The 128,914-nt window shown below is 38.7% G+C and overlaps 1 long non-coding RNA gene across 1 annotated transcript; it reads left to right on the top strand.

Annotated features, from left to right (window-relative positions):
- The first annotated feature begins 40,672 nt into the window (after window positions 1–40,672).
- Window positions 40,673–116,772, top strand: LOC139729451 (uncharacterized). The gene is made up of 3 exons (XR_011710869.1): window positions 40,673–40,931; window positions 98,432–98,539; window positions 116,636–116,772. It is a non-coding gene; the product is annotated as an uncharacterized lncRNA (long non-coding RNA).
- Window positions 116,773–128,914: the final 12,142 nt, after the last annotated feature.

Consider the following 128,914-nt stretch of genomic DNA (forward strand, 5'->3'; position numbering starts at 1 on the left):
AATTCCTAATGGAATTACATGCTCTTTCATATTTCATAAGAGGTTTCTCATTATCTCACCAAAAAATGTTGGAAACCTGAAGTTAGGTCTCAACCCAAACTATTGTAGTATACGATTTCTTTAACCCTAACTTACCTGGGCTATTTAGCAAGCTTTAATTCCTGGGGGGGGGGGGGCATTATGGCCCTCCCCCTTCAGATCTCGGCCATTGATCGCACGATCGCCGCAAAATTTTGCATGAACATAAAGCCGGATGTAATCTACAAGACTGTTAAGTTAAATTTTCAATTTGCATTATCTATTACCCCAGGTAAGTTAGGGATAATGAGGCATACGACAGATGAAAACTGTCTGTTTCTCAGAATCACTCAGACCCGGTACCCATAAGAAAGGGGGATCCTTTTAATACAAAATACAAGTATTGTAATTACAGGCCCAGCTCAATGTTTAATCTAGGTAATAACAATACCGGCGAAAAAAACAGTTACCATTAGAAATACATGTATAATTTAACAATTCTGATTCTGAGGATGGCGATCGCTTGCTATGTGAAGGTATTACCCGGGTACGGCTACCCACACATTCTACATCTGATGTTTGGACCATTCAATATTAATTCCGTAGTAAATAGATGAGATCAGCACGTATGCTAAAACGTGTGAGCTATAATTTTAAATATTCTTTTTGTGTAAACAGTTATTTGTTTGGGTTATCGTCTTTAAAAGAAGACTTAAATTCGATTGAAGAAAGTTACACTTAAGTTAATAAAGCTGCATTGAATATAACATTACGTAAATTTATGATTAAATACCCATAAGAAAGGGGGATCCATTTAAGACAGAATACAAGTAGATAAGGCGCAGCTCGATGTTTCATCTAGGTAGTTACAACACCGGCGAATGTTCTGATTCACGTTGAAATATAATTCATTGTTACTAATTGCGAAGACTGCGGTCGCTTGCTATGTGAAGGTATTACGATCCAGTATCATGTCTATCTTTGCTTTAATAGAGTCCCACACATTCTACATCTGATGTTGGGACCGCTCAAAATTATATATCAAGTCTTTTCGTTACGTTAAATTAGTTGTTAAGACGTGTGGAATTTAATCATAAATATTCTTTTTGTGTAAATAGTTATTTGTTTTGGTTATCTTCTTTAAAGAAGATTTTAAATTCTCTTTTGTCATTTATTTTGGCGTAATTAAATTAATAAAGCTGCATTAAATATAACATTACGTAAATTCATGATTCAAATGTCTTGGTCCAACCATCAAAAACAATCAATATTCGCAAGCATTTTGTTAGCACACAAATTCTCTATAATTATCTTAGATCGATTAAAAAAATGACTGTTTCGGTTTATATCGATCAGGTGAATTTCCGTCAAGCTGCAAATTTCCTGCGATAGTGTGTTAATATTATAGTAGTCAGTGGGTGAAATAATGCATAGGCCTATCAACACATTTCGATGAATGTTAGCCACCGTCAATAACACACACACACGCACAGAACAAAAAAAAAAAACAAAAAAAACAAGAAATAGATATGAATAAACCACACCATTGCGCTCCTATTGCCACCGAGGGCTGGAAATAAGTGAACACTTCTCTCAAAACAAAACAAAGACAAAGACATAAAAGACATAAAAGACATAAATTCTGTCTTCTCCTTGAACTTTGCCCATGCTAGAACGTAGAATTGGCGAATGCAGAAAGAGAAGACAGTTTGAACGAAATGGAACTATCGATTAAAAAAAAAAAAAAGTTTCTCCATTATCTCACCAAAAATGTCGGAAACCTGAAATTAGGTCTCAACCCAAACTATTGTTGTATACAATTTTTTTTCAATGAAGCATACGACAGATGAAAACTGTTTCTCAAAATCACTCAGGCCCGGTACTCATAAGAAGGGGGATCCTTTTAATACAATATACAAATAATTACAGGCCCAGCTCAATGTTTGATCTTGATAAAATACAGCATAATCAATGATACAAAATTTGAAATGTTCTTTTTTCACTATCTGCTCGTGTTACGACCGTCTACTTTTAAATGTTTTAAGTTTAGAACTATCATCTATCTTTGCTTGTTCTGGGTCCCACACATTCAACTGATGGCAGAACCTGTCAAAATTTACTTCGATATGAAGTTGCATTGTTTCTGGCTTCATCATGAAAACGTGTGGAAACTACTTACAAACATTCTTTTTTTGTAAACAGTTATTTTTTTGGTTATCGTCTTTAAAGAAGATTCTAATTTCTATTGAAGAAACTTACACTTGTCGTTTATTTCTGTGTAGTCAAATTATTCAAGCTGTATTTAATATTATATTACGTAAATTCATGATACAAATGTCTTGGTCCAACCATCAATAACAATCAATATTTGCAAACATTTTGTTAGCGCGCAATAATTCTCTATTATTTTAGATCGATTAAAAAATGACTGATTCGGTTTATATCGATCAGGAGAATTTCCGTCAAGCTGCAAAATTCCTGCGATAGTGTGTTAATATTATTCATTAATATTATTATCATACTACATACAAGCTACAGCAAGGGCAATGGGTGCAATTGCAGTCAAAGCTGGTGTAACATTTTGTCTCCTCCTTGAACGTTGCCCATGCTAGAACGTACTAGTATTAGAATTGGCGAATGCAGAAAGAGAAGAGATGGATGTTGTACTCTTTGCGATGAATAAATGAAGTGGGATCTTTTACGTGCATGAGTTGTGACTGTCTCACACATGTCCAGTCCGAGGGACATGTGCCTGTATATTCCTATTTGTTAAGCGCGAGTTCAAAATTGTCAATAAAAGAGGTGGACCTCTACTGCAAAACAAATAATCATCATAAATCCCAATACAGTATTTTCAAAGCCAAATGAGAAACACATGCATACACGGCCCCAAACTAAGTAAATTCAGGACTTTTAAATTGAATGCAGTTATTTCGAACATGGTTGCCTATTCACGAATTTGAATAACCGACGAGATTCTGTCGCCAGCTTGACATGAATTTGAATGCTCATTGATGAAATGCGTTCTCCTCGGCTTAAATTTGAATGCTCCGATAGTGAATTTGAATGTTTCGATAGTGAATTTATATGTTCCGATAGCGAATTTGAATGCTCCGACAGTGAATTTGAATGCTCGGATAGTGAATTCGAATGACCGGATTTTGAATTTGATTGCTGATTCAGTGCTGCGAGCGTGGAATGCGTGAAATCGAATGCTCGGAATAGGAACTTGAATGACAAAAGTATGAAATTGACCGGGAAAACCTATCAATATAGCAGCTGGAAAATAATTACTGATTATTAGTTAACATGGCATCTTATGAAAATAAAAAGCAAATTAGAATTCACATATAATCATGATAAGTGAAAAAAATCACACCACTCACATGTTTAAGCATCGAAAGCATCTCTATACATAATGCAAAATGACAATGGAAGAGACTATTTAAGAGAATTAGAGAGAGATGGGGGAGGGAGAGAATTTGTGTTGATGGGGGGGGGGGGGTAGACAGTACAAATCGGCAAGATACACTGTATTTCATTTCCAGATGGGTACTGGTATAGGTTTGTTTGTTTGTTTGTTTTTGTTTTGTTTTTAGCATTAAAGAGTGTTAACAATTCTGGTCGAGGCGAGGATTTAGCTTTTAACGTTTTGCGAAATATTCAGAAACCACTCTGTGAGATGTCAAAGAGCATACAATTCTAAGGGGTATCAAAAGTTTATTTGATAAAATCGCTTTTGAAATGGCTGAGATATCCGAAAACAAGGTGAATCAAAGAGACCCTACTAAAAAGCGTGGCCTGTCGTCTTTTATTATTATTGTATTATCACTATTGTATTATTATATTATCACTTTTTTGGATATCTCGGCCATTTGAAAATCCGTAATTTTCATTAAATAAACGTTGAACCCTTCTTTAAACGACATGCTCTTTCATATTTCACAAGAGATTTCTCATTATCTCACTTAGGAATGTTCAAAACATGAATCACCATCTCAACCAGTACTGTACAGTCCCTTTAACCCTAATCAACCCCCCCCCCCCCTCGACATTTTTCGCGACTACTCTGCCGCGCGAAATGACTGCGCCGTTCGCTGACTTTTTACTTTCAAGTCTCGCACATCTTTTGACACGCGAAAATCACGCATACCGTTACGACACTGCATAACATTTTATACATGCCTGTCAGACCGAAAATGGCTCAGAAACGTAATTTTGTGTATAAAGTCTATGCAAATGGAGTTTTCTCTTCGTATTCATAAAGATATGATTATTTTCACTTTCACAGGCTGAAACTAATTAATTTTAGCATAATTATGCTTGAAATAGGTTCTGTCATAAATTTTGCATTAAAAAAATGATAAAACAAAAGGTCGAAAAAACGAGGAAATACATAAGAAATTCATAAAACAATAAAATACATAAGAAATTGATTTTGATATCACATTTTTTTTCAGTTACATTGTTAGGAATGCTATAAAGAATGTTTTCAACAAAAATTAGGGTTCTACGAGCTTTAATTTCTGATTTAGAGCAAAATGTATGATTTTATGCATATATCAGCATAATTAATTATTGTGACAAAAATTTCCATTTCTTTTTGTATAGCTTGGTAGATTACACCACAGGTAATGCACGTGCCAAATTTCATGGCGATTGCGCGATCGACGGCCGAAATCTCAAGGGGGGGGGGGGGTTGAATCAACCCCTCCCCGGCCACAGAACACCCAAAAAAGCCCGGCCTGGTTAGGGTTAAGAGCCCTCCCCGGCCCTCGCAATCACGAATTTGCTTTGTTCATGATCGAATAATTTGTATTGCGTGTATGAAGGAGTCAATATTCAAAGTTTATTCAGAACATTAAGTATAGATTATGTTCAGTCCGGCAGGGAAGTATCTCAAAAAGGTAGTGTGAAAATATTTTTAATGAAATAAATATCCCCATAGGAAATGATGGATTTAAAGCGTAGAATTTCATATCAAATTTTGGTTATCAGAGATGCATCGTTAATTGAAAAGTCTTTATGAGGCATATGAAAAATATGAAAATGTCTGTTTCTCAAAATCCCTCTGACCCATAAGAAAGGGGGAGGGGTCCTTACACCACAGGCCAAGCTCATTTTTTGACGTAGATTAATATGATACCGGCGATAAGTATTTTGAATATAAGTTTGTTAAGATAATGATAACAGGCCTGTGATGAACGGTACAGACCAAAGAGTATAGAAGCTATAGCGCTAAGAGGCCTTATACTCTCGCAATTTCGCGTAGTACTTATGTTCATGGGCGAAATACTGTAGTATACGGACGCCATTGACCGATATAGGGCGTATATTATGTGATCATAATCAGTCCCGTATCACTGCGCCCTCGCATTTCTGTCTCCCTTTCATTTTTCCCTTTTTAGGGGGCATACAGGGGAAGAGATGTACAGAAGTATCATTCCTGTCTAATCCTGAAATGCATTTGAAGAAATGCCATTTTATTTTTCTAATATGCACTCACACAAATTTTGAGCTAAAGTAGCCCAAATTATGTTTCGGGAGGGAGAGAGAAAGAAATGACGCCGTTTGTCAGCTCGAACCAAGAGGAGGTTGTAAACCTCTTTGCCTCGAACACGAACTTTGAGGGACTACAGATTGAAAAGTAATGACATTACTTTATTTTTTTTTTACGTATGGAAAATGTACTTCTTGTGATATTGTGCGGTCTGAAACACAATTCTCCCGATGTATGTCTCCTTAAAATGAAGAAAATGTAAGGAAGGCACAGTTCGCTCCATAGGCTCACGTGTTAAAAGATTCGCGTTATTATAACTAATATGGCCGTCATTGGGCTCCATGGCGTATACGGGTATGTTTGCGCAAGGAGGTACCAGGCAAAGCTTTGCCTAGTACCTCCTTGGTTTGCGCTAACAGACTAAGCGCCAAACGTATTCAGTATTTATCTGATCTTCCTCGCCAAGTACGTTACAGCAAGGAGGGTACCTCCTTGGTTACAGCGGGTGAAATATCTATGATGTATCACCCGTCCAAAATTTAAATTTCCAATGGGTATAAAAATAATTTCCAATCGAAACACACGTGACTTTGTTCTTAAATATAAATACATTTTTTCTAATAATGGTTATTTTTTAGTTTGAATTCTTTCGTAGAAATGCCACTAGTTATTCATTTTTGTGATCCAATTTATGAAGTCGTATTTAATATGTTTTACACAAAATTATATTACAAATTTCTTGGTCCAACCTAAAAAAAAACATTATTTCCATATATTTGTTAGCACAACTGTTTATATATTTTAGATCGATTCGAAAAATGACCGCTTCGGTTTATATCGATCAGGTGAATATCCGTCAATCTACAAAATTCCTGCGATAGAGTGTTAATATCATTCAGTAAGGAAATAATGCATATAGGCCTACCAACACATTTCGATGAATGTTAGCCACCGCCAATAGTAACACACACGCACACAGAACAAAAAACAAATACAGTAGATATGAACAAACCACACCATTGCGCTCCTATAGATAGCCACCGAGAACTGAGAATAAGTGAACACTTCTCTCAAAACAAAATAAAGACAAAGACATAAAAGAAGCTGCAGCAACTGCAATGGGTGCTATTGCAGTCAATGATGTCGGGACATTAAGTTGTCTTCTCTTTGAACTTTGTCCTTGCTAGAATTGGCGAATGCAGAAAGAGAAGAGACAGTTTGAACGAAATGGGACTATCGATAAAAAAAAACACACACACAATTCTTTTAAACGTCCATACCAGAGCGGGTTGCTATCTATCATAGAGATATATACTAAGAACATGATCAACCCGCTCGCTCTGGTCCATACTATTTGCTGCCCTCTGCAGTTGAAAACCCTACAACATAATCATTCTCGCGGTCGGACCACCGAACTCCGCACACTCTGTATAGTAAGGGAGGTGATAGTGCAGGTCATATTTCTTATTTGACTTTTAAATATCATGAATGTGTTTTTGATGATATTTGCCCCATCATGCCTGCTATATGTACTAAGATCTAGTACCACAAGAGCATAATAAGAAAACAAATTATAGCAAGGCAGAGTTGGGGGGGGGGGGGGGTAGAGGAGAGAAGTGGGGGGGGGGGGGGAGGGGGGAGGGGTAGGGAGAAGAAGAGATCTGACACAATACAAGATCAACATAAACCAGCAGAGCTTGTATGGGATGCATACTTCCCATAGACTTGCATGCATTGCGTGCATTCTCTACAGTGGAGGTCATATTTCTTATTTGACTTTTTAACATCATAAATGTGTGTTTGATTGATATTTGAAGAGTTTGTTCGCAAAAACCGATAAGTCCATATTTGCCAAATGGAGATATTTGCGATTAAAGGTCAAGAAAAATAAAGAGAATAATAAGAAAATTGTTGCTTCTTTTGACCATAACTTCAAAAATGTACCTTTTTTATGTAGTGACTTATACATCATTTAAAAGGTATTATTTTGTACTTTATGACAGAGACCGTACTTCAAAATCTTCAAAAATTGACTTATCGGTTTTTGCAAACAAACTCTTTATTTGTCCCTATATCATATGAGAAATTACACATTCAAGGGTTCTAAAGCCTCTCAAAGGGACACTTTTGAAAATCATGCCCTTTGTTTTGTTTTTTTTTTTATAAATCTTGCAGTGTTGATCAGTAACTGTTCTTCGTTAGATGAATACATAGATGAGAGCAGTTATCTATGGGAGTGTCATCATCAACTTATTGCCTACAAAGTACTTGAAAAGACTTTGTTTTGTCAAACAGACTAACTTAACCTAAAGGGGAATACTGAAGATAATAAGTCAAAGAGTGGGACACATAGAACAATTTGTCGCTTACATCTTTTAAAATGTCCTCTTCGAAGTGGAGTTAGAGGATATTGAAGATTTACACCTGTCACCCCCTGAAATCTAGGTCACAGTGTAAATTTCGAGGCTTTGCCGATGACGTCATGAGGTGAAGGGAATCGCACAAGGTCTCGAGCGCCGCAGGCCCCCTCGCGCATAATGCAGGCATTGTATTATACAAGTTGTTGTAGATAGTATTTGCATATAAAGGTTTGAAAGTTTGTTTTTCGATAATGATATCGTACGTTAAGGCCAGTGATGATCAGGATGATTTCTTGGTGGAATTTGAATGTGGAAGCGATGATGAACTGAGTGATACAGTATACACTAGTGATGATAGCGATGATATGATGACCCTGGTGAAGTTAGAGAGATAGATGCTGATGACGAACCGCACGGCGGGGCGCAGGAGGGAGACGCGGCGGGCGAGCTAGTGGGGAAGGCCCAGGGCTGTCCGGTTGAAGCGGACGGACTTAGTGGAGATTGGCAGTACGAGCCCTTGCCACACGACAGGCCAGGGAACAATGTTGGTGACGCAGGACCAATGCCAGATAGACTTCAAAATAGACTTCAAAATCTAGGTCGGTAAGAGTTGTTTTTATTCTGAATTGAAAATGAACCGAGCTTAGTGCTGACTTGAACTCGTACTTCAGAGCAGCAGTAGGCCTAACTGCGAACACAGCCCATGCAGTCGCTGTAAGTAGCGCAGCGTCTGGTCGGGCTACGTGTTATCACTAATCTTATCACATCACACTCACTCCGTACTCCCGTTCACAGCTCATCAACAGTCTATCTAGCTAGACCCTCACAAATTCAGTGCACGATCCATTCATTACTTCACCGAGTCAATCAAAGTTTCATCACTATCGATGAAAATCGCAGTGCTCTGCATCGTTTATTTTATCACCAGATAGGCCTGCTTCGGCCGGCCTAACTAATGTGGCCGTCACTGGGTTTTATGTGGGGATCCATGCCATTCACACAAGGGTATCTATTGCCCTATCAAACTTCTACACTCATCAAGACTCTACTTATCACTATTTGTTGTCTTACAAACTATCTTTCTTCGAAGTTGGTCCCACACCTGCACCTGCATACGATGTGAACCTGTCAAAATTTTGTGTAACGTATTCTTAAATAGCTAATTTCACTAGTCATAAGTTGTCTACAATACTATATATGCATAAATGCTTTTTTGTGTAAACAGTTACTTTTGAAGGATTATCGTCTTATACAAAAACATTCTAAATTTTGAGAAAGTCACGTTTGTCACAATTTTTTACGTAATTAAATTAATTAAGTTTTATTAAAAATAATGTTAAACAAATTCATAATACAAATGTCTTGGTTCAACCATAAAAACAATCATTATTTGCAAGCATTTCTTAGCACAATACTGCATTATATCTTAGATCGATTATAGAAATGAACGATTCGGTTTATGTTAAAGATCAAAGTGATTACTGTATTACGATCTTTGTTTATATCGATCAGGTGAATTTTCGTCAAGCTGCAAATTCCTGCGATAGTGTGTTGATAACATTCAGGGGGAAATAATGTACTATAGTATACCAACACATTTCGATAAATGTTAGTCAATTCCAATGGTAACACACACGCACACAGAACAAAAAAAAAAGAAATAGATATGAACAAACCACACCATTGCCCTCCTGCATAGCCACCGAGGACTGAGAATAAGTGACCTCTTATCTCAAATCAACACAAAGACAGAGACACAAAAGAAGCTACAGCAAGGGCAATAGGTGCTATTGCACCACAGTCAATGCTGATTTGAAATTTTGTCTTCTGCTTGAACTTTGCCCATGGTAGAACGTGGAATCGTTTGAACAGTTTGAACGAAATGTAACTATCGATTCAAAAACCAAATTTTTTTTTTGCTGCCCTCTGCAGTTGAAAACCCTACAGCATAATCATACTCGCGACCACAGACGTAGAAAACGAACTGCTCGCCTGCTATGCCCACATAAATCGGTTGAAATGATTGCAGTGTACGAATCTCTTCTCGTGATACCCTAGAGCATAATAATGGTACAAAAATATATAATACTCTTGGGGTGATTCAAACAACGCCTCGCCATTGTTAAAAAGATCTTCGGCTCTGCAATTCTTTTCAGTAATTAATTTTATACATTAAAATTCTTGCAGCTGTTATGAATGTTAAGATGAACCATGTCTCTGAAAGCTTCGTGGAGCATAATTTGTTGTCCGAGGGTGTATGTATTTCTCTCATGAAAAATGTAGATTATTTCGTAAAAACCAATACACCGATCACAAATTTATTTTTACCCCATACAGCCGCTAAATACCAGGATGTCCGATCACATTCCTATTCCTATATGTCCTATGTTATATTCTTTATCATAAAGTGATATTTGATTTCATTTGATAAATAAACAAGGAAAATAGTAACCGACATTAATATGTTAGAGCTCAAAATAAGTCTTCAGGTTGCTCAGCAAGGTATAAACCCCCCGATTATCAGAGACAAATGCTCCTGTGGAAATTATTTCATTTCTGTTATAGGATGGATTATTATCGCAGCTGCAAAATGATTACTGATTATTAGTTAACATGGCATCTTATGAAAATAAAAAGCAAATTAGAACTCAGAGATGATCATGAAAAGTCACGAAAATCACACCTCTAAGCATCGAAAGCATCTACATAGTGCCAAATGACAATGGAAGAGACCATTTAAGAGAATCATAGAGAGATTGGAAGGGACAGAACGTGTGTGTGTGTGTGTGGAGGGGGGGGGGGGGTAGACAACAAATCGACAAGAGACACTGTATTCCATTTCCAAATGGATAGAGGGAGGTTTGTTTGTTGTTTGTTTGTTTCTTTTGTTTTGTTTTGTTTTTCAGCATGAAGAGCTCTCCACTGGCAGGCATCCAGAAGATCAAAAAAACGGTGTTTAAAGGGACTGTACAGTACTGGTTGACGAGTATTTAGGTTTATAACATTCCTAAGTGAGACAATGAGAAGCCTCTTATGATGAAAGAGCATGTAATTTTAAGAAGGATTCAATGTTTATTTGACGAAAATTAGTTTTTAAATGGCTGAGATATCAAAAAAATTGATGATAATGATAAAAGGCAACAGGCCACGCCTTTTATTAGGATCTCTTTGTTTCACCTTGTTTTGGGATATCTCAGCCATTTCAAAATTGATTTTCATCAAATAAACTTTTGATTCCCCTTGGAATTACATGCTCTTTGACATCTCATAGAGTGGTTTCTGAATATCTCGCAAAATCCTCACCTCAACCAGGACTGCACAGTCCCTTTAACATTTTTTGTTTTGTTCTGGGTTTTTTATTTTTTATTTTTTTTTTTTGGGGGGGGGGTGTTTTTGTTTTGTTTTGTTTTTAGAAATCCGTCTGCACTCTTGGGCTTCTATCAGACTATAATTCGATAATTCGCTTTAATCATGCTTGAATAAAATGTTAATGCGTGCATGCAGGTGTAATGTTATTCGTTGTTATACATGCAGCAAAGCCCAACGAATGAGCTGATTTCAACACCGCAGTCAGCCAGAGATATAGAGCGCCACCTATTGTCACCGCTGAGTCTCGTCCCCACTTCCGGATGATTGTAACAGTTTTTGCATTTGAACGTGAAAATTGCCCCTATTAGATGCAGGATTTCAGAATTTACAGTGATTGGGATGAAGAAAACGAATATCTAAAAATCATAACAGATTACTATGAAGAAGAATGATGTACATAGCATGCTAAAGGAAGCAGAGCAAAGAAAGAAAAAACACGAAAGCATGCATAAATTCTACATAGGTAAATTTCTGAAGTAAAATTGTGTTGAATATTGATTGACATTGTTGCATTGCTGGAACAATGCGAGTCTCTACCTTCCTTGGTCAGTGTAGGTCTATAAGCATTATGTTTATTTTTTTCAGCGTATTGGTTTATCTGCGCAAGGGCCACAATGACTTCCACAATGCTACAAATGACATTATCGAACAATGTATAACATAATGTGACTCATCCTATTTCAAATAACACTTAATGGAATTGATTAAGACAAAAACGATTCTCAAAAGTGCATGTGTTAATGATAAGGAAATTTCTGATTCTGAGGAACAAAATTTATAGTGATTTTTTACACAGAAAATTTTGATTACATATTTCATAATATTTATTATTTTTCAAGATTAACATGTAAGTATGGATTATGTTCAATCTTGTTGGGAAGTATCTAAAAAAAGAGAGTGGAGAGCGTGAAAATATTTTTGATCAAATGATGATAGATATCCCCAGGAAATGCTTCATTAAGCGTCGAATTTTATATCAAATTTTGGTCATCAGAGATGTGGCGTTAATTGAAAAGTCTAAATGAGGCATGCGACAGATAAAAATTCATTGTCTTCTTCTTAAAATCATTCTGATCCACAAGAAAGGGGAAATCCTTTTAAGACAGATTACAGGCCTATCGCATTTTCTAACGTGGATTATAAGATATCGGTGCAAAAATCTTATACCAATTCTGCATACAATTAGGTAAAGTTAATAATGACAGCCGTATGATCTTTGGGAGGGGTGGGGGGGGGGGGGCGTGTCCCCTGGATTTTTTTTTTTCTGAGGATCACCCCCCCCCCCCCCGTTGTTTCAAACTTAGCATTCTTAGTTTTCTTCTTTTAGCACTCTTTATAGACCTTGTCGCGATGATCTGCAATGGTAACATGTTGAAGATTACAAAAATTTGATCGAAAATATTCCACCAAAGGTGCAAGTGCATCACATGGTTTGATTTTAATTCTGAAAATGCATAGGCTCCCTCCCCAGACCCTTCGGTCCACCTCTTACACAATGAAGACGGGCATATTACTGTATGTCGATCTTAAAAGAGGTCGCGAATAATAACGAATTTAGCCACATTTTATCTACATTTTCTCTCTTTTTTTAACATTAAAATTGCAAATATTCCGCCAAAATGTGCATCAAATCATATCAATTCTGAGAATACAAAAGCTCTCTCGTGGGGGAGGGAGACATGCTCTAAGCCTACCCCCTCCGGGTCCCAATGTCAACTTCCAACACACATGACAGAGTGCATACCATGAAGACAGACAACGTATAAATCAAGAGTTGACAGATACCATGATTCAGCCAATATGTCCCAGAATCTTTCATTAAAAACATTTTAAATATCATTCCACCAAAATGGGCACCGGACAAAGATTAATGAATTCTTCTTGAGAAAAGCCGAGAGACGATCTCAATGTATTACGGCCAAGAAAGGCGATTATTGTCCGTTCAAAGCTCCTCCCCCCCCCCCCCCCCAACACACACACACGGGTGCTGTTCGTTATTCCAAAGGTTCGTTATTCCGAAGGTTCGCTATTCCCGAAGGTTCGTTGATCCGAAACACAGAAAACATTAGTGCCATTATTCCGAAGGTTCGTTAATCCGAGAATGAAATAGGGTTCGCTATTCCGAAGGCTCGTTTATCCGAAAATGATAGGGTTCATTATTCCGAAGGTTCGTTTATCCGGAAATGAAATATGGCTCGTTATTCCGAAGGTTCGTTGATCCGAAATGAAATAGGGTCCATAACGAACCTTCAGAATAACGAGCTTTGTTTGACTTCCGGATTAACGAACCTATATGGAATAACGAAATCTAATTTCATTTTCGGATTAACGAACCTTCGGAATAATGAATCTTTGGAATAACGAACCTTCGGACTAAAGAACCTTCTAAATAACGAACCTTCGGAATAACGAACTGTAACCTCCCCCCCCCCACACACACACACATCACTATACTTTAATACATGACCACTTTACCCAGGAATATTTTCCTATTAGGGCAAGAATAATCGACATTAGTTACAATAACAAGAGACGTTGTTTTTAGGCATCCGTAATGTGAAAATGTTTAAGGTGATGGGGACAAAGATCACAATCCTGATAAATAAGATAGTTTATACTAAGAAGATGAGTGTCATGGTTGATAAGAATAAATTTTTATTAATTTCATAGTGTCATTTACCCTAGGACAGCACATGATTCAGCCAAAAAGGCTGGTCCTCATGTCCGTGCATCATAACAATAAATAATAATAATAATAATAATAATAATAATAATAATAATAATAATAATAATAATAATAATACCATGCACCGCATTCGTTTGGTCCATGTTATTTCTGATCCAATTCAAATTTAGATTCAGATTTTATTTTCACTTTTCAACAAAATGTACGAAGAAATATATGAAATTTGACATGCGTGTCGCTGAAAACACAGCGACCCGGTCATATCATGCAGGGATACATTATGTTCATGTCTATAATTATTCGATCATTCAAAAAAAAAAAAAAGGAAAGAAAGAGACATATAATTCACAAATTATAAAAGTGCAACACAGCGAAAAATACCAAGATATCTACACTACCCCATCCACGGTACCCCCCTCCCCCCAACAATAAATGAATAACGAAAGATAACCCTCAAAAGAAGAAATAAAATAGTGTTCTGCAGCTTTTCTGGAAACAACTGTATAGAAAGGAAAATTGCATTGACAGCATACAATGATTTCTATTGGTTGTTCGAAGGAAAATCAAGGCATATTAAGCCTACATCGTTGACCAAGAGAAGAGTTGAGAGGGAGGAAGAGAGAGGGAGAGAGGGCTCTGAGCACCCTCATATCACGCATATCATACATCATGGTTTGGGTATACTCCCTATCATTATTTATCTCAAATTTTGAGGGACTACAAGATTGGATATTAAAGAACATTTCTTCATTCATATTTCGTTCTTAGGCAGGAATGATACTTATAAATGCCGTAATGAGATCCGAAGTTCTTCTTTTACCCTGTATGCCTCCCTAAAAGAGAGAAAATGAAAGGGAGGCAGGTACCTCTCCATTGAGGGTAACATAAAAATCCGCCCGCTATCGATCGCTTTACTTCCTAAAATGGCGCTCGCACCTGCTAACCGGAGGGCCAAACCCCAAAAAGTCGCTTACTTAACGAGTGAGTTGCACTCTCTCTACAAACTAAGTAGACCATGCTTATTTTCAAGTTTTTATTGTAACAAACAACATTCCACTGGTCTACCTCAAAAAATTTGTTGCGAAAGCCTCCAAATCCAAGATGGCGTCCAAGATGGCCGCCATATTTACTGAATTTGTTATTTGAAAGATAGAATTTGATTGAAAGATCAGATTTCAACAAATGTGATGTCATATGAAAGAGAATAAAATTTTCTACAAGTTGATACCATTTTTGTGGGTTATTGTGATAAGTGGATTGAGATTTTAAGGAAAAAACACTCATTTTTTGATATTTTTCTGAAAAAAGGAAAATCATGAAAATGCTTCATTCAGCATAAATCAGAGAAAGACTAAAGGATTATCTTGAAACGTTTCAAGAATTTTGTTTGACATATAATTAATATTTGGAGAAAATTAGGGGTCAGTACCGTTTTTGGTTCAGGAGTTATAATGTCTCAAACTTGAAAACTCACAATGTAAAAATGGCCACTTTAGTTGTGACAATACCTTGTTGGTCGTAAAAAGAGCCTGCGCGCGCCAAGACTACTACACGCACCACTGACACTGGCGCTTGTAGCAGTGCCAGTGGTGCGTGTAGTAGTCTTGGCAAACGCAGACATTTTCTTCGACAAACAAGGGTTTGTGCCTGCAAACTAACTTTTCATACCAAGTGGTAGCTCAGGTGAGCTGATTGCTATTATTTCAAAGTAGATTGTTCTGAAGCAGATGAGATGAAGCAAAAATATCTTTCAAATAGAGGTAGAAGCTTGAAACAACCTTGCTATAGAAAGTTTAAAACAAAATCTGGATCAATCACTCAAAAAATTCAAGATTGCAGGCCATCAAAGCTGACATAGTGTATTGAGCCAAAGTAAATGTATTATTTCGATTTTGATACAATTTTGTCTGTTTTGCTGTCTATTTATATGGTTTTTATATATTCTGAACATTTTAATGCTATTTCAAACCATCTTAGGTTTTTACGGAGACATTTTTTTTTAGAATGCACCATGAATATTTCTCTAAAAAGTTAAAAAAAAATTAAATTAAAAATGTTTATGAAAACCATACAGAAATTAACATCTTTCCCATATAATCAATATTTGGAGAAAATTAGAGGTCAGTATTGTATTTGTTTCAGGAGTTATAATGTCTCAAACTTGAAATCCCATTTTACATAATATGCATTTACACGCATCTGTTCCCAAAGACGTCACAGAGGGTCAAATCCAAGATCGTGCTTACTTTTCGAGTTCCACTCTCTCTATAAAGAAGACCATACATAATATATATTAAGCATACTAAGCAATGTTCCGTAAGTACACCTCAATAGATTTGTTGCAAAAACCTCCAAAGTACAAATGCGGTCCGATAAGGCAGCCATTTTTATTGAAGTTAACATTTCAAACATAAAATTTGATAGAGACATTGGATTGCAACACATTTGATGTCATATGAAGGAGAGTAAAACCTCTTAAAACTTGATACCACTTTAGCTGTGTATTGTGATAAATTGGGGGGGGGGGGGGGGAATCCATATTTTTATATTGTTTTGAAAAAGGAAGAAATGTGAAAATGCATGATTTAGTATTTATCAAAGAAGAACTGAAGAATTATTTTGAAACCTGCGATTGAGATTGAGATTTACTGAGATTGAGACATAATTCATATTTCTGGAATTACAGGCAATATCATACCACTATTGACAAGTTAACGTCTAAAACTTGAAAAAATTACATTTATGCATTATAAATTTTGCATACAATGTGTTTACATGGTCACATGTAATACTGTAACGGTCTAGTGACTTGCAAGTACCTGCAAACTAACTTTTCATGCCAAGTGGTAGGTGACGCTGATCGCTATTACTGTAGCATTTCATCATAGTAGATTGTTTTGAGGCAGATAAAATTGAACAGAAAGTATTTTCCAAAAAGAGATAGGAGCTTGGAATTTGGCACAAATTTTGCCAATGTGTAATATTTAGCGATAAAAATAGTATCCACAGAAAATTCAAGATGGCGGTAATTAATCGAGGTCGTCGTTCAAGGCATTATTTACCATTAGCGCACGTAAAACAAAAACCCAGCTTTACTTAATTCCTTAAACTAGTTCTAAACTGTGAGTTAGGGATAGAACAACTAATGTAGAAACTGAAATCAGTATAAGTAATGCTAAATATTGTTAGATATACTAAATAGATCTGATGAGAATGTTTTTTTATATACTAAATTGTCAACAGTTATGGCTATGGTTTCTTGAAAAGCAATGGTGATATCTCCGTATGTTTTAGGCTTTATTATAATTTTTTTACATGGTAGAATGTTTTGTAATACAACTAACCTGCACATATAAATCGAATGTGATATCTCTCCCAATGGTAGAATACCTTTAGTGTGTTGCGTCAAAGTTAAATCTCAACTTATAACTTATAATTTGATATATTTTTTTGATCTTCTAATATTGCTGTCTATTACATGTTCCTATACATCCGAACGATATTGTGCTAGTGTAAACCATATTGAGGGTCTTTTTTTTGGGGGGGGGGGTGGAGCTCATTCCAGTGTTAGGGTAAGGCCCAATCTTTGATAAAAAAGAAATGCTTCTGTATCAAAGATATGTTTTTTTACTTGTATGTTACTCTGCTGTTGTAGAAACGCCTGAATGATGATGGTATATGTGTAATAATGTCTGATCCGTAGATGTCCTTGAAAGCCCTTCTGATCCGAACCCCCCCCCCCCCAAAAAAAAAAAAAAAAAAAATCCGACATGGCGGCAATTTCTCAACTTTGTTGTGCGAAATGTGTTGTGCGAAATTACTTTTCAGTATATTGTTCGAATAAAATTGTCCAAATTGATTATTCGTGCTGTATAGTATTCACATTTACAAATAAGCATGCTGAAACTGTATTTTCTGTTACCAGATTTTTCTTACATTGTTTTTAGGCTGATTTCATGTGGGTTATATAGTGTCACAATTATTGATCTGAGCTTATGCCATTGGTAGATGCTTTCCCATATTAGATATCAGGATCACTTGAGAGTGAAAAATGTTCATTTTCATTCATTTTAGAGTGACCTCGGGGATCACTCGAAGAGTGACAAGTGATCCCTAAGGCAGGGCTCGACACTAACGGTGGTCCGGTGGCCCGGGGCCACCAAAAACGCACGTCGGGCCACCAAAATGTCAGAAATGAAGAACATAGGTGGCCTGATCGGGCCACCAAAAAAGATCGGATATTTGCCTTTGGGCCACCAAAAATAAAAGTTAGTGTGGAGCCCTGCCTATCAAGGTCACTCTAAAATGAGTGAAAATGAACATTTTCACTCAAAAGTCACTCCAATTTCATTCTAAATTCACCGTTTTCTTGTTATTCACTCCTCACATCAAAAGCAAAAACTTCCACTCGATTTGGGTTTTTTTTTTCTTTTTCGGAGAGTAGAATATCACTGGTTCTAAAAATGTGTCCATAAAAACCTAAGACGGTTTAAGATAGCACAACAGACAAAATTTTATCAAAAACGAAATAATACATTTACTTTGGCTCAATACACTATGTCAGCTTTGATGGCCTGCAATCTTGAATTTTTTGAGTGATTGATCCAGATTTTGTTTTAAACTTTCTATAGCGAGGTTGTTTCAAGCTTCTACCTCTATTTGAAAGATATTTTTGCTTCATCTCATCTGCTTCAGAACAATCTACTTTGAAATAATAGCAATCAGCTCACCTGAGCTACCACTTGGTATGAAAAGTTAGTTTGCAGGCACAAACCCTTGTTTGTCGAAGAAAATGTCTGCGTTTGCCAAGACTACTACACGCACCACTGGCACTGCTACAAGCGCCAGTGTCAGTGGTGCGTGTAGTAGTCTTGGCGCGCGCAGGCTCTTTTTACGACCAACAAGGTATTGTCACAACTAAAGTGGCCATTTTTACATAGTGAGTTTTCAAGTTTGAGACATTATTACTCCTGAACCAAAAACGGTACTGACCCCTAATTTTCTCCAAATATTAATTATATGTCAAACAAAATTCTTGAAACGTTTCAAGATAATCCTTTAGTCTTTCTCTGATTTATGCTGAATGAAGCATTTTCATGATTTTCCTTTTTTCAGAAAAATATCAAAAAATGAGTGTTTTTTCCTTAAAATCTCAATCCACTTATCACAATAACCCACAAAAATGGTATCAACTTGTAGAAAATTTTATTCTCTTTCATATGACATCACATTTGTTGAAATCTGATCTTTCAATCAAATTCTATCTTTCAAATAACAAATTCAGTAAATATGGCGGCCATCTTGGACGCCATCTTGGATTTGGAGGCTTTCGCAACAAATTTTTTGAGGTAGACCAGTGGAATGTTGTTTGTTACAATAAAAACTTGAAAATAAGCATGGTCTACTTAGTTTGTAGAGAGAGTGCAACTCGACCTCTGTTTTTAGCTTTTGGCCCCCCGGTTATGCCTGTGAGCGTACGCAAGATCTATAGGGCTCACACCCGTAAATACAATGGAATGTCCCAGACCCCTTCACAAATTCGTACCAAAGATACCAAAATAAATGAAGAAAAAAATTAATTAAAAATCAATGATGTAGTTTGGCAAAAAACTGAATAGCTGTAGATATTGAGTATGAATTCCTCTACAAATTGCATTTTGGTTAGAAGATAAAAGCTGTTCTGGTGGAATATGAGGGGACTATATTTCATTGGGTACGTGTACAGAAAATGGGTGATATTTTGAGTGACAAGAACTCGTAGTCTGGCGTTTCGGACCCCTGGACAGAATTTGAACTGAATTATCCACCCTGAGAATTTGATGGATGAAAGGGTACATCTAGCTTATTCAGGTTAGTGAAGCTGAAACACCTCATTTCTCCCAGCTATTTTACAGAATTTTTTGAAATTTCATTTTTAACACACATCCCTATGGGTAAATATTTATGGGTGTGAGCCCTATAGCGGATGTATGCAATGCACACAAGTCTATGGGAAGTATTCATCCCATACAAACTCTGCTGGTTTATGTTGATCTATTGTGTCAGATCTCTTCCTCCCTCCCCCTTCCCCTTCCTACCCCCCCCCCCCCCACCTCTCTCCTCTACCCCCCCCCCCAACTCTGTTTGGCTACAATTTGTTTTCTTATTATGTTGTTGTGGTATATACTACAGGAGATAGATCTTTGTACATAGCAGTCATCAGTATCACACAACTGTGAATGACTGTGTTATTTTAATGTATTTCTTTGTTTGGCTACCACTGAAACAGGTCATAATTCATAAAGTTAGTCTGTTTGACAAAACAAAGTCTTTTCAAGTATTTTGTAGGCAATAATGTGATGATGACACCCCCATAATCAAAGATTACTGCCTGCATCTAGGTATTCATCTTATGAAGAACTGATCAACACTACATTTTATTTTTTTTTTTAAAACCTCAAAGGGTGTGAGTTTCAAAAGTGTCCCTTTGAGAAGCTTTATAACCCTTGAATGTGAAATTTCCCATATGATGTAGGTGCAAATATCATCAAAAACACATTTATGATATTTAAAAGTCAAATGAGAAATATGACCTTCACTATAGGGCTCACACCCGTAAATACAATGGAATGTCCCAGACCCCTTCACAAATTCGTACCAAAGATGCCAAAATAAATGAAGAAAAAAATTAATTAAAAATCAATGATGTAGTTTGGCAAAAAACTGAATAGCTGTAGATATTGAGTATGAATTCCTCTACAAATTGCTTTTTGGTTAGAAGATGAAAGCTTTTCTGGTGGAATTTGAGGGGACTATATTTCATTGGGTACGTGTACAGAAAATGGGTGATTTTTTGAGTGACAAGAACTCGTAGTCTGGCTTTTCGAACCCCTGGACAGAATTTGAACTGAATTATCCACCCTGAGAATTTGATGGATGAAAGGGTACATCTAACTTATCCAGGTTAGTGAAGCTGAAACACCTCATTTCTCCCAGCTATTTTACTATAGGGCTCACACCCATAAATATTTCCCCATAGGGATGTGTGTTAAAAATCAAATTTTAAAAAATTCTGTAAAATAGCTGGGAGAAATGAGGTGTTTCAACTTCACTAACCTGGATAAGTGACCCTTTCATCCATCAAATTCTCAGGGTGGATAATTCAGTCCAAATTCTGTCCAGGGGTCCGCAAAGCCAGACTACGAGTTCTTGTCACTCAAAAAATCACCTATTTTCCGTACACGTACCCAATGAAATATAGTCCCTTCAAATTCCATCATAAAAGCTTTCATCTTCCAACCAAAATGCAGTTTGTAGAGGAATTCATACTCAATATCTACAGCTATTCAGTTTTTTGCCAAACTATACATCATTGATTTTTAATCAATTTTTTCCTTCATTTATTTTGGTATCTTTGGTACGAATTTGTGAAGGGGTCTGGGACATTCCATTGTATTTACGGGTGTGAGCCCTATAGTGGAGGTCATATTTCTCATTTGACTTTTTAACATCATAAATGTGTTTTTGATGATATTTGCCCCTATACACACCATATGGGAAATTACACATTCAAGGGTTATAAAGCTTCTCAAAGGGACACTTTTGAAACTCACACCCTTTGAGGTTTTTTTAAAAAAAAAAAATCTTGCAGTGTTGATCAGTTCTTCATAAGATGAATACATACATGCAGGCAGTAATCCTTGATTATGGGGGTGTCATCATCACCTTATTGCCTACAAAGTACTTTAAAAGACTTTGTTTTGTCAAACAGACTAACTTTATGAATTTTGACCTGTTTTAGTGGTAGCCAAAACAAATAAATACATTAAAATAACACAGTCATTCAAAGTTGTGTGATACTGATGACTGCTATATACAAAGATCTGGTACCACAACATCATAATAAGAAAACAAATTGTAGCCAAGCAGAGTTGGGGGGGGGGGGGGGGGGTAGAGGAGAGGGGGGGGGGGGGGTAGGAAAGAGAAGAGGGGGAGAGAGGAAGAGATCTGACACAATAGATCAACATAAACCAGCAGAGCTTGTATGGGATGAATACGTTCCATAGACTTGTGTGCATTGCATGCATCCTCTATAGGGCTCACACCCATGAATATTTCCCCATAGGGATGTGTGTTAAAAATCAAATTTCAAAAAAATTCTGTAAAATAGCTGGGAGAAATGAGGTGTTTCAGCTTCACTAACCTGGATAAGTGAGATATACCCTTTCATCCATCAAATTCTCAGGGTGGATAATTCAGTCCAAATTCTGTCCAGGGGTCCGCAAAGCCAGACTACGAGTTCTTGTCACTCAAAAAATCACCTATTTTCCGTACACGTACCCAATGAAATATAGTCCCCTCAAATTCCATCATAAAAGCTTTCATCTTCCAACCAAAATGCAGTTTGTAGAGGAATTCGTACTCAATATCTACAGCTATTCAGTTTTTCGCCAAACTACATCATTGATTTTTAATCAATTTTTTCCTTCATTTATTTTGTTATCTTTGGTACGAATTTGTGAAGGGGTCTGGGTCATTCCATTGTATTTACGGGTGTGAGCCCTATAGAGGAGACTCTATTAGGGCTCTTTGCTAACTAACCATGCCAAATATCGTAACTATGAACTAATCTTCTTTGCATATAACGACAATGGAGTCCATCATCTACGAGTGATGTGAGACCCATACAAAATTTGATGTATTGCATACGAAACGTTAAAATGACTTTAAGACGTGTGAAATATTATATATATATTATACTGTTTTTGAATACAGTTACTTTTTATTTTAGATTCTTTCTGAAAAAGTTACACTAGTCATTCATTTTTGTAATCAAAGTAATTAAACTGTATTAAACATTTTTTTACATGAAGTCATAATACAGTTTTCTTGGTCCAACCATAAAAAACAATCAATATTTGCATACATTTGTTTGCACAATTGAATTACACTTTAGATCGATTAAAAAATGAACGATTAAATCGATTAAAAAATGAACATAAGATGATGTCACAATGAGAACAGACAGGTGTTTTTTTTTTTTCTCGCTCTCTCTTTGTTTGTGTGTGAGGGTTGTTAGTTTGTCAGCCATTATGGTGCAATGTACATTATCAATTTTAGCGCGAAGGAATTGATGAAGGCCTTAGGGAGCTTCTACATTTTTTTGTTTTTTGTTTTAAAGAATATTTTATTCTTCATCAATGGAAACATAATATACAAATAAATTGATACAAAAATCTCCGGACCAATTTTATAGTCCCTTTCATCAGTGAATGCAAAACTGCTACCAATTTTATAGTCCTTTTCATCAGTGAATGCAAAACTGATACCAAAACTTTACATCGGTTTAACATGTTTTGATACACTCTGGTACATTTTTTTCACAATCCATATACACAATCCATATATAAACATCTCTTCTTTTCTAGTTTTACATTACTAATTCCTCAATCTCTTAACAATTTTTTCTTTCATTACATAATAAATTCTATTAACTGAATCACTTGCCCAAAAAATAATTTCTTTTCAGCTTTCATTCAATCCAACCTAAAATATCAATATCCATTGATTGAAGTTTTTTGTTAAAAAAACAAAACAAAACAACCCCCCTCGCAACCCCCCCCCCCCCCACTCAATACCCCCGTCCATTCTCCCTATTACTACCAGACCCCATCCCCCCTCCCCCTTCCAAAACCCCCATCACAACAAAACCTCAAAAGCAACTGAAACCTGTGTGTCCTGACTTACATTATAACACTTAATACGAGTGCGTGGAAAAGGCATTTCCTGGTGGATGTGCGGCAGACCATACATTTTTTTTTTTTAAAGAATATTTTATTCTTCATCAATGGAAACATAATATACAAATAAATTGATACAAAAATCTCCGGACCAATTTTATAGTCCCTTTCATCAGTGAATGCAAAACTGATACCAATTTTATAGTCCTTTTCATCAGTGAATGCAAAACTGATACCAAAACTTTACATCGGTTTAACATGTTTTGATACACTCTGGTACATTTTTTTCACAATCCATATACACAATCCATATATAAACATCTCTTCTTTTCTAGTTTTACATTACTAATTCCTCAATCTCTTAACAATTTTTTCTTTCATTACATAATAAATTCTATTAACTGAATCACTTACCCAAAAAATAATTTCTTTTCAGCTTTCATTCAATCCAACCTAAAATATCAATATCCATTGATTGAAGTTTTTTGTTAAAAAAACAAAACAAAACAACCCCCTCGCAACCCCCCCCCCCCCACTCAATACCCCGTCCATTCTCCCTATTACTACCAGACCCCATCCCCCCTCCCCCTTCCAAAACCCCCATCACAACAAAACCTCATAAGCAACTGAAACCTGTGTGTCCTGACTTACATTATAACACTTAATACGAGTGCGTGGAAAAGGCATTTCCTGGTGGATGTGCGGCAGACCATACATTTTTGTTTTAAAGAATATTTTATTCTTCATCAGTGGAAACATAATATACAAATAAATTGATACAGAAATCTCCGGACCAATTTTATAGTCCTTTTCATCAATGGATGCAAAAGTGATATCAAAACTTAACATTGATTTAGCATGTTTTGATACACTCTGATACATGCAAATGAAGATCGATGTTTTATTTGAATATGAACGAAATGTAACTATCGATTAAAAAAAAAAAAAAAACAAGACTTTTTTGCTGCCCTCTGCAGTTGAAAACCCTACAGCATTATCATACTCGCGACCACAGACGTAGAAAACGAACTGCTCGCCTGCTATGCCCACATAAATCGGTTGAAATGATTGCAGTGTACGAATCTCTTCTCGTGATACCCTAGAGCATAATAATGGTACAAAAATATATCATACTCTTGGGGTGATTCAAACAACGCCTCGCCTTTGTTAAAAAGATCTTCGGCTCTGCAATTCTTTTCAGTAATTAATTTATTTTGTACATTAAAATTCTTGCAGCTGTTATGAATGTTAAGATGAACCATGTCTCTGAAAGCTTCGTGGAGCATAATTTGTTGTCCGAGGGTGTATGTATTTCTCTCATGAAAAACGTAGATTATTTCGTAAAAACCAATACACCGATCACAAATTTATTTTTACCCCATACAGCCGCTAAATACCAGGATGTCCGATCACATTCCTATTCCTATATGTCCTATGTTATATTCTTTATCATAAAGTGATATTTGATTTCATTTGATAAATAAACAAGGAAAATAGTAACCGACATTAATATGTTAGAGCTCAAAATAAGTCTTCAGATTGCTCAGCAAGGTATAAAACCCCCGATTATCAGAGACAGATGCTCCTGTGGAAATTATTTCATTTCTGTTATAGGATGGATTATTATCGCAGCTGCAAAATGATCACTGATTATTAGTTAACGTGGCATCTTATGAAAATAAAAAGCAAATTAGAACTCACAGATGATCATGATAAGTCACGAAAATCACACCTCTAAGCACCGAAAGCATCTACATAGTGCAAAATGACAATGGAAGAGACCATTTAAGAGAATTATAGAGAGATTGGAAGGGAGAGAGGGGGGGGGGGTAGACAACAAATCGACAAGAGACACTGTATTTCATTTCCAAATGGATAGAGGGAGGTTTGTTTGTTGTTTGTTTGTTTGTTTGTTTTGTTTTGTTTTGTTTTGTTTTGTTTTGTTTTGTTTTTCAGCATGAAGAGCTCTCCACTGGCAGGCATCCAGAAGATCAAAAAGACGGTGTTTAAAGGGACTGTTCTAGGTTTATAACATTCCTAAGTGAGACAATGAGAAACCTCTTATGAAATATGAAAGAGCATGTAATTTTAAGAAGGATTCAATGTTTATTTGATGAAAATTTGTTTTTAAATGGCTGAGATATCCCAAAAATTGATAATAATAAAAGGCGTCAGGGCACGACTTTTATTAGGATCTCTTTGTTTCACCTTGTTTTTGGATATCTCAGCCATCTCAAAGCTGATTTTCATCAAATAAACTTTTGAGTCCCCTTAGAATTGCATGCTCTTTGACATCTCATAGAGTGGTTTCTGAATATCTCGCAAAATCCTCACCTCAACCAGGACTGCACAGTTCCTTTAACATTTTTTGTTTTGGTTTGTTTTGGTTTTCTTTGTGTGTGTTTTTTTGTTTTGTTTTTAGAAATCCGTCTGCACTCTTGGGCTTCTATCAGACTATAATTCGATAATTCGCAGGTGTATGCAGGTGTAATGTTATTCGTTGTTATACACGCAGCAAAGCCCAAGGAATGAGCTGATTTCAACACCGCAGTCAGCCAGAGATAGAGCGCCACCTATAGTCACTGCTGAGTCTCGTTCCCACTTCCGGATGATTTTAACAGTTTTTGCATTTGAACGTGAAAATTGCCCCTATTAGATGCAGGATTTCAGAATTTACAGTGATTGGGATGAGGAATCAGAATATCTAAGAAATCATGACGGATTACAATGAAGAAGAATGATGTACATAGCATGCTAAAGGAAGCAGAGCAAAGAAAAAAAACACACGAAAGCATGCATAAATTCTACATAGGTAAATTTCTGAAGTAAAATTGTGTTGAATATTGAATTACATTGTTGCATTGCTGGAACAATGCGAGTCTCTACCTTCCTTGGTCATGCAGTGTAGGTCTATAAGCATTATGTTTATTTTTTCAGCGTATTGGGTTATCTGCGCAAGGGCCACAATGACTTCCACAATGCTACAAATGACATTATCGAACAATGTATAACATAATGTGACTCATCCTATTTCAAATAACACTTAATGGAATTGATTAAGACAAAAACGATTCTCAAAAGTGCATGTGTTAATGATAAGGAAATTTCTGATTCTGAGGAACAAAATTTATAGTGATTTTTACCCAGAAAATCTTGATTACATATTTCATAATATTTGTATTTATTTTCAAGATCAACATGTAAGTATGGATTGTGTTCAATCTTGTTGGGAAGTATCTAAAAAAAAAAGAGGGTGGAGAGCGTGAAAACATTTTTGATCAAGTGAAGATAGATATCCCCAGGAAATGCTTCATTAAGCGCCGAATTTTATATCAAATTTTGGTCATCAGAGATGTGGCGTTAATTGAAAAGTCTAAATGAGGCATGCGACGGATGAAAATTCATTGTCTTCGACTTGAAATCATTCTGATCCATAAGAAAGGGGAAATCCTTTTAATACAGATTACAGGCCTATCGCATTTTCTAACGTGGATTATAAGATATCGGTGCAAAAATCTTATACCAATTCTGCATACAATTAGGCAAAGTTAATAATGACAGCCGTATGATTTAATGGAACTAATACCATCAAAGAGCGTACAACCTTAAGAGGGTCTACTCCCGCGATTCTACACGTAAACAGGTGTAGTACGCCACGAGAGCCCAACGGCGGCCATTTTAGTAAGCAAACCGCTGGATTATCGCGAGCGTCTAATACGTGACCTATAGGAGTGAATTCTGCCTCCCTTTCATTTTCTCCCTTTTAAGCGAGCAAATAGCGGTATAGCTTTCTTTAAGACCTCAAATTTCCATTTAGAAACATCATTTATGCCTAAAGATGAAAAAAAAATGAAGAAATGTCCATTATTTTCGAATCTATAGTCCCTCAAAGTTCGAGCTACTGAAACGCTTTTCTCTCCATCTCTCCCTCTCTTTTGCCCCTGCCCTTTTGGCCTTATAAAACATCTTGGGGGGGGGGGGGCGTGTCCCCTGGATTTTTTTTTTCTGAGGATCACCCCCCCCCCCCCCTGTTGTTTCAAACTTAGCATTCTTAGTTTTCTTCTTTTAGCACTCTAGACCTTGTCGCGATGATCTGCAATGGTAACATGTTGAAGATCACAAAAATTTGATCGAAAATATTCCACCAGAGGTGCAAGTGCATCACATGGTTTGATTTTAATTCTGAAAATGCATAGGCTCCCTCCCCAGACCCTTCGGTCCACCTCTTACACAATGAAGACGGGCATATTACTGTATGTCGATCTTGAAAGAGGTCGCGAATAATAACGAATTTAGCTACATTTTCTCTACATTTTCTCTCTTTTTTTAACATTAACATTGCAAATATTCCGCCAAAATGTGCATCAAATCATATCAATTCTGGGAATACGAAAGCTCTCTCGTGGGGGAGGGAGACATGCTCTAAGCCTCCCCCCCCCCCCCCCCCCTCCGGGTCCCAATGTCAACTTCCAATACACATGACAGAGTGCATACCATGAAGACAGACAACGTATAGATCAAGAGTTGACAGATACCATGATTCAGCCAATATGTCCCAGAATCTCTTTCATTCAAAACATTTTAGATATCATTCCACCAAAATGGGCACCGGCGAAAGATTGCTGAATTTTTCTTGAGAAAAGCCGAGAGACGATCTCAATGTATTACGGCCAAGAAAGGCGATTATTGTCCGTTCAAAGCCCCTCCCCCCTCCCCCCCCCCCCCAACACACACACACGGGTGCTGTTCGTTATTCCGAAGGTTCGTTATTCCCGAAGGTTCGTTGATGATCCAAAACACAGAAAACATTCGTGCCGTTATTCCGAAGGTTTGTTAATCCGAGAATGAAATAGGGTTGGCTATTCCGAAGGCTCGTTTATCCGAAAATGATAAGGTTCATTATTCCGAAGGTTTGTTTATCCGAAAATGAAATATGGCTCGTTATTCCAAAGGTTCGTTGATCCGAAATGAAATAGGGTCCATAACGAACCTTCAGAATAACGAGCTTTGTTTCATTTTCGGATTGACGAACCTTCGGACTATAAAAGAACCTTCTAAATAACGAACCTTCGGAATAACGAACTGTAACCTCCCTCCCCCCACCCCCACACACATCACTTTACTTTAATGCATGTCCACTTTACCCAGGAATATTTTCCCATTAGGGCAAGAATAATCGACATTAGTTACAATAACAAGAGACGTTGTTTTTAGGCATCCGTAATGTGAAAATGTTTAAGGTGATGGGGACAAAGATCACAATCCTGATAAATAAGATAGTTTATACTAAGAAGAAGAGTGTCATGGTTGATAAGAATAGATTTTTATTAATTTCATAATGTCATTTACCCTAGGACAGCACATGATTCAGCCAAAAGGGCTGGTCCTCCTGTCCGTGCATCATAACAATAAATAATAATAATAATAATAATAATAATAATAATAATAATAATAATAATAATAATAATAATAATAATAATAATAATGATAATAATAATAATAATAATAATAATAATAATAATACCATGCACCGCATTCGTTTGGTCCATATTATTTCTGATCCAATTCAAATTTAGATTCAGATCTTATTTTCACTTTTCAACAAAATGTACGAAATAATATGTGAAATTTGACATGCGTGTCGCTGAAAACACAGCGACCCGGTCATATCATGCAGGGACAATTATTATGCTCATGTCTATAATAAATATTATGATCATTCAAAAAAAAAAAAAGAAAAAGAAAAAAAGAGACGTATAAATCACAAATTATAAAAGTGCAACACAGCGAAAAATACCAAGATGTCTACACTACCCCATCCTCGGTACCCCCCCCCCCCTCAACAATAAATGAATAAAGAAAGATAACCCTCAAAAGAAGAAATAGAATAGTGTTTTGCAGCTTTTCTGGAAACAACTGTATAGAAAAGAAAATTGCATTGACAGCATACAATGATTTCTATTGGTTGTTCTAGGGAAAATCAAGGCATATTAAGCCTACATCGTTGACCAAGAGAAGAGTTGAGAGGGAGGAAGAGAGAGGGAGAGAGAGAGACAGGGGGGGGGGAGGGAGAGAGGGCTCTGAAGTTGAGCACCCTCACGCATATCATACATCACGGTTTGGGTATACTCCCTATCATTAGTTAGCTCAAATTTTGAGGGACCACAAGATTGGATATTAAAGAACATTTCTTCATTTATATTTCTTTCTTAGGCAGAAATGATACTTATGAATGCTGTAATGAGGTCCGAAGTTCTTCTTTTACCCTGTATGCCTCCCTAAAAGAGAGAAAATGAAAGGGAGGCAGGTACCTCTCCATTGAGGGTAATATAAAATTCCGCCCGCTATCGATCGCTTTACTTCCTATAATGGCGCTCGCACCTGCCTGTGAGCGTACGCAAGATCTAGAGAGAAGACCCTCTAATATGGTCTTTGCTAACCACCCTTGCAAAATATCGTAATTATCAACCCCCTTTCCTTGCATAGAACGATAAAAGAGTCAGACATCTACGAGAGATGTGTGACCCATACAAAATTTCACGTAACTAACTGGTAAAGTACGTGCGTAAATGTTTGGTGACGAACAGTATCGGGTGGGTGAGATCTGTTATATATATAAATACATACTGTTTTTAAATGTAGTTACTTTTTTATTTTACATTCTTTCTGAGAAAGTTACACTAGTCATTCATTTTTGTAATCAAATTAATTAAATTGGATTAAATATATTTTAAATAAAGTCATTATACAAATTTCTTGGTCCAACCATAAAAAACAATCAATATTTGCATACATTTGTTAGCACAACTGAATTACATATTAGATCGATTAGAAATGAACGCTTCGGTTTATATCGATCAGGTGAATTTCTGTCATTCTGCAAAATTCCTGCGATAGTGTGTTAATCAGTGAGGAAATGATGCATAGGCCTACCAACACATTTCGATAAATGTTAGCCACCGCCAATAGTAACATATACGCACACAGAACAAAAAAAAAAACAAATACAGTAGATAATTATGAATAAACCACACCATTGCCCTCCTATATATAGCCACCGAGAACTGAGAATAAATGAACACTTCTCTCAAAACAAAACAAAGACAAAGACATAAAAGAAGCTACAGCAAGGGTAATGGGTGCTATTGCAGTCAACGCTGGTGTAACATTTTGTCTTCTCCTTGAACGTTGCCTATGCTAGAACGTACGGGTATTAGAATTGGCGAATGCAGAAAGAGAAGAGACAGTTTGAACGAAATGGAACTATCGATTCAAAAACCAAGATTTTCTTAAACGTCGATTGCTGTCCTCTGCAGTTGAAAAACCTACAGCATCATCATTCTCGCGGTCGGACCACCGAAGTCTGCACACTCTGCTGTGTAGAGTTCTGTGGGTCGGACCTTAGCATAGACGTGGAAAAGGAACTGCTCGCCTGCGATGTTCACATGAATCGGTGGAAATGCGTGCAGTGTACGAATCTATTCTGGTGATACCCTAGAACATAATAATAGTCAAAAATATATCATACACCTAGGATGATTCAAACGACGCCTCGTCGTAGATAAAAAGATCTTCGGCTCTCCCCATTCTTTTCATTAATTGTTCATTTTTACATTTCTTGCGGTTATTAGAATTGTTAAGATGAACCATAACTCTAATACTGTATAGCTTCGTGGCGTATTTGTTGTCCCATGGTGCATGATTTTAATTGTGACAAAAACGTAGATTATTTCGTGTAAACCAATACACCGATCGAAAATTTATTTTTACTCCAGCCGCAGCTAAATACCAGGATGTCCGTTCATATTCCTATTCCTATGTGTCCTACATATTCTTTATCATAGAGTGACATTTTTTTCATTTGATAGATAAACAAGCAAAATAATAGCCGACATAAATTCTAATGTTAGAGCTCAAAATAAATCTTCAGATTGCTCAGCAAGACGGCGGTAACGAACCCCGATTATCAAAGACACAAATGCTCCTGTGGAAATGATTTCATATCTGTTATAGGATGGATTATTATAGCAGCTGGAAAATAATTACTGATTATTAGTTAACATGGCATCTTATGAAAATTAAAAGCAAATTAGAATTCACAGATGATCATGATAAGTAACGAAAATCACACCTCTAAGCATCGAAAGCATCTACATAGTGCAAAATGACAATGGAAGAGACTATTTAAGAGAATTATAGAGAGATGGGAAGGGAGAGAATGTGTGTGTGTGTGTGGGGGGGGGGGGGGGTAGACAGTACAAATCGACAAGAGACACTGTATTTCATTTCCAAATGGATAGAGGGAGGTTTGTTGTTTGTTTGTTTTGTTTTGTTTTGTTTTGTTTTTCAGCATGAAGAGCTCTCCACTGGCAGGCATCCAGAAGATCAAAAAGACGGTGTTTAAAGAGACTGTACAGTACTGGTTGACGTGAGTATTTAGGTTTATAACATTCCTAAGTGAGATAATGAGAAACCTCTTATGAAATAGGAAAGAGCATGTAATTGAAGGATTCAATGTTTATTTGATGAAAATTAGTTTTTAAATGGCTGAGATATCCAAAAAATTGATAATAATAAAAGGCGACAGGCCACGCCTTTTATGAGGATCTCTTTGTTTCACCTTGTTTTTGGATATCTTAGTCATTTCAAAACTGATTTTCATCAAATAAACTTTTGATTCCCCTGAGAATTGCATGCTCTTTGACATCTCATAGGGTGGTTTCTGAATATCTCGCAAAATCCTCACCTCAACCAGAACTGTCGGTCCCTTTAACATTTGTGTGTGTGTTTGTGTGTGTGTGTGTGCTTTGTTTTTGTTTTTAGAAGTCCGTCATGCACTCTTGGGCTTCTATCAGACTATAACTGGATAATTCGCTTTAATCATGCTTGAATAAAATGTTAATGCGTGTATACATGAGTAATGTTATTCGTTGCTATACATGCAGCAAAGCCTAAGGAATGAGCTGATTTCAACACCGCAGTAGTGAAGCCAGAGATATAGAGCGCCACCTACTGTCACCGGTGAGTCTCGTCCCCACTTCCGGATGATTTTCATAGTTAAATCATTGTTGTTGTTGTTTTGTTGTTTTTTTCAGCGTATTGGTTTATCTGCGCAAGGGCCACAATGACTTCCACAATGCTACAAATGACATTATCGAACGATGTACAACATAATGTGACTCATCCTATTTCTAATAACAGTTAATGGAATTGATTAAGACAAAAACGATTCTCAAAAGGATATTTCTGATTCTGAGGAACAAAATCTATAGTGATTTTTACACAGAAAATCTTGATTACATATTTCATAACATTTATAATCATTTTTCAATATCAACATGTAAGTATGGATTATGTTCAATTTTGTGGGGAGTATCTTAAAAAAAAAAAGAGTTTGAAAATATTTTTGATCGAATGAAGATAGATACAATGCATCCGTAGGAAATGATTCATTCTGCGTGGAATCTTATATCACATTCTGGTCATCAGAGATGTGGCGTAAAAAATGAGGCATACGACAGACGAAAATTCTTTTTCTCAAAATCACACTATAGGCAGGAAAAAATCCCCTTAATACAGATTAATGGCCTTTACCTTTGGAAAGCATGGCTTATCTAGAATCCAGATGTGGTGGTGGATGTAAATGTTTGCATAACAACCATTGTCTAACAGAGTGCACACTTGGCATGCCGTAGGAATTATAATCGTATTTATCTGTCGTTGGCAAAACACTAATGGGATCTACATTTTTCAAAATGTATGACCCTTTCAAAATATGGACTAAACCTTTTTGGTTATCGAATATCTTGTTATAACACAGAAGTGTAGACGTGTGGTATATATATATATGAATATGCTGTTTCTAAACAAGGTTATTTTTCACTGTCTTTTTTTAAGAAAGATTCTTTTTTTTTCGGAAGAAAGTCACGCCAGTCATTTGTATTTGCAGTCAAATTAATTTTATTTAATTTAATATAACTGTATATCAAATCATGAGACAAACGTCTTGGTACAACCATTAAAAACAATCAATGTCTGCAAGTATTTGTTCGCACAACTACATTCTTAGATCGATTCCAAATTAAAGTCTTCAGGTTATATCGATCAGGTAAATTTCTGTCAAGCTGTAAAATTCCTGAGATAGTTAATATCATTCAGTGTGAAGATGATAATGTATACCAACACATTCATACACACACACACACACGCACGCACCCACACACACACACACACACACACACACACACACACACACACACACAGAAGAAAAAAAGTAATAGATATAAATAAACCACATCATTGCGCTCGTATATAGCTGCGGAGAACTGAGAATAAGTGAACACTTCTCTCAAAACAAAACAAAGACGAAGACATAAAAGAAGCTACAACTAGGGCAACGGGTGCGAATGCACAAAGAGAGGTGACAGTTTTAAGCGAAATGGAACTATCGATTCCATAACGAAGTTTTTTTTTTTTTTTTTTTTTTTTTTAACGTAGACGCTATTTGCTGCTATCTGCAGTTAAAAACCCTACAGAATTATTATTCTCGCGGTCGGACCATAGACGCAGAAAACGAACTGCTCTCCTGCAAAATGTCCACATAAATTGGGGGGGGGGGGGGTGAGTGCGTGCAGTGTACGAATCTACTCTGGTGTTGATGCCCGAGAGCGTAATAATAGTACAAAAATGTATCATACTCTTGAGGCGATACAAACAACGGCGATTTATTATTACTCTTTTAATTCCCTTGTTTTCTTTTTCTCTCAGTCCCTAGAACATACGAACGCACCCAAAACGTGTCTTGATGGGGTTCAGTCCTAATATATCACGTGTTGAACAAGACGCTCTATACACAATTTAATAATCTCATCTATCTTTCCCATGGAAGTCAGCGTACTTCAAATTCCCTCACGTCGTGCAAGAAGAGAAAGAATCGATCGATGATCGGTAATAATATATCGATTCATTAGCAGCTCGGGGCGACAGATCGGGAAGAAGGTGCAGATAATGTCAATCGATACATCGATTGTCCCGTTGACATTTTCGACATCAATATTGATCTTTGCCCTACTTTTGGAGAAAAACATTAGACATCGCGAAACAATATGACAGGATTGCGGAATTCAATTTCATTTCACTTCGTTTAATTCTGTGTTTTATTTTGTTTTTAGCATTTCGAAACTTGATGAAAATACTATACATGGCAATGACCGTAATGACGCTTGTTGGTATAATACTTGTACAAAAGTAACATACATAGAGTCACATAGATACAAAAAAGTACATACAACAATTACAATACGCTGTTGATCTATACTACATAGTAGCACAAGATTGATCCATAAGATAAGGAATGAAGTCCAATGGTCCACCTATCTCTACCCATAAAAGTAAAACGGGTGAATGGTCGACCCCTCGTGGTTCACCCCCAGGTGACTAGCAATAATATAGTTAGCAAACGGTATGTATCAACTACGCACATTGTGCTATTGGAGAGAAATATAAAGCTATTTTCTTTTGAAATGACCGTTTTGTGTATTTCAAATTTATTTGCTTGGCAAGTATAAAAGACCTGCAGTGGGCCTAAGCTTAATGTATAGTACGAACTTAATCTAAATGAAGTAAGCAAATCCAAATCAAATAATATATGGAGTAGACCCAATCGGAACCAGTGACAACATGACCATCGATTGCAGAATCTAATCCAATTTTCAGGTTTGGTTTTGCTGCAATTAAGTTATGTTCTTTTCGTGAAAAAGAAGAAGAAACATACAAACATTTATTTCACACTTGTGAGCATGTGAAATTAATCTGGGAATTATGTGAAAAAAATGATAGAGGATGTTGATTTTAAAAATTGTACTTGGGGAGAAATTCTGTTTGGGAGGAAGGAGGGTACATAGGGGAAAACACCAGCTGTTAAATCATATTTTAATTTTGGTTAAATATTTGATTTTTAAAAGTAGAGAATATGGAAAGCCGCCTACATATAATGAAATTAAAAAAATAATATTTTAGAGGATAGATTTGAGGAAAAGAAATTAGCATCAATGAGGGGAACTTTAACCATTCATTTCAGTAAATGGGAAAATTTGAAAGTAAGTATGGAAGGACCCGGAGCCAGATGTCCTCGGGGAAGGGGTAGTTGGGAGGGGAGGAAGGGGGGGGGGGAGGGGGTGATAAAAGGGAATATCGATTCCATTTGGGTGTACATATTGATTTTATTTGGGTGTATAGATTTTTGTTATGAATGCACTATCATGCTGAAAGTACAGCTCCATTTGATTTTAATGAAAGTAAGTAAGTAGTGTATGTTGTTGTTTTGTTTTTGTTCTGTTTTTTTCCCGATGCAATGTACATTCTTTACGAATGTACTGTTTCTGCTGAAAGTACAGCTTGGCTTGATTTCATTATAATTGTGTTTTGATGAAGTGTGGATTTTGTAATACATGTGATTTGATCTGTTATGAAATTGTATTGAATATGGAATCAATAAAAGATTATGGAAAAAAATAGGTATGTGTATAGATTGATGACGTGTTAAGTATTCTTTTCTTTTTTATGAATGTATTGTCATGCTGAAAGTACAGCTCGATTTGATTCTAACGAAAGTTAGTAAGCAGTGTATATTGTTGTTGTTTTTTTCCGGTGCATTGTATATTCTTTACGAATGTACTGTTTCTGCTGAAAGTACAGCTTGGCTTGATTTCATTATAATTGTGTTTTGTTGAATCGTGGATTCTGTAATACATGTGATTTGATTTGTTATGAAATTGTTTTGAATATGGAATCAATAACAGATTATGGAAAAACAAAAAGATGCCAAAAAAATGACAGATTTCCTCTTATTTAAAGTCCGAGGAATCAAAGCATGCTGATGACGTAACACATGGCATTCAATGGTGGCATGATTACATCCAAGATAACGTGAAACTTTAAGAATAGCTATCATGTGTGTGGGTAATGTGCGTACGAGTGTGTTGTCCTTGTCATATTTTCTCGGTACACGTGGTTCAGTGAACAGTGTCCGGGCATTAACATTGATGTTTTATATATTTTTTCCCGACCTGTGTATCTCAATATAACTACATATATATCTCGAATAATATATTATTTACTCATTATTATCTAGCGATCCACGTCCCACAAGCTTTGCTTTTTAGTGGATCACTATTTTCCATAATCGAATCTATTTTCCGCACGTCCACGAAGTATATATGTATTGTTCCTCCTAATTATTGTATATATATATATATATATAAACATGTGTTGTTATATACATGTAATTTATCTCGGATATTACATGAATCTTTTGCAAATGTTTGAACAATATCATTTCATGACATGTATACTTTGTACTATGTTTTGATTTTTGCTGGTTGGAAATTTGTACTATGTTTTTTTGATTTTCGTTGAATGGAAATAAACTATGATTGAATTGAATTGAATTGAATACTAAAAGAAAGATCGAGATGATGCAGTCTGGGGCATCTTGGAGTCACCATTGGAATGTCAAGCTAGACAACTTATCCGAAGTGAAATACATTGCTATAATGAAAATGCACCCAGAAAAAATATCATGCCCCTCAACAATACCAAAGCCGCAAACTAATCTAACAACTAATTTTCATAAGGCCGATAATGAAGAAAAAAAGGAAAAAAGATAAACGGAAAGAAGGTTATGACTACATCTTTAACAATGTACCTTTAACCAGTGCCTTTGGGTACGGCGTAGTCGCTCATTTTAACTGTCCACATATGATTGTGTCAGATTTCTCAACATTATTTTTTTTTTCTTCTCAGTTTCTTTCTTCGTGACTGCCCACGCAAGATACTTTAATCATGCAAGTTAGACGATAAACGGTATGCATAACACATTTTCGAAGTCCCTGAAATTAACCACATTCCATGAAATTTCATCATATATGCTTTCATTTTGTAAGAATTCTGCCTTATTCCAATGGCATTTCTCCCGGTCTTTGCTTTGATCATCGTCTGTTCATAACAGCTCAATTTTCGCTGGAATCAAGGTACCAAGATAAGCAGCGATTATGTTAATCCAATCTGCATTTAAACTACTGCAAAATGCGTAACATGATGAACATGAATAACAGAACAAAATCCTGTACATCGTCTGCTTATGTGGCAGACTATCTTTAGAACGTTTAGAATTATTATGCGTGTGTTTCGCCAGGGGCAAGCGGTTCACGTCGGCCTTGGTCTAATTAGTGCGCCACCATGCGGGTGAGATGACACATTGCGTGTTCATAGAATGATGATTGCTTTGACGTATTCTGCCAGGCTTCCTTGACTCATTGGTTTCGGCAGCCAGCTGGGTATCGAGCTAGCTATAGCTTGAGGGGTGCTGCTGATATCATAATCATGTGGGGGTGATGCCGCAACACATGGACCAAGACAGACAATGGGATTGTCAGATGCAAAGTCACGTTGCCGTTCTGTGGGGAGCTGCCGCCCTTTTTTAAAGGGAAAAGTTAGCCCTCTCCATCCCCCCTCCACTGCCCTTGATATCTGGTTCTCGTTGCAGTGAGTATATCTTCTTCATCTTTTTGTTTTTCCAGCGAGAAATGATTTAACCCTATGATATGGACGACGGGTAACACAACCACCTACAATGGCAATGAAATTGTCCGACATGATCCTGAGTGGGTCAAAAACAGTAAAAAGTTGCTCACTCTTCTCACCCCCTTCAGTCTTATTTTATCCTATATAATCTCTCTGCGTATTTCTGACTTAAAAGTGACAATTTCGAGGTTTCTGTGGATCACCATGTCCTGTAATTATGACTTGCCATTAGTTTTCATTTCCTAACAACATTTTCTGACTTCACCGAAACTTCTACTGATCTGTTGCGTTGATTTCGCACCGTCACACTTTTTCTGTGGTTGTTTTGTTGTGTGCTTGTCCGTTTATTTTGTTGTTGTTGTTCTTAGGAAGTCCTTTTTTATTTGTTATGATGTTAAATGTTTAGGTTGTTGTTGTTATTGTTGCTCTTTCCTTTTACGTTTGAATGTTATGTCACGATGATGTAGGAGACCAGACCCTCGATGCCGTGTAACTCCCGTCCCGTGCTGCCCGTCCAGGTCATGACCCGCCGTTGGCAGGAATTCGATATTCATCTTCGATTCAACTCACGTGACCACGCAAGCTGAAATTCTATTTGAAATTAATCATAAACTGATAGATTTTCCCGGGCAGAATTCGTTTTCTTCCCCCCCCCCCTCCGCAACAAAACTTTCCTATGTAAGGGCAAGTCATCACTTATTTGAATAGTTCAGATTAAGAATGTATGCAAATTTATGCTCATTAGGGGGTAATTTTTCGTTAAAAACCTGTTCACGTCAAACGCAGTTTCCTGGTGTTATGTCTGGCAAGCTTTATAGTGGTGAGAAGGCAAAAAATACACACACACACAAACAAACAAAAACAAATAAACAAACAAACACTCTGTTTTGCTGGCATGCAGAAGCTGCTTTAAAGGGATGGAACATTTTCGGTTGAGATGGGGCTTCTAATTTTTTTAAATAATTGTAAGAGGAATTCAACGTTTATTTGATGAAAATTGGGTTTGAAATGGCTGAGATATCCAAAACAAAGCAATCCTAATTAAAGGTGGGACCTATCTTTTATTAGGATTGCTTTGTGTTACTTTTTTTTAATATTTCGGTCACTTCAAAACCGATTTTCATCAAATAAAGTTTGAATTCCTTTATAGAATTGTATCCCTTTCAACATTTCATGAGGTGGTTTCTAAGCATCTCGCAAAAAGTTAAAAGCTAAATTCTCACGTCAACCAATACTATACATCCCTTTAAGCTGTAAGCGAATGAACAGATTGAACTGACTTGAATTGATTGAGATGTTAGAAAACAAGAGGATAGTGTCATTTGTTTTTGTTTTTTTCAAATCTCAAATCTACAGACTAAACTTCAGTCCAACAAACCCGTGAAACAGACCAACGGATAATAGCGGCAGAATCTGGTTTCAACTTATGCATGCTATTTTATTATGTAAAAAATTTATTCGAAATTATTCCTATAAGACGGAGTAAATCGGACAGGCGTTCAGTAATGGTTATGATGGTTTCAGTTAAAAAGTCAAGTTTTATATAAGATGTATATGAATATGTATATATATATATATATATATATATACATATATACATATATAATATACCAGTATATATATATATATATATATATATATATATATATATATATACATACATATATATATATATATATATATATATATATATATATATATATATATATATATATACATATTTTAAGAAGACCGAGACCTGACAATATAATGTGTTAAGATTTTTGGAAATGGAAGCGGATCGGAATTGACAAATTCTGGATGTAAATGCAGTATTATGTGTGCTATCGACATGATTTTGTTTCATGAGGGCGCTCTCGAATTGACTTTTGTCGCGATCATTCCCTTTGAGGTACGCAGTAAAATACAGAGAGACGTTGGAATCGCTTGTCCATCAGTGAGGAGGTTTATACAGCCGCAAGCTTAAGTTTCCATCTCCCTACATAAACCTAAGAGTGATGGTTGAATTCGACAGAACCGTCAAAGCTTCATGCTTGGATTTGTGGTGATTTCTATGAAATCAAAGTCATGTGATTGGTACTTTACATTAATAATTTTATGCCTACATCCGCAGCTGTTGATACAGTAGTCTGATAAAAGTCTCTCATGAGACGTTCTACTCTACCAAATTAAGATAAAGATGAAAATGAAGGGGGACGATATCAATCTATCGCTCACGTGGGGATTAGAGCCATTTTCATTTTTGGATACTTCCAGCTTTTTAATCATCACCTTACACACACCAGTGTATTGTGAAAAGCATGAACGCTACTATTAATAGTGCACGCAGTTTCTCCCGAGACGCACCGCACCGAAGGGTCGAACGACTGGGTATTTTGTGATGCCACCGCGCGCGGCAAAGTGAAGTGCTTTTGCAGACAATCCGTGCAACCACAAACTCCTCAGAGCGTCGTCCCCTGCCTCGCAGAACGCACGCTCCAGCCACCCAATCATTGCCGAGTCTCTCGTGTTGAAATACAACATGCCTGGGAAAATAATATAAACCTCTGCCGCTGGAGTATAAGTTCTCGATGCCTGCTGTGCTGTGGATGGAATAAGATCGATAAAAGAGGAGAGGAAAGTAACGGAGGGAAATTACAGTAAAGGCGAGAAGGAAAAGTGACTGGAGTGGGAAAGACGCTCTACGTGCGGGGAAGGTAGGATGAGTTGTTCTTTTATACCCCATTTTAATTTCGTGCTTGCAGCCCCGTAACTAATGCAACACTTCGCTAATGACGCTTAATCTTCTTGTCAGACCCTGAGCCAGCAAGTGGTAGTGTCGAAAAGTGCATGCAATTCAGGTGTCGTCTGCTCTTAGAGAGCTGGACGAGAAAAGGGAAAGCTTTTGGACGATTTTAAGTGCAGTGCACGTATATCAAAGTACCTCTTGTCTGGAAATTCAGCAGTAGAGGGTATACGATAAAAAGGGAGAGAGGTAGAAAAGTGGAAAAGGAGAGAGAGCAAGACGGAAAGAAGGGAAGATAGCTCGAGAGTGGTGTGGGCTTATTATTAGATTTGTGGCGTCCGGTGGGCTTCTTAGGAGACCTCAACGTCCGATCTCGACAAGAGTGTCTGATCCGGCGCTTGGAATTGACAGGAGTCGTTGGAAGGATTAGCTTTGGGTGACGAGTGTGACCCTCCAGAGTGCACTGAAGTGTTGATGCTGGATCCTCCAAGTATATCCTACGACCGACTTTCCTTCTAACCTGCCTGACGAGAGGGGATAGGGGCAGTGGCGGTAACCTGAAGTCTCCTCCACAATCCCAAGCATGCCTGACTGCTTCAGTGAAAGGTTAGCCTTTTATCGGCATGCTTCTTGATTTTCAATTGAAAGGCATACGTCGTTTTTCTTCCCTTACGTAAATTGAGGCAACTTTCGCCCGTCGCAAGAGTTGCTTTGAATAATGATACACAACGCGACTGGAAAGGACGATAGTTTATTCAACGTAACATGAAACAAATTCGGCATGGGCTGTTAGGGGAGGTGGAGATAGCTAAAACACCGTTTTCCGAAAACTGGTATCACTCATAGTATTGTATGTCATGCTATTTTATTGATGTTAATCTAACTTAGGATAGTATTTAGGTAGCAAGCTAACTATGCGCTGAACATATCATACATCATGAAATGGGTACAGCGAAAATGTATGCTTTATTACTACATTGTGGATTTCTCACGACATAAAATAATTCAATGGTGAAAAATGTGTATCCAGATGAAATGCAACACCCATTTAAAAGCACTGTCAAAGCAGTGAGATTTCAGGAAAATTTTCATGACACTTATTTCTTTCATTGCCTTACTGAAGATAATGATTACGAGGTATAAGATTCAGCCGCAAGGGCTTGTATATTGTGGGGGTTTTTAGCAGCATAAGCTCTTTGCCTCATTTCACTGCAACGGTAAACTGTTAAATATGCCCGGATAGCTTGTGTTAAAAGTACTATCGGGAGTGAGAGGAGGGGCATATTTTAGTGTCGTGTGTGTACTCAGAAGTATGCAGACGACACTATGCAGCGGTTACATCATTAGGTATGCAAGCATTTTAATCCTCTCTGTGTTTTTATAGAGAGCCACATTCCAGGCATAGGATAGGTCCGTCTCTTTTACAACCGGAACTGCTACCCGTAAGTTGCTCTCATTCACAACTGCATAGAACCGACTATAAAAGCTCCTAGCACACGCTGAATGAAGTTTGATATGCGTGGTACACCTCAGTCAAACTAACGAACATTTTCGGCGATTATATATTCCCCCTGTCCCAAAGAGAAAAGCGCCGTCCCCGACGGTGGGGAATTAGCGCAGTGATCTGCATCGTGATCAAAGATATAGGATTTGAAGACCTGAAATGCCCTTTCTCCTTGCTTACCGAAACGCTTTTACTTTTCTTTTTTCTTTCTTTTACTGAGAAACTTTCGAAGGACACACCGCGACGTGGGGAACGGAATCTTTTCGTCGGCATTTGAGCGTGAAGAGGTTCCAGTAAACCAAGTGATGGCTGCCTTGAGCTCAAAGTTGTTCTAGAGAATTGAAGCAAATACTAATACTAAAGGGGGAGGACAAATCATTATAATATTTTGATTCATGCCAAACAGCAGTGATTTCAGATTTGGAAGACAGCGGATATCTATTATGTTTGAGTCACGTATAAATCATCGCACGTGAGAATGGGGACTGTCTTTCCTCGCATTCTCGCTATGCGGAAGATGTAGTCAAAGACCGTTATTCACTGAGATTTATGACCACTTTGTTCGACTGCATGAATATAAGGAACAAAACCACCACCACTAGAGCATTCGAAATTCAAATTCTTGAAATAAGTGTACATTCAAGTTTACAAGGAATAGTAATTTATCTGAGCTCCTAATGATCCCAACCTTCTATAAAATATTAAGTGATTTCCTTTTTCTATCTAAATTCAGTGGAGAAACCATGCCATTTTGTCAGTGGACATTAAACCTCGCGGTATTTGACTTTTAATCTTACTTTTACTTTCATGTGAAAATAATGTCGAAAACCCGAACTTTACAGCTCTTTCGAGGTCCTCAAGTTTCGATCCACCCATCCATTCCCCCTTAGGTATACCTGGTGTCGTCTTCCCTTCATTATATCGCTTTCCATCTTTCCAGGCACCCGCCGCTTACTTCCCCCTGCCTTAAGGCTTGGAGATCCTGTCAGAAAGCTGCGATTATTGGCACTGGAAAGCGCTCCCAATCAAACCAAATTTTGCTTCCATGGGATGGGCTATCGTGTTACTGGTGACATTAGTCAAAGATGAAAAACTATAAGCGGGTATTTGTCATTGGGGAAATTAGGGTACTTTTTAAAGATTTCCGGATTGATTTCTCTTTAAATGGTTTAAGGCGTCTGATAAATAAGCAGTCGCATGATGACAAATACGAGAGATTGTGTTACGTCTTCAGTTTCAAAGCGACAGTGATGTTAACGGTGATAGTCTATAAACGAGTTTTCATTTTACAGTCAGGTTGTTAGGTAATATTCTTCTCAACTCCCACTTCCTTCCAAATGAATCACGAACAAAATTTACCTAAATGAGAGAGAAAGAGAGAGTGAGAGAGAAAGAGAGAGAGAGAGAGAGAGATACAAACAGAATTAGACTGTTGTAGAAGGTGATAGATGGAGTTGTTTTGAATGAGATTGATGAAATCAAGGCGAAAATCAGCAAGAGGAATAATCAAAGGAAAGAAGACCTTTATGTCAAGTTGGGTGTTAGTTGGTAATCCAGCAGGGACACTGAATACCTCATCATTGTTGTCATGACAACCTTGCCGCCTTCATCTGTAATGCAAAGAGATGAAAGTGTGGTCGTATAAAAGTATATTGAAAATGATTTTTCTTGAAGTCCCATATCTCTTGTGAAAGTAGTGTTATAGTAACTATCATGAAAGTATTGCAATGAATTAAAGGAAAAGACAATCATTTGTCATGGAGAACAAAATCAATGTCTTTAAAAAATGCAACTATTATTGACATTTCGACACATGAATGAGGAGTTAGTGGAACGACGTCATTATCACGTCACTAAAAGTATCATTTCCATGTGCCCTTTGAAAGGCACATTATTGGACTTGCCAATGTCTAATAAAAAGAATGGTCATATCTTGATGTTTGCCGGTTTTCGCTTAAATGCTCACAATCTGCTGTTTTCGTTTCAGTACGTCAAGAAAATCAAATTTTTCCCTTTTCTTCGTGTTGTATTTTAGAGAAGTGCGAAACATCATCTATGACGTCGATGTCGTCCAAGGTGTGTTCTCAGTGGCTGATTCGGGAGATAAATTTTAAATTTGGAAGAAATTACATCAAAACCGGATATGAGATTAGAGAGTCGTGGTATTGGCGGTTTCACACGCTTTCATCGACTGGTGATACCACAACGGGTAGTGAGATAGGGTAATGATATCATCAAGTCACATGGTACAACATGGCGTGATGAAAGAAATACAAATAAAAATTGTAAGGTTTCCATTTTTGGGGGGTCGGGGACACATTTGCCCTCAAGAAAGCGTGCTTGCTGAAGGCTAATTGATGCCCAGGGCCCTGTGTCATAAAGCTGTTAGTAAAGTTACGCACGATTTTACGAACGACTGGAGTATGAAGTGCAATATGTGTGTCCATATTTTTCCTTTTATACGTTACGTGTGTTAACATGTAAAGATAATAATTATCATCATTCTGCAAGTTCAATTTTCGCTATAGAAATTAATAATAATTAGGAAACGCTTTGGCTTGCCAAATTTAAGTTGTTTGTAAAGTCGTGCGTAACTTAATGAACAGCTTTATGAAACAGGGCCCAGCCCGTATTTCCATCAGACTCGCAGAACATGGTGCTCTCCGGTGATGTGTTATCGTAATGCCAAGCCGGAATAATATACTAGTAACCTGACCTCTTTCGCTTTGTTATACAGCCTTCTGCATTTCAGTCCCACCAATACGTCGTGCCAAAATTCAGTAAGATCACCATTATTTTATTCCTCTATCCTAAAATGCCTAAGTATGTCTAAACGAACATATATTATTATCTTACCATGCTGTTATCAGTCTATTGCATGCGTCATTTCACGTTTTAACGTTTGAATATACCTTAAAGGGGATGGCTAGTAACTGATCAGTGGGAATCAGTGGGAATGCTGAGGGATGATTGTTCCAATCCTTATGGGATTCATTTAAGAATACATTATATATCTATTCTTGTGTATTTGCTTCAGAATGGTCTCATATTCAAGTAATGTGCAGTTTAATGTTTCCAGGTAAGCGTCCCTGGTCAGTGACGGGGCATTAATCTGCGCATTACTTGAATACATGTATGAGACCGTTCTAAAGCAAATAATTTTCACACAATAGTAGGTATATAATGTACTTTGTACTCTTAAATGAATCCCAAAAGGATTGGAACAATCATCCCTCAGCATTCCCACTGATTCCCACTGATCGGTTACTAGCTATCCCCTTTAATGTCTTGGTGTTTTCGAAAAATAAATGAAAATGACGGTATTTCCCTTGTTATAATCATGTTCAACGCAGAAAACTCTCAATAAATTTGAATTTGAAGCGCGTCCACAATGATTTGAAAACAAAATGAAATGAAATATATAACAGCTTGGGGAGATAGCACGGAGGAAATGGAGACAGGAAGATATGACGCAGTATATGCTCTCCCATGACACTTACTGTTGCTAATATGACGTGACGCCTAGCGATTGTGACGTATTGATTATGCATGTAACTCTTTCTGGCGACACCTATCGACACCAACTCTGAAAGTCATCCTTTGCAGAAACGGCTGATGGTGTGAATTTTACCGTATCACTGAAATTCAGGAGAGATTTATCTACGTATTAAAGAGAAATAGAAAAAAGGGGTGGTGGAGTGGATGGCGGTATCAATTTGTGGAATGACTGCAGTGTTTCAAAGGAGATATATTCTGGTTACACAGTTACGGGTAGAAGTATGAATAGACAGTGAGATAAAGAGAGGCAAAGAGGGAGAAATAGAAAAAGGATATAGATAGATAGATAGATACTAGTAGATAGATAGATAGATAGATAGATAGATAGATAGATAGATAGATAGATAGATAGATAGACAGATAGATAGATAGAGACTGAGAGAGAATAGATATGTAGAAGTATAGGCATATAGACAGAGATTCAAACCAAAACGTGGACACTATACCACAGCATGATAATCAGTTTGTCTGCGTGCCTATCTCTCTCCCTCTCTTTCTATCTCTACCCCTTTTCTCTCTCCCCCTCTCTCACTCTCCCTCCTGTGTCTCGTTCTTCTTCCCGTCCTCATTATTTCCCCTCTCACGTTTTCTCACCTGCCTTGCCTAAATTGCGTCTGAATGTGGCCGTACATTCTTAACCAAACATAATCGTGATGCGAGGGAAATTTACGACACCAGACGGAGAAATACGGGTGCAATCTTTCGAATGGCGTATTTACATGAAGAAAGTGACAAAAATAACTCGCTATTTATTTTTACTGCTGTTTACATTTCTTGCTCTCACACGGTCGTTCAATATGCGTAAATAAAATGTTTTCTCGCAGATTTATGACACACATCAATCAATAGCTTCATGCACAGCCCTTTCACCTTGACAACCTCCATAAAAAAAAAAATGTCATCATCATCATCATCCTCAGGAACAGCAGCATCTCTGATATCCTCTAACCTAACCATGCTCTAACCTCCACAAGATTGCTCCAACGCATGGATGTGCAATGATTTAGCCTGGTTTCCAGCCTGCAACATGTTTTATAAACCCCATGAGCTCCGCTAGAATCACTAGAATGTGTTAAAGGAGGCTTCCTGAAGATCTTGCAAATGGTACGAGGATATTAATATTAATGTTAGCTGAACGGGCACAGGTGGGAGAAAGTGGATCACAGACTAGAGGCGAGAATTTTGTTAATATTATGAGACATTTTCACGACAATGGCCTAGTGAAGCCAATTTGACCGAAGCCTCGTAAGATGTATGGGTTACATCATTGAACAACAATATAGCATCAACAACGGGAGCAGACACATTAATGCTAGTTACTTGTCATCATGAATATTCAGAAGATTTTCCATATGGAATCACAGTAATATAATTCACAAGAAAACAAGTTACTTCTTCCTGACCTGTATGTCATAGTCACTGTCATTGATATTAATATAATTCTCATCATTGTAATCATTATTTTCTCAGTATTACTATCATTCTTATTATCATTTCTACTATTATTATCATTACCATTATTATTTTTCTATTATCATTATCATTATTTCTGTCATGATAATTATCATCACCATCATGATCATCTTTATCATCATCATCATTATCATCATTATCAATATTACTGCCATCCCCCTGATCATCATCGTCTTTATTTTTTTTGCTCCTTATAGATTCCAGCTTGTAGTACTTTATATGAACACGCATGACCAGTATTGGTCTTCGTTCTTCTCTGCTGTCTATACGGCCAGCATGCGCTGGGAGCACATTATTTCGTTACCTCTGCCTGACCCAAAGAGTTCGCGAGCTGCCTTGCGATGATCTACAGTGTTATAAAGCGATAGTGAAAGGTTTGTTCATTAATTGATACCCATCAGGAGAACATGCGAAGAGTAAGGACGGACGCTATAGCTCCAATATTCTCAGCCTCCATCCCAGTCCCGTGTATATAGCTCATGCATTCTGATTCTTGAGCCTTGTCTCGCATCACCAAATATCGAATATCGTCTGTGAATTTTTGCACCGACGATTGAGCGGAAAGGTAGGAATCATAGCTCAAGGCATGAAAACGTGAAGGGAACCGGAGCCGCGGTGGCGCGAAAACGAGGAATGATCAATTTCGCTTCTAGGACGTTATGACGTTTTTCTCGTCTGCGGTGACGGAATCTTTGCGAAGCTTGGGACAACGTACGTACTGCAATATTGGAATATATGATTTGCCTTGTATCCTTTCTCTCTCTCTCTACCCCCTCCATCTCTCCCTCTGCCCCCCTGTCTCTCTCCCACTTACGCACTCTCTGTGTGTAAGTTTCTTCCCTCCAGTAGCCATGGAAACGACAATATCCCACGTAAGATCCCCCTCTCTGTTGAGATGAGGAGAAAACGCAGAGGTGCGACGAAAGAACAAACCAAGTCTATATTATTGACGGTTATTACACAACACGCGAGAAGTCAAAACATCACGACCTTAAATGTATTTCCACATATCTTTTAACTCAACAATTGGGCGCTTAGTTGGCGATAACTCTGAACTCTGCTTGCCGGTTTACACCGTTCTGTATTGAGTCCCCTTCTCCTTATTACCTGTCGCATTTGATTATCTACCTTTAGTTCTTCCCCTCTAATCTGGACAAGATTCTCCTTTCGGCTGGAATCATCCGCTCATTAGCAAGGGGTGATCTTCCCCACCACAACGGGTATATAGATATAGAGAAATGCTTAACGTGCCGGGATGATGACGGCGACCTTTACGAGGCGGCATGCAATATACCGTCATCACATGCACAGGCAGGCCACTGCAGAGCGAGCAAGACAAGTCTTCCCAGAATGCATTAGTTCCCCTTGAATGAAAGAGTAGCCCTCGCTTGCCGCGTGCGAGCAATAAGGACCGATTTAGACTCGGCTAGCATGGCAGAAATGTCAAACAAACACGACTCCATCATGCACTTATTTGTCCCTATCCGTGCTCTTGATGAACCGTAACTCTCCAGTTTTTTTTTCCACCATAGAAGAAGAACCGAAGTCCAAATTTTGAAATGCTTTGTAGCATATCTTTCTTTTTTTTAACAGAAGGTGTAGGATGTTACAGGGAGTAATGTCAACTGACCGAAAACAGGCTAAAGACGCGTCTTCGTCAAAATAGGCGTAATTGAATAAGAAAAATATGCATAAATGATTACATTACTGACGGCCACTGGCGTTATGGTCACTTGGCGCGTCGACTGATAAGACGGAAGTCAGGCGGACTGTGGACGAATAGATTAAATTGTGGCTGGATAATTTTGGGTAGTGTGGGTATACTCTTGCGCTATGGCGTCGAAGAGATAATTGTTCGATTTTAAATGGAAGACGTAAATGCAGACCAATGGCAAGTTTCACAACGTGAAAAGATGCTATACCTTTTCAGATACGATCTAAGCAAACGGTTTTTATGCGATAAAATACATCACGTTGTAATTAAAAACTCATCTCTCATAAGGGCTACCAATCATTACAATTTATCTTCCATTTCATTTTCAATAGTGTAAGATTAGAATTTACAATGTGCCGTATCACACTGCGAAAAAATAGAGTTTACAACTGTACTTTTGGTGCTAGTAGAACTTATTGTATAATGTATGATATAGGAGCGATAGGGCCTCAGTATATCTAGGACAGATAAACGTTACCTCGTTAAGAAATTTCGTCAGACGCCCTACAATGCCCTAATTGCATTAGTTTATACGTGGAACAGCTGCATGGTGGAAGTAGCTGTAACTTAACGTTTTTCTGATTTCTGGAACGTTATGATTTCAGAAATCAGGTCTCAATATATAAGTTGAAGCTACCAAGAACGTCAAATGAATTCGAGTATTGAGAGTCATAGTGTTGGCTATCATTATATTTCACATTCCCGCATGTAGTCAAGACGTGAAATCTGCGGTAGGGAGCCAGAAGGGAAGTTAGGGCAACTTTCACGATGACTTTCTGTTTATCTGTATGATGGTCGTTGTCGTTTTCGTTGATGGTGGTGATGATGATGATGCTGATGATGATGGGTGGGCATGGTTAGACACCACAATGCCCATGGATGGACCAAATTGATGCTGGTATCGTTTTTCTTTTCTTTTAATTTGCTTTGTTTAGTTTTTCGCCGCGATGGGTGTTCGTTACCCATGCGGAATACCGACGCGATTCGTCGCGTCGAAGAATGACATGGCGTCAACCACCTGGTAGACCACAGTTTAACGGAGGAAGAGAGAGAGAGAGAGAGAGAGAGAGAGAGAGAGAGAGAGTGTGTGTGTGTGTGTGTGTGTGTGTGTGTGTGTGTGCGTGTGTGTATGTGTGTCTGAGAGAGAAAAGGCCTAATATATCATGTCACACTGCCATGGATGTTGGGATACCACAGCAACGACCAAAAAGGGGAGACCGGGTATCGAATTCGTTCAAACGATAGCTCTATACTCCGACACATCAAATTTATTATCTCTGCTACTTTTGTTCTTGTTGTTGATTTTATGTTGTTGTCGATAATCCATCACTCGGCATTTAAACCAAGGAGAATGGCGTACGACTTACAGAGTGAGACAGGAAATATACGAAGGGAGATAGATAGATAGATAGATAGAGAGAGAGAGAGAGAGAGAGAGAGATGAGAGAATGTGTTTGTGCACACAACCTATTTGTGTTATTGTATGTGTGTGAAAAAGGGTGAAAAGAAAGAAGGGAAAACAGGAAAATGAGAAAGTGAACTGGCATTGAGAAAATTTCGATAGAATTTAAGGTCCCACTTTATAAAAGATGTGAGCATTGCAGGTCTTAACTGCAATGCAATTAACTCCTTGTAGCAACAGCCAATCAGGAAGCAGGATATATGTCGTTACCATAACACTTACCATTGCCGGAAGAGTTGAAAAAAAAACCCCGAATGAATTGGGACCCTGAACAAACTTATAGAGGGCAATTTCCGTTTATTTTCAGGTGTGATATACCTTTGGAAAATCCTCGAGGTTATCGCAAAAGTATATGCAAACTTTTTTGGGTATATCTGATGTAAACGTAACTAATGAATTGTGTAGTAGAGATTCTTCAAATGTATTTGTATGTTTATTCAACCGGATACATTCTACCTTCTGCGGTTTACGATACGGGGGGGGGTATATTGCAATCGATGAAAATGTATATGCAATGATATCGATGCCACTGTTTAATGGTAATGAAATACATAACCACTGGTGTCTATATTTTGTCAATCAGACTTGCATAGATAGGAAGGGAAATAGCGCAACATCCGTTAATTTACAGTATGTTTCTATCTTCAGTAGACGGACTACAGTACTGGAGTGAAGATACTGAACTAATACCACCCACGAGGCTAGTCTAAATACCCAACGCCTTTCTTGGACCTTCACTGCAAAAAGTCCGGTGTTAAATAGTGAACACCGAGCTGGTGTTAAATTTTCGGTGCTCATTTATACGGTGTTAAATTAACACCTCCGGTGTCATTTCCAAATATAAAACTGTTTTTTGAAGAGTTTCTTAGTAACTGCACTTCTTGTTGATTTTCAATTTAAACAAGACGATCAAGAATTTTACATTAAAATACTAGATTTTTGAAAAAATGTGAAAATAAATTTACACCACAGTAACACCAGCTGGTGTGGTCTCTTATTGAAGCCGGACGGGTGTTAAACCATTGATATTAACACCAACAAATATCAAATCAACACCATGTGGTGTCATTTTTTAATTAACACCAGTACAGTGTCAAAATAACACCAGGTACAGTGTCAAATTAACACCACAAAGTGTCAGGTGAACACTTTTTAACACCATCACAGTGCATTTTCAACACCTGTGGGTGTGGTCCTTTATTGAAGTTTGATCGGTGTTAGATTTAACACCCGTGGTGTTAAATCTAACACCGCTGTTTTTACAGTGTTGGTGTTTCTGTCATCACTGCTTACTGACAACTTGCAGTTCTGCCCTCCTATACCCGTCATCATGTCTTCATATCACACTTGCTCGTTTGTAAATGTGTTGTTTTTTTTAATCGCTTTATATTCATCGAGTATTTTTGTTAGTCTTACAGTAAACTTGCATGATGTTTCTCCCGAGCAAATGTTGCAAAGAACGTTTTTCCATGTATGTTCGGGAGTCATCGATTCTGAATGTTGTGTTTGTAATCTGCATGGTTTGATCTCTGAAACGCGACTGAGGGGACGGATCTTACCTTGACCTTGACTTCACTTCCGCCATAGTGCTTGCATGCACCCAAATTAGATCATAAAGAGTTACGTGTTTAAATAGCACTCCATGGACATTTTGACAACTCTGTTGTTGTTGTTGTATGGAATGAAATTCATGGTGAGGAAATTGTTCCAGTGTCTGAACGTACAATGAATTCAATCACGATCTGAAACTTGTTTCAGAAACGAGATTACAGACAATTTTTTTTTTGCCCATCTGAAAGGCTTCTCTCTTGTGTACGCGCCATATCTTCTAACGGAGATGCATAACTACACCTTTTTGACATCATGCTGACTGCGTAACTCAATACTTCCCATCCTGCTAATTTCCGTCTGTCCCTTTCACCATAATCGAACTAAGTCTCCCCTACCTTCCTCCTTCCACCTGTGTCAGATAATATGTCTGCATAAAGGAGTATGATATAAACAATTTCCCATGCTATCCCACTTCTTCTCCGACATGCTTTGCACTTTTCTGTAATTATGTCCCCAACTATTTGTCATCAAGTTGCATTTGGGATTTGTAGTAAATCGCATTTACAAACATTCGGTTATAGGATATTGTTGAAAACTACTGTCACGACTTCAAATCTACAACCTCCTGTTAGTATAACTTCATAACTACATCTCTTTCTACAACTATACTACTGCTTCTACGAGTACTTTCACTATAATTCATACAGTATTAAAGATAATGATATAGTTGCTGAAAGCAATTCGAGCGTCTGGTATGAAAAAAAATCATATTATATCAATACGAGTTTTAAAAAAACAAACTATGGGATACTCACCTGATCCAATTCTAACTGGGCCTCGGGGATTGTTATAGCGAGCTGTACACAATAAGAGCATTACGAAGCATGAACCTTGAACGGGAAAACCCCCACCTCTTATAATAATGAGGTATGAGTTTCGTTCAAGACACTTGTTCTGTATGCGGATTGACAAAAATAATACCCCACAAAACCTTTCAAAATCTTTATATAAGCTGTGATTATCAAGGTAGATTTTCACGCGTACCAGCTCGTGAATATTGTCTGGGACAGCTCTCCGTGATTCTTGCTGCCCGAATCATTAAATACTCTATTTTTGTGAACATTTCATAAGGTCAAATCATTCAAGACGCGCTATTGGAATCGATCGACATTTTGGTCTAACAATGAGTGGATGGAGCCCCCATTGTTTAGACGGGAGACAATTACGATGCTCTGACGTAACCAACAATCAGACCAATGACGTCAGCGATAATCATGTTCGCGTTGCTTGAAACGAACAGTATGAGATTCCATCGTCGAACATTTTGATGGATTCGTCACTCAACAGGTGGCGATAGATATTCAAGATCAAACTCTTCACAATGATGGTTGAGTTTAACTCAAATACGGTACGCTATAGAGCACAGTCTGGGAATGTTTCACGAAGAATTTAAGTCGAACTTAAAATGTAAGATTGACTAAAAATTATGGCATGTTACTGGTTTCCCTCTTCAATTTCATTATCCTAATCACCACCCACTTCTAGTTATCATTAATGTTTACAGAATAATTCCTTTGTTATTCATTTTATCTTGTAATATCAATCACTACTACATGAAAAAGTCTCCAAAATCTTTATTTTCACTAGAGAGGTGAGCAACATTGAAAAAGCACACAGCATACCATAATTTTTGGTCAATCTTAAATTGTAAGTTTGACTTAAATTCGTCGTGAAATACCCCCTGCGCTATCAATGAAAGCAATGTAGACGGCATTTGAGTGAGGCCGCTCCTCTTGCAGGTTACACAACATGACGCCTTTGCAAAGCAGGAGCATGCATTGCACATTCTATTTCAAGGAATTGCTGTAATAGCATCGGACATAATGATCTTTTAAAGATGATGATAATGATGATGATGATGATGATGATGATGATGATGATGATGATGATGATGATGATTATGATGATGATGATTTCGTACGATACGAGAGTTGGTATTCATTTCACCGATTATCAGTCTGTGAATTTACTATGATTGATTGTATGTTATAGTGATGCAATTCTGGGGCTTTCATTGGTACTGTTTGGTCGATCCAGATCCACCTCCCTGGTCGATCGTTCCCTGCGCAAAGCAGCGCAAAACTTGTTGAATAAAGTTGTTGCATACACAGTATAGTCGAACCAGGGTGTGGAATCGCTCTCGCATGACCCTAGCATTCGAACGTCTGAAATAGAATTCTTACCGGTGTTGGATACAGAGTGCATACATACTTATGTACATCCTGGACAGGTATAGTCAGGGACTGAAACGTGCGAGTGACCAATTCATATCGCGTAACACGAACAGGCGAGTCCCTAGCAATCGAATATACATCGTAATAGATGAGTGAAAGTGTATATTTTGAATTGAGCAAACTGACTCGGTGTGAAATTTGCCGATGACGCATGGAATATGATACACTGTAAACATTGTCTATATTTTGAATTTGTGTCTGATTCTAACGCAAGAAAAGAGAGAAAGAAAGACCGAGGCACGTGGGGGAATACTGAATGGAACCAAGTGAAAATTCAAACAAATCAGCGAGGGTAAATGACGGGATTGCGAGCGTTAAAAATGTTATAACCCCAGAGCAAACCGGACGGCAGGGAACGAGCAGAAAGAGCGGGGACATACTCTGGGGACCAAATTAAAGAGGAGTCACAGGGAAAGGAAAGAACGGAGAATGAGAAAGTGAGAGAGATGAGATAGAGAAGCTGGACCGTGCAAAATAAACAGCTTGGCGGAAGACCTGCAAAAGTGACTTTTTTTTTTCATTCTCTTTCAACGAGTCCTTTTTCGTCAAGATTTCATTACAGCAAGCACGATTTGTTTGTCAAACTATGTGTCACCAAGTTTCGTGTGCTCGGAACCCTTTGTCTCCGAGCGGACATTTTCCCCTGCCTCTCTCACTGCTTCTCACCCCCCCCCCCCCTCTCTCTCCCTTTGTATCTATCTGTCTAAATATCTATTTATCTATTTCTGTCTTATTCTTTTCTGGGGACAATGTGATGAGGCAAAAGAAATCTCCTGTACGGTGGAGAAAACGTTGTGTCGACAATCATGTCACATCGCAGAGGTTGAGGGAACATAATTATCCGGGGTATGACTTTATTATCATTAGTATCATTACTGCTCGAGGGCTCGCGGTTCTCTTGTTTTTCTAGTCTAGGGGGAAGGATCGTCAACATCAGGCGAGAGGGGGGGGGGGGAGCTTTGTTTTTTTCTGTTTCTTGTAGATTCCGGACACGTATCTACACGACAAATCGAACATGATGATGGTTACCATCTCGACAGCTCTACCTCGCCTGGCTGCTCGAGCCTCGCGTCTTTCGATTGAGGTGGAGCTCGCCCGTCTTTACCAAGGCAACAAATTTAGCATCAGTGACAAAAGTGATTGAAAAAAAAAACATTAAAAATACCGATTGCACTTACCTGAGTCGCGTATGCATCTTGGGAAGTTCATAGTTCTGTTTTCGGTTGAACAGACGATTTGATGAATGACAAACGAACGCAGATCAATGCAATTTATGTAATGATATGACTACGGCAGAAGTGAGATACGTTACGCATATCAAACATCCGAAGTAAGTTAACCAAGTTGTAATGATAAAGTATAATGATGATGATGATAACCGTACTTAAAATGGCATGCATCAACAAGTATGGGGTAGCACGTACATTATGGGATTTTAGTGTGCGTGGCCATGCATTGGTAAGGATATCATTATTCATCGAAATGTTCTGTTACCATGAATGCGAATTTCCAACAATTTTAGCCTTAATTTGGTTGTAGGTCCATGATTTGGTGTACTATAGTAATCAGAAAGACCTCAGTATCCATTGTCCGTTGACAGTAGACTTCTTTGTTATAACATTGCACTGATTTTGTGTTACTATGTGTATGTGAATATTTTGTGTTGTTGGAAAAGAAAAGAAACGAAATGAAATGAAATGAAATGAATTACAAGATTCCTCAACACAAGTTGGAAGCATCATATACTCGATGATACAGTATGTGTGAGTCCATTACCTAGACCTTAAATGCATACTCATTCTAAATACTAGTAATAACAAGGAGGTACTAGGCAAAGCTTGCCTAGTACCTCCTTGCCTAGTACCTCCTTGGTAATAAGGAATCGATCGCAACGTGTCACACAGCAAAACCCATATCGCCTATATAAAAATCAGAGTTTGACGTTCTGATCAACAGAGTTGAGACGGATCGCAGCATCAGGCGTATATAATCCGATTTCTGTTCATGCTTAGTTCATATGCCGTGCGGCGCATCGTATAATCTACCGAAGATTACACTTTGGTGAGGGATGTTAGTGCTTTGCTTGCATTCGTTCTTCCTTTTTTTACGGCACAATGAAGAGTTAACTGTTTTTTTTTCAACCTGCAGCTGAGAGTGTCGGCTGTTCTTAATTTCTTATGTCTGAACAAGCGTTGATAGAGTGCAACCCGTAAAGAGGAATTTACTTTATATATAGAGATTCAATGAATGCAAAATCATTAGTTGTACACATCAGTGAAGTTTGAGGAAAATCTATATAACAATCTCTAACGATGTGAATAAGATATTAAGAGAATATCACAAAATTTAGTTCTTTTGAAACGTATACACAGTTCTTCGACTTGTTGTTGATACGTGTTACGTGTTAAGGATTCACCCTGATAGTCAAGAGCTCTTTCATTATGCTTGTAAAATGAAAATATCTTGCATATTTCTCTATATCGTCACCCTATGTGACAATAATTGTTGTGCTCTTCGTATCCAGCAATAACGGCACATGGACTTAACCAAAACTTTAAACAGTGATAATCTTTTGAACGGATTGTCCGATATTTTCCTCGAACATTACTGACATGTACTTCTTATAATTTTACATTTTACATAAATTAACACATATTCTTGAGATTATCCCCCTCTGCTGACGACTTGATTTTAATTTAGGATAATCTTAGAACTGTTTGCAAGTTCGATTGACCCAGCAATATGAATGACGGTCTGGGGAATAAAAGACATTCCTGATATCAAACGATAAAAAGCCATCAAAAGGCGAGCAGCATTCTGGGCCCATTTTATCAAAACTTACAATCGATTATAAGTTATGGAAATCAATGATAACTCTCCCAAATCAATCATAAGTCCATAAATCAATGATAAATTCGCAATCAACTATATAGCTCTGTTTTATGAAGAGACCTGTAATTGATATCAATTATAATTTCCTCCCGAATCAACTAAAACTTTGCAAAATCAATTATAACTCTATCATTGATCCAAAATCAACTATAATTAGAGACTGTCTTGGTAATCTCGTTGATTGATCTGAATAATTTCGTATTTAAAGTGCATGATACAGTTATTCATCACAGCGTGGTATAACAAATGAAGAGGAAACGAAGTTGATTATCTCAATGATTTTAATTTGAAGTGTATGGTACATTCTTTCATCTATTCTTCAAACAGCATTTTTCATTTGTTCATTTCGTTTATGTCATTTTGAACAAAAAATTTTATTCCAATAAAATATTTGAATACACATGAATGGCACGAAATCAGTACAATGCAATCGAGGAAATTACTGCGAACTGAAATACAGTGAATAATGTGACTTTATGACAAATTCCGAATCAAAGTTGCTGGAAATGGAGGGGAATCGACTGCTAAAAGCAGGGATCATAGCTTTCAATCTCCTTATAAAAAGTAACAAATCGCCGAACTAGCAAAACTAGGCAAATTGGCTGAAAAAAAAAGGAGAGAAGAAATACACACACAAACAAATACGAGCCAGCTCTCTCATAAAAAAATTTAAAAAAAAGGAAAGAAAAGAGAAAAGCGTGGAAGAAATGACATGAAAGTTACATGATCAAATGCACGTGCAGTGTTCGAAAGGTCAAAATGGAGTATGATTACATTTGTAGTACAATGTGATTACAATTTGAATAAAACTCCGGATCTAAACTGAATTATCAATGTAACGTTTGATGCATTTGTGACAGAAATTGCGGAAACCTATACTCAAAACCATATTTCGCCTGACAAACAAGAGATGAAAATGGACTTTGACGATCTTCCTGCAAGACTGGCGTTATGGTGGTACAGAATGGTGCCTCCCGTAAGGATATTATTGATGGAGCCATTTGAGTATCCCCCTTAAAACCCCTGTAAATTGGCCTCATATAGATGAAGCAGCGCGATTTATGGTCGTATGTTAGCATCTTCTTGACAATCTCATCGAGGCTCGTGATCTTACGCAGGATATGATTTTTTTTTGAGCGGGGCAATGATCTAGGAGGAACTAGGCAATCGGAAGATGAAAGGGGAATGCATTTTCGTTCCACCAATCATATCAAATTATTCGTAATTGGATTCGAATGAACCATATCAATGTACAATCATCTAGGATCCAGTATTTTGCGGAGCCCATTTTACTCTCCACACGAGAAAATAAGTGCACTTAAAGCGGAATTCCCTTACTGTTCTATACAGACTCTGGTATAAGGAGATTGTTGAACTAAATTACACAACTGCAGAGCTTATGTTTGTATGGTCATCTGATCATTATTATATTTTCTTTACCCCCTTTTGTCAAGAGATGTTTTTAGTTCACAATCTGCATTGCCCTCAGACCCTCTTACAAATATCATGTTCTGTCATGAGAGATCAAGGGATAGAATTACACAACAAAGTTAACATGAATGTATCATATCAAACCAATCAAATAAGGGGTAATAAAAAAAAACTATTAAATATTCTTTGAAGAGCGCCACTTTTAAACATGAATATGATTTATAAAGCCATCAACTAGAACTCATGAGCATGCCCAGGGCGATCTTGATTTTGTCCTCTTTATAGTAAATTTCATAAATCCAGAATGATGCAATGTAGATGGGGTGGCAATGCATATTAATATGCTCTCAGATTCTAGTCAACTGCAATATGTTCGTATGATTATTTATATCACTGTTTATATCTATATGTTGGGTCCTAGTAATATTCATACAAAAATATGTCTTGACATAAAATTAATGATGTCTGAGTGTCTGGCATGATTGGGGTTTGGTAACGAACACAAGGCAAGAGACATAACAGTATTCATTAATTAGAGATATCATATAGTTATAGTTAAGTATAGATGAATAGATAGATATGATATGAAGAGAGAGAGACAGAGAGAGAGAGAGAGAAGATACTGGTTTGCTGGAATTCTAGAAAGTCAGCTGTCACGATGTCCTACGGGAACATCAATATGGCTCGTGTGTGCTTATGACACTTCCTTGAAAATAATAACAACAACAACGATCCACCCACCCACCCACACACAACGATTTCTATTTAAGGATTTACTCATGTTTATCCCTTTGCGCCATGTTCTTACGTGCACACTATGTTGAGAAGTCGAAAAATAACACCCTTATGCAAATTGCTTTTTGGTTAAGGTTGTGTAACAAAACTAATGTTGAGTTATACGCAGTTAATGATGATAGGCCCTAATGATCGTCATGCATATGAATATGGCTGTGGCCATTTTAGATTGGACACTACACAACAACTACTAGTATATTCCTATGGTTTAGATATCATGTATGTATGTATGTATGTATGTATGTATGTATGTATGTGTGTATGTATGTATGATATCTTGTATGTATGTGTGCATGTATGTGTGATTTTGCTCAGACACTCACCTGTCTGCTGTGTAAATAACGTCACTGTCGTCACCTCAATGTTTTTTTCTTACCCTCAGGGGTTGATTAAGTTATCCATGCTGCATGCGGATGTGTTGAAATAGCCGACCAGCAATAATGTCAGTCCATACAAAATTGGTGTGACTGAATGGTCTGAAATTAAAGATGGGATGTAAAAATCTGTTACGGATCTGTAAACATGAGACGTAGCCACAACATCCCCCATCACTACCCTCATCTTCTTACGTCAAGGTCTATCAGAACCTATTACGCTCTAAATGCTGGTATGACTAGGCTAAGCCGGCTAGCAGCGTTGCCATGCAAACGTGAAAAAAAAAGCGCGAAATTTATGTTTGCACTTAGTCGTCTGCTAGTTCTCGTTGTCCCTCCTGTAAACATGTCCTCTATCTCTCTGGCTCTATTTTATCCTCCCGCCTCTAGAGTTTCGTGGTCTTGGGTCTTTATTTTTAGCCCTGTAATATCACCAAAACATTCGCATTCGGCAGATTGAATTGGGGACTTTAGATGAATTCGCTACAACAAGTACAAGCCATATATTATGTTCAGCGCAATCCAGTTCAGTTCATTTTCATATTTCCACAATTTTCGAAGGAATAACAGATTCTTTGACATTATGTAACAAATAAGAGTACGTAGTGTATATAATCATGTCTTCTGATTACATATTTTCACCCCCCCCCCAAAAAAAAAAAAAATGAACTGAACACAAATATTGATGGTCATGTTATGGATGGTATAAAGGTGTCTCAAGCAAGTAACAGAAAATGATGGGGTCTATACAAAAAAAAGAAGCTAGCTTGTACAACTGCAAGTCCCAAACGAATGGACTTGTATAGACCACTTGGTATTGCTGCGACCTATAGGGCCTAAGTTGAATAAATTCATATATTCCGTGATATTTGATGATAAAAAAAAATATTATACTGTAAGATATTAAATAGTGACGTGAACTTTGCGGATGATTCGGTTTTCGGTTTCATGTCCTGAGAAACCGTCACCTGCTCTCTCAAGTTTGTACATGTATCATCTCGGGTCAGTCCACTATACACTGGCTCCATGTGCACGACACCTTTGGAATGTGTATTTTCAAATTTGTGGTTTCCGCTATACGGTTCGGAGGATACGAGTAATTACTGAGGAAAGACGGGCAACAAGGACGAAATTATAATCATAGGGCAATTGACATACATATTTTAAGTTGAACGTTTCGTTATCACCTATAGTCAAGAAGTCATGATGTCCAGTGGGCTTATTTTTCTCTCCAAAGTACGAAGTTTAATTCTAATAGCCAGCACATTCCCCCTGTGAAAGCACGCTCGTACAATCACGCACACACACGTTCTTTTGCAATATAGTTTAGTTTCTTCTACAGTATAATTCTATTTTGTTCTGAATTGAGGAGCAGAATAAATGCAAACAAACAAACACACACACAAAATTTGAATTTCGTTCGATGATATCAAAATAGTAATTAATCAGAAAGAATAGAAACACACAAAAGGGAAGCTTGTATTCCACTCAATTATGCTACTTGATAACACAAATGCGTATACATTAATTTTAAAATGGTTTCATACTAAAAAAAAAAAAGAATTATACAAAGATCTGCAACCATGCATACATAGATGTCTGACAATGAAGTATTAGTCTTGATTCACCATGATCAGCCTAAGCATTCACACACTCACACACACACACACCCCATCACCCACCCCCCAAACACACATGCATTTTCAATGGGATGAAGACATATTTTCGGTGTTCTTGGCATGTGTTACTATGGTGGTCTTTAACCAACTGAGATCTACGCATGGACAGTTCACATGTATCTTTTATAACACTGTATGGTTTCGAGGTTGCGGGCGGTAGACTCTGTCACCAGTCACTTATAAAAGAAAATCAAGAAGTTAAGAGAGCTCTGATGGAGAGAAAGAGAGGAGCCAATGATAAATACAGCATTGAGTGATGGCAAAAAGAGACTACCATGCACTGAGGATTGATGATAGGGGAAAGAGGAAAAAGATGCAAGAAGATTAATCGTAGATGGCGCTCCAGGGGTGAACAGAATTATGTTTATTATACAAGCTATATTTGTCATGATAAGACAAGATAGGGTAAAAAACATACAAGTAAAATCGTTGTTATAACTCACGGAAAGCAATTCAGCCACCACTTTATAGAAATTCGAAGGGTAGAACAGGAAGAAATCTGATGATCATTAGGTATGAAAACCAAAGCAGATATACTTTGGACATGCAAGCCTTTGGTAAAAACAAACATTATAGATATGTTATATTGTTGCATTATGTTCCGTGGAAGAAAGAATGAAAATAGATTAAAAATGAAATTGAAAAGAAAAACGATGTCATACTCATTAATACGTCCAGTTGTTCGCTCATAATAATTTGTTTTGAATTAATTTCTTCATAGAATGATGTCAAATTGGGCTAATCTATGACAATCTATAAGGAAACTTCCTGGCACATTGTTATTGAAATGTTACGGTTCTCATTGACTATCCAGAAAAATAAAATGTTTCGAAATTAGACACGTGCTACTCTAATGCCAACAGGTGGTTTACATAGAAATTTAAGAAGGTTGAAGACGGGTCACATGGCAGGCATGTATCACGTGGTCTGCCTCAGCTTTGCAAAAGAACACATCCCACGATTTTTTCTCCACCATACATATATACTCCTGTCTTCTATAATGACATTACAATGTTCGTTCGGTGTTCTCTCCGACCAAGCTTATTTCCTATAGTATCGCTCGGAGACATCTATACGTCACCTAGATGTTAACGTTACATCGAAAATATAAAGTGCACTTCGTAAAATTGGTGCCTACCACCGCATTCCTTTCATCCCGATAACGTGTGCGGTGAAAATGCCAAAGTGCGCGTAACTCAGGTACGGCGTAAAACAATACCCTTCTTCGCTCCTGCACAACGAAAGTTATCTTAAGCATGGAATCCAGCACATGCATTCATGTTATGTAGATAAGTTCGATTAAAGGTAAGAAACACTTCGATTTTCACACAACTTGCCCTGACATTATGAAAATCGCTTTAAAGAAACTCCTCTTGCGTAGCCACTTGAATGTGAGGTGACGAGTGAGAATACATTTCAAATCAAACATGATATGATTACGAACGATTCGATTCTTCTGCATGTAGGGGTCACGAATTTAACGTGACACAGCATGTTTATAATAATGGCTGTGAGAACACCAATCACCACCACAACCCACACGCACATACACAAACACACACACACACAGACACACACACACCCGTCTATCGCTGTGGTCGCGTGTAACAGAGATCTTTAATACAATTAGTGCTTTTCAAACGTTCCCTCTGTTTCCGCATTTAACAGATCCTTGTCATTGTATAAAATTTGTTAATAAAACAATCTTTTCAAATACACATGGTCCGTATACGCTGCGTTGTTTCAGTTTCGAGAAATAGAAGTGCATGTTTGGAAGCGTATGGTTTGAATAATTCAAAAAAAAAAAATCATACAGGTATTTCAATGTATTGTCATCCCCATGTGTATTAATCGCGCCTATGTCGTCGTGTATATTGATTCAGATGTAGCATGTTACTTAATAACGGGGGAAGATAATAAACGGAAAGATGTTAACTCCGCAAATGCCATGGGTCGTCAGCCGCACACCAGGGATCATCAGTGTTTCGGCCATTTAAGTGCTGTACACCTCCCCCTGGCTGGCCGGTGCTGCGCTGGGATCCCCTTGACAGCACCCCCATGGCATTTCAAAGACAAAACAAAACAAAACCAAGCAAAAAAACACAAAACAAGACAAAAAAAGGAAAACGCTTGGCCTCAATCACCTCTCCTCACTCCAGAAACACTCTCTCTACACCCCCCCCCCTATTCTCACCACCCCCAAGCCTTCCCAACTATCCATGCAGATGCTGTCTCTGCTGCCCCACAAATTCTCCTGATCCACCTTTCCCCGTCCCTACCACCTATTCCCATCCCTCTGACCCACCTCCTTACCGATCGTCCAGCAAATCCCCTGCACCCCACCTCTACAGTATGCACTTCTGCTCTCCACCCCCTTTTCTCACACTCCTCTCTCAACTCAGCATACCTATCCAATTTTCTTTCCCTTGCCTCATCTATCCTTGTCTCCCACGGCACAGTTAGCTCCACCATTGCTAGCCTGTGCACAGACCTAGCCACCAGCATCATGTCCGGCCGAAGGGCAGTTACTACCACCTCCTCTGGCACTGTACGGTTCCCCTCATCCACCCGCACCTCCCAATCATCTCCCACTGCTAAGATCCCCCACCATCATCCTTCTGACCCTTCCTTCTCACACTGCATCTCACCCCCTCCTTTACAAACCGGATTCCCCTCACCCAAGGAGGCCCACTCTTCTTCCTTGCCTCCCCTGCCACCCTCGCCACCTCCGCCATCTCCTTCAACACATGGTTGTGCCTCCATGTATAGGCCTGTAATAGGCCTCCACATGCTGACAAAATGTGCTCTAGTGAGCCCTTCGCCTTGTTGCAAACCCTGTATCCACCATCCTCCGCAATGCCCCATCTCTGAAGATTTACTGGAGATGGCAAAACATCAAAGGTGGAACTGATCATGAAGCGCACAGCTCCAGAGGACATTGACCAAAGGTCATTCCATGACACCTTCCTCTGCTCCACCCCTTCCCATCGAGTCCATGCTACCTGCACTCCCTGCTGTACAGCCTTGGCAAAGCGATATTCCTCCTCCTTCTCCTTAACCGCCTCCACCACCAACTCCCTCCTACCCTTCCTGCCTTGCTTGCTGTACCACCTAACACCCTGATGAAACCCGACCCCTTTTCGACCAACCTGAACCGCACCCTGCATCTCCTTCCACTTTGCCATTGCCACTGCCTCGTCCGCAGCCTCCTCCTCCCTCCACTTCCTCCCTGTGCGGATCGGTGGCCTAACTCCTGCTATTACCTGGTCCTTTGACTCCCTCATCATCATCACTAGCCTAACCTTGCCAGCTTTAAACTCCTCCACCACTGACGTCATAGGCAATTTCAACCTGCCTGATCTGCAAAAGAATGCCAGATCTGTAAGCATTCTTGGAACGCCTAACCACTTCCGGTAGTACGAGTTCATCTTCTGCTGCATCCTCTCAACCCTGGACACTGCCACCTCGTACACCTGCAATTGCCACATGATCCGTGGTAGCAAGCCAAACTGGCAGCACCACACCTTCGCATTCCCCGGGATGAGCGTCCTGTCCACCCTCTTCAACCACTCCACCACTTTCTCATAGATCTGAACTCCTCGATGCCTATCATTCAACTTGCCCTCATACCACCGCCCAAGGCTCTTTACCCCCTGCTTAGTGACCTGAGGGATATCGTCTCCCCCAATCTGAAACCTCCTTGCCACCACCTTCCCCTTCCGCACTGACACTGAGCGGCTCTTCTTGGCCTTGAACTTCATCCGTGTCCAGGCCACCAACTCCTCTAACCTATGGAGGCCATCCTCGACCTGGGTCTCGTTACCAGACACGATTGTGAGATCGTCCACGAAAGCCCTATTCGAAGGCACAACCACATCTGCAGCCAGCATCAACCCTTCAATTCTCGGGGCCACACATCAGGTTAACACTTCCATCCCAAGGACAAACAGCAGCGGCGAGACTGGACACCCCATGGGGATGCCAATTTTTAGCGCTTGCCATTCCGTTGTGTAAGTCTGGGTCGTGAATCTCATCCTGAACTGGCTGTAGTAGCTGTGCACCATCTCCCGGATCACCCTAGGGACATAGAAAAACTCAAGAGCAAAGCTGAGATACCTATGAGGAACTGATCCATATGCATTTGCAAGATCCAACCAGATGACATCCACATCCTCCTTCTCACGTTTGAACCTCTGGATTGACTCCCAAATCATCTGGACATGTTCTGTGCATCCAGGGAAACCCGGGATCCCTGCCTTCTGTATAGAGGTGTCCACAAACTTGTTCTTCATGACATGGTAAATCCGCTACAAGGTAGCAAACTTTTCTTTCAAGTATCTTGATGGTATTACATGTATTATGTGGGACACTTTTTTCCTAGCTTGATTCTTTACACACAATAACAACACTGTTACATCCAGCCTTTATGTTATTGTCTCATAAACTTTCTTGACTATTTTCAAAGTAATCCAGACTCTCCTCCTTTTTTATTTTAGATATATCTAGTGTAGTCTAATGCCACACACGACACTGTGTCTGCTGGTAGAATACATAACTTTTTATTTCGAACCAATAAGATTCTACGGCTTCAGTGTGTCTTGTTGATCCAGAGCGAGTGAAAAAAGGCTCGCTAAACATTTACTCCCCTGCGGGAATCAGTGCAGTATTGAGTTCAGCTTGTGAATCCTATTTCAGTCGAGTTAGGGATATCCAATCAAATCTTCTTTCAGAAAAGATTCTATTAGCCAGAAGAACAATCAAATTTGTGTTTCATATCGTCCTTTTTTTTTTTTTGTCTGTCCTGTTTTCCGTTCTTGTACTCTCTCCCTCTCTGTTTTACTATTGATCTCTCCCTCGATCTCATTTTATCTCTCCGGTGCGTATATATCTAATGTTCTTGTATCCCATCTTCTTTTAATGATGCTTTTGAGAGCAAATTAGTCCATCGATTTCTCTCCCTATCGCATATCCCGAAGAGAGTCGACCTTGAAACTAATTGCGTTGTTAAAGGGACGTTTTCCTCACCGCCGTATGCAAAGGGGATGCCGCTGGCGAAGGTATATAGCGCCGTAGTATAGACTTGAAATATTCCAAAGCATCTCTTATCAAGAAGGATCTTTAGTTCTTCTAGACTCCGGTTCACTGTGTTTTGACTTCATTTTCTTCATGGATATAGGATCCAAGACATACATTGACATAGATATATAGTCTATGAACAGATAGACACACACACACACACACACACACACACACACTATATATATATATATATATATATATATATATATATATATATTGATATATATACATATATATATATATATATATGTATATATATATATATAACTGTACGGCTATTTATTACTGAAATCTATTTACTGAACTGAAAAGCTTGTTAACTATTTCCGAATAGGAATAGATACATCAACGATGTCATGAATGACGTGCATTGTTTAAATTGTAAACATCACATCTATGATCATCAAAGAAACATGCTTTAGTATAATAGACGTCTTAAATCGGCCTAGAATGTCTTAGAAAGGTTAGCGGGACATGTGAAACGGTGATGGATGGTACTCTTATTGTCTCAGATTGAGGGCTAATGGTCATGATGTTATTTAATTTGATTAGAAGTGGCCTCAGCTGCCACTGAGATAGACAAGTTTGTTAATTATGTAAAAATGAAATCAGTTAACAATTAATTTGTGTTTCGAGAGTCACTCACTAGTGCATCTGCGCGCAACAACAAAACAGCGTGATACACACACACACATACACACACATGTGTGTGTATATATATATGTACACACACACACACACACACACACACATGTTATATAAATTGTATGTCTATGTCATAGAAGGAATCTAATGCGTTCATATGAAGTTTGCAATCACAAGATTAGTGGGAATGAGGTATTCATGTAATTCGAAATCCTAAATAACACCAGACTAATGAAAAAGATAATAAAAATCGCTTCTTTTCTCTCTTCGCTTTAGAACGATGTTTGTTTCTAATGAAATATGAAGAGTAAAAGGAGTTCAATGTTTATGTGATGAAAATTGGTTTTGAAATGGCTGAGATATCCAAAACAAGGCGATCCTAATAAAAGATGGGACTCACCTTTTATTAGGATCACTTTGTTTTATTTTATTTTTGGACATCTCAGCCATTTCAGAACCAATTTTCATCCAATGAACTTTGAATTTCTCTTATTTGTATGCTTTTTTCATAAAGTGATTTCTAAGTATCTCGATTAAAGTTAAAAGCTGAATCCTCGATTCAGCCAATACTGTACCATTCCTTTAAGAGCTAGGATTGGGAGGAAACTCTATTGCCCCATGAACGACTTCTGAGGGGAACTCGAAGGGTGAAAAGAGCCACAATTAGATAGAAAGCACACGGGTTACTAAAAAAATAGCTTTTCATTTGTTTTTGTTTTTTCTGCGGGGACTCGGAGTAGTGGAAGAAATGGAAGAAGAAGAAATAGTAGAAGGATTGACAGGAAGAAATAAGGAATATAAGGGAAATTAAGGAAAAGGAAAGAAGGAAATAAAAAGGGTCGAAAACAACGAACAGTCAAGCAGGATTTTGAACAGCGCATTAGTATACCAAGAGCAAGTAGTTACTATCAGACCTTGTAGTAACTACTTGGTATGAGAGTATAAACCGAGAGGATAAGACGAACTTTTCCCATTATGACATAACATATTATACACAATGCACGAAGGTGCAATGGAACTAGACTGATAGCAGCTATTTTTATTTGCATTAATTTGATTTCGTGTTCCTTCTCTGTTTATATTTCTGTCCAAACTTTGCAAAGAGGTCTTCCAAAGACCTCGTCCTAGTTTCCACAGAGAATGTCTCCCCCGAAATTGGAACTGACAGCTCGGTTTTGTGAGGCGGGCTATTCTTGGGGCTGCCGTCACGTCCCATGTTTTAATGACTGATCAAATTTTCCAGAAACCACACTGATTAGAAGAATTTGGAACGTAGTCATGTGATAACACAAGTTAATAGGAGAGTTAAGTTGAGGGGGGGGGGAACGAAAAGAGGTGGGGAGGGGGTTGAGTGAGGTTGCCGTTACCACTATTGCCTGCAGCAGGAGGCGCGCATATTATCTGAAACAGGAAGTCTGAAGGAATAACGACTGGTAAACATTCAACTTCGATGATGATCATTTATGTCACAATTCATTTTTTATGATACACAGTTCTTACATGCACGAAACCATGCGGACGCATTTTTTTATCCTAGTATCATATCCATTTAGGCTACACATTAATTGTATTGCAAATCAAGTCACGGCATTCAGGACGTAGGGTCTACATGTATACATATCTACTGATGACTGTAGGGAATATGTCGATGCTTGTCTGGTTTGTTTGTGTGTTTGTGTGTGTGTGTGTGTGCGTTTGTTACATTTTGAGTGCGCGCCGTCAATGACACGTATGGCTTTCTTTATCATGTATCTCTCGTTAGTTGTTTCAGAGAACTTGGAAAAGATTAAAGTCCATTAGGATTACGTTTAAACGCAGGTTGGAAAACGTATTCTTGAGGACATGTCTCACCTGTATGTCTGGTTGCGTTTGACCTAACCTTTAATGGCTATAACCTCTTCCTAATGGAATTATAGCTGTCTTACACAGGTATCCGGTGTTTCTTGTAACCCAATACCATTTCGGTATGAAATGACATCATTTTGACACGGCTTTTATGTACATCAGTTAGAGCTGAAGCAAGGCCGTACTCAAAAGGTTCTTCCCTATCCTATTCCCTATCTATCTCTCTATCTATCTATGCATCAATCTATCTATCTTTCTGTCTATCTCACCATACATTCCTTATTTCTTATTCTTCAAAAGGTAAAGAAGCATGCTCTGCAAATCACTATACATTAGCAACAACTGCCTCCAGATGTATGAACCTCCCGCGTAAGGCGTTGGGCTGAAGGCTGAAGTACATTAAAAAAATATGGAATCAACTCGAATGAAACCTGTCGTTATTCGATTCTCACCGGCAATGAGAATTTACTTTTGATCCCACCTCTGGTGCCCAACATGAAGCTGTTTTCTGTGATTGAAAGTTGCCATGGAAAAGAGTTCAGTGCTCATATCTGATTGGTTGCTGAAAGAACTGCACCATCCGATCAAGTCTAATTAAGCGTTTGCCATCTGCGCATCGAAAAAGAAAGAAGGGAAATTCTAGTTTAAGGATAAAGTTTTATGCCTTTCCATGCAAGAATATCCCTTTCTGATGTAGCAAGTTTAACAGAGACACGGACACGTTGAGTTTCTTACGTAAGCGGTAAGATTGACAATCATGTGAGACAGATTTTAGAGAAACGGCTTCCATTTGCTTTTCCATCTTGCGTTGAAATGATATGAGTAGGCTATCAAACATAAGAACAATTCTCTTCGTTCTTTTTATAATGCTAATGATGTTGAAGGAAAGTGTAGTTATTCATTTGCCTCACGATGCTGTCAAAAAATATTGTAAGAGGATTACGACGTTTCGGCTGCAAGATCTGCTAGCCTTCAACTGGCAATATGGACTGAGTGCTGCTGCGAGCATGACTGAATAGCGTTCGTGAGGGTTCATTGACTTGTATTGCCATCCTTCTTTTGATCAATTTGATGTTTCACAAATGTATGAGTAGAAATAAGATGACGGTAAAGGTGTGACAAACTCAAGTGTATGGGTTAACAGGTTATACTGCGAACAGAAGGAAATCGACACTTGTCTTCATCCCTTTGTGTGCTTTTAGTTTGAGTGCTTATTGGTTCAGAAAACTTGCATTATACACACTATCCAAAGTCTCTGACACGGTGAAGTAGTGACATTCTCAACAGTATAATCAGTGGCGGAATACTAAAATGAAAGCTGAAGCGGTCATGCACGATAGTTCATTTTCTTTTCGACTGTCAGCCCACGCTTTGTGAATGATTGCCCCCCGGCTGATCCATCGACAGGATTCGGGATCAAAATCTGTATGGCTTGATATTGATTTCGTGTCAGTTCCCGCGTTATTGACAAGCGCAATGTCATCGGACGTGGCCAGCGGACAGGATTTCCCGCCAAACGTCCTCTGGTGAAATATCGACCGTCGGTTCTTTCGTAACCTCCCGCGATGAGGCGCGGTGCTATCTGAGGCGTTGTACGATATTACTTTTTACAGGCAAAGGGGCGATTCGGCTTCTGATTTGCTAGCAGCTGGTGTGGCGATATTACTTTTGTCCAATCAAGGGAATCGACATGTTGGCCAACTCGAAGACCCCTTCGTTGACCTCCGAGTGTCTCGTCGCGATTGACTATACCTGGATCAATTTCGCACAAGATTCAATGCGTGTGAGTGTGTTGGTCTGGGTCTATTATAAGTATGCTTGGGTACTGTGTTTTGAGTGTGCTCGCTCGTGTGTATGTATTTGTGTGTTGAGCTACAAGACTATATTGAAGAAAACACTGTGGGTACTATAGCGCTTATTGAAGATTTCATCTATCCTAGTTTGGGCCTTGCACTCTAATTCCCGAGCAATATTTTTGTGTCTCAAATATTTTCCCATCCTCAACATAATTGTGCGATCTGTGACAGATATGTTTTCTCTTCCCCCACTGGTGATATAAACTGATTAGAAACAGTTCCACGAGTTTCGCCACAAGTTACCATAGTAACAAAATTATGCAATATCTTTCCAGCATATTATGCCTGTGTATGAATAGTTTGTATCGTATATTGTGTGAAGATAGTTCCAAATATATATATATTTTTTTAGATAAAGGCATTCCTTCGAATTGTAACTGACATGATATGTTATTGGTAATGATATCCCCCTGCCTTCTGAAAAATATAAAACAAGCACTATTTCATAATATTATTTTTGAAATAATGAAAATATGTTGACTTCTCTTTACATCTTTATAGATCATTGCCCATATTTGACGTCACGAATTGTTGTACAACTGTAGTCTTCTTATCCAGGTGACAGCACGGGGGTACCGCTGAGCAATTCAGGAGCTAGTCTTCGAATCCTCGTGCATATTACGTCGAGGTGAATTCCCCCATAAATACGAGCAATGTACAGTTGATTATCCCGCGACAGGTTAGATCGTGGATTCTGCTTTGAGTCAAAATGCGTGCTTTCAATCACCACAAGTTTAATATTTGAACTCTCTTGTCTAGTTCATGTGCTAGAGGCCTACTGTCAAGAGCGTGAGTTATTTGTATTTTTCTAGCTCAGGGTTTACATTCCACGAATAAGTCAATCAAATCGACATGTAAACGAAAATTAAAACATTAAAAAAAAATCACCTCTTTACTTCACATTTATTCTTTCCTTGGAAAAAAAGAAGTTTCTGAAATGACATGCTCTTTGAAACATGACATTTAATTCTAATCACAGTATGGAAACGCCTGATCGACAGACTAGCCTGAAGGCGCCATTTTAAATATCAGCTGGCACGACAGGATATGACAAGGTCGCCTTTAACCACGTCTTGATGAGAAAGAAAATCCACCAAGAGAAATCAATTTCGAATGAACAGATGGATGGGGAAAAAATAAAAAAGCAAAGATGTAAAAGGCAAGATCGCATCCACGTGATCTGATCTAGAGGGATCGTCCCTAAAAGCTATCGCTGGAGAAGAGATCGAGTATGATGCGTGATGATTAGTCCAATCATGGAGACATTTGCAGCAATAATTACCTGATGTTGCCTATCTGTCACATTTGAAGACAACAGAAGACAGTTATGACTTCATATTGCTCTGTCATTTTTCCCGTATACAAGAGAGCCTAGATATGAGAACCCTTTCCCCCCCCCCAAAAAAAAAAAAAGAGAACAGAAAACAAAAGAATTGAAAACATCCTGTCATCACTGTCATTTTCATCATCCATCTCGATGTGAACGTCTCTTCCAGACTTCTGTCATAGCAAGATTTTCTTTTCATATATATATATATATATATATATATTTTTTTTTTGGGGGGGGGGGGGGGTTTCCATCATAAGTAATCTTTGTGATACACAGCCATGTATACCTCGTTTATTGACGAAAGCATCAACAAATTTGGATTTCTCGCCAAAAGTAAAAAACTCCAAAATCATGATTTGCTGTGATCAAGGTACAATTTGACCCAAATTAATTACGAATTGTAGATAGCCTTATACCTGTCGTCTCTTGTAGAAGAAATCAACAATCAACAAATCAAGAATCAAGTCGCGAAATAAGAATAGACTCTTAGAATAGACTGGTTCAGATTTCAAAAACAAAATTATTGTTTTTGGTTGTATTTTTGCTCGTTAGCAAGATCAATAAATTCAACTGTCTAAACAATGATGTCATTAGTAACTCTGAATCTGATGAAAGATGGCCATTCCTCTCTTATTTAATCTTTAACTGCTTTTTGGTCAGTTTACAATCAAATTTACCCGGTTACATTCTGTTTTAGAAAGTTCTTAAGTCTCTGTTATTGGTTGCATCGTTTGGTTAAGAACGATAAGACAAGTCAGAGAGAACGTATAATGTTGGCACAATATATTGCTAGTATAGTGTCGTTGCGTGTTATTACTGAAATCATGAAAGCAGTGTTGTGTATGTGTGTGTTTGTGTGTGTTTGGGGCGGGAATTGGATGGGGAGGGGCTCAAATAGCTGAAATGCAGATTTCCCTGGTGATCGCTCATCACTATTTGATTTGTGGTCTTCTAGTCATTATGATTTTATGACGGACACGTAGAACTGGTTACATAAAGGTGAATTCCATATAAATGAAGTTGTAGCTAGGAACACTTCATTCTCTAATATATATATATATATATATATATATATATATATATATATATATATATATATATAAATATGTATATATATTTCGGAAGGTACAGTTTCACTCGATATGTAAGCTGGTCATATTCTGATCCCAATTTTCAAATTCCAAATTTTGCTTTCGACAACAATTAGCATATTATGGTTACATTTCGCCTTTCCGAAGATTCGTTCGTTCGTCACTCCGAAAATGAAATAAGGTTCCCTAATCCAAAAATGAAAAGAAGTTGAGTACTAAACGCATCTTCCGAATTTAGAACTATGTAGTTCGTTTTCAGATTAACGAATCTTTGGAATAAAGGACCTTATTTCATTTTCGGATTTGCGAGCTTCGGAATAACGAACTTTATTTCATTTTCGGATTGACGAACCTTCGGAGTTACGAACCTTCGGAATAACGCCACAAATAATAATACATAATAATACATACAATTTCTATAGCGCCGTTCTCCACTTTGATTAAATGCTCAAGGCGCTTTACAATTGTACATCAAAGCAAACAGATTGAAAATACAAGTACATCACAGTAATAGAAGAAGGATGAAGAAGCAGAAAAAAAAGACATGAAAGTCTGTCTTCAAAAGACACTGGTCTTCAAAATGCACTGCTAAACAGATAGGATTTTAAATTACTCCTGAAAGATGTTAAAGAGCTCGAGTCTTTCAGCTCACGAGGAAGTGAATTCCACAGTGTTGGTCCAGCGTGAGCGAAAGCTCGTTCCCCCCAAGATTTCCTAGAAAACGGAATATGTAAGAGACCTGAAGTTGAGGATCGAAGAGTTCGTGAAGGTTGGTATTGACGAAACAAACAAACATTGTAATCAGGAGCTGTTCCCTCAATAACATGATAAACCAAAAGAAGTATCTTAAACCGAATACGCTCCTGTACAGGCAACCAATGAAGACTCTTCAGGATAGGTGTGATATGACTGCGTTTACTTGACAAAGAAACAATACGTGCAGCGGCATTTTGTAGCTTTTGTAATTGGGCAATTTGCGAGTTTGGTAGATTGAAAAACAAACCATTACCGAAATCAAGGCGTGAAGAAATAAGTGCATGAACAAGTTTTTCCGTGGCAGAGCGAGTCAAATACTTGCGAATAAAACCAATATTGCGCAATTGATAACGGACTGATTTAGAAATGTTGGTGATTTGATCGGACATAGCCATGTGAGAGTCAAACATAACACCCAGATTGCGACATGACTTTGACAGAGGAATATCATTACCTACAATCGAAATACAATTAATATCCAACTTATTCAAGTGAGATTTAGAACCAAAAAGGATAAATTCACACTTGCTGTGGTTTAGAAACAATGAGTTAGACCTCATCCAAGCATCAATATCAATGATGCAATTTTCTAGACAGCGCAGTGCATGAGATGCTTGGATTTGATGTGGTGGAAAAGATACAAAAACTTGTATGTCGTCTGCATATAGATGATACCGAACAGAATGCCTTTGAAATATTTTCCGCAGACCGATCAAATAGATAGAAAAAAGGGTGGGCCCGCCAACAGAGCCTTGAGGTACACCACAGCCTAATGGCTTTGAAGACGATGTGACACCATTCAAAAGAACAGACTGTGAATGGTGTGATAGGTATGATTTAAACCATTCGAGAGCTTGTCCCTGGATACCCAAACTTCTAAGTGTATTGACAAGAATTCTGTGATCTACAGTGTCGAAGGCCGAAGACAGATCCAACAAAACCATTGCTGTGACGGATCCGGAATCCATTTCCCTTAAAATATAACTAGAAACATTTATCAAAAGGGTCTCCACACTATGGTGAGGGCGATAAGCCGACTGTAAAGGATCGAATAGACCATGTTCCAGCATATAGTCTGAGAGTCTCGAGAACACAACTCTCTCTAAAATCTTGAACAAAAATGAAAGATTGCATACAGGACGATAACTTGTCAATGATTCCTTATCCAATGAAGGTTTTTTCAGCAAAGGACGGATCAGAGCTTTCTTTAAAGATAAGGGTACGGTAGCTTGCTCGATACTGAGGTTAACAATTTGAGAAATAATCGGGGCAAACGTGGGTGCGCAGTCCTTTAAGAGAATGGTTGGAACCGGATCCAATGGACAGGATTTAGGAGGCAATTTACGAAGAAGGAGAAGTATTTCATCAGTAGTTGTATGTTGGAAGGTTTCCAGTGTGGAAGAGGTTACAGGTTCAGATTCAGATAGTACAACATTACAATTGAAATTATCTCGGATTTTTTCAACTTTCGAATGAAAAAACTGACTAAAAGTTTCAGCCATGGCACAGCCATCGACATGTTTAGGCAATGGAAATGCCCTATTTCATGTTACGAACATCTAGGTAGGCCCTATATGACATTAGTGTGTTTTGGATTAATGAACCTTATTTCATCTTTGGACTAACGAATCTTAGAAATAACGAACATCACCCATTATTTCGATCCAAGCGTATAATAGTCAGGCTCATTTCTCTGCACTGCGGACTTGCAAATCGAAAATAGAAATTTATTCGAGAACCTCACTCAACGTGTTTTTGCGAATGACGGGTCCTATGAAAGCCTTCTGGGAAAAGTCAGTCACGAGTTGGATTGTGACATTTATTTTTGAAATGACTTGGAATGCGAATGCTAAGATGACATAAGCAGCAATCACGCAGGAGATTTTATTTGCCTTGTTAAATTAATGATAGAAGTCGGATCTAGCTTTATCAACCATCGCCCCTAGCTGATCCTCCGACAGGTCTCAGGATCAAAATGCTCATGACTCGATATTGACTTCTTGTCAGTTCCCACGTATTGACTTACGCCCTATTACAATTTTCTGGAAAAGGTTTGTCACAAATTTGATTATGTAAATTCCGTTTAAAAACGGCATTTTTTGTCTAACTTGAAAATCACGCATGCATTGAAATTTTCCCCGTATAATATGATCACGAGAGAAAAACTCAAGGTTTTACAACAGTTGCTCATTCACTTCACCAAAACAACACCCCACACGGCTCTAGAAATGATGGCACACAAGTCTTTAAAACAAAAACAAAAACGAAAATTCACAAGGCATCTGTCTCTTGAGTGGGCGCTATCGAATTCGAAAAACGAGCTGCAACTGTACAAGGTCGTAATATAATTAAGTGCGCATTTCGTTCTATTTCTGTGACCATCTTGTCGGCTGAAAAGCCCACGGATATGCGCCAACTGCTTTAGTCCGCGCGCTGGAGATCGGCCACTATTACTAGTATTAGTGTGATTAGCTGCATGCCTCGCGGAAAAAACATCGTCTGCTGAAAACACGTCAAGTCCTGTCATTTTGAAAGTCGGTTTTAAGTTGAAGGTGACGGCAACAATTGCTGAGCACACATTATTGACAGTGGCACGAAGATTTAGAGGGTAAAAGAGGAAGTGAAGTCTTGAAATTGTTAATCTATCAACGATGACTTTCGTTTAAGGTAGCGACAGTGAAAGGAATGTAAGAACAGAGAAAAAACCCGACCATTTTGGCACACAGTGCAGCTGCTCGCAACATGATAAAGCGACTCTCACAAAAAGCGCTCATAATGACACACTACATTACAAATATACATTGAAAATAGACAGAAGGAATTATGTTTATCACACAATTTCAGACAATAAACGTAACCATAGTTACAAATGTATAACAACGGTACCACGTTACACACATTTTGTTGTTTTGTTGTTGTTTAATGTTGAAACTTTTTCGTGCAAATCCACGTCAGTCGCAAATTTCAGTCTTATGACTCTATTCTGATTTGTTGTTATTTTTGTCAAAGTCCCAGAGACCACATTGGTACCGTGTTCTTTTGTTGTATTGGTAATTATCAATAATCAGTATTCAATTCTTGTAAACCCTTTGATTTCCATATAATTGTTTGTTTCAGTTGTCGAATTTTCTATAGCCTCTTATTAGAGATTTATAACCAAGCGTTGTTCTTCAATTAGTACAATCTCAAGGAGGTGGAAGTTTCTGTCTTGTTCTTCTCTCAAATTGGCAACACATGTAAAATATACTTTTGACGTCGTACAGATTAATGAATGTAGTACCTTCTATAAATCTTCTGCAATGGAATGTCAGAGGAGGTGCCAATTTAGTGATGTCGAGTTGATTATTCCTGCAGCAGAATTCCCCAGAACTTGATGGATGAACATGCTGAATGCAAAGTTGGTAGGTTTATGATTTCAATCAGATGTAGGGTGCCTATACCATGACAGCAAGATTGTGTTTAACACGCTCAAGAATTGCCCCAGACATCAACATATATTTTGGCCACAAATATGTGTTTCTGCAAAAACAGGCGACATCTTTGTTTTCAAATAATGATTCGTCTTTCTTCGATTAACAAGCAAAATGAAATCAAATTTGATAGAATAACAGAATATATAGAAAAGATTAGAATACAAAATCGAAAAAGGAATGAGGATGATGGTACATTGTATACAGTTAGTGAGGGTTTTTTTTTTGTTTTTGTTTTTTGCATTTTCAGTCAGGGAACGCCCTTTGTTAAAAACAACAACAATAACTTTTGTTTCAAGAAGGGAGATTCTTCGTCAAGATTTCTATTTACTTATTCTGAATTAATTTTCTTCTATACGAAGTGTTTTACGCACACAAGTATCTATTCATTTGCAAAACTGCATGTTGCCTTTAAAGGACAAGTTCACCTTCATAAACATAAGGATTGAGAGAATGTAACAATAATAGTAGAACACATCAGTGAAAGTTTGAGGAAAATTGGACAATCGATGCAAAAGTTATGAATTTTTAAAATTTTTGTGTTGGAACTACTGGATGAGGAGACTACTACAGCTTGTGAGTCATATGCGTACAACAGTATAAAGAAAATGTAAAAGAAAATTTAACATATTTTCACTTTTTTCGCATAATAAAAGAGCACTTGACTTGCCTCTTTCTAAAGGCGGGGGGAATAATATTACCCATAACATTTGTCGGTAACGAGTCGAGGGAATGTGTACTTTTTTCAAAAGATGGAATTTTGTGAAATTCTCTTTATATTTTCCTTATATTGTTGTACGCATGTGACATCTAAGTTATACATACACTGCAGTAGTCTTCTCATCCAGCGGTTACTGCACAAAAACTTCAAAAATTCATAACTTTTGAACGGATTGTCTGATTTTCCTCAAACTTTCACTGATGTGTTCTACTAATATTGCTACATTCTCTCAATCCTTATGTTTATGAAGGTGAACTTGTCCTTTAAAAGCGTCAGTACCGCAATCACTGAGATGGTTTTTATATCGACGCACATTGCAAATCGCATTAACTGCGGCGCAGTTTGGAGCTATACGTGTGGGGAATGAATGTTTGTCGGGACCAGAAGGGTTGAGGATGGGGGGGGGGGGGGGGATGGGAACATTCAGAAATGGAACAGACTGTGGATGGTAATTACTCATGTTTGCCCAAATTCTCGATTCGAAAGAACAAGAAAGAAGGGGAAGGGGAAGGGATGGAATTATGTATCTTTTTTTTTTTGCCTTTGGGAGAGAGATAGAATGGAACTAGAAATGTCGCTATGGCGACTGGTATGCCTCCGCCATAATGCATGATTCTCCTAATAGGTCTAGATAGTTCATGTGGACAATGTGTGATTACATTTTCACAAAACTGGCAAAATATTGAAATGACAAGTTTGTCACAAATGTGTTGAATGTTCACCTTCCTTGACCTTGGTTTAATTGGATGAATAGGAGAGCATGTATTTGGGGATTTAAGGACTTTAACTTGACTTTGACCCATTCATACATTTAATGCAATGAGTAATTTTCATGGTACCGGTATGGAGAAAAGGTGCAATTTCTGTACTGAATAGTATTTGTTACCATGTTCATCTGGCCTTTGACCCTAAAATTCATAAGATAATCACTTTCAGGAAGAACATGCATAGATATGCAGTAAGTTTCACGATAAATTGAGCCACTTCCGAGATATGGAGGAAAAAGTTAGTTCAGCACTTTCACTTGATCTTTGACCTTTTGACCTTTGAGGCAATAAAAAAAGAAAAAGAAAAAAAGCTCTCCAGAGAATTTCTATTAGGTTACACATGCATACACCAAGTGTAAAAAAAAAGAATATTAATCCTGCTGGCATTGCATGAACATGAGGGAAATAGTAAAATTTTGAAGTGTTGCACTTGACCTTTGACCCCTGACCTTTGACCCCATGAACCCTACATTCTCTAGATAATCACTGCCAGTCAGTACATGTATATACTATGTTCCATGAAGATACCTTGAACAATTTTCCAATTTACAGAGAAAAAAAAAGAAGTTTTAATACTTTTACTCGACCTTTTGACCTTTGACCTTTGACCTCATGACCCAAACTTTCACCAGAGAATCTAAATTGGGTAATACATGTATACACTAAGTTTCAAGAAAATATCTTCAGGCATTGCATAGATATGGTGGAAATAGTGAAATTTTATGTATTTGACCTTGACCTTTTGACCTTTGACCTTGGGCACGTGCACCCAAAAGTTGATAGGCACAACTTCACCCCCTAATACACATACATGCCAAGTTTCATTAGGATACCTCAACAGCTTTTGATAGTTACCTTGTCCACAAAATTCATTACGGACGGACGGAAAGACGGACAGACGGACGGACGGAAGGACGGACGGACGGACGGACGGACGGACGGAAGGACGGACGGACGGACAACCCGAAAACATAATGCCTCCGGCACCACTTCGTGGCGGAGGCATAAAAACGATGGCAAAATTACTCAATGGGATTATCAAGGATTCTGATAAGTGCAGATAATGTATGTAATAGATGTATTTTGACAGAGGAGAGCTGCAATAAGAAACGAAGTGAGTTGAGGGAACTAGCGATGAGAAGAAACTTGACTTGACGGGGATATAGGAGGAGAATATTCAGTGATTATAATTTGCCTGAAAAACAGGAACCAGAAGTGGAAAAAAAGGGGAACTCGAGAGAGACAGAGAGAGGAGGGGGGGGGGGGAAGGAAAAGACAGACAGACTGACTGACGGAATATGAGAGAGATTTAGGGAGGATGAGGGGAGTAGAGAGGTAGAAGCATTAAGATAAGAAGAAATATGATTGGACGGATCTTAGGGAAGAAGAATTATTTTCGGGTATACTTCGACACCCCTTCAGAACTCTGTGGACCGAGAATCAGGAACCCTTTCGTCCCCGAACCACCGGCTTCCTGTGTACTTACTCCAAGGGGACAGGCACTGCACGCTTCCTGTGGAGCGAAACGCTGCCAACTTCACAACATCCTTAGACCTGTTGACATTAGCCTCTCGTCAAGGCGTGGGGCTGTTTTCTGGCGGTAATTTGATTTTATACACGAACGCAAGCCATAAGCAAGATGGTTAGCTGTAAAGAAAACTGTTAGGTGATTCTATTAAGTGATCGCATCTTGATAATGATGATACCAACATCTAATCAAACAATTACTGGGAGGATATGCAGTACACTCTAGTAGCAAACTAAGTGCGGTTAATGGTCAAGTAGAGTGTCACTTGAAAATGTTCTCTCTTTCGTCAAACGGTGTCGTTACTGTCACATAAAAAAAAAGATATCTTGTTGTTTGCATTTGAAGCTTTCTGTGACGATTCCCCAGTTTCAGATACTGTAGTCAGTCTTTATTCAGCAATGCACTGGTGTTCCTTATGCACATACAGACGCACACACGCACAAACGCACTCACTCACACACACACACACGCACACACACACACACACACACATGTACAATGCCTTCATTTAAGTCGGGAAATTTGTTTTTTCCCATTTTTAACCCACTTGCCTGTTAGCCTACATCTGCACGTCGAATATGTTTTCTGTAGATTTCTGTGGCTCTATATAAATATACATATATCTAATTTATCAGAATTTTTGTGTTGACTGTTCCGACACCTTTAGTGTATGCGAGGAGCATAACAAGGATGTCCATGTACGAAAAACACCGAGGCTGAAAGTGATTTACTATTTCTCCCCGACCGTACGCACGCCTATGAACCAATCCAATCGATACCGTAATGATATCGAAGGCGCTGAGCAGAATATCGATGAAGCTGAAGATCAAAGCTGCCGATGGTTATATCACAAAGCGATCAGTGCATTCTCTCTCTCCAATGCCCACAACCACTGAGCTAAAATCCAATTTCATTCTCCGTCACATGCCACCCGTGAAAATGTGTGGAATTGCATCCAGCGACTAGGTGGGCGTCTATATATATCGCCTCGTTTCCCTCGCGAATCGATTCGAGGCTTGTTCTGCGATAATGTGTGTTTCGGAGCAACGGAGACGCTGGCGGCTAAAGTTCGTTGTCAGTTCAATCTTGATATGATCCCCTTGGCTTGCTGGGTAACACCTGACGAAAAAAGATTTTTATTGCTGCACCGCTAAAGAAAATCAAATCTGCGTGAGGAGTTCCTTTGTCTTGTTTGCTCACCAAGTCCTTGTTTTAAAGCCGGATGGAATTTTTGCTAAAGCATTTTAATGCCCGAGTCGCTGAATATCATCTCAATCAGCCAAGTGCCCTTAAATCGTTTCAGATCGTTTCTGATCAGGCACTCTTCCATCCATTATCTTGAGTCTCAACGTTAACGTGAAAACTTGGGACCTATGGTGTAATTTGAAAGTGAGTTTGCTCTCTGGAGATTTGGCATAATATTGACAGAATTAAAGGAAGAAGATGAAAAAAAAAGGAAGAAGAAGAACAAGAAGAAATTGAGATGGAAGTAGAAAAAAAACACAGAAAACGAAGAATCAAGAGAAGATAAATCAGGAGAAGGAGAATGGGAAGGAAAAAGTGAAAACTATCTGATTCCATGGGATTTGTGGCGCTGTAGGATAAGGGAGGATATCAGACCTGGCGTGAGGTCACCCTGTGACGCACTGCAAAGCAGCTTGGAGCTACCCTCCGAGCGCTGTGACTGCATGACTACGCGCGATCGAGGGTCCGTGCTTCCTCCCCTTGACTCAACTCGGGCATGTCGGGTGACTTTGCACCATCTGGGTACATGTATACTACTCCGGGAGTTTATGGTGAACCCTTGGAGTGCATGATTATCCCCCCCCCCCCCCCCCCCCCCCCCTTCTTCCCCTTTCCTCCTTCTGTCAGAGCTCCTGTCTGTTGTTAAACCCTGGAAAGCCACCTAGTAGGCAAGCCACCTAGTCGGCAGTGACCTTCCCGTATACTGATACCTTACTTATGTCATAACCACTAGCATGGACTACTCCATCGTCTTAGATTTCGAAGTGTTCGTCTGTGGTTGGTTACAGAAGAGCACGCGTAGAGGAAGAGTTTTGATGCATTAACCAGGGAGGTGGAATCCACCTCCTTGCATTAACATAGCGGTCTGTGTGGCCTTGAAATATCCACCCTGGTCAAAATAATGATCATGGAAATCCAACTTACTTGGTAATCTTCATTAGTTTTACCAGTCGAAAGTGCTTTTAACCTGTATTAATTTGTGCTAATGAATTCACTCCGGGCTTGAAGTGTAATCTCGCGGTTTACGACTTTTTCAGCAGTCAGGGGAAAAATAATTACGTTTGCCGAGAAAACGTGAAATTAGAAGCAGTCAGAGCTCATCACAGATGAGGACTAATACGGTAGCATCGTTGCCTTCACGTGACCTCGGGAACTATGCTCAGGTGGCCATTAAAGGCGATGTAAGTCGACATTTAGACGTTCAAGTGGCCATAGTATTCTCAATTCGTTCCGCTCATAAAGACTCTCGCTGATGCTTCGCTCTCGGTTCGTTGAACCTCAGCCGCGTAAGTTTTTTGCTTTACGATTGTCATTCTCCTTTGGTATAAAATTCCATCAGCATACTTATAGCTATCTATGCATGCAGTTTTCATGGTTAACTCAGGTGAAAACTGTTTTATGATGAGCTGATCATGTTACTAGCTTCTTGACTATCATTTCTGAATTATCCTTTAATTTGTTTTATTCTCTCATTAGCCACTGATAGTCTTAGATTGGATCTTCAATGAGAATCGTAAAATAGGCAATCATACCTCTAGTGAATGCTGAGAACATAATACTAAACATGAATATCGTACTTTTGCGATCCTATTGCGACTGAAGGAAGCCATGCAAGCTGAATTTAAACGAGGTGGCTTCTCTCCTTTTCGTCCCAAATAAGGCTCTTGGACGAGTACCGACTATTGTTGTTTGGTGGCATCCCCATTTTCTTACCCCAGAACAAGGCAACTATGCCATGTTTGTGAGTTTTGATGATAACCTACCTGCCATGTTCGCCCAAAATAAGTCTCTTAGGCGCGTATTATCCATTATTTTTCAGTGGCATCCTCATTTTCTCACCCCAAAACAAGGCAACTCTGTCACGTATGTGAGTTTTGATAAATCGCCTACCTGCCATGTTCGCCCAAATACGTCTCCTATAGGCGAGTATAATACATTATTGTTTAGTGGTAACCTCATTTTCTCACCCCAGAACAAGGCCAGGGAGTTCTGGTATTAAGTCACCTACTTGCCAGTTTCGTCCCAAACGAAGTGCAAGGGCGAATTGCAGCAAGTCTTTGCCTTTTATTCCAACACAAAGGGTCTCGATGACTCTTAATAACAAATCACCCTTTCGCTTTCTTTTCCTGTACCAATCGCCTGAGAGAGTTTCAATTCTATCATGAATCGCTTTCTCGCCTTTACGTCCTGAACAAGGTGCCTTGTCGAGTTTCAACAAGCCACCTTCTTGCTGAACGTCTTAACTGTCGGAGACACGGATCTTCTAGACGTTTTTGCCGTTCTTCAAAATTGAGTGCTAAGCAGGCAACGTTTGGCAAGAAAATGGATCACAACCTTGACGCCGTGCTTGTCTATATAATACTTCACGGGACGTGATGTTCGGTAGCTTACATGGTGAGAGAAAAATGCAAATGCGCCGGCGAGTGTTTGTACTTGTTCACGGCTTGTGTTTGTGCGTGTAATAGAGGGAGAAAATGGATAAAAGGATAGCCGCCTCGGTTAAATTGTCTTAAAGTTCATGTTTACACGAGATACCCTGAAGAAACACGAGAGCTGTCTTCCGAGAGATGGCATTTTAACGGAGACATTATGACACCTCATTATACACCGCACGACGGAAAACCGCGCTTGGCAAATGCCTCGGAAAATGGCCAAAAATGAGGGGGGGGGGGGGGTAGAGACTCGTGTCTCCCTCGGCAAAGAAAGAAACCAACTAAAAAAAAAAAGAACTCGAGGTATTGAATTGCCTCTTTTGTGTTTTCTTGTGTGTGTATGTTTTTTTCTTCTCTCTCTCTCTCTCTCTCTCTCTCTCTCTCTCTCTCTCTCTCTTTGTTAGTTGAGCGTTGTCGAGCAGGTATCGCTCCAGGTAAAGAATCATGCAAGTATGAAGTTGTAACAAGAAGTCGGCATGGTGTAGGTAGGTCATGGTAATGACTCCACCAGACAAGCACTGAACAAAGCAGAAAGAAAAGTCAAACAAACAGGAAAAACATCAATTTTGTACAGTAACATCCTATGGGTTTACGTGAAAAGCGATATATATTTTTTGGCATTATTATATTTCAGAATTTGGGAAATGACTCTGTGCAATATTGGTGGACTTAGAAAGAAATTTATATGATATGATGATATAATCACTGATATTGTTTCTGTATGTTTTGATTTGTTTGCTGTGTTGTATTTTAGTGCGAGTTGGTTTTGGTTCCAGTCTATTACGGGCTGACGGGGGGGGGGGGGTTGATATTGGGACGTAACAAGAGAGAAGGTTTTTGAAGTTTTTAGCACCATGCCAATGGAGTCCGTTTTTATGCAACGTTTTTATACGATTGTTCTTTTCAGTTTGATTTTGCATACATGCCCGGTTATTTATTTATTTGTCAAGTGCTATTCCGTGTTGTTCTTTTTTATGTATATATTGTATTTGTTATGCTTTGTCATTTATATGTGAAAATCCCGCGATGAGTTTCCTGTAATACTTTTTATTGGACGAATAAAGATGAATTGAATTGAATTGAATTGAATTTCCGATAATGTCTCGTGTGGACAAGCATCTGAGCATGATGGACTTTTGAGTGGACTCGAAGTAGAGAATCTGTACACCCCAACCCCCCTCAATCGTAGCCTTCTACCCTCAATAATGATGTTTGCAGTAAGTTTGTCTGTTTGTTTGTTTGTTTGTTTGTTTGATTGTGAGGTAAATTGGTCAACTCGCAGACGTTGTCCAGTGAATGTAACAACCCGTGGTATATAGGGTTTTAACTGCGGCTATTGAGGCAGGCGAATGGAGATCAAATACCGCGGATGAATTATTGAAGTGGAATACATCATATACATACGATGACTTATGCATTTTGTGGTATATGAGAAGCTCCTAGACTTTGACTGGAATACGAAACCCATACACTGGACGGCGAGGGGGGGGGGGGGGGGTGGGGGGGCGATACATTTGCTAGTACGTGTATAGCAACCACGCTGAATTTTATACATGAAGGTTGATAGCTGGGGGAGTGTGCAGCAGCATCAGCCTTTGGATTCAAACTACTGGCTATCTCCGTATTAATAAGTATAAAGTAGTACTTCAGCCGAACCATTGAGATGATGTTGTACTAGCTCCATGGCCAAACCAAGCTTTAATCGGTCAGGATGACCTTAAAAATGTTGCCTTGTCTCTTTCATGTTAATATAATCCTACGAGAAGTATTAATGATGAGTCAGCCTATATCGAGGGAGACTATTACGTCAAGTGTAATAACGCACTGAAAAGGTTGATTTGGATAAATGCAAGTGTTCAAGTTCATGAAATTGCAAATAAATGCAGTGTATCCCGCATTACCCAGCATTAATCACAGATCATTGGAAATTATCAACACGTTTCATACAGAGAATGTAAACATTGCTAACTAACAACACGCGGACAGCGGATATACTATTAAACGAGCACACTTTGGGCATTTATGGATGATTGGTGGAAGAAAACGGTAAAGACAGTTGCTTGTCAACATTTGTAAAACATATTCATTATGTCTTCGTTCACATTGTTAAAAAAAAAAGAAACATATACATTTTCAGAAAAAATGGGGGAACTGCTAACTCCATAACTGGAACTCATAATGGGTGTAATTGCCTGACTGTTTGAAGAAGATAATGTTGTTTCTCTAAAATATGATTACGTTCTCTGAAACATGATCTGTATTATATATATATATATATATATATATATATATATATATGCATATTATGTATTTTAGGGGGGTAAAAATTCAGTGTGTTAGCTATTAATAAAATGTTTCGCCCACCACGTGCTGGTTTTGTATTCCAGTGAAAGTCTAGGAACTTCTCATATACCACAAAATGCATATGTCATCGTAATATACATGATGTATTCCACTTCAATAATTCATAACTGTAAGCGTTACCTGACAGCAATATGATGCCATGGCTATAGACCCGGTGCATATTCTATATCATTGTTGAAGACAAATTATGCTTTTGGAAGTAACCCCCATATACACTCAGCAATTACTATCTTGCAGTGCTTTTATCATGATATCTTTGCTGGAAGGCGCATGAAAAAAAGATTAATTTTAATCCAGCACACTTAATTCATCATTAAACAGTTAAACCACACGTGTACAATAGTAAATACAATAATGGTAGTGATAGTAGTAATCAAATAATAATGGTAATCATAATTATCATCAGCCTCAGAGTCATCGTCACCGTCATAATAATAGTAAGGACAGTAATAATCATAATGATAAGAAAACAATGATACTTCTAGAGCAAATATTAGTTTCCGCTACACTCACATACAACTGTATTTGTGTATGTGCGTAATTGTGTATGTTTATGTGTGTGTAATGGTGTGTCTGTGTCCGTCTGTCTGTCTGTCTGTCTGTCTGTGTGTCTGTGAAAGGCTTGGGTATTCGTATAAACATGTACATGCGTATCTTTTAGGACTGTGCGTCGAATACGAAGATAACAAGGGAAGCATTACCCGCCGCAATCAGTAGGGAAAGCAAGACGCAAATCTCACAGGCTGTTAGGCAACGTATGGGTGTTCATTTCATATCTTGCCCTTGGCGCACTCTACTCACAACTCAAAGAATATGTGAAATAAACATGAACTCAGATTTCCCAAAAGTAACTGTATCTAATCAGAGTATGCATTCTTCGGGAAATGGCTAAATTTCACAGTTGGAAGAGGAAGAGCCCCTTGCCGTGCATTCAGATGTATGTCTGTACGTTCCGCCGAGGCAAGTGGGCCTTTTTTCCCCTTTATATTCTGGATGGTCAACACTTTAACAGGACTCGGCATCAATCTTTTTGTTGTTAGGTTTATTTTTTGTTAAAGGGGGGGGGGGGAGAGACAAAAGAGAAGTGAGTGAGGGAGGAGGAGGGAGGGGTGTGAGGGAGGGAGGGTAGGAGTATGATTGATGTCATCTTCGTATTGAAGTAAATTGTATTGGTTGCATAATTTTGTTTTGTAAAATACATTAGGTTTTTCCTGTTCGCTTTGCCCTGTATTCACATTTATACATCGAAAAGATTCGTTGTAATTCGTCATGAAAATGTTGTCTCGAACATAGTATAAAGACAGCGGCAAAAAGAAAGCGAACAACTTTGACAAATCAAACGTGCATAACAGTAACTATCAAAGTGTTAGCCATATACAATGCATAGCCGAATAAACCTTGTAGGATGTTTCCGATGTGGATGCCTCGAACTAGAGGCCTAGTCACGTCTTGGTTATGGCTTTTGATATGATACTACCTGCTTATCTCCAGGAATTTTTCCATCTTGAAACAATATTTCTTATACTTTCTTTTTTTTTTCAAAATCAGAGGAATGTTGTATTCCTGTCGATGACAAAAATTAGGAGTGATATATATATATGTATATACGTATAAAACATACATAATAACTCAGTTTAGTTCAATTTATATTTCATACGGGACCTGCTTCAGCTAATGGCTGTTCTTCAGCTGGTCCGTCCAGCTTAAAAACAAAAAACAAAAACTGCATACATAGATACATAGAAGAACATTATAGATAGAAATAAAATTCTCTTCAACTATCATGATTATTAAGGAAAATCAAGACACCTTGTTGACGAACTTGAATTATCGTGTTAATGAGCGTGATTGACATGTCCATGGTCATCTAATTATTATGATTGTGTGGTTGTTTTTTTTACTGGACTTAAAATGATTTAAGCCTTTGATTGCGGAACCTTGTATGATATGTACTAACTCTATGGTGTGTTAACAGCAGACATGGGATGAAGTGAAAAAGAGCCGACGTTCCCTAAGGTGCGAGAACATCCCTTCATCTAATCAGGGTAATAAACTTGGCCCCATTATGAGAGGGGCCCGTCCGAGCGGAGGGCTTAGAGGCGCACCTGTGTCATCTGTTCTTCAGCTCACGTGTGCCAGTTCCCATCCCTCCTGCGGGCTGATGGTATAATTGATTATTTAGGGCGTGTCTTCCTCCAGCGAGAGGAAGATGAAGGAGAAGAAGATGGAGAGAACGTGGATGAGTGTGAGAAAAAGAGAAAACATGATTAGAGAGAGTGAGTATGGAGATACAATACAAAAGTAGCTGAACAAGATGATTACTTTATTGAGAGAAGCACCGTGATTACGTGATATCAGAGTATCTTTGCTGAATATTCCCAAGTTGGCATCGATTGTTCCTCTTTCAGATGTCAAGCTAGAAAAACTTTTGAGCAAATTTAAAAGAATATATGTTATCCTTCTCAGCAAACGGTTGCGGAAGATCCTTTAATGTTGACAACCGCTCAACCTGCAATGGGTTCTAGCGCATCTCCGTGTTCTTCGTCTTCTCCGCGTGGCGCTAATGACGTTAGCATGGAAACCCAGTGCTCGCTTGTCAAACTACATTACGCATCCCGTCTTGTCTGCGACATAATAATGAAGATTCACACTGTTGTTTTGCTTACAGAGAATTCGATGCATGTACTGTACATTGCCTCTCTTGACAACATACGTGTATAAAGTTATCACATACACACATGCACACACACACACACACACACACACACACAAACACACAAAAGAAAACCCACACGCAGCAGAACATAGCCGCACACACACACACACACTCACACACACACAAAGCAAAAGAAAAAAAAACCGTGATCAGTATACATGTTCGTCACACTCTTGAATACCCAATAGTCACACCTTTGTAGAGAAATTTTACATCATAATCTCTACAAGGACATGAAAGACGAATAAAGAAATAATCAAACAGTCAGTAACGATCAAACATGAGAAAGAAAGTGTATGGGATTTTGACTTTTCATATATTCTTTGATACCAAAAATTGAAGCTGGTTATAATCATGTAATCTATTGAGATGATGACCCCCGTGGCCTCCTCTCAAGTCTGTCATAATACGTTAATAAAAGAAAAGTCATCTCCGCTTTTATTAAGGGTTCCCCTTCTGGATTAAATAAGCAAAGAATGAATTCGAATATATAGAGGTCACAGCCATCATTATAAACGCCATTTAATGGACATACAGAGTTGGAATGGGATGCAGGGGATTAAAGGAGATAATGACGTATTAAAAAAAGGTTATTTTTCGATTTGATATTTCTTTCTACAAACCGATCAGAATACCATGAAGCGAAGACAGTATAATATCACTTAATCTAACATGAAAATGGTGACAGGTGTAACTTAGCCGGCTAAAAATTCATTTTATCAAGTTCATTGCATCTCTCTATGAATAATTAGAATAATGATAATTATAATAGTTATAATAACAACAGCAATACTACTACTACTGCGATAATGATAGTGATGATGGTTATGTATATATATATATATATATATATATATATATATATATATATATATATATATATATATATATGTATATATATATATATATATATGAAGATGAAACTGTCACTAAAATGTTTGTGAAATTTACCTCGAAATGAAGATAATAGGAGATTCCCTTTAAAGTGTTCTTCATACCAACATCAACCGGTTTTTTTTTTCTTCTTGGTTTTGGATATCAATCTTCATTCTGGAACACAGCTATCTGTCCTCTTAACAGGTTCAGGTTATAACGAATAATTGCCTCGTCTGTTCCTCAGGCATATTACGCACGTTGGGGGAGACATGGTGTTCCTGCATGGTCTCCGACTGAAATGAGGCTAATTACATCATGTGATAATACGGTACCATAACAAGCACTATGCATAAGACGATCGAACAAGACGGAGGGAAATACAAATTGTCTCTGGCAATCCTGAATAAACACACACACATCACACACACACACCCACACCCACACACACACACACACACGCGCGCGCGCGCGCGCGCACGCACGCACGTTTAGTACAGACACATATACAACCAACCAAACACTCACGCACACGCGCGCGCTTTAATTCTCGTTTAAGGTATGTGAATTTGTTGGGGGGTTTTCATTTGGATTCACGTTTTATTTTCATTACCACAAAACAACTCAACCTTCCCAAGTTCTATTCCCAAGTTCAAAATCATATTTATTTATTATAAACTTACATTTTCATCAAACCTCTGAAGAGAAAATGTGGTTGAAATCGTCACCAGCCCTGTTTGACAGTATCAGTCTACTCTCGTGCGAAGCCAACATTACAGAAATTTACTGTAACATCAGTATAGCCACCGCGCAGAAACGCCTATCCGCATTGAATCTTGTAAACATACGGTTTCTGTGTCACTTGTGGAACGGGGGGAAAATGAAAATATTCCCCCCGTCGGTGTGAAATAGGGCCTCTTCTTATCGCAGAGCGGTGCAATCAGCCCCAGAATGCAAACCAAATAAAACATAATCAGTACTGATATTTGGAAGGTAGGCAGTGACATTTTGGAGGCAATTTCTAACAGAAAATAGTCGCCTTGTGGGACTTACACACTTTCTCTTTTTTCTCTTTTTTTCCCCTAGCCGAACCTTTCTTTTGCTATCAATTGATATACTGATATCAAATTTCTCAAGAACTCATGACACCTTGGGGTACATACGTCAATCCTTACATAAGCATACATATTGATCATGTGAAAACGTCTCTCCATAAATCATAATATGGATATAGACTTATACTTACATTATCTTTATATGTTATGTAACACCTATGCATATGTGCACACATAATGAACATTTTTATCTGAGGTCACCAATTCTGCCATAATCCTTTTCACATTAGTTTGTATTTGTTTATAAAAACGAAGTAAGTCATGTTGAGTAATTGAAATAGATGAAATTCAGAGTGTACTTTCTGGGCCTCTTCTTTCCCTAGACTTTACATTACATCAACATGGTGATAATGATAATTGCAATGGTAATTGATTGACTTTTTCCCATCTATTTTACCTATTATAAATAATTTCATCTATTCATTTCCAAAAAGAAAGATAAATTAAAGATCTAAAATGCTCGATGCGGGAATCATTATCAAACATTATAGAGTCGTAGACACCAAAGTAAGCAGTTGATGGCGCCCAAAAGCCACAATTTACTGACATCTTTTCCCGAATTATCCATATATATACATATATATATATATATATATATATATATATATATATATATATTACTATATTTCATGATTTTTATTATTTTCTCTAATTGGTCAATAACATGAATTGACAAATACACACTTTGTATTATTATATATCACTTTTTGTTGATGGAAACTAATTGAATTGAATTCAATAAAAAAAGTATGAGAGTGACTGAAACTTGATTTGTTTTGATGTACCATTCAATGTGCTTATCGATTGTCTTACATCACGACAGATTGCAAAACAGTGGCAGATATCATACATTTTATTACACACACACGCACACATTTACGCACACACACACACACACACACACCACAAACTTGGCGCTCCGGAACGCCATGTGATTGGACCAAGATGAAGCAAGTCGACCTTCACAAAGTCTCCCGCGTAAACCACTGTAGACCGGTCGGCGGGTTTATAGATTAGACCGAAGTGCTTACAATCCTTGTTTTTAAGGACGCCGTCGATGAGACGCGACTGAGCTAATACGCGCTATCACATCTTGACCTTCAACGGAGGGCTTTCGTCACGACCCCTTGTCGGGCTTCACAAGCGTGGATTGCAAACCAAGGGAATCAGAATGCATCACGAGAAAGGATTACACCGAAACTCTCGAGTCGGACTGAAGGATCCGCGCCGAGACAGATTTGCGTCCTTTTACCTCTCTTGCGACCAAAGCAAGAACATACTTTTCTTGAGAGATATTTCGGGCATCATCAGCATTCAGAGCCCTTGTACTGTCCTTTTGGAATGATGAAGGGAAAAGAATTAAAGGTATTCAGCAGAAAGGTCTTTGAAAGGTTAATTTCTTTTGTTGTTTACAATTCACAAGTTTAAACGTGAAGCGAGACAGGCAAGCGCAATCTGTAGCCCCCTCCTTTGGTGGATCACTTTAGAAAGAGAGTGCCGTCAAACAAATTGGTAATATAAAACATATTGCGAAGTCATTGGGAGTGCACACATTAGAATCTGTAAGAACATACAATCATGGTTGAAATAGAATTACATATAGCTTCCTATGTTAAAGAGGAAATCGAGTCCAAATATAAGTTAGTCTGATAAAAGAGAGTAAAATCTTACGAGTTCAGCGGTAAAAAGTTGACTGAAATCAGATTTAAAATAAGGAAGTTATGACATTTTGAAGTTTTACTAATTTCTGCAAAACTGTTTTTGTACAGTGGATATGAATATGCAAATGAGTGAGCTAACCATGTCATACCCTCACAATTTTCCATTGATCGTGTACAAAAAAAAAATGACGAAAATTCAACGTTATGGTCATTGAAGTCTGAAACATGACGTTATTCCTGGTTGAATAACTTCAGAATAGTGATCAGTTAGATATACGAGGATTTGAGCCTCGGGCATAATTGCGTTTGAATGAAAAAGTGGAAATTTCAAAATTTTATGTACAAACTATATGGTAAGTTGTGAGGGAATGACATGCTCACTTTGCCATTTGCATATTCATATTGACTGTTCAAGAGCTGTTTCCCCCAAAAATAGCGAAACTTCAAAATGTCAGAACTTCCTTATTTTTCATCCGATTTTGATCAAATTTATACCATTGAACTCGTAATATTTTACTCTTTCCTATCAGACTAACTTTTATTTGGACTGGATTTCCCCTTTAACAGACAGAATAGGAATCGGAGAAAACAATGCCTAAAGATTCAAACAAGGGAAAAGACAGGAAGAATAAAACGCATTAGGTATCGAAATGAACACTTATATAGCAGAGAGGGAGAGATTAGAGCGAATTGCCCCATTTCATTTCATTTATTTTTATTTCCAACAAACAAAAAATACAATTGCAGTGAGACATTTAGACACACATAATCACACAAAATCAATGAAACATTGTAATAAGGAGAAAATGTGAACTGAAGTACAATAAATGTGAGTTTTATGACAACAGGAATCAAAATTGCCGGCATTGGAGGAGCATGCTGAAAAGCAGAAATTGCAGGCTCCTCATAAACAATAACCTATTGAACTAACAAGATTTAGGCATAATTGCCTTCCAAAAAGGAAAGACCAAAAATGAACAAACACACATTCACATACAGCACACAAACACACAAACGAACACTAGACAGCTCTCTTGTTAAAAAGACAAAAAAAAAAGACAAAGACAGGTAAGCGTGGAAGAAATAACAGCAATAGGCTAAAGAAGACAGGGAAAAGGGAGAAGGAAGAACTAAGAATTGAAGGGTCTATACAAACTAAAAAATAAAGGTTCAAATTTGCACCCTATTTGTCCCTATAGCAGCACCCTGGACTGCACATTTGCACATTTTATTATGCAAGTAGAATTCGTACCTACAAAGATGCAGGCATATCCATCAGAGTGTAAGTTTGATCTTACGAGTAAAACCTTGGTACTCGTGGTCCAAATTTTCAATTCACAATGTATTAATGTCTATGGTGCATGTTAGCACCCTTGACTAGCACAAAATCGAGGGTGCAAATCCGCACCCCTACAGGTTCAAAATTCAGCGTATTGCACCTCTAAGGGTGCAAATTGCTTATTGGGTTGCAAAGTTGCGCCCTATAGGGTGGTTGTATAGCGACAATTTTGGGGTTCAAATTTGAACCCGTATTTCTTAGTGTGTAAACCAAAAAAGACTTGAAAAAAGGGCTTACAAAAGTATATCTCATCCTGCTGTATAAAAAGAATAACAATTAATCGTTAATTTGAATGTTAAAGTATTTAAACTTAAATCTTCTTTCATACAGTACTGTTATCAAGAGAATTTACAAATTTTGGGCCAGACCAAGAGAGAGAGAGAATACAGATAAAGTTCTAAGTAGTCCTTGTCAATGGCAAGTGGTATTCATTGGATTACCGGGCAGGATATGAGTGAACACTTATGTTTTTAACGAACATGGCATCAAACACAAGAGAAAGAGAATGGTTAGTAGAGAGAAAGAGAAAGAGAATGATGATAGCCACATCTCCCACAGAGTTGCATTACTCACATGAGCTTTGATATGAATATAATGTACGAAGAGAAAAATGGATGGATAGGGGAAAAAAAGAGAGAAATGTACAACGGAGAGAAGGAGAGTCATCTCGGTAAGAGGTAGATTGTCGTCTTAGATATCTGAGGTGATATTTCCGGAGCGAGAGAATCCACAGGGGTCACTGTTCCAGATATTTTAGACACCTTTTTCCTCGTTTATCGATTGGCTGTGAAAGGGTGGATACACCTTGTCCGCTGTGGATTGCTGAGAGGGCAGGAGAGTGGGAGGCGTGAACCCCTCACACCAAACTCGATTTCTAGCCACATTTTGACAGCGGATCAGCCGAATAAAAACAACGGAACGCTCTTACCTGGGGAGGTTTAACTTTGAAACACGCTTTCTTATCTGAAACAGGTGGTCATCTGTAGCCTACAGTCAAGGCATTTGTTGCATGGGAGTATGTCTGTACGCGTGTACGTGTGTATGTGTGTGTATGTGTGTATGTGCTTGTGTGTGTGGTGTGTGTGTGTGTGTGTGTGTGGTGTGTGTGTGTGCTTGTGTGTGTGTGGGGAGGTGGTTACCATACATTGATTAAGACTTCTCTCGGGTTACAACTTAACATCGTTTCATTCATTTACATTTCATTTCATTTCACATTTCATTTCATTTCATTTCATTTCATTTCATTTCATTTCATTTCATTTCATTTCATTTCATTTCATTTCATTTCATTTCATTTCATTTCATTTCATTTCATTTCATTTCATTTCATTTCATTTCATTTCATTTCATTTCATTTCATTTCTCAGGATCAGTGTCTTGAAATACCGATCTATCTGTCAGTCGAGTCAGAGGTCGGATCATGTCCACAACCATTTCGTGAATACTGTATCATTAAACCGTCTGATAGGGCTTTCAATTGGCGCCAAAACCCGAGAATCCCGGACTAGTTAAAAGTTAGTTTGAAAAGAAAGAGTGAAATTTCATCAGCACAACACTGATAATTTGATGAAAATCGGAAAAAAAAATTAGAAAACTTATGAAATTGTGAATTTTGATACAAACTTTCTACTGTTATGCACATAGAATGTCACTTTTTCTTATCAGACTAACATTCATAACTGGTCAGTAGTTCCCCGTTTAAACTGCGTATCGGAGTGTGTGAATCGCTGATATAATTCATATAGTAATGAAGAGATGATGCCCCATTGAGTAGGACAGACTTTCCATGAACTGTAGTTTTAAAGGAGTTACAATCAAAATGGAGACACAGATATAAAGATGGATTGATGCATCGATAGACGGAGAGACTGTGAGAGAGAAAAGAGGGGTTAAGAGAGAGAGAGAGAGAGAGAGAGAGAGAGAGAAGAGCTGTGGATAATGAATATGGAAGAAGAAAAGGAAAGATGGGTGGGGGAGAAAGAGACACACAAAGAATAAGAGCTTGGAGAATCCGATGAATGAAATTGAAAACGTTGTCTGACAAGGCAAGTGCTTTAGTCGAGACTGTGATATGGTGGCCTGCAAACGAAAAAGAACTCTCAGATTTCGACGCAATTAGGGCAGACTAAATTGCTCTTGAGGTCCTCTTGAGCTGACACCCCATCTCCCGTAACCTAGGAGACATCCATCTGATAGAAAGGGCATCCTTATCCCTCGTCGTAAACCCTAATCTATGTAATTCCAGGTAACGTGAATGAGGTGCCACGGGTTACTCGTGGTACACCCCATAAGGACAAGTCACGCTAGACAAATGGACACATCCTATATCAGGCGAAATAGCCCTGTCGCGGACATATTTCCGCGAAGAAATGTTGACTCGCTTTCAATATCATTAATCGCCATGATATCTCTTTCTTGTCATGCATGGGGACATCGGTATCAGTGAATTCATACATCTTTCTTTCTTGTTCTCTTTGATTTAACCGGTCGATGTGGATTAGCATGTTCTTCCAGTACATGAGCCAGAAAGGGGGCGGGGGGAGAGGTATGATGTGAAAGGATTTTTAAAATCGGTGAACAAAGATATTTGTCATGATATTTATGGTATGATCATGGAACATATTTAGATGCCTTTTGATTAAAAACAAGCAAATAAACAAATAAACGAAAACCATGAAAGCATTTCTGCGAGAGCGATTGATATTGATTGCTCAAGACAATAATCGCAGTTTTCATGGCAACGGCGGGACAACAGCTAACCAATCAGCTGCGAGCATTTTTCACTTCTATAACCCATTGTAACCACGACTATTCTAACTTATTTACAATAATGAAAAAGCTCTTTATGAAAACCTCCCCCGCCTCACAACTATCCTCCTCGGAGGGATTTGTTTCACTGGCCATCACGCAAGAAGGCAATCTTTCCGTCAAATCTTCGCCGAACGGCTTCCACCGTGTCGGCTCCATCATCGTTGGATGTCGAGAGTGATCTCCGAAGCCGTCCGGGGATGGTAAACACGGGGAAAGAGCAAAGTGGGCGGAGATGGTTTAGTGTAGAGTGCAAAACAGTGTTACGGAAGAAATGATATAAGTGTAAGGGGACAGATAGGGAGAGAGAAAACGAAACAATAAGATAGATAGATGAAGACAGACAGGCAGACATATAGATAGATGGATAGATCTTATAGAAGAGAGAGAGGGAGTTATGGAGGGAAACAGAGAATATAGACAAAGGTAGACCAGAATACATTATATTTGAGACTACAATTAGCATACCATGGGGAGACATTGTGAGAGAATGGAAAGTAAGTACCATTAGAGAAGAACGGAAGTAGGAGCATCAAATGTCAGAGAGCATTTAAAACAGATCATCGAGTTGTTATGTTTTTCACGAGAGACCCTGCCACTTAACTCGGAAAACCACGCTGCCCTTAAAAGAGGGAAAGGCGAGCAAGTCAACAAGTTCCGAAAGGGGGGCATCGCCCAAATCAAATAGAACTCTTTGGATCGAAACAATGAGCGGGTTAACCGAGAGGCTTTGAAACTGATCCGAAGTACCATCGAGTGTTCGGCGGAGGGTTTGAAAAATGGCGTCCCCCTGACCTACCTTCACTTGAAATGTATGTCAGGCAAATCATAACGTGGTCGAGTTACAAATCAAATATCGGACGGGGGATATTACTGAGACGGAAGAAGAATTCGAATGGTTGAGGCACGCTGAAGGACGCATCCGCCGTAACTGTTCGCCCGTCCAGTTCTTACTTTAAAGTCACTGAGAGCAGTACGGCTTAAAATAGTACATAGTGCACAGACCTCGTAAGATTCCCTTGAATAGATTGTCCGTGATGCATTCTTAGAGTGAAAAGCAACGCCATCATAATGACTGTATGCTTCTAAATCGTTTCTTGCAGAATGCCAGCCTTCGTTCAAGACGCTCCGAGGACTGAGTGTGCAACCCACGGGACGGACCCCTGCACACGATGACTGCGCAGTGGTGATACGATGGGCGACAAATAGAGGTACAGTCTTGACCCTGTCTTTCCAGTTAAACCTCTCCCAAAACAATGACGATTTTACTTCAAGATGGGTTTGGCGCCACTCTCCGTGTCCTTGTCAATTCAATCAGCACAAGAGCATGGGTTTGGACCCTCAGAATGCCATTAGGCCTATATGCTCTGCAAAATGTCTTTCCTTCTCGTCCAGGTCATACAAGAGGCATTTCAGTCATACATGTGGATTTTTTTAACGATTTCGCGTTAACGTCATTGCATGGATGCACTGCAACATTACAATTAGGACCTACATACTTACTTTTTCACGTGTATATATATATATATATATATATATATATATATATACATATATACATATATATATATATATTGATGATAATGAAACACGAAGATACTAAAACACTTATCTGGTATTCTTCCCATGGGGACTGTAATTGTCTCAAAGAATACAGAAAACAAAAACTACAAGAGAAGAGGGGGAGAGCGATTGAGAAAGAGGTACCAACAAAGAAGAAGAGGAACAGAGAGAATTTCCCAATTTCTCTAATGTTTACGAGGAAAGTTTCTCCTGTTTTAATATGATCAACATATATTTAGTAGTATCCGCTACATGTGACGATAACGAGGAAGACACACTCATGTAAACACTGTCCACTTCTCTGTCTGTGAGGTCGTCCTAGTTTCCAAAGTAATTTACTGTTCTCATGTGCTACATCTCTGCCATTTTGTCAGCGCAAAGGGCGACAGGGTAGCAGCCATCCTGTATGTATATGTTTGATGCAGTTTGGTAAGTCCGTCGAGTATTGTTTCCCCGAAACACTAGCTGCGCGCAAAGCCACGGACTCGTTTCTTTAAACCTCCTGGATTTTGAGTTCATGTCAACGCCCTTTGGTTGCGCAAGGATCGGAATAGAAGACGTATACCACTGTCACTAGGCAGACATTCTAGTGATTAGTCTTCTTCCGCCTACTGATTGTTTCTATTAATAGAGCTGAGTTAAAAATGGCAGAGGTAATAATGACAGAGGCAAAAATGGCAGAGGTAAAAATGGCAGAGGTAAAAATGGCAGAGGTAAAAATGGCAGCGGTAAAAATGGCAGAGGTAAAATGGCAGAGGTAAAAATGGCAGAAGTAAAATGTCAGAAGTAATGAGAGCGATTTCGTCAGATATGAACGTATGAAGAGGTTTTGAATGATAACCTAGCCAGAGCAAACTGTATTTATCGAATTATCAAATCCAAATTGCAGATTTGAAGAATATTGATAGAATTATGTTTTAAAAAGATTAGAGCACTCTCATTATTTTGAGTTTGATTCAAGTGCAGTGGCGTAATCTGTCTGTGTGCAGAGAAATAATAAACCAGCTAAGAGCCTAGTAGGCCTGTGGGAAATTATTTTTATTATTCAGTATTATCATTATAATTATCATTATCATTATTATTATTATTATCATTATTATTATTATTATTATTATTATTATTATTATTATTATTATTATCTATCATTATAAGGGGGTTCCAACAATGCTGCAAAGCCCTTAAACAGTATAATCCTACGTTGTTTCGCCCAATGAAGTTATCACACACACACACACATACGAACTCACTTTTGGTATAAACATATATGTATGCAGATATACATACTCTCACATACACACTCTTACACAAACGAATTCCGTTCACGTCCAGGCAAGTATATTGTCATTATTTTTCATTTTTTGAACTGTTTAGTGTAAAGAAGTGAAGGAGACATAGTCGAAGCAAATCACTAATTTTTCACCTGTTCAATATTATTTTCTCCATCAGGTTTCGTAGGAGCCTATTTATCTCACAAGGCCTGATCACGACATAATGTAGAAGTTACAAAACGCAAAAAAAAAAAAAACTACAGCAGATGTATCGGCAGACATAAGTAAGCTCTTGCAAAATATTTTATTACATTGTTCAAGTATCACATGGCGCAAAAACAAATATCTCCAAGTTTAATGAACACTTTGTGGTCACTTTACAAACTTATGCCTATTAAAACTGGAGACGAACTTTAGCAATAAACTGTTCTAATGAGAGAAAAAAACCGATAGTTTGCCATGGGATTTCTTTCAATCATTGTTGAACGAATCCGCAGGCGAAAAATTGTAAATGTTTGATGCCTTTCAAACTTAGCTGTTGCTCCAAAGTCAATGTTATCAACATGGTGTGTTGCTAAAGATTGGTAGATTCAGCCACCGAAAATGACGTTGTTCCCTCGATACAACAACAGTAAGAAAATCAAATCAAATCCCATCCAGGTAGATTGAAATCACCGCCTATGACTACCATTATGATCGCGATTCAATTTACACAGGGATCGCTGAAGCTCTGCAAGACTCTCTTTACATGTGCCGCGGGGAGAAATGTAACACTGCCCTATTAAATTTCCCCCAGTGGTAACAGAAACGGTAAAAGATCCCTGCCAATTCTTCATACCTGCATGTCTGTTATCAAGCAATTTTATTTTCAGAAGTTTGCACAATTTTTAAAATACTTTATATCAACATAGTATAGGACCTACCCGATCTAAAGTAAGTTGATATTTTACTGACCAGATACCTGTAGAGCTGTATAGTGGTTAAAATGTCCATTTTCAGGTGTACCGAGGCTCATCTTTTTACTGATGTAATTGGATTGTTGACAGGCCGAGCATTTTTCAAGTTACATGAGTGTCCCATATTCCTCCCTGTGTCACATTTCTCCCCGGTCTCCCCCGTGCTTTATTTCAGGAGAAGGCACGAAAAGCGCGTATTGCGACCACTGACAACTTTACCTCTGACATTTTTACCTCATAATTATTTACCTCTGCCATTTTTACCGCTGCCATTTTTACCTCTGCCATTTTTACCTTGCCGTTTTTACCTCTGCCATTTTGACCTCTGCCATTTTTACCCCTGTCATTTTTACCCCTGCCATTTTTTACCCCTGTCATTTTTACCTCTGCCATTTTTACCTCTGCTATTTTTACCTCTGCCATTTTAACCCCTGCCATTTTTACCCCTGCCATTTTTACCTCTGCCATTTTTACCCCTGCCATTTTTACCCCTGCCATTTTTACCCCTGCCATTTTTACCTCTGCCATTTTTACCTCTGCTATTTTTACCTCTGCCATTTTAACCCCTGCCATTTTTACCCCTGCCATTTTTACCTCTGCCATTTTTACCCCTGCCATTTTTACCCCTGCCATTTTTACCACTGCCATTTTTACCCCTGCCATTTTTACCCCTGCCATTTTTACCTCTGCCATTTTTACCCCTGCCATTTTTACCCCTGCCATTTTTACCCCTGCCATTTTTACCCCTGCCATTTTTACCCCTGCCATTTTTACCTCTGCCATTTTTACACCGAACCATATTTTATTAGTTCTGTCTGCATATATGTCATTTCTATCGCATCTCTCGCGGTCCGCTGTCTATACTGTCGACATTGGGCTAACCAACCGGGTGCTATGAACATTTGGATCACCAACTTTGTGGGTCAACTTATAGTGTGTTGAGAGTGATAGACAACAAATAGAACCTCTCTAGCTCTAACCGATAAGATTAAGATATTATACAAAATTAATTTCATTATACAAACATAGTGGGCTAAGATGATTCGACGGTATGATAAATACTCACTATATTTTTTATGCTGCTAATCTCAACAATCGATAGAATTTTTACGAACATGTTTGTGCAGGCAAACGGAAATGTTCGAGAAATTACTGCAGTCACTGTCTCCGTACAACCAAACGCCATCATCCTGCCCGAAAATTAGTGCTATGTTCTTCCGCTACTCTAGAAGAAGTTTGAATTACTTTCAAGATATTCCTTTTCTCTTTATTGTGATCCGAGCGGCGTGCGTGCGCGTGCGTGTGTGCCTTGTTTCACGCCTCGCGTTGCCTCGTGCGATTCAGATTTCAAAGAAAAACCAGCCGAACATTACGCTGTAAGAATGTAAGCATCCGATCACAATCTCTACGGGTACCCAGAAGCGCGCCGTGGAGAACTCTCATCACAGTACATTGTATGATCAAGTCCACGGTCTCTCAATCACCGTAATGGGACATTGGCGTGGATGAAGCTAAAAATAAACCCCCCGGGCGATTCCGGGAATTCAGTTTCCGGACAAAGTGTAGCACGCACCCCTGGTTTTATAGCCTCGTCCGTCTCTCCACATCGGTAACCCGGGAATATGAAGATTACTTTGAGAGGAGAAAGAAAGAAGGAAAAGGAGCTGCCCTGAGGCTCAGAGGAAAGTTTGTGAAGAAGACAGATGAATTGCAAAGGAGAAAGTTGCACACTTATGGAGTTTCAAGATAAAACGAGGGAGAGTTACAGGAACTGTGCTGACAAACACCTGCAGAAATGAAAAAAGTAAGTTATTGATAATATTGAATCCAAATAGGCTTATCATATTTCAGGAAGTGGGATTCCTGATTGTCTATATTTTATACATGTAATGTCTCCCTCATTCATCTGAAGCTGCATGGTGTGCGTGAACCTTATACACTGTGCAAGAAGCATCGCATCGTCATACACTGCGACATCGTTGTTTTTGTGACAGATAGTGCGGGATATTTCTCGATATATTTCACTCGGCAGGACGGAGACAATATTGTCGGGCTTTCCACCTCACGTCAGAACATCATTTTTCAGAGAGTGCATCAGTTCGTGTTGTACCTGTGTGTCAAGCAAATGGACAAGGGTGCGATGAACCTTCTTTCTTTCGGAATGGCTAATACTTGTAATGGCCAGTTGGGGTAAACAGTGCGTAGGCAACGCCTGAACATTAAAGAAAGATATATATACTCCTCTTCGTTGTTATCCAAATCTCCTCCCACTCCTCTGTTGAAATTCTCTTCATTGCGTAAAGATGGATATCGCCTCTAGCTCTCTTCTTGGTTTTCTTTGTCAATTCTTATGCTTGAAAAGATGGAAAACGAAAGGATACTGTTGCAAATGCACCATAAGACAAAAAACAAGTAGTCTTCGTACATCACACTCGTACTTTTTTTTTTTTTTGGGGGGGGGGACATATCTTAACTTTTTGTTCAAAATGATAACCTGTAAAGTTTTTGTTCGCCAAGTAAAATGGCAATATGATCTGTCACCTGCTAGATATATACGCATAAACACAAAGACGATGCCAGGTTTGCAAAAACATATGCGCGCAAAACAAGGAATCAAGACATAATTGCCGATTGTCGGGGTTAGACAATACTTTGCCGATGGCTTTCACGACTACGCACAGCAAAATGAAGTCGGTAGAAAGTAAGGGTAGTCTCTATACCTTCTCACAGCGAAGATGGCGGCAAGAGACAAACAAGATGGTCTGAGTTCATCCCCACTGCGTCCCTCGTGTGTACTTTGCGGACGTGCTCTTGCTCAATCTTCAACCTATTTCCATGTGTTCTCACGCTCCGTCAAGCCGTGCGCGGCAGGTCAGTTTAATGTCCACCAGCCGTAAGTGCATCGGACATGCCCCTCCCTTCGCCATGTTCCCAGGTGGATGGCCGACGGATGTGACTCGGACTGCGTGTTGTATCAAGCTCTCGACTGTGACCATTATCTGGGAACGGAGAGTAGATGGAAATGAAGGAGTTAGAGAACAGAGATGTTTTTCAAGAAGACAAAAAAGAAATGAATCACAGAATGGTTTCGCTCATAAGAGTAAGGCAGTAAACTCTGTATCGCAGTCCATGTCGATCAAAACAGTGGTATGTTGTCATGCAATGTCATGTTGCTTAACTTTAGATAACATCATTCATTGGACGATGGAGCAGAGGCATGTCTGTTGATATAGTTAGTACATGTTGGAAGGATTATCATCGACAATGTGACCACTAGTGCATTTGAGACTATGTCGTGACGATGTTCATATCTTCCATAGATGGATCCTTTTCGTTAAGCAAAGTCAACGCACTAAAAAGAGACTAGCGGTATTCTCTTGTTAAATAATGACGAAACTAACGTTGTGACTTATACATGGTGTAACAGATAGGCCTTCACGCAAGCACACTCATGCACACACACACACATACACACACAGAAGCACAGACACACAGACACACACACACGAGAGACATACATCAGGGAGAGATTATAGATATTTACTTTGCCACTGAATTAATGAGTAAAAACGTTAATCCAAATTCACTGTCACGCCTAAAGCGAGATGGACGGATGTGTGTTATGCCCGTCTAAGACGTTGTAAGAGGCGAACGTCAGTGCAAAGCGTTTTGAAATCGCCCAAGTAGATAGATCAACAACCACTGGGTTGACATATCAAAGAGGTATGGCTTTTAAGCTTTGCTTTTGCCTATGAGATCGTTACGAGTAAAGACCAGTGACTGGTACTTCCGCTAGCTCATGTGTCACTGGTGATAGTACACGATGTATACAATCATGTACATGCAGAGTGTAAATGAAAGTATGCACTTGACCTTTAATGAACTTGTTCTTAGTGACGTATACATTCCAAACTCAGAAAGAAGCAGCAGCCGGCCCATCACCGTGCGTGAAGACTTTAAGGGGTGTGGAAATGTGTTTTCATATACACGGTGATGTTCAAATAAAAGGCAATTAATATCATTTATTCTCGTTCTCTCGTGTTTGACTTTTTAGTATGGACAATGATTTGAAATCGATTCTCATTTCCTTTCCCTTCTTTCAAAAGCACACCCATCCATATCTAAGCTGCAATTGCAAAGTTTGTCTACTTTTTTGCTTTCTGTAAGGCAAGGTGTAAGGGAGAAGGGGGGGGGTGGGAGGAGGGGAAGCTCTGCCATTTTGGAAATCTGATCAACCGTGTTATGGGATTCATATCCGTCGCGCTGTGCGCAGGATCGAATTACGTACTTCAGAATCGATTGGACTCGATTTGAAAGTGAAAACAGGCCCAAGGACACCAGCAAAATTCCTGGGCCCACACACTGAATTTTCATCGATTGCCTGAAATTTCCGCCTGTCGATGGTTATATTCCGGCAGGTTTTTAAGCGGTGGAGAACGTGAGAAAGATTGGATTTTAAGATGCGTCGTCTGTCTCAGTATATTCGATGGCCGACCTAACATGCACGCAAGGAAGATGATTACTGTTTTCAGGTGTAGCGGTGCACAGATTCCACGTTAATGTGAAAATCGATCCTTCCAAGTTGTCCAGATCAATGTGTGGATTCACAAAATTGGCGCTTACACTTTGATTGCGTAGCCCCGACCATCTTAAATGAGCTCGAAACTCCGATTCAATAAGTAATGAGGGATAGTTTTCTCCTATACGTAAATAATCGGCTGAGCTTTATCGTAATTTCAAATGGTTCCTGCATTCGATCTTGAATTCATCATTTTGATGGAATATTTCATTTGGGGATACAAAAATAGGCATTCAAAGAAACGGAGCAATAAACGTTTTCCGCTTTTGTCGATCGTCACACATTGACAATACTTTTCAAAAACAAGAATGAATAGCAACACAAAAATGTCTGTATGACACCCATGAGATCTCTTGTGGGTAGCCTGTTTGGTAAGGCATTGTGTAAACTTGGCTTATGAATAATGGGAAATTCATCAAGCTGATCGCTGTATACTGCTAATCTGGAAAAAATAAGATACGTGTGTGAATAAATGGTTATATATGAATGTGTTAATGTATATCATAATGCATTTATGAAATGCATGATATTCGACACTCTTACGTCTCGCACGACTAGATTTTGTGACGCACGCTGACTGATAAAAAAAAAGAAAATATTCAGCTAGAAGACAAAAGAGGGTATACACGAAAGAAAAAGATGCCCCAAAACACACACCAGCAAGCAAGCAAACAAACAAACAAACAAACAAACAAAAAGGCGGAGCCTATATTGTGCGGCATTGTTTCCACTCTATTACGTGAAACTAACAACATGTAAAGTAGACAGTCATCATAACCATGGCGGATCCAGGAATTCCGTAAAGGGGAGGCGCATTTACAAAATTAAAGGGAGGCGCACGCCCCCTCCCCCCCCCCATTTTTTCTTTTTAGTTCTTTTGTTTTCACAAAAAATAAAGAGGGGGCGCGCGCCCGGTGCGCCCCCGTCTGGATCCGTCACTGACAACCGTGTAGTAGGCGCATCCTTTAAATTACCTGAAATAACCAGTCGCATTTATAACTTTTCTACAGTTTTGACAGTTCACATTAGCGTGAGGTTTCTTAAAATTGTTTTTGTTTTTTTCTTTTATGCTTGTGTTTATGTTTGTGTTTGTTGTCTGTTGTTATTGTTGTTGGTGGTAGTGTTTTACAGCGGTCATTCTGGAAACAGTAACACTGCACTGGAATTAATGAAACAACCCTCGAGACACGTTTTATAATTAATCAAATTTTCATTTTGTGTGTTGGTTACCACAGGATGACGCAGAGTCTACACGAGATACTACAAATTAGCCGCCGGATCATTCTCTTGGACAGTTTCTCTCCGGTTACAGCTTTGTGGCCGAAACTGTAATTACACTTTGAAAAGCGACACCACCGTATATTTTTGCAGACTTCTTTCCTCTTCCAAGTCCTAAAGTGGTATCCCTTCCTCACCCCCCCCCCTCTTCCGCCACTACAAAAAAAAACCCCACGTTCATGTATATTATTCAACAACTTTAACAATGCACTGTATGCGAGGACTTGCTGTTGTTGTTCGTTCGTTCTTGTAATTACATGTCTCCATAACTATAGCTTGTCACGTAAGCTGTATCTGACTTGAATTATGTATTTCAAGGAGAGAGTGAATTAAATGGACGGAAATCAGAGATGTTACAAACACGGACAGCCCAAAAATAAAGAAGAAAAAAAGAAAGAAATCGAGAGGGACTGTAAGTGCAGCTCATATATCAAGAATGGGTTACGTACTCGAAGTCACTCGGGGAATTTGCATTGCTTGATCCGGCGTGTTAAGTGACCGAAATGGAAGCCCAGATAACGTCCAGCCAGAAATAAGAAGGGGAGGAAACTTAAATGATCGTCTTGTTAAATGGAATGCCTTTCGCTATCCGGTGAATATCACATGCGAACAGGCCAAAGACATGCCAGGAGTATCCCGGTACATTTAATTGGATTTTTGCTACTTAAAAAGGATTCGCACTTACGCACAAACATCGTTAGAATAGGAAACAAAAACAAACAAACAAACAAAAACCTCGGCGAAATGTAAACTTTCCACACACAAAAAAAAGAAAGAAACGTCACCCTGATTGTTCTCTGCATGTTGTAGCTATTGGAATATATGAACACATATAGCAAATAAACACACAAAAACAAAAGAGCATAAAAAAATTTATTGATGCTAATGTTATTTTCTGATAGTGTTATTGTTGATGATCACGTTATTTTGTACACTTAGATTGCAGCGTGACTGCGAGTTGTAGTACTGGCAGATCTTTTGACTTTCCAAAAGTCGTGAAAATCGGAATCGATAATAATACATAGGATCCTACTTTGTCTATATAAACATGTATGTATGTATGTATGTATGTGTATCTGTGTGGGTATATGTATGTATGTATGTATCAATGTATGTATATATATATATATATATATATATATATATATATATAACATTATGTGTTTGTATTTTGTATGTGTAAGTATGCATATAATTCCATGACATGTAAAAGTGCTTACTGTGCTATTCAAACCGGCGGTTAAGAGATATTAGATAAAATGCCTGTAGAGCAACGTTTGCACCATTTGCGTTCTCCGCGCATGTGGAGTTCTCCTCGTTAACTGGCAGTGGTACAGTCACTGACAGCGCCAAGACACGAACGTATTCCTTACGAGTCAAGCGCTTTTACCACGAGACTGACGAATAATCGCTCCTCCCACCTCTCTTATCGCGTTGTGGCATTGACGTTATCCGTTATACGAAAAGTGAGATCCGACTTCGATGGCTTGGCCATTGATACCCCGCGTCTTCGTGGGTAGACGCTGTCGCACGGAGGGAGAACGAGACGAAAATCCTGCGGTCGTCTGACTTTTTGGCGACGACTCCGATGGACATCCGAGAAGCTGAAGAGTTGCCTCATCGCCTTACGGAGCACTGCAGATGACCGTGACTGATTTCCTCTCCCCTCGCTCATTCCCACGGAAGGAGATTAGAAAACTCGGGGACATTGGTTTCAGCCGCAGTGGGTAAGGAGAGCCGTGATTCGGTAACAGAAAACTTTATGTGTGGGACTAAAGCAAGAGCTGAAATCCTGACGCCGATGGTGTCGCGGAAGAGTTGACGGGATGTCTTAAAAACATCGATACCTATTGCAGCGACAAAATAGATGTTTCGATATGTCGCGCTGTCCATAATCAGACAGACAAAAAGAGCAAAAGGAAATCAGATAGCACAAAGGCTGATGGATAATCATTGGCTTATACATTAGCCCAATTGATTATCTAAGATGAGCAGACTGTAATGTTCAGGCTAGTTATACTGTCAGATAATATGAGAAGGAAGAAAGGACAGTAGGAGGAGGGGCAGAAGAAGAAGAAAAAACGAAGAAGAAGGAGAAGAAGGAGAAGGGTGAGAAGAATAAGAAGAAGGAGGAGGAGGAGAAGAAGAAGAAGAAGGAGAAGAAGAACGGAAATGGTTTCAGATTAATCATGGGTAGAGGAATTGAATGGATAAGTCACTTGACGCTCGAGAAAGAGAGTAAGATTGAGTGAAAGTTGAAAGCGAGAGAGGAAAGAGGACTACAAGGGAGAGAGAGGAAAGGGATGTAGGAAGGGTGAATTAAGGGCAAGATGAAGAGTACATTATGGTATACCAAGTGGTACGTATAGATTACATTTTCAGTTTTGTCAGTAGAAATAATAGACATCAGAACGTAACGCCCTCTGCGCCAGGTATAGGCCTATAAACTGTATTACTCTTAAACTCTTTTGGCACGGATGGTCGTAGTTCACACCTGCCATTCGCAGCATTATGTGCGACAGCGTTAGAATGTTCTTTCTGAATCGGGCGGGAAGAGAAAGAATTGAAAAAGACGCGATGGAAGAAATGGGACGACTTCCCTTTCGAAGGGGGGCGCAAGAAAACCCCCACTGGAAAGAACCTCTGGCGTCCTTGGCACAACACGATGGTAACCGAATCTCGTCTCCCTGTCTCTGTCGGGGAAAAGCTGGTGAAAATGTTTACCCTCAACGTCAACCCCATCTTCGTATCAAATCGATCATCTCCCTCCTTCCTGCATATTTCCATGTCGTTAGCATGCCATTCTGCAAGAGCTGTCGCGTGTTCCTGCCAGGTGCTAAAACCGAAAGGAATTTCAATAAAACAATCAGACACTCAAGCAAGGGGGAAAGACGGGGAGGGGTGGGGGCGCTCTGGTATTGAACGGGTATTAAATTGCTTCTTTAAAATCCTCAACAGAGTGAGCATTAAGAAGTCGCTTTTTTGAGAGACATCCATTACTCTGCTCACATCTAGAGGCAAATGTATTGTGCGGGCGATGTAAATCATGGATATGTGATAATTCTTCGTATTAGTCCCCTATTTGCGTAGATGTTTTTATCTTGTGTTAAACAGAACGCATTAATTCAAGGAACCGAGAAAATGACGTAAACAGTAAAGTGAGTAGTATCCATTCCACCTTTGATAGACCAGTCCACCAGTATTCCTATTCATGTGCTATTCTTGGAGCTTTCCTGCCTTATGTTCGTTATCTTGCACCTGTTGCTTTCCGAAAAACAGTAACCACACAATAACGTCGGACATAATAGTAATAGTTGGAATCCTTTTGTGTGTGTTTGTGTGTGTGCGTATGTGTGTGTTTGTGTGTGTGTGTGTGTGTGTGTGTGTGTGTGTGTCATGTTAACGCCATCGAAACCAATGCTGAAGCAAGCTTTCTGGTTATTGCGGGACACCGCAGGGATTACTCTATTCTTATAATAATTATTATTAACTGCTGACTTAATTGATGTCACGACATGCAACATACCGACCGCCTCTTATTCCTGACTCATAACAACTATAGTTTGACTCCAGCTCATACTGATTAGTAATAATTAGTAATGTCAACACCATTATCTTCTAGTTCCTACGTACATTTTAGTGTTTTTGCAATGTAATTCCAAACATTCAAAAGAAGAATCTGACGACGTTTAAGGGTGAAGATTAGTCTGCTTTTGCACCATTATATGGGATTGAAATAGGCTCTTCCGCTATTAAAGAGAAAGTTGGAAGCTAACGAGTGGAGTAGAGTTAAATGTTTTTTTCTCAGAGTTTACGATTTTATAGGGCTTCAATCTGCTACATTGCAGAACGTCATTTGAATGATTCTAATATCGCATATTTTATATAGCATATTTTCTCCTGTTCGGATTACTATCGCGCGCAGTTTCTCGTCATAACAGTAAATACTACAGCAATCAACAAAATGATGAACCTCATTGGTTCTTATTGCAATGACGAAAGTCGTTTACTGGACATAGAGAGATTAAAAATACATTGGATGTTGTTTCGCATGTGTTTGACATTGAGACGTAGATTCGTTGTCGCTATGAATTCCTGAGCTTGGATCAGAGCACCATAAATGCCATCCCAGTGGCAAATTATTTCACTCCCGTGAATAAAGTAAAATCAACGAAAAAACGGTAGAAGATACATCATTAATTCCGAACAGTGCTCGTTCTCTCACTGTTTCTCATGCCAAACGATGAAGTGACGAAAACTTCCGGTTTCCATGGTGAAATATCGATTGCAGTGAAGTTTATTGTGTACGGCTTTGAAGAGGACTCACATTTCAGACTCAAACTTGGGTATGAAACATGAAAAGAACACTTATGTAGGCATTAATGTGATGTCCACAGAATACGAATGAAGGGAATTTCGACGCTTGTGGTTCGAACGTGTGTTTTTGTTTTCTCGGCCAAGGAATATCGAACGGCGCAAAATAAAAACGGCATCTGCCTTTTAACTGCCGACGGGGTTACCTGACCCCGATTAGCCGAGTGGAAAGCAGGAGGTGGGAAAAGGACCAAGAAATCCTGCTTTTGAATATTGTGACGTCATATCGGTTGGAGCCGTACTACTTCAGCGTGGTCATAGATTGATGATTTGAAAGGTCTTGTGTTTGTTTTAGGACGCTTGAATAATTGATACATGGTATTTGCATGAAACTCGTAACTTCAGCCAAATCGGAGCCAAGCGGTTGTTGCCACGTATCCATCTTCCGCTGTCACATTGCGCCGTTTGGTATAGAAATTCCGGAAAATGCGATGTCTTGTGCATTTGCATAAATCATATTTTCCATGGAAACGGGTTGAGTGATTAATTCGCCGGGGATGTAGACATAGATGTTTATTTGAATGTAACCTCACCTCCGGTCGTACTACGTTATCTTTCACACTCAGCAAGAAGATGCATGCGTGCGTCGAAATTTCCTAGATTTACTCGATTTATTGTTTTCCTGAGGCTACATTTTCTGCGTGATTCTATGGCGAACCTCACTATGCTTGCATGATGCTTTCATGCGCAGTGTTCTATGACAAGGTGGTATGTTTATATGGACGTAGGATAATATTGGAACGGATATTGATTCGACATCTATTTGCAATTCCTTAACACTGCAAAGACGATGCCAAAACTTGTCTGTATATCAATACTAATTGGTTAGTGTTTCACGTGTGTTTCAAGCGTGAGTACTGAGAGAATATTGAACTGTTTTAGACCATTTGGGCGTGTCAAATAATATGATTCCTTAAGAACCCTGAGCAAAAATCTTCACTATTGTGTCAACCCCCCCCCCCCCCCAACAACAAAAAAAAAAAAAAAAACAGACAGAGAAGGGAGGAGATGTCAGTGGAGACAAAAACAAGCTGCATATGGTGGTTTGTGAAGGCTCTTCAAATCACAGTCACCGGAAAGAAATTTCGTTTTGTTAAATGTCAGGTGCTATCGAATGGACCTGTTCTACAACACCCTTACCCTCCACTCTTCAGTGTGAAATTTTCCAAATTTTACAATTTAGTAATTTTTTTTGTCACAATAGATACTTCATGAAATAATCAGATTTCAGGAACCTTCATTTTTTTTTAAAATATCCGCCTGGGTCTAACTTCGCGAAACAGCTTTCAATCAGCTGCGTGCAGCTTCCAAATTGTTACTAAGAAAGTTTTCATGTTGACAACTGGTATAGACAACCACTCCGATTCAGATATCTAAGTTGTTGCTATGGTAACCTAGACTACTGCAATCTCCACCAAATACCAGCCACTTTACACAAGACGATCCACCTTCTCAGCGGGGAACCTCATGATTAATTTACCTCATGAAATCACTCGAGTTAACCTGTTGATTCCCCCAGACTTCAAAGTCATCACATAAATCATTGTCCGATATAGAAATGTGGAAAACATTGCAATGCTGCTTTGTTAGTGCGTGAATTCGGTTGATAAATTGCATGAGGGTATTGATGAGTTTGCAAAAACTCACAGAGACCGTCTTTATATAGATGCATGAATGGGCTTACAAAAGCGGCAACAAAGAAGGTGGTGCAGGAATTCTTCTTCTTCAGCTCGTAGGTCCTATACGGCGTGGTGAAGGTTTTTGTTGAAGTTGTCCTTGCTTCTTCGGCGTCAACGCGAGAGGGTTTTTTTTTTTTTCCGGAGCTATAGTGAAGGTCAATGCCACCTCCTTTGCCCGTCGCCTCAAACGATGCGGATATTCCCTCCATTGAGCGTATCGTATTCGTGATCAGACGACGCACTTAAAAGATTATGCGCGCTTACGCACGTTTTAGCCCGTCTCACAGAATACCTCCATTTACACCCCGTGCTTGCCGCGCGGATTTAGGCGAGCAAATTGTGCTGCATTTTCTCGCGGGAAATGTATCCCCGTGGGCTGCACATGCGCATAATTCAAGACAGGCTGGTTTAATCTTCACTTTGGTCTTTTTTCCCCAGTTTCCCTGATGGTATTATGCAAGTCTTTGCTGTTTTTCGAATTTAACACTGGCACAACTGGAGGTTCTTGCTCTAAAAAGAGAGTATAATAAGACCCATGTATTCGTCTGTGGAATCGTCAAGTTAGCCGAATCAAGCGGTCACGTGACTTCGCAAAGGTAATCCAATAACTGGAAAAATCTTGGGAGAAGCGCTTTCAAACCTTTTTGTTGCCTTGTTCTTAATGCAGTTATCCTTTGTTAGAGTGATAGTGACTGTGGGAATCATTTTCAGCGAAGAGAGAAGGGGAGATCGAGAGATGGCCATTATAGAATAGTAAACGTCTGTTTTTATGACTCAGGGAAACAACCTTCAGAAATCAAGTTTGTATGTCTATTGGATTGTGTCTGGGTGTTGTATTTGAGTTGATTTGATGTAATGCACTTTAGTATTCTGCATGCTGATTTTCACGAATTCACATGCATCGGTTTAACATTTACATCGGCATCGTGATTTGATTAGCACTTACATAGAATGGATGATACGTTACTCTAGCCAGAGGTTTAGTTTCCAGCAAACCCCCCCCCCCCCCTTCCCCCACTATATCGATGGACCACTTGCGGCTGTGGAGAAAACTTAGTAGAGATACAAACAAGGGTTGATGAGACATTAACAATGGACATGATGCACATAAATTACCTCACAGGCACGATACACAGCGTATACGTCAGTCATACATTTTTCAGTAGAGTATCAGTAAGATTAGGTAGATGTACTGTGTAAATATGTTGCGTCGTCTCAACTCCCTGCCTAAACTTAGCGTAATCTATTATAATGGTGTGGCACCACCCCCAGATCTGTGTCAAGAGCCTGCATTAATATTCGTAGCTTTGCAGATTTTAATAGGTATTGTATGGAACCATCTCCGCTTAGGGATGGGAAAAATATGCTTTTAAAATTACGCTGGCAGGAAACACAACTTTTGAGTATTCAAAAAAGGTGAGTGACTTCTGAGCGTTCGTTTTTTAGGTGTCGTGGTGACTTGATGTTCCTCAGTTGATGAACTTGCGCGTACAGAGCAACGAGAACAACAAAGTAATTCGTCCGTTACATCACTTTTTTTTTTCGTGGCGTCCGCGAAATCTATGGAAGGAAATTGAACACCTGTTCGCCTGCACCCGCCCCGAGGGCTTTGCGCTTGACTTTCATGAAAACACCTTGACAAATCGTTTTCATGCGTCGGCTAGATTCGCTTCGGGCGATCCGACGACAAAATAGGCACAAGCAAGCAGAAGCAAGCACGGACTATTGTTGTGAAAAAGGGAGAAGCCAAATGCTTCATTATCAGTGATTACAATCGTTACGAAAAAGGCAGGAGGGAGCTCCCGCTATCAGCGAATAAAAGGTGCATGAGGTGTATATCTCGCGTTTCTACTTTGGGATCGATGCGAAAGGAAATAGCCAGTTCTTGTAGGACTTGAACATTTACTTCCGTCCATCAAAATTTCCACGATTTTTCTTCGTCTAATAGTTTTCGTTCATCTGACGATCGTCATCACTATGTTCTATTCATCAATCGATGACTATGCCTAATATACTTTCTTCATGCCGTATCGCTGTATGGCCTTCCTCTTACCATCATCCTAATATTGAAGACAGCATCATCAATCGATAATAACTTATTTTCATCACCTTGATATTTTCTTCTACTTTACACCACCGCGCCCTCAACTATATTGCTTGCTGCTACTACAGTTTGCACTACTAGTTTGTACCTCATCTTATCATTTGCCACCCAGTAAATCTACTGTCATAATCATTTCTACACACAGTACTTTTGTAATTCCGCCAATGCATATGTATATATATATATATGTATAAATATATATGTATATATATATATATATATATATATATGTATATATATATATATATATATATATATGATATATCGTTAGTTTGTACTGATGAGTTATCATTAAGTTGAGGATGTAAGTCCATTTCTCCGTCAATAATTTCACGCAAGTTATATACCATAGTAATTCCCTTAGTGCAAACGTTATGCCCTTAACAGAATTTCAATTTAGGACTCATGGAGACGTAGAAACGACGAGGAAAAACGAAAAGTTAAAATAAAGAAAAAGAAAAAGAGAAGTAGAATTTGTTTTAAAACAGAATTACTAAAAGAATACATCGTCAACTTAGAGGGCTTGACATATGATACAACTTAGATGAGAGCGGAACTCGCTATAGTGCGTGAAATGAAAATGAGTATAATGATGTAAACAAATTAATTAAAAGGGGTACATAATGAATAAACATTTAATGAAGAAGAGTAAACGCAGTATGTGAAATGAACTCTTCGTAGTCTGGCTAGTCACTCAACTACGATTATGGTGATTGATATTAGGATGCACCATTTTTGCCTTTTGACAATGATTATGTCGAAATATGCCACTTCACAGTTCATTGAAGATCAATGTGTTGCAGTGATGCAAAGTGCGTCTTGGCAAGCTTTACAAACACGACAGTGTCAACCGACAATAGAAGCATGCACATCGCGCCACCCACCTTGCACTGTTGTGGCATAGAATAGCACCATTATTGTGGGCTCGGTATATTTTAAAAGCGCATTTCCAATATCTGTACGAGATAACTTCACTTGTCTCTCCTTTACTAGCACACAAATCTCCTCTAAATGTCCTTTTTAACATGAAATCAACGAGGGTCACTTTAATCCGTCGCGTCGTATACATTTTGTGTTTTCTAATCTCTTAAAAAACTAAGATTACCTTTACAAGAGAAGGGGTTGACATTGATAGATTATGAACCAAAACACAATATAAGTGTATAAGGTCTGCCGATCAGCTGACATTCTTCTCGTGTACCAATCTATGACGGAAGGCTGAGAGGTGATGACATCATTACATTAGCTTAAGTTACTTAATGTCATGTAGTCGCGATCAATATTATCCCCTTGAAAAGAAAAGAACATTTTAAACTCAACATGCAGCTTTCATTTTTCATCTTGTCCGATTTCACGCTTTAAGCAGTGAATCAATTACTGCTCCCCCGCAAAGCGGTTTGAGCAAACATGGTATATAATGACTGTCATTATAAAGAAAAGTGCATTCTTACCTTAATGAATGCTGTAGCTTTTCATGGACATGCTCTTTCTTTATCGTTTACTCAGAATAATCAGATCTGTGTAAGTCCTCGGGAAGACAAAATATTGCAGCCGAGTGGAGGAACACACGTGAGAGATCATTAAAAGGTGTTATACTATCTACTCCTCGACGACCTGGCTGAGCGTCTTGTTAGTGAAACGACGATCATGGGTAAGTTTGCGTTAGACTGCATGGCATACCATGGGATTCAATACCTGTTATCATGTTTAAAGAGTACATAATAAGATAAGAAAGTCATTGAACAACAGTAACTGATCCCTCCTTTCTTCTTCGTCAATCGGTATAAGGAGGTATACTTCTGACTATACTACCAAAGCCTGAAAGCAATGTCTGTTGAATGGGTATGATGATATGTATACGTTATAATAAATACCTGTGTATCTGTGTGAATGTATGTCTGCATATCAGGTTGGCAACGTCTTTAAGTGTCTCTGTATATGTGCAGGTGTGTGTCAGTGTGCTCCGATTTCCTAATTTAATATGATGTTTCGTATTGTTTTGCTTTATTTTTAACTTTTCGTGCTTGTGTATGGTTATTTTTTGTGTGTTCACCAGGTTTTGCAGATTAAGATCAGACTGTTCCTATCAGATTTTGGTCATTACCTTTGTAACTGGTTCCTCTCGCTGTAGCCAAAGTGTCTTCCAAAGCGATACGTTTGTTGTTGTGATGTTGATGTTGTTGTTGTTGTTGTTGTCGTTGTTGTTGTTGTTGTTGTTGCTGCTGCTGCTGCTGTTGTTGCACTCACTAGGAGAAGGAATTTTTACGACGTAATCAGAGATGTCCATCCCCGGACTTTGTGGTTTTATAGGCCCATTAAGAAAACTCCAGTAAAATCAATCCACAGTCATACTTTTCGTTTGTCGTGCGTAGGCCATTCATTAAAGCTATGATAATCAAACACAATATTGGCATTTATACTTCAACCAACCCATACGTTACGCAAACACAATATGATGAAAGCATCATACACTGTACCAATGACCAACGCAAGTACAAACTTAACATTCTGTTTGCTAATACTACTTACATTATCATCAACGAGTATACGGACTCGCAAACATACGCACCTAAACATATCCACTCATATTATATACCAGCACGCTCATACAAATTATGCTCATCTCTGAGGTAGACAAAAAAAGAATATATAATATAAACCGGAGCAGATGTCATCCTTTTAAAAATGTTTGTAACTGGGGCACGTGCACTACTGTAAACAAAAGGCAAATACTCGTCATTCTAAAGCCTATCCCGAAATGCGGGGAAGTCACCGTCTACTAAAAGCCTCACATGAATGAACACTGGGAATCGAAACGACCCCCAAAGTGCACTAACATCAGACTTCCATGTAATATTGATATTAACGTATGGGATATTACACGGAGGATCCACCAAATTCCTCGCTTTATTCAATTTAGCATCCACGCACATTAAGCGAGTGTATTGCTCGTTCGTCAGGGCCAGTCGAGCCTAAAAGACGAGTAGTCGCGCTGAACAGACTCGATTTTACGACGTGTATATAGGACCGTGAAAGGTCGTTTAAACATGAAATAAAAATGCATCAACGGAAATTCAGTTGTTCAAGTGATGTATTTGCTCGTTCCAACTTTTCATAATGTTAAACTGCCATATTTCCATCAAGCGTCACATGCATTTAGAAAGCAGTATTCAAATTGTCAAGCGATTTTCATTGGAATCTAGGGGGAAAGCAGCAGCGTGTATTATAATGAATGAAATCATTCTATGTTCCTAAATGTTATCATCGAAGCCGATCTAAGAGGGCAAAACATATGTCCTGTATATTAGGTTATTTTGTGATTAAATGAAATTTTCTGTAACATCGGGCGTTTATTCGACTTTAATTCCCAGATAATATGATAACCATTATGGCACGTAATCCATTCAATCTGGCCTTTTCGCCTCTGTCAGCGATTACGAGTAATATTCTTCAATATGAGTATACCAGAGCGTAACTATTAATGGGAGAATTCAGGAGATTTGCACCCAACTTTCATAACCAATATGCTGATAAGACGGCGAAACTTAACTAACTTGTACAACATGTCAAGATTAGATCCCCTCCCCCCGACTAAAGGCCAACGAAGCGAACTGCAATTTTGGCTTATAAGCTATCAGATTATCTTCTTGAAAATCCAACACATCAACTAAAAAGAGAGAAAAACGCGCCTCAAAATCATTGCAATGGTACTTTTGAAACACTGCCGTTTGAAGGATTACTATATAAAGTTAGAATATTTGTGGAAAATGTTATCGCATGGAGCCAAGTAGTGGTGCTTTGATTGACCCACAAATAGTTTGAAGGGTCTCCGCTTTTATTCGGAAGTGGGTGAATCTGCAGGTTTCTAAATGAAAAGCGTCATATCGTACAAGCTGTGTATATTGATAAATTCCCCCCCCCCAAAAAAAAAAAAGAATAAAACGCATGAAGAACTAAACTTGAATATCAAGAGGATGGGAATAGGTATAGGAAGTATAGAAGGAATGCAAGGCCTGTTCTTTCTATTACGTGGCCCCATATACCGGCGGCTGTGTAAGTATCGTCGATAGTATACGTTTTGTGTACAGGATTTTGCAGTTTTATGTCAGCAAACGTCTTGCCCAACTATAACAGAAGAAGCAAGTGTTGAGTTGGGATCGGATGCACTTCCCAATAAACAATTATAGGATGATATCTCCATACTATAAGGACATGAAAGCCAAGAACAGCCTCTACCTGTCTCTACTTATATTATCACTGATACGTCACAATAAGCCTACGTTCACATCCAATGAAGATATCGTATTGGACTATTCTTTTCTTCAGCATGTTAAATATTATATATATATATATATATATATATATATATATATATATATATATATTATATACATATTACCACTGATTTGTCCTTTAAAATACATGCATCACATTAAAGTTATAACATTTAGACCTATATGTAGCTATGCAGAATAAAATTGCATATACATCCACACTCTAAAAGAAATCCGGGACAGAACTGACCCGGAACTGGGTCTGTTGGGGTCACACATCGTTCCGGGTCAGAGATGACAAGGATTGGGGTCAGATATGACCCCATCCAGAGTCATGAATTGGGTCAGGGTGACCTCATTCTGGGTCTTCATGACCAAATTCCAAGTCATTTTTGACCCAGAACGGTGTGTGACCCCAACGGACCCAGTTGCGGGTCAGTTCGGACCCGGATTGTTTTAGAGTGTATGTATATATATATATATATATATATATACATATTTATTCATTTATATTTATAAAGTTCCTTTTTAAGGACGATTTAATCTTGATTACTCAATACGACATCGCGGAACCAGACAGACATCATGATGTACCGTTCACCAGACATAGCATTCCGTATACAGAATATCATATTTCAAAGGCATCGAAATTTGTGGCATCTCTGTACCGGGGCAGGCATCGGCAGATGGAGGGACCTTCACGTGCATGCGATCGGTATAGTCGAGGCTCCTAAATTACCTCGCAGAACCATTTAGCTATCCAGGTACTGCATAAATTCTCAATATCCGACGCTAATAAAAACCCAGCAAATGGAATCGAGTAACGATTTGAGCCAATATTGTCCCAGTTTGCTAGACGTAATGTTATAGGTTCGATCAATATTTTATCTTAGATGCAAGATTTTGTTTGGTCTGTCTTCTCCGTTCTTCTTCTTCTATCGCTCTGAGCAAGAAATTGTAACTTTTGTTTCAAAAGCAAGTTTTATGCTTAAACATATCGAAGGATGCCAATATTTATTTTGAGTTGCCATATGAAAACGAATAAAGCAATATCAATTACATTAAAAGTCCCCTTTTAACCATACAGTTGACAAGCAAAGAAACATCGATACAAACAGAAACACACACGCGCACACACAAACACGCACACACACACTACACACAGAGATATCCTGATGAATGCTCCAAAACACAATGAGTTATCCATGCAAAAAAAAAAGTTATTGAAACTAATCTGCGTGAAATAGCGATAATTGATTGGATTACCTTTATTGCAAAATCAAATAGCGCTCTGTAAATCTCACTTAGGTAGCTACGTGTCCGTTGACATACACTCGAAGATTCTGATTTGAGGCCTACGTCATCAATTGTAAGTGAATGCCAAACAGTTATGTGTTCTGTAGCAACTTTGAATATATGCATGGGAGTATAAGATTATGGTTGTAATGATGATACCTATACCCCAATATTTCAATCAAAGTATACGCACTTGAATTTCGCGTGCATTCACTGTCTGATTGCGCTGTCTAATTTGACTTTTCGGTCTGGCATGCTGCAAAAAGTCTGGATGGGAAGACTAATGAGATATTTGCCCCTCATAATCCTACAAGAGGGGAAATTTGCACCACGCGTAATTTGCGCCATCAAAATTAATGTTCATCTCTTCATCTTCGTGCCGCACGCGACGCCGTTTAGTTTAGTTTTTTACCTTATTACCTTGGAATGAGGCAGAGGCCGGGACAAAGGGCCATAACAGACCCGATCTGAAGACACTGACACGAGGGGAGATCGAAACGAGGAAGGAAGAGATGTGGAAAAAAGGAGAAAGACATGCGAGAGAGAAAATTGCATGGAAAAGAAAGAAAGCATGCGAGTCAGAGGGGGAGAGAGAGAGAGAGAATGGGGGGGGGGGGGAGGAGAGAGAAAGAAAGAAAGACACTACAGGGCACGGGGTTATAGTGGGTTAAAGCTCCAGTGTGTAGGTTTTATGACATCGAAACAATTTACGATACGAATTCTCGTATAACAGAAGTTACGCCAGTTATATTGAAGCCACTGGCATCACTTGATGGCGTTTGGACAATGGTAGACGGTGAGTATTACACGTTTAACAAGTAGAATATGAATAAATAAATTGAAACGACTGCTTTCTAACTGTGTATTATAGTCGTGGTTGCCTCTACCATGCTTTCTTCTCATTGTGATTATGTACTTTGGTAGTCGTAATTATTTCAGATGAACGTGTACCGAAAGGGAAACTGATACGATATCGTTAAGGACCCTTGAATTATATATATGTTTGTATATAATCGAATTCTTTGTCAGTGTTTGTTTCACGATGCCTCGATACAGAAAGAGAGTATACAGTTAATAGAAATAATGAACCGAGATTTCTAAAAGGGATTAAATAGAGATGAGGAAGTGAAATCATGCGACAAACGAATCGAGAATGAAAACATGATAGCAGGAGCATAAAAGAAGAAAGAAATATAAATAGAAATATTTTTGTAAACAAAGGAACTTATAGAAATATAAGGCAAAGCAAGAGAGAGAGAGGTGGTAGAGAGAAGAGGGAGAGAAGAAAAGAATAGAAAAAGGATGGGATACTGAAAGTAGGAGAACATAAAAAAACAAGAGCAATTAAGAGGAAGAGAAAAAAAAGGAAAGATGATGGTGACGCAAATGTACACGTTACATTATTGCGCGCCTATTGCTGGTGTTCAAGAACTTACGCGGGAAAACTTATGTTGTAAAGCCAGTCAAGAAAGAGAAACAGTGAAGGGGGAAATAGCAGAGAGAGAACGAGGGGGTGGAGTAGAGAGAGAGAGAGGGGGGGGGGGGGGGGAGAGGGAGAGATGGGCAGAGGGAGGGAGGGAGGGGAAGAGAAGGGGGATCCAACAAAAGATATCAAGTAGGGCGGAAGAAAGAGTTACCATTTATATCGATTTGAAAAGGATTTGTATTGTCATCCTCAGCCATTAGCGTTGTAGATTTCAGCGTCCATTTAAGCGCGGCAATTTATCATATCGTAGAAGCATAGCCCCCCGCACAACATGAGCGAATTACTGATTCGGGGGAGGATACAGATCGAAAAATGCAAACGACGCAAGGAACAAAGCTGGAGGGAAAAAAAAATCAAATAAGTTCCTCAGCAACGATACCCGGTTGAAAGGAATCGGAAAGGCTGTAATGGGATAGAAATGCATGATAAAAAGTCGGGACAACGAGCAGGTAATGGAAACAAAATGCATGCAAACAACATGCTTTATCTGCAAACATTTTTCTCTTTTATATTCAGTAGCACTCTTTTCCTCCTTTTTTTCCACCCCTCCTCAACCCCCGCGTCCCCCCCCCCCCCCCCCTCCACTCTACCAACACCGATTTCAGAACGGGAAGCAAATTATCGAATCGAGAAAGACATAACAAAAAGCAGAACAGATCAGATGAAGAAATACCTGCTATTAGTACTTTTCTGGGTTTTTAAGCGAGAAACTGGCTTGCAGAAACAAAGCATAAGTAATATCATAAGAAGTGAAGAAAGAGAGACGGGGTAGGAGAGGGGAGGGGAAGGGGGGGGGGGTGAGTGTGAGGAAGTAAGACGGAGAGAACACCGATGAGCTAAGTATCAACTCCAGTCTGAATAGGCATAGGTGCTGCTGGTACCGCAGCCCATTAATGATGTCGATATAGTAGGAGGAATATGAGAGTGGTGGTATAACTGTCCGTTTAGATCAAGTATACGATTATCTAATGATGTGCGCATGAATTGTCCTGTAATGTTGTTTTTCACTCGTTTTTTTTTTCAAAGTGTGGTTGGATTATACACCATTCAATTAGTACTGTTGACTATTGTTTACATATTAATATAACACTTGTGAATACAGGAGATTTAGCGAGCCGTCTGTGTCTAACCAGCAGCGTTCATTGTTATATCTCAGGAAATAGTAGTTAATCATTAATTTTCCAAATTCCAAGATGAAACATACAGAAGATGATGCAGAATCAGAGGAATTCAGACAGAGACAGAGGGAAAAGTGGGAGAGATAGAGGGGGGGGGGAATTGAGAGGAGAATTTAGTGAAGGGGCAATAAGAGAGAGAGAGAGAGAAAGAGAGAAAGACAGACAGATAGATGGATAGACAGATAGATGGATAGATATATAGATAGATATGTGGATGGATAGGTCCTATAACAGTAGACGGAGATTATGAATAAAGATAGCGATGTAATTAGACAAAGAAATGAATATAAAGATACATATAGATAGAAATATGTAGAAACATAAATAGAAGAAGAAACATAAATTCATAGAAGTAGAAACATATATTGATAGAAGAAGAAACATAAAGAGATAGAAGTAGAAACATGAATAGATATAGGAAGAAACATAGTTATAGATAGATGGATAGCAAGAAGGACAGCAATGAGAGAGAGAGGGAGATGGAGAGACTTACGTTCTGGAAATAGAACGCTCGAACAGATACGATGGTGTATAGAAGGCACATGCGATACAGTATATAACTCCCTGTGGGACGGATTGCGTGAGAGGGAAGCCAGAAAGGGATGTACTGAGAGATGCTGGCGTAAACTGACTTCAAGAAGGGGTAAGTGGGACGGAGTAAATATATCACCGTAAGTCGAGATGTTTTCTCTGTGCACACACGAGAGCTTGAAGTTTGTTAGTGTATAGCTCCGCGGCTGTGTACTAGTCTGCCCCCATAAATCCATCGCAAGAATTCATGCACGCTCTTTTGGCACGCCCCTCACCGGCCCGTGCATGTTTAAGGGCATCCTCCCACATTGTGGAGGACTTTCGTGGAAACAATCACTGCGTGAAAAAAAGGCTGGTTAGATTCATGCTGAAATGATTTATGGGACAGCAATATAACGATTTCCTCTAAGACAGTCTAACCAGCCACGAGATTAGTAGCTTCTGCATTCTTCTCCCTTTCAACTCCTGTTGTTTTTACATCCTCTCTTCATTTCCAAGGCATCTTTTACTGTTGAGCTGTTGATTTATGGTCAAAATTAAAGATAATAATCTTACCGTGATTGCTTTTGGAATGGAAGTTCAGTTCTCCTGATCGTGATAGACATCCTTTAAAGAGCTCTCCGTCAGAGAGATCCTTTACAACAACAACCAAAAGAGAAGTGGGGGGGGGGGGGGAAAGGGGGGGGATACCACCGAGCGAGGCAATTACCGAACATGAACTAGAAGAGACTCACTGAATGAGGATGGATCGTTCTCAGTTTCGAGTTTGATTTTAATCTCTAATTCGTCACACCTGAAACTAGAGTACTAGTACCTACTAGTTTCTATACAAGCAAACGCAGAGACGCACCTGTGACAGACCGCTAAGACAAGCGAAAAGATTGAAACTGAGGAGAAGAGAGGGGATGAGAGGAGGGGGAGAAGGATTTAGATGGAGACGAAAGAGAGAGAGGAAGATGGAAGGGGATGGGAAGAGAGAGAGAGAAGAGGAAAGAGGAGGACGTTGCACCTTTCGACGAGACTCTAAGAGTGTCTCCAAGGAGTGCCGAGTCAATAAACTCTGGTAGGACAGACCCACGATTCCGATTCCTGTCTCTTAGCTCATCGAACACGAGCATCATCGCTCGCCCGTATACACCAACCAACTAAACCAAACCAAACCAAATCAACCAGCGGCCAGCCAGGCAACCTCTACCGCGCGCAGCTGATGCACAAGGCATCTGCAAAGAAAACTGCCCCCTCTCAGCGACCCCTCGCGACGCTTGGAAAAACAAACGGCGGGAAGTTGGCGAATCAAATTTGACTGACTCTCGAATTTGCGGCCGCCTAATTTGCAAGGAACACACAACTTTGCAACTGTCGATAGGCGAAAATAATGTGAGAGGAGAAGGAAGGAGGAGCTGATGTTGGGAAAAACCTCCACTGGGGCAGGAGTGGAAATGACGTAGGGGAACTATGAGAGGGGGACGTGGAACCCAGTATTGCAGCATCTACAGCGGAGCCATATTTTCGTCACACCCGTTACTTAATCATAGTATTTATATAACTTGATTTTGTTCTAAGTGCTATATATCTGTCTGATTATACCAAGTGAAAGAAAGAAACGAAGGTGCTAATGACCTGTCGAGTAATTCAATATGTCACCATCTACTGCTGATAGTAATTCAGATGGGTTTTTCTTCGTAGGTACTGTGGGTGTTTCTTTTTCCACAACAGTCTGACCTCTGACATTTTGGTGCTGAACCATCATTCATTATTGTTCATTTCGTTCATTCATTTGTGTGAGTCTTAGTCATTTTAGGGTGAACATAAAATAAGCCATAAGTGATTCCCAACGACTGATTTCTAGGTTTTGAACTATAGCATCAGACTTACAGGAGTTTTAAGGCTTTCGGCAGCACCAGCTCTTGAATATCAAATTATTTATCCAGTGCTTTGGTGAATGCAAACCATATATCACATTCTATAGAAGCAAAAAGATATACCAGTCACAGTTGGGGTGCTGGGTGACACATTTGCCGTCAACGCAAGTATACCTCTCCATCTTGCACGTAAGGCATAATGCGCGCCCGACGCCCAAACCTGAATAAGAAAACTTGATTTACAAAAATTTTAACATACGGCTGCTTTGAAGAAAATACGTTTTCTACAATTGTTTTTATTTTGTTCTTTCAAGCTTAATCTAGTGATGTTTTAGTGCACCACGAGATCATTCATTCAGAGAGATAAATACGTCTACTTCTCTCCGTTATTAGACAAAATGAAAATGTTCACTGTTTTTTCTTCGCAATTGCTCGTGGTGTACAAAGAAGTAAACCGCATCAAGGAGTTGTTAGCATGACATACCTTTTATACTGGAAGGAAGCTCCAGCGATGCTGGGAGCTTGAACGCTATATAGAAGGGGACCAGTCTCCATTCAAATGCGTCGTCTGCAGAGTAATATATACCCTGCCGTGATAGATAAGGGGTATTGATGTCGGCGCTACTCGTGTATGTCGGCGTGGGAGTCAAGGTTACCTTACCCCCGATAAACAAGAGCACGGAACATCCAGCGTTACTAATCAATCGATCCGTCACGAAGCCCCGAAAGGTCAGGGGGATTGACGAGAATGGGAACTCTTGGGGGCACGGGGACCACTGTGTTCAGTCGAGATTAATATCATATATTTCATTTACATCTATACACACATACACATATGGACTCACGTACACGCACACAAACACACACGCACCTTTATCATAAAAATTCAGTCGAAGTTTTTTTTTTATTTGTTTATATTTTTGTCCAGGCCTATTTAGAAAAAAAAAAACAAGCTTTGTTGGTGATTGTTTTATATTTCTTCTTTTTTATTTCACATATTTTGCATTGAGATGTTATTTTTTCTTATTGTACACATTGATTTATCATTCTTAGTTATCTTGAATTATTATTGATATTTATAGAGAGCAGTGGAATGATTAGTTAACTGTAAAAAGTATCCAAACTGTCCAAACACCATCCCACATACACAGAGTAGTCTTCTCGATCGGTGGGGAGGGGAGAGATGGCGGCGAAGAAGGACATGCTGGAAAAGAAGACTCTAGTTAGGGCGAGAGGGAGAAAACCTATAAACAACAAGAGATGTTTTGACTACGTTCAAGGAGGGAATGAGTTTTCCAAGGAGGAGAAAATTACAAACTATAAAAGGAAACACTGTTTGAACATGTAATTAAGACTTGAGGCGAGAAAGTGGAGCGCGAGACAAAGTTCAAATCAAGGGGTTACGTGTAGAATTAATTGGAAAACAAGGAGCGAATTTAAGTGACATGACGTCGACGGAGATGGAGAAAAGCATGAATATTCATGATATACAGAAACAAACGCGAGCATGACTGCCCAACCAATCACCGCTTACTTTGAGGAGTTGGAATATAGGGATGCAAACTTCTCTATTTGTGACAAGGCGTTTGATTTTCAGGAGAGGCTTGCCATATCTAAGTAGAGCAGTGGTTTAGCACGAATAATGGGGCTTTGGTTGGTCTCATTCCTTGTGTAATAATGACGATAACAACGTGCAAAATAACATTGCTGCTCTACATAGATCAAAGAATTTGAACTTGTTTGGTATGGTATCCGAGAACAACAGCTTGCTTCACCGTAGTCCCCATATATCTGGGTTTTTTGTGCTCAAACTTCGCTAAGTGAATCTACGCCAAGACTAATAGGTCCTAACAATAGTTCCTTTGAGTTAATTAGTAGAGCATGTCCAGCTTACAAACTGAAAATTATATCGAATTGTGTAGAGGATTCGCCCTTACCAATCCCCGGTACAAAACCAACGACAGCTAAGTAGTTCTTACCAAGCTGGAATTTTCAAGTGCTTATGATTTTCGCGATTTAATTTGGTTTATCAAGAACAACATATAAATGATGACGAGGTTCGTCCATAGTCCATCTTATTTCAGGGGTGTGGGACCTAATCGCACTAAAACACAGTCTTTCAGACGCTGATATCAGAAGGGATCAAATCTTGATAGGTAGGATACAGAAGTTCAGAAAAGGAAAATGAAGCAGCGAAAGGGAACAGTGACGACGGGATCTGTGCTCGACCAGTAATCAAAAAGAAGCTCTGTGTCGTGAGTGGGCGGTGCTATACTGATCCCCCTTCCCCGTTATGACGTCACTTGGTTTGTGCGAAAGAATTCGGAGAGATGGAGCTAGGAGTCGATGTAATATGCCCAACATTATTCACAATTACTTTAGTAGAAACCGCACTCTGCGTTCAACGTGACCTTAACAAAGTAATAAGACAAAACGGAACGGTCAAAAAAAAAAAACCAAACCGGGCAGAAATGAATTCACTGAAATTCTGAAATCACAAGTTTTCATGTAACAGTGATATTCAGTCGAGATCATCATGCATATTTAATGATATGATGAAATCATAGCCTCACGAAGCTCCTTTGATTTGAGCATAACTCTCGGCTGTTTTCTTTTTACAGAAGCATGATGAGTGAGATGGAATTGTATCGTAAAAAGAAAAATTTAATTACGGTTCTCAGAGTTATTGAAATTTCAACCTTCCGGCTTGCACGTGCTTCAGCTTATTATCATTTTGTGTGATTTGATGTAAGAAAAGCTGTGGTTATGTCTCGGGACTTACTGCTCTTGATTGGACTGTACATGTTATTTCCTGATCTTTCTGGTGTTTTTGTAGAATGTTTGATGCGAACTTTTCTAGTCACCTCAACACAAAGACATTCTTTATCACTTATTTTGATCAGCTAAAGATCTACCCTGATAACATTAGCAACAGTGATCAAGATATTTTGTACATTGGCAACGTTCCACCTATGTGATATACAAGGTGCTGCTGTTTAATGATTGGTCATTAGAGTTATAGTGACTCAAATTTCTGTCAGATTATTTCCCGTGAGATGTGATTACATGACGTTTATGGCCATGATTCATGCTTTATCATAGATTATTAAGAATTCACGGAATTTCATGATAGAATTATAAACGCTCATAAAGGTTGA

The sequence above is a fragment of the Diadema antillarum genome, unplaced genomic scaffold (assembly GCF_040938485.1).
Source record: "Diadema antillarum isolate AM-2024a unplaced genomic scaffold, OU_Dant_1.0 seq00000243_RagTag, whole genome shotgun sequence".
NCBI classification, from domain to species: Eukaryota; Metazoa; Echinodermata; class Echinoidea; order Diadematoida; family Diadematidae; genus Diadema; species Diadema antillarum.